The 144,179-nt window shown below is 40.7% G+C and overlaps 4 protein-coding genes across 7 annotated transcripts; 2 read left to right on the top strand and 2 right to left on the bottom strand.

The window, feature by feature from the left end:
- The first annotated feature begins 16,638 nt into the window (after positions 1 to 16,638).
- Positions 16,639 to 19,006, top strand: LOC115790938 (ras-related protein Rap-2b). The gene is made up of 2 exons (XM_030744967.1): positions 16,639 to 17,291; positions 17,901 to 19,006. The coding sequence occupies exon 1, from the start codon at positions 16,685 to 16,687 to the stop codon at positions 17,234 to 17,236; it is 552 nt and encodes a 183-aa protein (XP_030600827.1). The 5' UTR covers positions 16,639 to 16,684; the 3' UTR covers positions 17,237 to 17,291; positions 17,901 to 19,006.
- Positions 19,007 to 56,909: 37,903 nt separating this feature from the next.
- Positions 56,910 to 82,123, top strand: LOC115790274 (rho guanine nucleotide exchange factor 26). Its single transcript, XM_030744062.1, has 14 exons — positions 56,910 to 58,425; positions 59,216 to 59,267; positions 59,426 to 59,568; positions 61,458 to 61,514; positions 61,718 to 61,878; positions 65,294 to 65,446; positions 65,598 to 65,727; positions 66,202 to 66,276; positions 66,544 to 66,633; positions 68,216 to 68,367; positions 73,844 to 74,053; positions 79,390 to 79,457; positions 79,643 to 79,747; positions 80,092 to 82,123. The coding sequence occupies exons 1-14, from the start codon at positions 56,983 to 56,985 to the stop codon at positions 80,232 to 80,234; spliced, it is 2,982 nt and encodes a 993-aa protein (XP_030599922.1). The 5' UTR covers positions 56,910 to 56,982; the 3' UTR covers positions 80,235 to 82,123.
- Positions 82,124 to 82,615: 492 nt separating this feature from the next.
- On the bottom strand, positions 82,616 to 110,176 carry dhx36 (DEAH (Asp-Glu-Ala-His) box polypeptide 36). 4 transcript variants are annotated; one of them, XM_030744963.1, is made up of 27 exons: positions 110,031 to 110,176; positions 109,617 to 109,916; positions 108,840 to 108,997; positions 108,574 to 108,678; positions 108,240 to 108,447; positions 105,666 to 105,704; positions 105,331 to 105,501; positions 103,375 to 103,454; positions 100,927 to 101,001; positions 100,056 to 100,222; positions 99,874 to 99,955; positions 99,652 to 99,792; positions 96,948 to 97,053; positions 94,192 to 94,279; positions 93,234 to 93,289; positions 93,043 to 93,107; positions 92,296 to 92,439; positions 91,755 to 91,872; positions 88,669 to 88,767; positions 87,994 to 88,167; positions 87,813 to 87,899; positions 87,641 to 87,724; positions 87,442 to 87,541; positions 87,224 to 87,314; positions 84,622 to 84,742; positions 83,130 to 83,282; positions 82,616 to 82,993 (listed from the first exon to the last, which is right to left on the bottom strand). In XM_030744963.1, exons 2-27 carry the CDS (start codon positions 109,860 to 109,862, stop codon positions 82,775 to 82,777), a joined length of 3,177 nt encoding a protein of 1,058 aa, XP_030600823.1. In that variant the 5' UTR covers positions 109,863 to 109,916; positions 110,031 to 110,176; the 3' UTR covers positions 82,616 to 82,774. The 4 variants fall into 4 exon arrangements, with proteins under 4 accessions (XP_030600823.1, XP_030600822.1, XP_030600825.1 ...); XM_030744962.1 differs by having other exon boundaries at positions 109,617 to 110,176; XM_030744965.1 differs by lacking the exon at positions 110,031 to 110,176 and having other exon boundaries at positions 109,574 to 109,653.
- A 4,840-nt stretch (positions 110,177 to 115,016) lies between these two features.
- Positions 115,017 to 126,496, bottom strand: LOC115790979 (probable G-protein coupled receptor 149). The gene is made up of 5 exons (XM_030745032.1): positions 125,298 to 126,496; positions 123,750 to 123,930; positions 123,096 to 123,598; positions 116,342 to 116,485; positions 115,017 to 115,963 (listed from the first exon to the last, which is right to left on the bottom strand). The coding sequence occupies exons 1-5, from the start codon at positions 126,276 to 126,278 to the stop codon at positions 115,451 to 115,453; spliced, it is 2,322 nt and encodes a 773-aa protein (XP_030600892.1). The 5' UTR covers positions 126,279 to 126,496; the 3' UTR covers positions 115,017 to 115,450.
- Positions 126,497 to 144,179: the final 17,683 nt, after the last annotated feature.

Here is a 144,179-nt window from a genome sequence, read left to right as displayed (position 1 = left end):
AAAAAAAGTAAAAACGAACTAAAACTAAACGATAATGTAAAATCCAAAACTATTATAACCCTGGTAGTTACTGGGGTTAGGGTAATTCATGATTCTAAATTGCCCATTGGTGTGAATGGCTGTCTATCTCTCTGTGTTAGCCCTGCTGGGGCTGGCTGGCTGTACAGAGGGTACCCTGCCTCTCGCCCTATGACAGCTGGGGCAGGCTCCAGCCCCCACCCGCGACACTGAACAGGATCAGCGGAAGAGGATGGATGGATGAATAAGTGGTGTGTAAGATTTAAGTTCATGATTCTGACAAAGATCAAGAGATTGCTATACAAATCCCATGAAGATTCATAATTATTTAGATGTGACCTGATTGCTGTTCATTCAACTTCCTGAGTTTATTCAGAATTGTCTTTATTTGGAAGCAGAAAATAACCAGAAGCTGAGAAGTCAATTGTCTTGGTCATTATAAAAGCATTCATCATGTTGTGATGACTCTTGCGAGATGACCTCAAATGATTATTTGTTCACAAAGTTAGTGGAAGACATTACAGCCTCTTAAAACTTGTCTTCAAAGCTTGGGTCAGGACCTTTATGTTTAGGCCTTTTATCAAAAGTTTGTATTCCGAGGTCATGACTCAAATTTGCATCACTGGCCCCACACATTTTTGACTGTTTACCAAAAATGTCTATATATTCAGATCTTTTTGTTTCTTGTACAGTATTTGACCTAAAAAAAAAAAAAACTTTACATCTCCCAAAAAGGGCATATTTCAGCTACTTTGCCACAAGGGGTCACTTCACGTTTGATTTGCTTGAATTTTACGACAGGTGCCCTTCCTAACAAAACCCCAAAGGGGATTTGTGTCTCTGGCTGGACTCAAACCTGTGACTTTTCACTTGCCAAATGAATGTGTTAACCACTAAACAGTTATTGCTGCAAATTGTATATATTTGGAGCATGTGTTTAAATGAGAAAAGAAAAATGAATCTTTTGTTCTTTGTGTATAATTAGTTTGTGTTCCTTCCAGGTCCCTAGGTCTAACCCTAACAGAGCTGCTTTCACATTTGCACTGGAGTGCTTAAATTTTCTTTTACTTATCCGAGGTTCAAGTGAAAACAAAAATGTCTCAAGCAGTTGGATCAGACAATTGTCTTTAGCCTGTTAGCTCCATATTATAGTCCATGTGATTTCATCAATTAGCACAGGAAGTAGACTGGTGAATTCAGAATAGACAAGATGGCATCATGTGTCCAGGCTCCTGCACATTTTACACAGGCAACTTCCACACCTACACCAGCAAAGTATTTCTCATGTACTCTGTGATACAAGTGCAAAGGGGTAAGTCTGACGATAGTGTAAGCCAATCCCTGCTAATTTTTCTGGAATTCATATACAACAATGTCTCAACAGAACATTGTGCAAACACACACATTCTGCCTCTCCAAGCATTCCAAATATTTTGAACACCATTTGCAGTTCATGTTCAGTCTCCCTGAGCAAAGAATGAAAAATGAGCAAAACAGCTTCAGAATGTACTCAAAAACAAAATCTAAACATTGTGAAAGCCTTTATATCCACTACTTTTATGAGCATAAAGATTTATTGGATGTTCTTCTCCACCATGTGACACGCACATTTATTTTGGCATGTGGAACATAATGTAAAGGAATTTTCTTACAGAATTTAATTCACAATTATTTTTGCAATTTTATTGACAATGTTCTATAATTTGGCATAATCACAATAGGGTGAACAGAAGGTCCAAATTTAAAGCTGCAGTTTGTTGCAGCTTTTTACAGTTGTTTCAATAACACTGGAAAATGAGGAGTTTCCTGGTGCTTTCAGCTCATTGTAGGTAGTCATTTTTTATACATACAAAATATTAATATTTTTTATATTAATTTTTTTTATCATTGAAATAAACAAACAAATTGGATCACTTGATATGCAACCTCACATCACGTGTCTGTGGCCTAGATCGTACATGGCAGAACTGCTGAAGGTTCGGCTTCAGCAAAATTAAACATTAGAAACAAGTTCAGCAACAGTTCATTAAATTTTGAATAATAAAGTTTTATACATTGTGAAGGAGCTGAAAAGTTCTTTACAATCTAATTAGCAACGGCAGCTTTGAAAACACTCGTGAGAAAGCAGCAACTGCAGATCTCTTCTGAGGCTGACACATGGTGCTAATTGGTATTTTACTTTGCCTTTGTATTTTTGGTTTAGCTCTGTCAGCCTTAATGACTTCAGAGTTCTTTTTAATTCAGTGCCTCCTTCATTTATCACTATATTGTGCATAAGGTATGTGTGGCTGTTGAGTCTCGTGCTCACGCACGCTGACAGCAGCTTTGTACTCAGTCACCTCATGTGTAGTACAGTATTTCCTAACCTATTACTGATCAACCACAGATAAAGGTGCATTATCAGGAATCCAGCCTCCCAAGGGAGGTGTGCTTTTTTTTTCCCTTTACGTACTTAGCAGATGACTCTTGGGTGCATTGTGCTTTTATTACTGTGGCACTGTTGGATTAGGTGTGTTTACGTAGTGTGAAATGTACCAAGGGAAGGTCCCGCCAATCTGCATTAAACTCACATCAAGATCCGGTTTCATCAGCTGGCATATAAATGAAGTCAGCCAGCAAATAGTGTGTAATGATTTTCTTTTTTTCAGTTTCTTCTTGCACCACCCATTTTCTCTATTTGAAACATACTTTCTTTCAATTCACACACACACACACACACACACACACACACATGCATGCACACAAGCCATATGAACAAGCCCATACACAGATGCATCCACTCTCTGCATTTGCACTCTGTCCTCATTCTCCATTAGCTGACAGAGACAATCAGCTTCAAGTGCATTCTCCTCAAGAAAACAGCTGATGAAACATTTTCTCCTCCAAAGCTGAAGCACCAGTGCCTGCACACATATTAAAAGAAGCAAGAGTCAATCAAAGAAAGGCTCAAAATTGCAATGAAATTTACAGTTTTTATGTGCAGCACCTGCTTTTTTATTCCCAGTTTCACCTATGACCTCTCTAACTTAACTGTACCCCCCCCCACACACACACACACACACACAGCGATTAGTCACTCTGTCTCCAGATGCCTCCCCCTATTTCTCCTTTCCTCTTTTTTCTTCCCCTCCAGCCTTGTTATTTAGATTCTATTATCCTGTGCTGCTTGGCTGCCTCACCCTATTAATCCTAGCAGTTCAGTGTGTGTGTTTGTTTGCGTTCACAGATGTCAGTGTAGGCTTCTTGCGGTGCCAGTATGAGAGTGTAGTGGCCACCAAATGTCTGCAAGTGATTAATGGTCTGGGTTTACGCAAGGTGAACAATGGCAACACACACACACACGTACGCACGCACGCACGCGCACACACACACACAGACACACACACACACACACACACACACACACACACACACACACACACACACACACACACACACACACACACACACACTTACCTTACACAGGTGTCCTGTTAATATCTTGTCTGGGTTAGCTGTCTCTCTGGACAAAAACAGATTCCAGGTTGTGTCTCAGTGCACTGTTTCACAGAAGGAAATGAAGGAAATGAAAAGGGGATGTAGTGAAAAAGAAGTGGAAGTGATGAGTATTAAAAAGGAGCTGTGCATCATTTAAGAGAACTGCAATAGCGAAACTACTGTTGATTAAAATGAAAGCTGAGAAAAAAAACGCATCCTGTCGCAGTTTCTTGAACAAACTTTTGTTTTCTCTGTCTGTGATTTTTCTCTGTGCTAATGTGTATGTGCGCATATGCTTGCATGTCTGTGTGTGTGTATGTGTGCGTGTGTGTAAGGTGATCCACTTGTCCTGGATTCCCTGCTAAGTTTAGCCAAAGTGCTCCAGCAATGACTGAGTGATCGTCGATATGGTTTATTCACAGGCTAGTCTGAACAGAAACCTTTGTGGGAGTAAAAATGGCCTCGGTACCTGCATGTAGTTTTAGCCTGCTGATCTCGCAGCACACTAACTCGCTGATCAAATGAATATTGATCCAGCTGAGGACAGCAGTGGGTGGCTGCACAGTGAGTCACTTCTGCAGGTTTAAGGTCATTTCCATACTAAGGCAGATACATATTAAATTAAGTCATTTTCCCCTCATATCCATATGTAATATGGGCCTCTGTCAATAGGAGAGTTATTTTTTTATGTTCTTTAAAATGCGTTCATCCTTTTTTTGAGACACTGTTCTCAGTAGAGCACTGATTACAGCACTGATACATATGTTTGTGATCACATATCCTCTTTTTCTGATTTAATGGTGGATATTTGTGTTTCTATTGAACTTTCTACAGAAGGGATTTCGACATGCGACAAGCGGAAGAGCACAGACGATCAGCGAAGGCTGAATTTCAGTTAGTGACTCCACTTTCAGAGTACTGGCATTGTGAATGATGGCTCATGGCAACAATTTCATTTTACTGAATGACCAAAACAGGTTTGCAGTCGTTCAGTAAAAACTTAATGACTGAAAACCTTTAATAAGTAATTTAATCACATCTGTTGCTGCTGAAACCCTTCAACAGACTGGCGACTTGTACAGGGTGTACCCTGCCTCTCACCCTATGACAGCTGGGACAGGCCCCAGCCCCCCTGTGACCCTGAAAAGGATAAGCAGAAGAGGATGGATGGATGGATGGATGGATGGATGGGTCTAATATGTAAATGTACCAGATTTAGCCTTCTGGGCATTTTTTTTTTTTAATCTGGCAGGTTGATAGCTTTTATAAAATAAAGAAGTGAAGTAATAAGTGTTCTCATTGTAGTGTCTGTGACCCTTTAACAGTGGATGGAGCTTATCAAGCTGAGAGTCCAGCAGCTTGCAGCAGGCTGTTGTGGATAAACCACAATGTGCATGCGTTCTACTATTGACAGCACTCTGTTTTCTCTTGCTAACCACCTCAGTCTACATGTGTGATGTAAGAAACTTTTAATAACTTGTTTAGCGTGTTAGTAATAAGAGCTTTAATGATGAAGAGAAGAATTTCTGCCATGTCCGGTTTAACAAAGCAGTTGTTAAGTTGAACAGGTGCGGATTCCACCGACGCTTTCGTATTACCTTCTCTGAGAAATCTTTTAATTTTGGTCACGTGGCACAGTGGATTGGTGCTCACCTTGCAGCCGGAGGGTTGCTGGTTCAAGCCCCTCCGCTGCGTTGTGTCCTTGGGCAAGACACTTAAACCACATTGCCTAACGGTAGCGCAGGTCTCTGGCTGCATGACCGCAGATGCTCGTCTCTGGATGAGTGATCTGGAACAATCATTTCATTGTGTGCTTTGTGTGCACAGTGACAATCAGTTGAATCTAATCTAAATCAGGCATATTTACATGATGAATTTAAGTTCTCATGCTAATTAATATGCATTGTTTCTTTTAAATAAACCTAAATATAAATCACTGGTTTGACCGAATGTACAAAGTTTAACCAGCTGTTTTGCTATTACATCATGTTCAGTTTTCATTAATATTTAATCCCCTCGTAGATACCTGCAGGTAACTATGCCACATCCTCAAGCCTTTTAATTCAGCTGTGATAGTTTTTTACATAAATATATTTATTTACTTCTTTTTTAAACTCAAGGTATAAGCCTGTGTTTCTGAGCTATCTATCTATCTATCTATCTATCTATCTATCTATCTATCTATCTATCTATCTATATATCTATCTATCTATCTATCTATCTATCTATCTATCTATCTATCTATCTATCTATCTATCTATCTATCTATCTATCTATCTATCTATCTATCTATCTATCTATCTATCTATCTATCTATCTATCTATCTATCTATCTATCTATCTATCTATCTATCTTTCCCCTTCTTTTTGTCTTCACACTGTGAAAAATTAACTATGCCCGAACTGAAAGGCTTCATTTGTTAAATGGCACTTTTTAGCCTTTTTATGGGATGAACCCTGTGATTAGCGGACAACCTAATCTACCACCTGAACACTAAAGGCATAAAAGTCGTATTGATTTGTCTTTGACTCTCAAGAATGAAAGAATACTGCTCCAAAATGTCAAATCATTCATTTAAAACCAAAATAAAAAAGAAAAGCTAGTCTGTGGCATTTGGCTATTAGAGATGAAATGATGAAGGAAACAATCTTGGAGTGCACGCATCCTTTGACACACAAATATTTTCTCATAGTGTGGACGTGTCTTGAATGAGGTTTGAACACATCCTGCAGTGGTGGGAGGCAAAGTGATATGCAATACTTTATTTGTGCTTATTGGAAGCTGTTTCCACTCTGTGTGTGTGTGTGTGTGTGTGTGTGTGTGTGTGTGTGTGTGTGTGTGTGTGTGTGTGTGTGTGTGTGTGTGTGTGTGTGTGTGTGTGTGTGTGTGTGTGCAGCTTAGAGGAATAGTGCCTCTTATTTTAACAGATGAATTGCTCCCTTTGTGTTTGCAGCAGCAGTAATTGTATTGCTGTTGGGATTCAGTAGCTTCTTTTTGGCCACAACGCTGAACCGTAGACTGTTGCATTCCCCAGAATGACATCCGTTTATGACAAGAATATTTGCACCGCTGCTGCAGCCTCTCGAGGCAACTTTCAAACTCCAAACCATGAAACGAACACGCTCGCTTACAGCGTTTCTCATTATTACGAGCTTCCCCATCAGCTTCAGTGAGGAAGTGAGAATGTCAGACTCCTTTCCGTCATGACGATGGCTACTGTGACTCTCATCCTGAAACTTTAACCCCCAGCAGTCAGCTGTACTGAACTGGATAGAGTTGTATGTATTATTAATGATGGCCAATTCTACACATGAAAGCGCGGCTTTGTGGTCTGCATGAAAGGCCCTGTGTCTGCCCTCTCTTTGTCACCCTGTTTCTTTCTACTTACCATTCCTTTCTGTTTTTTGTTCACTGCCTTGTCCTGCATTACATATCCTCATGCTCTCTTCTGATTAATTTTGTGATCAGCTACAAAGTTGTATGTCACAGATTCAATGACCCTATCGGTTTTCTCCAGACTGTTCTGGTTTTGTTGGTGACAATAATGGCATTTTTTTCAGAAGACAGCAGCCTTTTGTCTCCATTCCCTCTGGACAATACTGAATTCTTATCCAGTAAGATGTCAAACAAAAATCTTCTCTTTGCTGTATTTGTGAATTTTATTTGCCACTCTTTCAGAATTTGTACATTAAAAACACTACAAATCAAATGACAGTCATGCAGAAGTGATTATGTATTATGTCGACTCCTACATTTTTTTTTTTTGGTAATTCTTTTATTTTTGTGTAAAATGACAACAACAACAAAAAAAATGTAATCCATAATTCACCTGAGCGTAGAGCCTCTTGCTCACCTTCAGTCTAATGTACAAAATGTCAACATGTTCACATGGATGGGTGTAGGTCTGCTGCCCCCCACTGGACAATGAATGTCACTGCAGAAAAGTAAGGCAGGCTTGACCTGTGCTCCATCTGTTCATTTTACCTTTTAAGCTCACAATTATTTAAGGCATAGTATAGATGGTGTTCATTTCACCCTTACATACTATTCATATTTAATGCCTTCACAGTATGGTGCCAATCAATTTTGTCCCATGCCAAGAATTCCTTCATAATAAGTCCTTCTACTAAATTTTGAACTACAGCTCTACTTAGAATATATTTATCCTGTCTGACATCAATAAATGGATAACTAATCATTAATTAACGTTTCAGAGAGCAGAGAGAGTGTATGTATTTTTTTTTTTTTAGGATTTACAACACTTGTTTTGGAGAAAAACGTCTATTTTCACACAATATCATGTCCTGGTTTAGCCAAGACATGAAAGCAATAGCCATAATGATTTAAATGTATTTTGTTGAAAATTAAAATAGAAAGAATTTTCTGGAATTGCTGGGATTTATTAGACTGCTCAAAAAATTAAATAAAGGAACACTTTGAAAACATATGGGATCTCAATGAGGGGAAAAAAATCATCTTGAATATCTATAGTGATATGGACTGGGCAGTGTGTTAGGAAAGAAAGCATGCCACATAATAAAAATGATCAACCTACAGAGCACTGAACTCAAAGACACCAAAATGAAAAAAATGATGCAGCTGGCTTGTCCATTTTGCTGAAATTTAATTGCAGCAACTCAAAATGGTACTCAGCAGTTTGTATGGCACACAAAATGCTTGTATGCATGCCTGACAATGTCGAGACAAGATTGTTTCTGATTATTTGGTCAGAGACATTCACAGCAGTGGCCTCCTGGAGGTCATTTTGTAGCTCTGGTGGTGCTCATGCTGTTCCTCCTTGCACAAAGAAGCAGATACCGGCCCTGCTGATTGTTTAAGGACCTTCTGCAGCCCTGTCGAGCTTTCCTAGAGTAACCGCCTCTCTCCTGTAATCTCCTCCATGCTCTTGAGGCTGTGCTGGGAGACACAGCAAACCTTGAATCTCTGTAGGGTCCAGGTATTGCATCATGCTACCAGTAGTGACACCGACCAAATGCAAAACATTGAAAAAACAGCCAGAAAAGATGAGAAGAGAAAAAAAGACTGACTTTAACTGATACTTAAGTGACCAGATCAATATCCCAGAAGTTTAACTGACGTGACGCTATACTCTGATTAAAAAGTGTTCCTTTATTTATTTATTTTTTACCAGTTTATATAAGCTACCATCTAGAATTATCAATATTAATTTAACATTAATTAAAACTTGCTCATTGCAAACTAGTCTGTGCATTCAAAGCAGTGGCAGGAGTCCTTGTGTGTGTGGGATCCACAGGTGCTTCCAGCACTCACTGTAATGGCAGCTCAGATGGCGTTATAATCTTATGAACCCTGTAACCCCTCTTTTGATCTTTGTTTTAATCTCAGTTACTTCCGGATAAATTAATTCTAATTTGTTCGTTTTTGGATTCCTTTGTTACATTGCATATGCAAACATTATGTACTCGTGCTTTTCTAGTTTTACTGACCACTCAAAGAGCTTCTAACTACAAGTCACCCTGTAAATATAGATTCACCCAGGTTTGCACCCAGATTTGAACATTGTCTCAGGTCAATAGCTTCAAGTGTTTATTACATTTCATATTTCATAAATTTGTATGAACACAAAATTATTTGTGGGAAGTGCAGGGCAGACATTTAAGAGTGACAATTTCAACTTCACAGGTTCCAACAACACACAGTCTTTATTTCCTGTTTTTGCTAACAGATTTACTCACCACATGAATTAATACTCTGCGCCTAAAAAGAACAGAGCCGTCATTAATGTCACTGTGTGACATCAGTGAATTACTGGTGTCAACACACAGTTTTGTGATTAATCATCCTTCCTCATGGTGTGAACTATGTGCAAAAATTGCTAAACAATATTATTTAAAATCCACTAATAAACACCTAATGTGTATGTATGTATGTATGTGTACCCTCTTATTATTTCTACCTTGCTTTTTGTGCAAATGATAATTACAGGGTGAAATGTAATGTAATGATAGCTTTTAAAAAAGTGGACTTTTAGCTGAAAACAAAATTTGAAAAGACCACAAAGCAGTGTTAGTGCGCTACAGGAAAATGCAAAATATTGTTTGTGGAAAAAGGTTTTTCAAACAAAGTAACGTAGAGTATGACATTCTACAGTGACCACAGCACTACTAGCACCAATCAGTGATATAGACCAGATGCATTTAGTCGAGGCAAAAGCTCTCATGAAAAAATGTCTTTGGAAACGTGTCATCAGTTTCAGACTCTGTTTATAAACATTTTTCATTCATTTGGAAAAGTTCTTAAGTGTCAAGCTGCTAAAAGTTGCCAAGTATATCTTTGAAAGATGTAAAGTAGCCTGCCAAATAAAAAGCTCGGCTGAATACTACTTGGTCAAACTATTTCTCCTAGATCAAGAACACATTTTCACTCTTCTGCTTTATGCAGCATGAGACAGATTGATGGCATCTGTGAAGACGATTTAACAACTCAGATGTTGATCAACTTTTGAAAGTATTCATTTACTGTATAACCTATGCATATTATTCCCTTTAATGATTAGATGTATCAAGTAAATCCTGAAATTTCAATGTTAATTTCAATTAAAACTGAAATATGAATTATTACAAGTTATGACTTGCTACAATAACTGGCCTACTTCACATCAGCATCATACTTTCTCCATCTGCAAGTCTGCTAGTGTTCCAGTGATGTAAATGTCATCATCAGTGGATGTAGATACACAAGGCTGTAGTACAATAAGCACAGATGTGCCACCATTGTTTCTGCAGCTCCCAGCAATACTTAATATTTTCTACTTGGTGGAGGCATGTGTAGTTGGTGCCTTTGTAGTTTGGGCCACATGTACAGACAAGTGGAGAATAAACAGGCATCCACAAAGAGCCTCCTGTGTACTGCATCTAAAGATGTACAAAGCTTCTGTGTCTGAAAAGTCAACCTAAGAGCCTAATCCTAGCAAAAAGTGCTTTAAACTCCCATTCATTCAAATGGCCAGCAGGGGGTGACTTCTGTGGTTGCAGAAAGGCTTAGTATGTGAAAACAGCCACTGGCTGCCTTGCTCTCTGTTCTCACTAAAACCTTTCTGGGTGAGTTTATGGGCTCAGTTTCTAGCTTCAAGTTATATTCAATGAATGAATGAATGAATTAATAAATATGACATTTATTTTGTAATTTTGTTCACTTATTCGGGCATGTTTCAAGGTTCATGTCTGGGTATTTTAAACTTTTTCTTGCTTTAAAATCTAAAAAAAAAAAGAAAAGAAAGAGTTGTAGTTGGGCTAAGGACTGGGGTCATGGCATCATTAGTCAGCAATACAAATAAATTAATAAACAAATAATGTATTGTGGCAACCAGTGTTGGATTCGACATGTTCTAAAGTAACCATTACTGTAATCACATTACTCATGTCTGTAAAGCAGTATTATAATGCATTGTTGTATGAAATTCAGTATATTGTGGTTACTAATTAAACCATTTAAGGTACAGTCAGTAATTTTTTAAAGTTATTTAATTGAAAAATAGGATATTGTATTAATACATATACATAGATTAGTGTGAACAGTAATTATGTCTTCCAACAAACTGATGCATTCTCATAAATATAAACTTAATTAAAAATACTTAGGAGCGGGCACCAGTTTGTGGAAGCCACCATGTTACCCCACCATATTTGAATACAGTGCAGGGGAGGACATCTGACTAATCACGTTTTACATATGTGGTTAGAAACCGGCCACATATACATATGTGTGCCAAAGGAGGAGAAATAGGCATTTGTGTGCCATAGAGGGACATTTACATTCAGGTTTGCACCTCAGACTCAAGTTATGAAGTATCATACCTATGATTTCTATCACGTGAGAAGGGGGGCCCCTTCACCAAAGAAGAAAATATCCAAGAGAAAGAGTCAATGCCGTCAGCATCTTAATAAAATGTCATCCTCTTCTTCCACACCTCAAGCCTCTCCTGAACTAAAGTCAGGGCTCTAGAACACAAAAACGTCCAGAAACATGCTTATTTATTCCAGATATTGTCACCAGTATTTATTGTCACTAGAATAGACATGTGACTCAAATTTTGGAAATGCTCTTATGGGTCATATAGGAACAAACGACTGATATTTTTACAGTTGGGAGGCATGTTGTGCAACAATTGCTTGACCTCAGTTACATACCACTTGTATCCTGTGAGATGATGATAATCATGATGTTAGTAGTAGTGATGATGGAGGGTGTGGTTGGGGCCTTCCTATCACCAGTATCAGCAATTTGGGAACTGCTATGACATGCTGATGCATGCTTTTTAAGGCCGTGGTTACTACTGACCATGTAGTGATAATAACCCTGAAGTCAGACGTCTTTATTTGGTGGTGGATGAGATGGATTTGTCTGGGGTATGACTGTTTGCGAGCCTCCTTGACGTCTCACTGGACTTTAAATCCCATTCATTTGTGTAATACAGCCAGCCGGTGACAAGAAACTTCATCACTTTCTTTGTGTGCTTCACACATTACACTAACCTGTGAATTATGATGGACTGTAAACTGGATGAGCTACTATGTCATTGACATTGTTTGTTTTTTTCTTTTGAGTAACAACCCCAACACTGGTGGTGTTATTCTTTCTTATACTTCATTTGAGATCCCTGCATACTAGCAGATGCAGAAACTATAACACTGGCATAATCCTGACCTAAAAGGGCTTGTTTGGCAATGAAGGTATGATAAGTTTCATTTCAAATTTTTCTGTGCTGCTACATTTTAAGTGATCTAGTCAGCTGGTGTCTCTGTATATTCCTTACCAGCTGCTGCTTTTTTTTTTCTGTGGACATGAAAAAGATATAAATATGGTGACTGTTGGTTTTTATGTCACAATTGTAGCTATATGGACTAACTTTGAAGTCTAACCACAAAGTGTCGCTGAAAATCATTACACAGTTCCGTGACGCTCCTAAAGTGATGAACGGGCATCTTTCACCATTTGAGTTTATAAATTAAAACGCACATTGCCACAGAGAATGAGTGTAAATTATGAAAATAAAGCAATTAAATCAAGGTCACGAGGCTATAAACAGCACATCAGAAGCAAGTAATTCCATTTTGGTGCAACACTTTCCACCTATTTAAAATTAGAGCCTGAAACGTGCTGTTTGAAATGTCTCCATTGGATGAAATGTTAGAGGAGACTTCACTGTCATTAATTAGCTTGATGATTGCAGACATATTCATTAGTCTACTGTAACTCTCACAGGAGCAGAAGTGAAGACCCATTCCTACATGTCTTGTTACATTGTTTAGTGCTCATCTAAGATGACAAGCCTTTGGCTGGTGGACGGCTACTGTGGATATGAGCATGGGCCCCCTGGTAGAAGTCGGTAATAGCTGAAATCTGTGGATTAAAAGTATTAGCAATGCAAACAAAAAAGAACATTAAAATAAGTCCTGCATAATTGTTACACATAGTTTAGGGTTTTCTCAGTGGAAAGTGAAATTATTTATTGTGGGGCACTGGGTGAGATTGCTCTTTCATATGACGCATCTGGAACATCTGCTTGAGATTGCTAAACTAAATTAAAACACAAGTGTTGCAATAAGCTGTTTGCATGCAAACCTATACAGAACTGGAGTCATGACATGACAAGCAAAGTACATTGTGGACCTCTAGCTTTTAGTAAATCGAGCATTTATAAATTACTTTCAATATTTCTTACAGATATCATTTTGCCAATTTGAGATTTTCTGTTCCAAACACCATGCCTTTGTAAGAGGCAGAAAAGGTGAGCGGATGATTCCTATACATGTAGTTCCCACTGTGAAGTATGGAGGAGGAAGTGTGATGGTGGTGCTTTGCTGGTGACACTGTTGGCGATTTATTCAAAATCAAAGGCACACTTAACCAGCATGGCTACCACAGCATTCTGCAACAATATGCCATCCTATCTGGTGTGCGCTTAACGGGACCATCATTTGTTTTCAACAGGACAATGACCCCAAACACACCTCAGGGCCATTTAAGGGCTATCTGACCAAGAGAGAGGGTGATGGGGTGTTGCATCAGATGACCTGGCCTAATCACTTTATCTAAACTTAATTGAGATGTTTGGGATGAGTTGGACCGCAGAGAGAAGGCAAAGCAGCCAACAGGTGCTCAGCACCTCTGGGAACTCCTTCAAGACTTTTGGAAAACCATTTCAGGTGATTACCTCATGAAGCTGATCGAGAGAATGTCAAGAGTGTGCAAATAAATTAATAAATAAACAGTGTGCAAAGTTGTAATTGAAGCAAAAGGTGCCTACTTTGAAGAATCTAAAAAATATTTTGGTTGGTTAAGAGTTTTAAGTTTATTATATGATTCCTTATGTGTTCCTTCATAGTCTGGATGACTTCAGTATTAATTTACAATGTAGGAAAAAACATTGAATGAGAAGGTGAGTGCAAACGTTTGACTGGTGCTATATGTGGTGCAGCATTCCGCTGACAAGCTAGGTATTTCCCTCAGGTGCTGGAGGAGACCAAAAACGAGAGCTAAAAGAAATATGAACCCTAGGAATGTTACTCTGTACTATATGCTATATTGAGCTATACTGCAAAATATGATGACTACCAACTGATCACATCAACTTAAAAGGTTAGAGTGTATCCATGTTGTTTATGGCTTATCCTCCCTGTGCTGAAAAGGCCAAAAAAAGTATTTAATACAGCTTTAAAAGATGTGTTCAGAGATCAATAAAATGTTTGCACACTAAATGCAATGAAATGACTGACCTACCAAACTTTTCAGTATGGCTGTAGTCTCCATAGGAAGCCAAAGCCACAAGGCTGATATGCATCCTAAAGTTAACTAATTAAAAATTAATTAAATAATCATTAAGAGTATAATATAGTGCTGGGTAGTAATCAATCTAAGACATTTGAATTTTGAATCTTGTACTTCTCTTTGTGTTTCAGAACTTTAGGTAAAACAAAAAAGGGGTATGTGGGCCTGGAAGACTTAATTGTTATTATTATTATTGATTGATTGCTTGATTGATTTATTGAATGTTTTCTCTTTTTTTTTTTCGCATCAAGTTTCCCTAGCAACTTTTTTTTCTTTGTTCTAGGAGACAGAGAAGGGCCAAAGATCACTGTTATTCAGCTCTTTGATAGCTTCTTGTTAAGAATTCGTCAGGGATGGTGGTGGGGGGTTGCATACCATTAAGTGTTAACGTGGCCGTGTCTATCTAATTATCAGCACTGTGTGAAAATAAACTTCGACAGGACAGTCTGCTCCCTACATTCAGAGTGACCACTCTCACAGATGTGACAATCCACATCACAAGGCTTTAAGTCACATTACCCCTCACTCCCCATGGGCCTGAGTGCTATTTGTCTTCATATAGGCTCTGGCTTGTTGTTTCTTAATGGGATTTAGGTAGGGGCTGCCTGCAGGGTGCTTGGAAAGCCCACATGTTGGTTCAATCCACATGTTTCACATACAGTCACCTCAAAACTAAACCTAAGGGAAAATCCTCAGAATTTCTATAGGAGTTTTGCATCTGCTTCCATCTGTGTGCAAGTGTGTGAACATACAATATATTCTTTTGGCTTCAGCCTGACTCACGGATTTACTTCATTATTCACAGTTATAATCACACTTCATGAGTGTGTAGTGTATCACTGATGGTGAGTTGTGGAAAAATTACACTTCTATTGATCCAGAGTTTTCCAGGCTATCCCACGAGGTGATTATGCCACAGCTGTGGTTTAATCATCACTGCTTGCAGTCGTTGATTGAAAAACAGTGGTTACAGCTTACAAGCAGACATAATGATGACTGTGTACGCACTCATATGCATGTACAAAGACGTGGGATGACTTAAATAACTACTTTTATTAAAAGCTTATCACGTGGGTTTTCCCTGGGATTAAAGTTTGCAACACAAGCCATCAATAGTGCATGACAGAAAAACAACTTTCGTTCCTGTTACTGTAGGTTGGCGTCTGTCTCAGATAATGTTTTGGCTGACTCACCAAAGGAAATGAAGATTTATCTGATTCAGAATGACATAAAAAAAATTAAAAAACACACAGACAAAAGCTCTCCTATGTGTAACATGTGTATGTGTGTGTGTGTGTGGTGTGTGTGTGTGTGTGTGTGTGTGTGTGGGGGGGGGGGGGGGTCATGCTTCACATAAATGGCTCTGCAAGACATTTGATTGTTCTCTGTGCCCTTCTCTCCTCAGCCACAACCAGCATTCACGTCATCCACATATTTCCTTACCATTATCATTTTTAATACCTTATATTGTAATTCGGCTTGACTTGTTTAATCCTAGTTGGAAATATTGAAACTCATTAAATGTTTGTGGAGGTGGGGGAAAATAGTTGCTAATGGCTACGCAATTAGCAGGATTTAGAAATCGCAAAAGACAGACACTTCCCGTAAGTTACTGAGAATGAGTCAAACGGTAGAAAGCCCAAAGATCAGCAATGTCGAAACTAAGGTGTGGCAAGTCTGTGTGAGTACTCAGGGTATCAACCACGCTGACTGTGCGATAACAGCCGCACTGCACCTTTAACTAAACACTGGCGAGAGTATTTACCGAGTGACGTAAGACGCAGACTGCGTGCAGAGTGTGGGCTTTCTTTATGTCAAGTACACAAGACTCACGCCGGAAATCAAATCGTTATGGTTGTGAGTCTATAATAATTTACCCCAAGATAATTAATTAGTATAAATAACAAAAATCCAAAAATAAAAAAATAAAAATTATGGTGAATGAAATATCAAATTGATTTATTTGGTAAGAGGAGAAAACGTAATAGGGTGGATTTTACGCCAGAACAGGCAAAGCACTTTTATTTTAAAAGGGCAAACAGGAAGCGGTTGTTTGCTACATTTGGCTTGATTCTGAAAAAGAAAGCTACGGACGCACGGTGGCTACTTGAACGAAAACGGGGGAAGCTTGCTCAAGAACCGGTAGGGTTTTCGTCGGGAGCTCAGCATGTCACAATACAAATGGTGAGCGTGGGTGCAAAACAACTGTATTCACCTCCTGAACGGCGATAGTTGTCAGCCACGCCCCGTTTTTAGCGGCCGGAGCCCGTACAAAAGTGCTGGCCGAGGCGCAACGGTGAGCGGTTTGAAACTCAGCAGGGCGGCTAGCGGGCTCACAGCGGAGAGGAAGCAGCGGCATCGGCTGTTTTGGGAACCATGAGAGAGTACAAAGTAGTGGTCCTCGGCTCCGGGGGTGTCGGTAAATCGGCACTGACCGTCCAGTTCGTGACGGGATCTTTCATAGAGAAATATGACCCAACGATAGAGGATTTTTACAGGAAGGAGATCGAGGTGGACTCCTCTCCGTCCGTCTTGGAAATCTTGGACACGGCGGGGACCGAGCAGTTCGCCTCCATGCGAGACCTGTATATCAAAAACGGCCAGGGTTTTATTCTGGTGTACAGCCTGGTGAACCAGCAGAGCTTCCAGGACATCAAACCGATGAGAGATCAGATCATTCGGGTCAAAAGGTACGAGAGAGTGCCGATGATTCTGGTTGGAAACAAAGTGGACCTGGAGGGAGAAAGAGAGGTTTCGTCCGGTGAAGGGAAGGCGCTGGCGGACGACTGGAATTGCCCGTTCATGGAAACTTCAGCCAAAAATAAAAGCTCTGTGGACGAACTGTTTGCAGAAATAGTCCGACAGATGAACTATGCCTCAACACCAAATGGCGACGACCAGTGCTGCTCGTCTTGTGCTATTCTTTAAGAAGACAAGGACAATCATAAAGTTGTATTCTTTGCTCGGTTTTAAGTTTGCAATGGTAAGTTGGAACACCATACACTGAAAATGTAAAACTGACACTGTTGATCGTTTTATGTAGTGACAATAAACAAGCCGTACACATATTATTACTTATTAAGTATAGTGTACCGAACAGCAAAGCACCGGATGTAAACTAAACTTGGCTTCATTTTAATGCGTAGTCTGTAGTTTTGTCAGTTCTTGCTTATAAAAGCTCAGCAGTATTTTTATTTTTATTATATATATATATATATATATTTTTTTTTTTTACTGGTAACATATTAGGACACTTGCAGGCCATTGTTTTGCTAAGCAGATTGGGGAAGTGTCTGAGTCATTTGCAGAACTGGATGGGGCATGCCGTGGCACTCTTAATCAGGTTCACAAACTTTGCGGTTGAATCTGTACAGCTGCAGTTTGGAGCTATTAAAGAGCTGCTAAAATGCCTTTCCCCCCAAAAAAATGAGGTTAACAGGGAGATTCCAGTGTTTTTGTGTGGCCTACATTCAAAAGTCAGTAAGCTGGTTTTTGTACAGCTGAGAGCAGATTTGGCCTTAGAAGAAATGTATTTTTCTAGTTGCTGTAGTTCATTCATGACACTTTTTTTTTCCTTTCTTGTTTGTGGCAGTGTGTTGCAGCAAGTCTGTACTGTTGAGCTCTTCATCGTGTCTCACCCTGGCCTTGGAGTAAAATGAAGGAAGGAATGCTGCAGGGGGACGAGAGGAGGAGGGGGAGCGACTGAGACAGGGAGGGGTTCACTCTTCAGGAATTCTGCTGGGTTGGAGTATCTGTACTGCACGATCAGTGTCCGCCATTGATGTCAACACAGTGTCAGATCCAGAGTTTCAGCAACACCCCCCCCCACACACACCCTTCACCGGTTCCAACTGTACTTCCAACTGGAACTAAATCCCAATGGAAAGATGGAGAGAAACACTTAAAGAAACTCATAAATGGATATTTCTGTATGAGAAGAACACAGGGAGATAGAGTATATATTTTGTTAAGTAACTGCACAGTCTGGGTCAGAAAGAGTTTAGCTGCCTAATCTAATTTGGAGCGATGCTCCACAACACTCCAAATCCTACTTTCTGTTCCAAAGTCAGAAGAAATTGACACCACATATCTGGTGGTGGAGAAAATGTGACAAGTGCCACTTTTTTCTTCATCTTCTCTTAAGTGTGTGAGGACCCTCACTGAAATGACATGGGGACACTGACCCGATCGCCCTTGTGTCAAGTGCCTTTCCAAAACAAATCAGCTGTTCAGATTTAGTGCCAACCCACAACCAAAACAACCCTTCAACGTCACAATCCACAAACTAGTGAACTCTTCTTCTGGATAATGTCGTAAGGGTGGAAGATGACAAAGGACAACTACAATAGGCTTTTTGTGAATGGAATGGCAGTTTTCTGTTTTACATTGGCCTTTTTGAAGTCTAAAGTGTTCATTTTGCAATGTCTGCTTGGTCTGGACAAACCTATATCTTGAAATGCACAGGTACTGGAACCCCCCTAGACATGATAACGACACTCGACACTTAATTTCCAGGCCAATCAATTCAAAGGAATTCTGTTTGTTCTGTTCATTTTGTTGTTTTTAACAGGAAATGTGATGTATCATTGACAAATCTAACCTGATTGTAAGTTTAATTGCAGACCAGCCATTTAACAATTGGCTGTCTGTCTTAAAAATAAGACTTTTAATACAAATGGCTTTTTAAAAAAAAGAACCCAGGGTGTGTTTTCTCTTTTTTTGTTGACATTACTCATTTTGAGCGTATTACCACAGTGATCGGTTTGTTGTCATGACTATTTTGGACAAGAATTTCAGCTTAAACAGCAGCTTAGGTTTGTTTAAATACACACAAATAATTTGGCTACTAGAAAACCCACAGTAAGCTGTTCCTGAAAAGATAAAAGTTTAGTGTTCATACTTTACAGTAACATGAGTTCTCCCCCAAAACCCAAAATTTACATGAGCACTTTTCTATTTCAGCATGTGTGGTGGACCTACTGCTAACAGGAAATAGAACTACAATACAAAAACGCTGCAGCTTTGTTGGTGTTTATTGTTTTTTGTGTCACAAACTCACTGGGCAGCTGTGTACGAGCTCAGCTACTTGCTGCTTTAGTGGAAACATGAAAGCTATTTTTCATTGCCTCAGAAATCTAGCTTTAGCTTTCTGCTGCTGTTGTTTCTCAAAAAAACCTGTCATGTGGCTAACGCGGAACCACTGTTATGTAAAATCAAAAACTGAAAGACAACAAGCGAAGGTACATGCATGACTAGTTTGAAAAAGAGATGAGTAACTCCCTTGTGTTTACATGAGGCTAGTAAAGTGAGCTTTGTCTTTTTTTAATCAGGCTACTAGAGTGCTTACAATATCCTTTAACAACAAGAAGTCATCCAAAGATCATCATAAGTGACTTTTGTTGGATTTTGCAACAAAATGGACTCAGATTCTTTCTATCCCCTCAGCATCTTCACAGACATTAATAGAGAAGGCCAGGCAATGCTGCACCCGGGAATTATCTCTTTTAACTGTGTGGGTGTAGCAGTGTTTCAGCCCAGAGCTTCAGCCTGGCTACAGTATGTGTGGGTGCTGTGGTGTGATGTGGAGAGGCGGGTATGAGTGAGCAGGCCACCATTCTGCCTCTATTTACCTACGGGGAATACCTAGCCCCGGCTGGCTGGTAGACCACAGTATGACTTGAGGGTGGGAGAGAGTAAACAAGTATAAGACGAGCTTCACATAAAGTCCAATCTTTCTGAGAGTGAATACGCTCTGGCTTTCAGGCTACTGTATGTGTGTGTAGTGTTGTAGCATTTATTGTATGTGTCTTGTTAATCTGAGCACATGCGCCTGCTCGTCACTGTCCTGCACTGACTCAAACCACTGTGCGAGGGGCTGTGCAGCCCTGGGTGTTTATGCCTGATAGCCACTGTAAGCAGTGGTATCATATGCATTCTTTGGCTTTGCCTGTACCATGTGACTGTGGGGCATGGTGAGCCAGGGGTGCAGTGGAGTGGAAATATTACTTCTAACACCTACAATCAAACAGTGCTGCACAGTAGATGAGGGCAATATGACCGATATTAATACTGTGGTAATAAATTTTTTTACTGTGGTCTTAAAATTTTGTAGCTATCACAGTGTAGTTAGTGTATGACAAATCAAATTAAGTAATCAAATTGCTTAGTCTGCTCTTCTGCTTTCCATTATGTTGGATAAATATGTCACATAAAAATGTGTGCTCAGTTTTGTTGATTTACTGTTTGATTAGTATTGAATGAGTAACAGTAGGTTATTGCTCATTGTTATATATGTATAAAATAATCTTTGCATTCCTTTTTAAGCCTGCCCTTGTGAGCAAAATCAGCTTGTGCGTGTTCGCACATGTACTCTAAATTTCTCCCCCAAAGCTGAAAAGGCATCTTCACACGTTAATGTTTGGTTTGTGCGTTGTGTGCATAAGAGCTTTGTTTTTGTGTAGATCTTGATGGCAGTTCTCGGCTCTTAGATCGACCACAAGCCGTGGCTACCATCCAGCTGTGTTATCTATGTGAAGTCAAGGATAATAGCATGTTTCCTCTGAGGGCCTGATACAGATTGTGCAATTAGGTAAGAACAGAGCTGAAACTGAACTCTGCCTTAAAGTGATATAGTTGAACTGGTAGTGAGTGAGATGGCGAGGTTTTTACAGCAGTACCCCAGTTACTGTAAACGTACGCTGCTCTCCTCTGCTGCTGCTGCACAGTTTCAATCTTGCTGTGGTATAAACATCTGATAGCTGAAGAATTTGCCCTTTAGAGAGAAAAGGGCCTGTCGAGTTCCAGCTTTTTATCTGTCTTTTTCTAAGGAGCAAGAAGGTGAAAGTTTCACTTCCTTCATTTTGTGCACAACTCAGCACTGATGCTATCTCTGTGTTAAGTGTTGAATTGGTTTCAACCTTTCAGACATCCAGTTTCACTTTGCTGTCGTCATCGCATTTTGAATACCTGAGTTGCTGTGTTGTTTTTCACATTTTGCCTATTTTTAAAGCCGTTGGTTTCAGTTGCAGCCAGCAGGAAATAAGCGGTGCTCACGTTTACAGATGGTCCAGTTTGTCAGTGGTTGCCAGTCATGAGAGACGGTCATGTGATGTGGTTGCCATGGTCAAGGGAGTGTGGGGGGGGGTTGGGATGTGGTATGGCTGCTCAGGGTGGCCTCGTGACCTATGAGAATTTGGTCACTGCTGGAATGGTGACTGTTGGGTGACGAAGGGTGGGTGTTGTTGTGTTTGATCACTTTTCTCTCAGACATGCTTTCTTAGCTCATGACAGGAAGTATGCTTTAACTTTAAAGGGAATTTCTACAGTGTAAAGACAGTTGTAAGGGTATAATATACAGCCTTGGTTACAGTAAAGTAAAATATTGATTTCTTAATGATTAAGATAAGTGTGCTGTTTGTTGCACTGGTGCAAGACTTTTTTTTTTTTTTTTTGCTGTTGGAAGCAATTGCTCTGACAGGAAATGTTGCAACCGAGCCAGTGAGAGTGGGTGGTGTGTTTGCATTTTTTTTTTTTTTTTTACATGGGACTTAATCACTATATAGGCTCCTTGTTGAATTACAGGCTTCTCGTTCTCTCCCAGCATCATCATGCTATTTTTGAGGCCCTGTTGTATTCAGGAGAGTGGTTTTGCCTTTTTCTTTTTTTTGGCAGATGTGCCTCTTGTGTACTGCATTTGTCTCTTAACCATTCGACTTTTATTAGCTTTGCGCACTTAACACTTATAGCTGAACACACACAAAGTGTGCGACAATGCTTGTGCACCTTAAATGTAGCAGTGTTTTTTAATTTATTCTGTCAGTTTTATTTCCGTTTGTGTGGAGTATTACCCTAACAATGCAGGAATGTCCATGTTTGTCTTACCCTTAAAGATTGTTTTTCTCTATTTCACTCACACATGAGCACTCACACACACGCACAGCACTTACGCTGTGCTGTGTGCATTTAAACCCTGTGCACTTCAACACTCCAACACCAGAACTTTGTCCAGACACAGGCACCAGAGGCATCACTCACCTCTGATGCAACAACTTCCTCTGCAGGAACAGTAGTGTGGATTAGACCTAATAGTTTCCTTATTAACCATTTATTACATCATCAGAGTTGTTTTACATGTTCTACCTTTCCTTGAACTGGCATTACTTGTCATAGTATGAACAGCAGCTTGTGAGAGAGTTATACATTAGATGTATTGCCATAATTTTGAAGTCTAAACTCTTTACTTTTCATTATATATGTTTAATGGCCAATGGTTTAAAGGCTGATGGTTAATCAGCTCCTTCTTTCAGCGCTCCCTGTAAATCAGGGAGTGGCCTTCTCACTCAGAGGTGATTGTGCCAAGATGGGAATGCCCCGGAATTCCTTCCATTCCTCTCATTCCTTCAACTGTAATGTCTGGACATGTCTTTATCCTGAGCTGAAAGAGCGAAAGAGAGAAGTCGGGATATGATAAGAAGTGGTACAAATGTGTTTTGTCTGTTTAATTTCAGTACTTTGGCCTCGCGCTTTATCTGCGAAAATCTTTGATCACAGCTCTGATAGAAGCCAGTGTCATCTAGAAGCTACAGCTAACACAACAATAGAGAAAGAACGAGCAGCTGTGATGAAGGATAAAAGATAGAGCCCAGGGTTTGTCTAAACAGGCCCCCAGACACCGCCCCAGCGTGTCACAAGATTGATCCCACTGGGCACACAGTCAAACTGCTCCTTATATCCATCTTTAGATAATCATAGCACAGTTGCCTCCGTTCACACCAGAGCTCGATCTGAAAAGGAAAGTAGGCCAAAGGAGCCAGTCAGACAGCACTAGTCACTCGCAGTGTCCCTTGTGTGGATTAATAGCTTTTGTTCAGTGGTGTCAGTGAGGACAAGTAATGCTTAAGGACCTGATTTGTAATTGAGCTCAGATTCATTCAGTGTTTTAATTATGATGGGGAAAAATCAGGTCATGGATTGTGTGGTGGCATGGCACACTGGATTGTGATCTTTCTGTAGGTATAATTACATTTATAATTAGAATCCAGGGCCGCACGGAAGAGTTCTTAAATAGTATTAACACCTTCAGTAACACCTCTGATACTGATAATTCAGTGTTATCTTTGACCTGAGTAAGACGTGACAGTAACTTACTGTACAACCGAGATGTAGCTATTGAGGGCTGGGTGTGGTTTCACGCTTGACTGACAGGCCGGCTTATCTGTCAGATGACTTACGGGAAGTGAATGTCCTAGAATAATTTCTTGTTTGTGTGCGTCATTGTTTGATCGGATGTTTAAGAATGGCACGTGAGGTAACAGTTTGAATGGGCAACGTGATTTTGGTCAAGTCATGCTATTTGAGTGGCGCTGGCAAATCTGGTTGAAACCACAGAGTACAGTTAAAGGTTTAAACTGCTAGTTGTGATAAAGCTTATAGAGATTTTTTTTTTTTTCTAATATAATAATACCCACACCCCTTAACCACTGTGGGCACATGTGTTCACGCACATGATCAATAGAGGGTCATAACCACCTCCATGGGACTACGCCCACAGGGGTTTAAATACCTGGGTCTCTCCACCATTTGGTTGAGAACTGAAGAAGCCTTTCGGATGAGAGGTGAAACGTCTTCAAGAAACAAAAAAGAAGTCCAGTCGCCTTTTTCAAGCTCCAGAGACTTAACCACTGCTAGTAACACCACAGAGCACAGTCAGCAACAGAAAAGCATCACTGGATCTGGATTGGGCTGGACTAGCTATTTTTAAACCCATCACCAAGTTTGTGTGTTGAATCCTTGCTTACATCTTAAAATCTACCAGCTAGTGCCGCCTGGGGATTTCTCCAATCAGGTTGTGCAATCAACACAACTAAATTTCTGAAGATTCAACATCTGCGCATGTCCTCAGCTCTGCAGAGCTTTAGTGCCGTTCATCTGATTGTCCTGGCATTCAGGTCCTCATCTTCTCTCAACAGCGTTGTTTTCAGACTTCACAAGGCAGCAGTTTTCTGTGCAAAAGAGCTTTCAAACCCACTTTAACTATCTGATGTGCCCAACATGGAGAAATATTTAACAGCTGTAATAAATGTATAAAATACTTAGCAGACCAAAGATGGACAAAAGCAAGAGGAGGCCTGTCTCCAGGAACTGAGCCTGTGCTGCTGCTCTGTATTTGCTGGGTGTGTTAAAATGATACTTTATATTATCAGTTTTGAAATATCCAATTAAGGTTGATGTTAAATCCATATCTTGTATCTGTTCTGGGGAAGCAGACAAAAATTCCTTTAACTTCAGCCTACATAATTATTTCATTTTTCACTGTCAATATCATGTGTAATATTTATTCTAGTCCTATTTCTATGTTAGTTTGTGACATGACATTTAACATATTCACTGCTTACCATGCACCCTATCGATCTTATTTATGTGCCTATCACCTGTGATAGATAGGCATGCTAATTTGAGCTTTTTCATGTGGTTTTATCAACTATGCATCTACCAAATACTTTATTACTACTTTATGATGCCACAGATTTGAATATTTTTGTTATAAATCCCCTCTTGGTAAACACGGCATGTTTTAGCCTAGGTTAAGTTTAAACCTTTGAAGCGATTGAGTGCAGCTGACTCCTGTTGGGAATGTTTGATGTCAGTGGGGCTTCTTCTGGTGAAAGAAATCATCCATCCATCCATTTTCTTCCGCTTATCCGGGGCCGGGTCGCGGGGGCAGAAGCCTAAGCAGAGAAGCCCAAGCTTCCCTCTCCCCAGCCACCTCCTCCAGCTCATCCGGAGGGACCCCAAGGCGTTCCCAGGCCAGCCGAGATACACAATCTCTCCAGCGTGTCCTGGGTCTACCACGGGGCCTCCTCCCGGTGGGACATGCCCGGAACACCTCACCCAGGAGGCGGCCAGGAGGCATCCTAATCAGATGCCCGAGCCACCTCAACTGGCTCCTTTCGATGTGGAGGAGCAGCGGCTCTACTCTGAGCCCCTCCCGGATGGCCGCACTCCTCACCTTATCTCTAAGGGAGAGGCCAGCCACCCTTCGAAGGAAACTCATTTCTGCCGCTTGTATTCGCGATCTTATTCTTTCGGTCACTACCCAAAGCTCGTGACCATAGGTGAGGGTAGGAACGTAGATCGACCGGTAAATCGAGAGCCTCGCTTTTACGCTAAGCTCCCTCTTCACCACGACGGACCGGTGCAGCGTCCGCATCACTGCAGAAGCAGCCCCGATCCGCCTGTCGATCTCCCGTTCCCTTCTCCCATCACTCGTGAACAAGACCCCGAGATACTTAAACTCCTCCACTTGAGGCAAGAACTCGTTCCTGAGCCGGAGATGGCACTCCACCCTTTTCCGGCTGAGGACCATGGCCTCAGACTTAGAGGTGCTGATTCTCATGCCAGCCGCTTCACACTCGGCTGCGAACCGTTCCACTGCGAGCTGGAGGCCCCCCCGTGATGAAGCCAACAGAACCGCATCATCTGCAAAAAGCAGAGATGTGACTCTGAGGCCACCAAGGAAGAAGCCTTCCGCCACCTGGCTACGCCTAGAAATTCTGTCCATAAAAATTATGAACAGAATCGGTGACAAAGGGCAGCCCTGACGGAGTCCAACACCCACAGGAAACAAATCCGACTTATTACCGGCTATACGGACCAAGCTCTCACTGTGGTTGTACAAGGACTGAATGGCCCGCAACAATGGGCCAGACACCCCATACTCCCGCAGAACCTCCCAAAGAACACCCCGAGGAACACGGTCGAATGCCTTCTCCAAGTCCACAAAGCACATGTAGACTGGTTGGGCAAACTCCCACGCACACTCGAATATCCTTGAGAGGATAAAGAGCTGGTCCAGCGTTCCACGACCAGGACGAAAACCGCATTGTTCCTCCTGAATCCGAGGTTCGACTAACGGACGCACCCTCCTTTCCAGCACCCTGGCATAGACCTTACCGGGGAGGCTGAGGAGTGTGATCCCCCGAAAGTTGGAGCACACCCTCCGGTCTCCCTTCTTAAAGATGGGGACCACCACCCCGGTCTGCCAATCCAATGGCACTGCCCCAGATCTCCACGCGATGTTGCAGAGGCGTGTCAACCAAGACAGCCCTACAACATCCAGAGCCTTCAGGAACTCAGGGCGAATCTCGTCCACCCCAGGGGCTCTGCCACCAAGGAGTTGTTTAACTACCTCAGTGACCTCACCCCCAGTGATGGTCAAGTCATCCCCCTCATCCCCAGACTCTGCTTCCACTACAGAAGGCGTGTCAGTGGGATTCAGAAGGTCCTCGAAGTATTCCTTCCACCGTCTGACTATAGCCTCAGTTGAAGTCAGCAGCACCCCCCCCGCACTATAAACAGTGTGAGTGAAGCACTGCTTTCCCCTCCTGAGTCGCCTGACGGTTTGCCAGAATCGCTTCGATGCCGTCCGAAAGTCTTTTTCCATAGCCTCACCGAACTCCTCCCACACCCGAGTTTTTGCTTTGGCCACTACCCGAGCTGCATTCCGCTTGGCCTGTCGATACCTGTCAGCTGCGTCCGGAGTCCCACAGGCTAACCAAGCCCGATAGGACTCTTTCTTCAGCTTGATGGCTCCCTTCACCTCCGGTGACCACCATCTGGTTCGGGGGTTACCACCACGACAGGCACCAACCACCTTGCAGCCACAGCTCTGAGCAGCAGCCTCAACAATGGAGGTGCGGAACATGGTCCAGAAATCAGAAATCAGTATTCACCAATTATGGAATCATTCTTCTGCATCTTCAGTGCCGCAAAGTCAGCGTAGGTCCAGAATTTTCACTTTTTCACACAAACAGAACTTGCTGTCATCTTCTGGCATCACCCTGTTACCCTCCTCTTTTCCACAGTCATTCCGATCTGCTAGAAATGTGGTTGTAAGAAGAGGGTTAGTGGCCTGATGCTGGGTCATGTGACTGCCTGCTACCACACTGGCTTTGCCATCCTGTCATAACAGCAATTTCAGGATTCTGACTAACATGCCATGACATCCATGGCCTTTCTCCCCCATTTCTGATCCAGTTTTATTCCCCTCTTTACATCATCTTTACCCTATTCCTCTCCAGAGTTCCCTACTGTTCACACCATTACACTGTTTGCTGTGAATTCTGCCACCTGTTCCTCACAATACCTTTCCTTCATCATTATGTGCCTAACCATGCACACCCTAAAGTTTTCACTTTAGGGTGTGCATGTTTATTACTCCTCTTCTGCAGAGATCCATTGGTCACTTTTCTTCGCCTTGTTAAGCGTCCAGATTTATCATCAAACTTTCCTCCTGAGGCAGATTTATGCAACATCTCTTTTATAACCGCACCGACCGCGGTGCAGAAAAAGAATTCTGTGGGAGAGAGCAACTACAAACAGAAGAGCTCAAGTTTTCATGTATAGTGGAAAGCATATGTGCAATGCTTTGTTGTTATTTATCTTCCTGTCAGTTTGGAGAGAAGGATCTATTCCAGTCTGAAATGTGGTAATAATGGTTTGAAAATACCAAAATGTTTTTGTAAGTTTTCTCATAAGCATCACATCAGCAGCTCAGCCACACATTTAAAAAGTTACTGTTCAATTTCAAATTGCGTTTTGACTCCTAACCAGGGCATGCTTGTTTACATTGCGGAAATATTTTCCATATTTGGTCCTGGCAGGAAGTGTGTGTGTGTGTGTGTGGCAGAGCTGAGTGTTCCCTTAGTTTACGCTGTAAAATTACACAACAGCCCCACCCAGAACACCAGCGTATCTGTCTCACTCCAACACCGTGCAGCAGGAAGTAAGTGTGACAGCACAGCAGTCAGAAACAAATATTCATACCTCTGCAGCCAAATCACTGTTAACACATAGCAATGTGTTATTACCATGAGTCACACATCAGTCTCTTTCATTTTCACCAAAACCACAGTGATATTTCTGTGCCTGCAAAGCACTGAGTGTACATGTTCAGTTCTACCTGTTTGTAAACTGGCTCATTGTTCCTACATTCATGTGCATAATGGTCACATAGCTGTCATTATGTGTTATCCTAAAGATGACCTAGATATGACCCTCCGCACTGAATTGAATCCTGAGAATTTTGGATAGGCTAGGCTTAGAGGAAATTACTCATATCCTGTGTGGAGCTGTGGAAGAGGAAGTCTCCTATGACACCGGGAGTCTCCAGTCTACTGACCCACATCGCCGGACTCTGGATGCTATTCTGTAGCCAGCACTGTTGCATTGGAGTATTAGGGTGAATAATAAAATAAAAAAAAGAGTCAGTATTGGTAACTGAAGAAGATGTCGCATTGTTTTATTGGTGCAATTATTTTAAACATGCCCCGTGGAGTTTTTCTGTCTGTAAATAACAGCTGTTAGCATTCAGTGCTTCTCTACAAATCACATCATTTGGATAGTTGAAGCCTATTGTATACTTTATATCTTTCTTTGTGAAGCGTTTCTCTCATTTCTGTTCCTGTGGCATCACATTGGTGCCACAGGAATTGTGTGAAACTGGTGATAGATATAGGATCCTCTTATACAAACATAGCTACTTGTATTCATGCCAATAGCACATAAGACAGAAACAAAACATGAATCTGCTTTTTTTGGTCTATACAAGAGTAGCTTTGCATGACTCGGTCCAAAAACAGGCTTGGTGCAGCCTCTCAGTTCATGCGCTGCCTGCAATTTTAACTCCACTCCCTTTAAGGCCACGCTCACTTTAAGCACTTGCTTAAAGTGAGCGTGACCAAATATACCCGATAAGCTATACAGTATATATATGACTTAAAGTATCTGTCTATCAGTGTTGCTGTTGGATTTTATTTAAGTGTAACTGCCAAATGTGGTTTCTTAATGGTTGTTTTTTCTTTTTTTTTTACTTGTATACACATTCCAGAAATTCTTGACATCTCAGAATCAGAATTGCACTTTGGAGTCTGTTGTGACAACGGGAATAATAGCAGAGCTATGCAAGGGGTGTGTGGTTTGCATCTAATTTGAGGACGCTGTAGCCATTGGCCATTTTTTTCTTCCTTCTTCCATAAAAACAGATCACACTCTTAGTGGTGTGATCTCACTTAGCCAATATCTGCCTGTGAAAATTGCATCCAGGCCTCCACAGTTCTTTTAAAGAAGGTGTTAAAAATTATATTTGTGGTCTGTTCAAATGCAAATCTTGCTGTGCTGCAGGCACAATAAGATGACTGAAAAGCATGTAAACAGTTGGGAGCTGCACATAAATCTGGAACTTACTTTTTTTTTATCTCTTGCCTTTGGCGCCCATTGCTATGCTACGGAGTAATTTGCTGATCAACCTGTGCTCAGGCTCGCTGTCTGGCTGCTGATATTTTACCAAAAAAAAAAACAAACGGAAAACCTCATTGTTCGTGAGAAGCATCATACTTGGGTGGCTTCATGTGGAGCCATAGTCTCAGACATGAGTTTTTACATAAGCTACACACTTACACAGTACAACTCATGGTACTCATGACACCATAATATGTCACATGTGTCATGTGATGTGAGACTGAATGGTGTCCAGTGTTGGTGATCAGTGCTCTGGCAGGAAGGAAGGGTGTCTCCATCTAAGACTTCCTGTCCTGCTGTGTGACTCAGTGTCGGTCCTTGTGCTGCTCTTTTCCTGTCACTCTTCCTCCCGCCTCCTGGGCTTGTCTAAACCGATCCTCTCTTACTTCTTTCACTCACAGGTCTCTTCAGTTAAACTGCTGGATGACCTGTCCAGGTTTAGAAAAAACATGTTGCCATTAATTGGCATGGTAACACTTGACTCAAGAGAAACGTTTGTGTTTTGAAGTTTCAGTTTTTTTGACCTTGTGCTCTTTGACCATTTGATAAGAACTCCTCATGTCTACAAAGTCCATATGAAGATCCATCCAGCAGCTTTCTGCTGGACTATTTCTGGCTGGGTACACTCTGGAAATTCACTGCACATTTTAAAAAAAATAGTCCAGCACACATCCCCATATAAAACCGTAAATCATGAATTTTTACACTTTTTTTTTTTTTTTTAATGAAATAAACAAGATATACCTTGTTTAGCACCCTTAACAGTGCCCTTAAGACATTATAACTTTGAGGAAGAGCTTGTTGTTTCCCTCTGTTTCCAGTCTTTATGATGAGCTAAGACAACCAGCTGCAGTCAGACAACAGAGTACTATTGATGTTTTCATTTAACACTTGGCAAGAAAACAAATAATCAGATCTCCTGAAATCAAACTCTTCCTTTAATTTGTCCTCTGCATTAGGTTAGCAGGACTTCATAAAACAGCGAGCAAATCCATAAGAAAAGGATGCTTTCCAGACTGCTGTGTAAAAGAATTAGTTTGGTGGACTAAGGTGTTTATAAGAGGCTTTAAAATACTTTACAAATGCAGAATGCTTGATTAAAAAAAAAAAAAGGAGAAGGAGAAAACACAAAGCTGTTATTCCATCATGGCAGTTTGTTAAATAGAAGAAATAGAAGCAGAATTTTGTGTTGATGCCATTAGTGTCACTGCATAGTAAGATCACATGACACACACACACACTCATTACTGCTCTTTATTTATTTATCCTGACACACATGCTCATACATAAATTTCCATCGTGTCACACGCCATGTCAAGTTAGGTTGATCACTCAAACGCACTGAAACCTCGAAGCCAAACAAACAGATGCGCGGCATAAACATGCAATTGAAATGACGCCTTCCCTAGAACGTGTCCTCCATTCACATTTTTGAAAGCTCTTAACATGCTGCCCCTCCCGAGCCTCACAAACACCACCCAATTGCTCCTGTTTCTTCTTCCTGTGGGTTTGCCTTCATGTGTCATCTCAGGGTGTGTAAGCCTCAAACCATATGGGCTCTGAGGGGCTTAGTGGACCTCCAGCCAGCCCCCCCGGGAAGATCTACTGTCTCAAGTGAGTTCAGGGAGGGCGTCTTATCATCTCTTCAGCTATTTCAAACTTCCTGTCCTTACAATAAATACTAAGTAGCTGTTATCATTTTGGTATCTCACTTTCTCTGTTTCGCTCCTTCTGTTCTGCCTGTTGGATTTTATGTAAGCCCAAACATTTTGCATATTTGCAAATATAATTCATCGCTTGTCTAAGCACAGTGTTAGCTTGTTGTTTAATTATTATTTGGTTTATGATTTGTGAATCTCAGCAATCCAGGATGGGCAGATGGCTCTATCATGCTCACCAATGACTTTCTGTCTCTCTCTTCCTCTTCTTCCTCTCCATCACATTGTGCGTCCGTGCGCGCGTCTGTGCAAATGTCTGCATTCATGTGTGAGCCTGCATGTCTTTGTATCTAAGTGTGAGTGTTTGTCTGTTGTTTTAGGAATATCTACTCTGTGGACCATATGGTACAACACTGCCTGCTGGGCAAAGATAAATCCCGCATGCAAAGGCAGCAGAGACACCAGCGCGTGCACACACACACACACACACACACACACAAAATTAGTCTATTCTCCGTATCATTTACTTGTATTGTATATTGTAATTAGTCTGCACCTTCACGTCTGTTGTTGTATAACAGGGATACCCAACAGGCCTGTCTCCTGTTCATCTGTCAGTCTCTCTGCTCTTCTCTCTCGTCCCTCCTCCTTTTCTCAGGCTGATTTGCTTTCTACCTGCCTGCCTATACTTGTCTACATCTCATGATTTCCATCTTTCTCCAAAGCAGCTTGCCCCCAGCCTAACTGAGTCATCAACCCTTTCCTGAGCCGTAGCATTTAAGTCCACTAATATACATTCTTCCCACACATCCAGCGACTCATATGAGAGTTTCTCGATTTAATTTGCTGCTTCAGAAAGTTTTGTATCTTTCTCTCTGTCTCCCTGTTTGTTTCTCTTCAACCATCTTTCCCAAATCTGCGTATTTATATCATATTAAGTCAACTCTTTCAGCTCAGGTTTTTTCTTAGGTCTGGCCAAATATTGTACTCACCAAGGACACACAACATGAGCACTCAGATTAGAGGTTAGCTAAACATGTACAGAAGAGAAAATCAAGATGAAATGTAATATTCATGTCACACCCCCAACATTAGATCTAAAAGGTTGTAAATAAATTTTAAAAATCTAAAATGCTGCATGTATTTAATAAAAGTAGGTATGAAATCTATGTATGCTTTCAAGTTAAGGAGCTGATATTTATATGTTTCTGTTAGGTGTATGAATATTCCAGTCGGTGTAGCTGTCTGTCTGCAGGTGCATTATACCTGCACTTGCAACAAAGCCAGACTGCATAAAAAAGGAAGGTCACTAAAATCAAAATACTCCAAAGCTCCCACGCTTCTCCGCTAGTCAGGCTTTCTCTCACAGATTAGGCAGATCACATAAAACCATTTACCTTAGTGTCTCTGTACACCAGGGTAAACAATGAAACATGCTGTTTCCTTTAGAAATGTGGGGGGAGACAGATTGTAAACCCCCTGTGGCACAAATCCTCCACCCCCACTGCATCTTGTGCCACAATGTCTGCTAACTGTCTAACGTGGCAGTATGGATGAGGGCACAGCTGGGAGAGAAATTGAAAGCGACATACAAAGAGTGAAGCAGTGCAGGAGACAAGGCATTTGGAGGCTGGTTAACTGGGATTGTTTTTGATGTTTTTCAGACCTTCAAAAAGATACAGGCAGGGATGAAGTAAAACACACACTGAGGAGGGAGGTGAAGAATAAAGAGACGTGCACAGGAACAAAAGCAATGGCATTTAATATGAAACAGAATTTCAGAGATAGCCCACTAGCTTAGTCACCATGACAACAACACACTTAAACCACCATTTAATTGGTGCTGTCTGCACTTGTCTGTTGTATCTCAATCCACTCCTTCTATGTACAGTATATAATTACACAGTGATTTGTGGGTATCATAAACAAGCACAAACCTGCTTATGTGTGGTATATATAATTTCTATGGTATGTGATGTAATACAGTAATACAACTTTGCATCACTGTCAGATCATCTTGATTGTTTGGATCGATAAAATGAAGGTGAATGATTAAGTCCAGTGGTCAGGGGTACTGTGCCTGTAATACATATTGAATTTAATATTTCTTTTACCAGACAGATTTAACGATTGCAGTTTGAGGGACTTTTTTTTTTTTTTAAACAAATGTTTGAGACACAGGCTTCTTGTCAAACAAAGCCATTTATTATGAGCTCACCCATGAACTCTGGACAATGTTGGGGGAATAGGGTCAGAACAGTGTTTGATGTTTTCTCACATTTTGCACACAGCAGTAGTCTGCTTCAGATGTGAAGATAGTCCCCTTCACTACTGAAAATACTCCATTTGGTTAAGGCAAGGGTTCTGCCTGGATAGCCTTTGCAGGATGCATGACAGCACGACACATTCAGGGTCATGGTGGGGCTGGAGCCTGTCCCAGCTGTCACAGGGCAAGCAGGATACACCCTGGACACGTCACCAACAAAGAGGGACAGACAATCAGTTATACTCACATTTTCACCTATGGCCAATTTAGACTCACCAATTAACCTAACATGCATGTCTTTGGACTGTGGGAATAAGATAGAGAGAACCATGCAGGCACAGGAAGAACTGGCTGGCAAAAGCAACAGTTCTTACCACTGTGATTTTACTGCTATCCTGGACACAAGATTATTCTCTGCTAATTTTTTGTTTTGTTTAAATGTTTGGCCTACAGGATTTGGTAACATTTTTAGGTTCTAGTTTAGTAAGTATTTACGATCCAGTCAAAAAACTGTTATTTCACAGTTTCAGGTTGGGTAGATAATATGATGTACACATCTGCCTCATTTCCATCCACTTTATGATCATCAAGTTTTTCATCGAACATGTGGGAAAAATTAAAAAGAGAGGGAGAATTAAGAGCAAGATGACTTGATGGTAAAAGACAGTTTACTGTGTCTCAAGGTGCAGAGCCCTAAATGTGTTTTTCAGGCTCCGCTGTGAGTTATTTGTCTATTTTCAGAGAACTGTAGGCGGTAAAGAGTAAGTGTTCAAGCCAGGGCACGAAGGAGATATTCTCTTAAGATTGTAACGGCTGCAGTGACAGAGAACGTGTATGGTTAGGTGACAAGAAGATAAAAATTACAGTTCAAGCTTACATAGAATGAAAGAAGCCTAGATGATCTCTTTTCTGTACATATATGGAGTAGATTCATAAAATATTCTACAGTAACAGGAAGTAACAGGAACAGGAAGCCTGTATGGGGTTTAAACTCCAGAACTAATGTCTGTGTATGGAAAAAATGTACTGCTGGTCTTCTTGTACAAGGACCTAATATAGTATTAAATGTTTCCTTAGCAATGCTTTCTACTCATCGCGCTTTGCATCAGATTTGTCATGTCCTGGGCCGTTGGCCCAGCGTTTTGTGTTAGTTTATTTCCTAGTGTTGTGATATGTCTGCGTCTCTGTCCTGAGTCTGTGCCTGTTCCCCGTGTTTAGTCAGTATGTTCCTTGGTTTGTCACTTCCTGTTTATTTTGACAGTCTGGTTTTCCTGTGCTTTGTGTTCAGCTTTGCTTCCCCTGTGTAATTAGTTTCATTTGCCTCACCTGTTGTTCCCTGCTGTTTCCTCTTGCCCTGATTACCCAGTGTGTATTTAAGCCCTCAGTTTTGTTTTGTTCTCTGTTGCGTCGTTGATGTTTTGTGCCCGCATGTTCCTGTGTTCCCTGTGCCTGCCCTTCGTCTCCCTGTGCCTCCCTTCCAAGGTTTTTGTATTTGTGTTTCCCCCGTTGAAATAAATCCCCTTTTTAGTTATGTTTGCTTCTGGAGTCCTTCATGTGAGTCCTTCCTCGTCCGTTCCCTCCCCGGCCATGACAGAACGACGCAACCATACTAAAGACCCTGCAAGCTCCGGCCGCTACAATGGCACTCGCCTGGCGCTGGGGGGACCAGCTTTTTTGAACGGTCCCCGGCGACGCCGCTCACCGCCCCCGCCTAAACCGCAGGTCTGCCGCGTGGGCGGACTGTTTTTGGCGCCGGCCGCTCCCTCACCTGTCACTCCGCTCGCTGGCCCCTCCTGTCCTCAGCAGTCGCCGCAGCCACGGAGGACGAGATACCGGAGGAAGCGGAGAGACGTTTTCCTGGAGCCAGCGCCCGGAATGACTCCAGAGGAGTCATTTTTCCGATTCCTGGGTCACAGGGGTCCCTGGCCTCCCACCACTTCCGCGTCACCACTGCCTGCTGCTGACGGAGGAAGACCAAGCTCCCGGCAGCATCAGAGAGAATCGCCGCGGGAGCAGAGCGGTATAACGCCGCGGAGACGGTCACTCTCGCCTCAGTCAGCTGTAGCGCCAGCTCATTCTCCGTTTCCCCAGTTAGCCGTAGCGCCAGCTCATTCTCAGTTTCCCCAGACAGCTGTCGTGCCAGCTCAGTCTCAGCCTTCCCAGTCAGCCGCAGCTCTCCCTAGCTCTCAGTCGCAGTGTTCCCAGTCAGCTGTGGCTCCAGCTCCTCCTCGGTCGCAGTGTTCCCAGTCAGCTGTGGCTCCAGCTCCTCCTCGGTCGCAGTGTTCCCAGTCAGCTGTGGCTCCAGCTCCTCCTCGGTCGCAGTGTTCCCAGTCAGCTGTGGCTCCAGCTCCTCCTCGGTCGCAGTGTTCCCAGTCAGCTGTGGCTCCAGCTCCTCCTCGGTCACCGTGTTCCCAGTCAGCTGTAGCTTCTCTCTCTCGTCAGTTAGCTCCAGCTCCCTCTGCTCCAGCTCCCTTAGCTCCATCTTCCCCTGCACCCGCACCTGTTCCGCGGGTGGGGGCAGCCACGGACGGGCTGACCTCTGCACCCGCACCTGTTCCGCGGGTGGGGGCAGCCAGACCCAAGCCTTCGCATCGGTTTTCTGCGTTAGCTGCAGCAGCAGGGTCTCAGTCAGCTCTAGCTCCAGTCGCTCCCCCTCGCCTTCAGTCAGCTCTAGCTCCAGTCGCTCCCTCTCGCCTTCAGTCAGCTCTAGCTCCAGTCGCTCCCCCTCGCCTTCAGTCAGCCCCAGCTCCAGTCGCTCCCTGTCCACTCCAGTCTCAGTCAGCCCCAGCTCCTGTCGCTCCCTGTCCACTCCAGTCTCAGTCAGCCCCAGTAGCTCTTCCTCGGTCCCCGGTGTCAGCTGTTTCTGTGCCCTCTCAGTCTGCTCCCTCCGCTTTAACGTCAGTTAGCTCCGTAATCCCCTTGGACCCTTCAGTCAGTTCGGTTTTGGTCTCTTCGTCTGCAGTTTTTCCATCTTTAGTCGCAGTTCCCTCAGCTCCGGCTCCCTCGGTAGCTCCAGTAATGACAGCTTGCCCAGTGTCAGCTCTTCCTAGCTCTCAGTCAGTCTCCACGCAGACTGCTCCCCGTAGCGTTCAGTCAGCTTCCACGCAGCCAGATCTCCCTAGCTCTCGGTCAGTTTCCACGCAGCCAGATTTCCCTAGCTCTCGGTCAGTTTCCACGCAGCCAGATCTCCCTAGCTCTCGGTCAGTTTCCACGCAGCCAGCTCTCCCTAGCTCTCGGTCAGTTTCCACGCAGCCAGATCTCCCTAGCTCTCGGTCAGTTTCCACGCAGTCGGCATGCTCTAGCTCGCAGTCTGCCTCCACGCAGTCTGCTCTCCCTAGCTCGCAGTCTGCTCTCCCTAGCTTGCAGTCTGCTCTCCCTAGCTCGCAGTCTGCTCTCCCTAGCTCTCAGTCGGGTTCCACGCAGTCGGCATGCTCTAGCTCGCAGTCTGCCTCCACGCAGTCTGCTCTCCCTAGCTCGCAGTCTGCTCTCCCTAGCTCGCAGTCTGCTTCCACGCAGCCAGTCGTCTCCCGGCCTGCTTCCACGCAGCCAGTCGTCTCCCGGCCTGCTTCCACGCAGCCAGTCGTCTCCCGGCCTGCTTCCACGCAGCCAGTCGTCTCCCGGCCTGCTTCCACGCAGCCAGTCGTCTCCCGGCCTGCTTCCACGCAGCCAGTCGTCTCCCGGCCTGCTTCCACGCAGCCAGTCGTCTCCCGGCCTGCTTCCACGCAGCCCATAGCGTCAGCTCCCATGCAGTCCCCTGCACCTTGGCTATTCCCCGAGCGGCCCCTGCTGCTCAATAAAGCAGCAGTGTGCCCTGTTCCGCAGTCCCAGCCTGCGCATCCGGAGCCTCACCATGTAGGCCCCGTTCAGCCCAAGGGCTCAGCTCAGTCCGAGCCGCCAGGGGGTCCCGCTCAGTCCGAGCGCTCCGAGCCTGAGGGTCCCGCTCAGTCCGAGCCGATGGGGGTCTCCGCTCAGTCCGAGCCAGGGGGTCCCGCTCAGTCCGAGCCGATGGGGGTCTCCGCTCAGTCCGAGCCAGGGGGTCCCGCTCAGTCCGAGCCGATGGGGGTCTCCGCTCAGTCCGAGCGCTCCGCGCCAGAGGGTCCCGCTCAGTCCGAGCCGATGGGGGTCTCCGCTCAGTCCGAGCCGATGGGGGTCTCCGCTCAGTCCGAGCCAGGGGGTCCCGCTCAGTCCGAGCGCTCCGCGCCAGAGGGTCCCGCTCAGTCCGAGCGCTCCGCGCCAGAGGGTCCCGCTCAGGCCGAGCCGATGGGGGTCTCCGCTCAGTCCGAGCGCTCCGCGCCAGAGGGTCCCGCTCAGTCCGAGCCGATGGGGGTCTCCGCTCAGTCCGAGCGCTCCGCGCCAGAGGGTCCCGCTCAGTCCGAGCCGTTGGGGGTCTCCGCTCAGTCCGAGCCGATGGGGGTCTCCGCTCAGTCCGAGCGCTCCGAGCCAGGGGGTCTCCGCTCAGTCCGAGCCGATGGGGGTCTCCGCTCAGTCCGAGCGCTCCGAGCCAGGGGGTCCCGCTCAGTCCGAGCCGGTGGGGGTCTCTGCTCAGTCCGAGCGCTCCACGTCACCCGAGGGTTCCCCACCAGAGCCCGGGGTCGCCCTTCTCCGCCGCCGCATGCCGCGTGGTCGGCCTCCAGTGACTCCTCCTCGTCGTCGCCGCCGCCGCTGGGTGCGCGGTCGGCCTCCAGTGACTCCCCCTCGTCGTCGCCGCCGCCGCTGGGAGCGCGGTCGGCCTCCAGTGACTCCCCCTCGTCGTCGCCGCCGCCGCTGGGAGCGCGGTCGGCCTCCAGTGACTCCCCCTCGTCGTCGCCGCCGCCGCTGGGAGCGCGGTCGGCCTCCAGTGACTCCCCCTCGTCGTCGCCGCCGCCGCTGGGAGCGCGGTCGGCCTCCAGTGACTCCCCCTCGTCGTCGCCGCCGCCACTGGGAGCGCGGTCGGCCTCCAGTGATTCCTTCTCATCCTCGTCGCCGCCGCCGCTGGGAGCGCGGTCGGCCTCCCTCGTTGGGATTTTGCTTTGTGGCCCCTTGGCCTCTGCGGCCTCCTGAACTGTGTGTTTTTTGTTTTTGGATTTCCCACTGACTCCCCTGAACTGTGGACTGTTTTTTCCCCTGCTGTTTTTTGTTTTGTCATAGCTCCTGGACTGTTCCTTGTTTCGACCCCCTGTTTTGGACTGTCTCCGGCCTTGTGCCGTCGCCTTTTGTTCTGGTCCTGTGTTTTTGTTTTCTTCCGGTACGGGTTTGATTTGTTTTGTTCACGCCCTGTGATTTCTGTTTTGCTCCCTGTCTTTGTTTTTGTTTCGGGCCCTCCCTCCTGGTCCCCCGCCTCCCGCCCTTGTCTGGTTTTGTTTTCTGGTTTTGGCCGTCGGGAGCCGGCCTTTGAGGGGGGGGTACTGTCATGTCCTGGGCCGTTGGCCCAGCGTTTTGTGTTAGTTTATTTCCTAGTGTTGTGATATGTCTGCGTCTCTGTCCTGAGTCTGTGCCTGTTCCCCGTGTTTAGTCAGTATGTTCCTTGGTTTGTCACTTCCTGTTTATTTTGACAGTCTGGTTTTCCTGTGCTTTGTGTTCAGCTTTGCTTCCCCTGTGTAATTAGTTTCATTTGCCTCACCTGTTGTTCCCTGCTGTTTCCTCTTGCCCTGATTACCCAGTGTGTACTTAAGCCCTCAGTTTTGTTTTGTTCTCTGTTGCGTCGTTGATGTTTTGTGCCCGCATGTTCCTGTGTTCCCTGTGCCTGCCCTTCGTCTCCCTGTGCCTCCCTTCCAAGGTTTTTGTATTTGTGTTTCCCCCGTTGAAATAAATCCCCTTTTTAGTTATGTTTGCTTCTGGAGTCCTTCATGTGAGTCCTTCCTCGTCCGTTCCCTCCCCGGCCATGACAAGATTTTAGATCCTGTTCAGGGTGTTTCTGCATACTGGATTTTCACGAGGTCAGAAGGAAGAAAAACAAATTACTTAAAAAAAAACGTTCCTTTGTGTGTTTTTTATCAAAAAAATTCAACTCTTGGGTCTTTGTTACCTTAAGGAATAAGGAAATAAAGTTGATGGGAAGTATAAAGGATGACAAAAATTAGGAGAAGGTAGTGAGGCATTGTCAAAAAAACATACAGTAGGTGTTTTGATGTAAAAACACCCAGACTCAGCTGTGCATTCCTGTGAAGTGAATTCATTCCCCATGCCTCCTGGGGAACACACACTCACTCACTCACTCACTCACACTCTCTCTCTCTCTCTCTCTCTCTCTCTCTCTCTCTCTCTCTCTCTCTCTCTCTCTCTCTCTCTCTCTCCCTCACATACTGTAGAGTTTTGTGGCTGTGTCTGAGCCTGCAGTTGATAAGATAGGGTTGGGTTACACAGCTTGCAGGCAGATACTATTGTAGCTGTTGACAGGAAGCTAAAACAGGGTGGGATGGTGTGGCTTCAAATTTGGCTGTTTGTGTCTATGTGTATGTGGTGCTTGTTTGAACATTTACCCTCTCCCCTCCTGTCAAACACTGGCCAAATGGCTTCCCATATTCACTGTTTTCCCATGATGAATGCTTCTACTCACTCCTGGACTGAGTGGGCTCTTGTGCTCTATGTGAATGAGCATGTCTGCCCCAAAAAAAAGTGTAAAAAAAAAAAAAAAAAAGAGGAGCCATACTGTAGGTCACTCTGCATTCTGCCGTTTGGCCACCAGACGGGACAGTAGGGCGGTTGTCCTAGCTGGCACCATTGTATTCTGGTGAATGGAGGCCCTGTCATAGACCCACAAACACACTGACCTTGCCTGTTTTTTTTTTGTTTGTTTTTTTTTAAATGCAAGTTTCTGGTTTAACTTCTGAGTTTATGTGATTATGACATACTTCATTCATATAATTTAAATGTGAACATGGTGATAATATGCTAAAGTGAAACAAATTTTACACGAGCTTTCATGGCCAGCGTTTTAAATGTAAAATCATGAATTTCAATATGTATCAAGAAATGATTCATAGTTATTAAATGTAAAACTAATGCAGACTAATACTAGTAATAAAATAAAAAGCAACCCAAATCTTATTTGTGCAAGCTGCTATTACAACCCATAGTTACCTTTTGAAGTTAAGTGACTGGCTGTAAAATGTCCACTGTTGTGTCTCCCTTACATGGGGCAGAACACCTCAGTAACCTCGAAAGCAAGTTTCTTATGTGTTTATTGTTATACAAGGATCTATTTTAAGTCAAACTCTCATGGGTTTGCTCACATCCAAGTTAGGGACCAAGTTAGCTAAATGATATATATATATATATATATATATATATAAATATATATATAAGTGTTTTCATTTAGATTCCAGGTATAATTAGATGATTTTTTTTTTTTACATGTGAAAGTTCCCAGTTCAAGACCAGACGGAGACACAAACCCAACCTCTGGGGTTCACAAGTTAGAGTACTCCTAGTTCTGGGCTCAAGCTGGGAAAAATTGTCTCAGGAAGGTGAGAATCTGTGCCGAATCAACATGCAGATTCATCCGCTGTGGCGACCCCTTCAGGAAATAAAGCACTTTCTTGCTCTTAGAAGGTAGGAATCAACAAACTATATGATTGCTTTGTTAGAGAACCAAATTTTAGCCTAATCATCTTCCTCATAAAGTAAACCAGCATTAATAATGCTTTTGTGTTTTCCTTGCCATGTGCCTTAAAGCACTCCCTGACCATCAAAGATGCTGGCTTCTAAACTATTTAACAAGCTGGATGGTCCCTCTACTCTTTAGCCCAGTTGCATTGTTGTCTCTGTCCTAACATTTTTTGAAATGTGGGCATGTAAGGTTTCAACATTAAATATGTTTTCTTTGTCCATCTATCATCCATGCATTTTCTTCCACTTATATATTTCAGGATTGTGGTTGGGCTTGAGTCTCTTCCAGCTGTCATAGGGCAAGAGGTGGGCGAGTAACACCCTGGACAGGTCGCCAGTCTATCGCAGGGCCAACACAGAGAGACAGACAGCCATTTATACTCACATTTTTACCTTTGGGCAATTTAGAATCACCAATTAACAGAACATGCATGTCCAGTGGTATGGACTATGGGAGGAAGTTGGAGTGATGCACCACCATGCTGTCCTTTTAGCTCAGCATGGCTTTGCATTGTCTGTATTTGCATAAAACTTGAAAGTGGGCTTTCCTAAAAATCTGTCCTTGTATGTATATAAAAAAAAATAAGAAGGAGAATCTGGAGTATACAAGGCCAGGTGTTACAAATATCCACTGAATTTATTGCAAGAGCTCAGATCACACACACTCTCACTCCTGTTGAGTTAATAAGTTCTATGTTGACTCAGGAGCCAAATTCTCACACTTCTAGGCTTTGTGTTATTTCTTCACACCCTACTGCATGTGAAACATGAGGGGAAAAAATGTAATAACACTTTGTACCAGGATTTTATGGTGAAATAAGTTGCTATGACTTATCCAAGGTAGCTATCAGAGCAAGTGCTGAATGCATTTAGTCCAACACTACGTGCATTCCTGAGGCATCAGCAGGCAAAATGGACCCAATGGCCTGTTTTACATAAAGGTTTCTAATTCTGTTTGAGATGTGAAAAGGTGTCACGATGAAGGGTTCCATTAGTCTGTGGGGCTCACAGTCAAACAGCTCGTCTGGAACTAGAGGCTCTCTTCCAGTGTGCCATCGTAGATAAAGGAGGGGTTAGATGAGTGTGGATAGATGACTCACAGTGTGTAGGAGCAGGAAAAATAGATTAGAGTTCTCTGGACCCTCAGGCTTTATATTTTATCTCTTATTGTAAATAAGTGAAAGAAAGGGAAAAAAAAAACACTGCAGCTTGACATTGTGGTGCAAAATCAATCAATCTATCTATCTGTCAGTCCATCCGTCCGTCCGTCCCTCTATCTATGCTGTTCCTCTTGTTGCTATTGTGTGGGTGTTAAGTGTCAGTCAGCAGAGCTTTTACATTGTTCTGATGTGAAGAGCAGACATTAGAAAACAATTCATTGTATGACTGACATAAAACAAGACGGGGTAAATGCAATTACTTGGGCAAAGATGATAATGATTGTGATCATCTTTAATATAGTAAATTTCTTACACATGGCCTTTAAGACTTAAAGCATTTCAAACAGGCCATGTGGCGTCTGACAGAGCTCCGCCCTGTTTGGTGGTAAGTCTGTTGGAAGTTCCCCATGTTAGAGACTAATTGCATGTAATATGACCAGTCTTTGGCACTCTTATTAATGAAAGTGCAGTATTACCTTAAATTGCTGGGATGCTTTTTGAATGCAAGAAAGCTTTCTAGGATATGAGCATGGGTTTGCTTACAGCATGGGTCATATTAAGTGTCAGCATCTTTTGGAAAATACAGATTCTCCAAACATTTCTTGTTGCACCTCCATTAAGCAGGGGTGCTTGTTGTCACTTAAACAACAAACAATCGAAACTCTTGTCTTTCCAATTTCACAACACCAGGAAGGAATACAGTTTTTCTGTACATCTGTATATCTGAAAACTCAAACCTTACTGAAAATGACTTCAGTGACCTCACAAGGATTATTTTCTCAGACTTGAGAAAACCCTTCCAGAGCCACAAAAGACATTATGAAGACATTATGTAATCATTTCAAGCCTCAGTACAGCACTATCTCCACAATGAGTACACAGATTATTCTTTTTCTAGTTGTACAGTGGTATTTAATAGTAACGTGTTCTAGTACTCCTTGAACAGTATATATCAGGTCGGTCTTCAGCATGCAGTTTCAGTATTTCATTATTTCTTTCATGTGCTGCATTGATCAAAGAATATAGTAGTTAATAAGTAGTGTGTACTTTCACTGAAAAGACTAAGGGGGAAACACTTTCTGTAATAACAGTAAACATAAGCATATGCTGTGAGGTTTTACTGTGCAAAATAGTAAAGATGTGTAAAAATCAGCTTTAATTTGCTATAAAATATAAATATTTATGAATAATTTGCTACAAATAACATTTTGGAGGGGGGGGGGCATGTATGTAATAGTACTGTATTATCTAGAACAGAAGAATTAAGATCTTCTACTTCACCCACTCTGTATAACTGATAAAACTGAAATTTGTGGTTCTGCTTTGACAGCTGTAAATTAACACACCAAGTGACCAAAATCTCAAAGTATGCCCCAGTATTATTGCTATTAAATGTTTATTATTTAGAACTACCACTTTAACTGTTAAGACATGAGCTCATTTCTTTTCATGATGAGCTCATGCTGCAGGGTCTTTGTTCACTCAGTTCGAGATTGCTTCTCCTAGAAGAAAAAAAATACCCATCCACCTTCTCCTTAAAGAGCTGACTTCTAATTCCAACCATTCACCCTCACAGATCCCCAATCGCTTTAGTCACACTGCAGTGAAAGATGTAAAAATGCCAGTGATGTCAGGCTATATGCCCTGATGATATCATTGTTTTCATTTATTGTAAATGTCTTCAGCACCCTGCAGATTTTGATTATCTGACTGTTTCATGCTACCATCTCAATCTCGGCATGTGCACTGTGTCAACACACCCCACAGGGTATTTCCAGAAAATCACATTTGAAGAAGGACAGAGAACATTTCCATTGTGCCGATTTCATAATGTGTCACAAGTGCTGGAAAGGATTGATCAGGCTGTGAGTGTCACGCCTTTCCTCCAGCTGCTTTTTTTTTTTTTTTTTTTGTCACAATGTAGATTTATGTAACAGGACGTGTTCACTTTTGCAACTTGTACCAAGCAAAACATAAAAAAAAAAAAAAAAGTAATACATTGACAACTGTGCCAGTGCACAAGGAAGAAAAGGTCTTGGGATGGAAAACCAGCTGAAAAACATGGAATTTAGCCTGAGAGGGAGATAGTGTGAGCAGATGATAGAGAATGAGATGCTGCCAAATTTGTCAGCGGCAGACGTGGCATGTTGCGCAGAACTGTCATTCAGCTGTATTCTGGCATGCTCAGGAACAGTAGATCTATGGCAAGCTGAGAGGTGTGGGAGGGAAGACTGACAAGAGATGGGGAGGGGGGCTCTATTTAGAGATCCTCTCCGTGTTATGACTGAGTGACAGGACAGTGAGGTGTGTGAGATGGATGTATATTCAAGTGCTTTATAAGAACAGTTGCATAGAGCGTGCTGTGTGCTCATGTCAAGCAGAAGAGAGATGTCAAACTGTTTTTGTTTTTTGCCTCTCAGTGAAAATGTGTGTGTGCTGTGGTTGGAATAAAAAAAGAACAATTTTGTCTGTCCTTCAAAATACACTCACATACATTCACGGCTTCCTCAGCTGTTGTGAGTTGAGATTGGCCTAGTAGCAAGCATCAATAATAATCAGCATCAGTAGTCTTTGAGTCAGAACCATGTCACCAAGACAAACAGAAAGAGGAGGAAAAAAGAAATATGGAAGAGGTAACAGCATGCTGTGGAGATGCCTGAGGAAAATGGGCTGGAAGAGGACTGGAAATAGCCTTTGGCGCAGTATGACTAACACTTTAATTGCAGAGGGACAGAGATGTGGCCCTCTGTTTTGTGTGTGTGTGTGTGTGTGTGTGTGTGTGTGTGTGTGTGTGTGTGTGTGTGTGTGTGTGTGTGTTTTGCTTGTCTGCAATGTGTAGTCATTTCCTTATTTATCCCCCAATACAAAGATACTGCTTATCATGCAGGCTGGAGAAAATTAGTTTCATGGCTGTGTTCCTTGACTTACCTGCTTGAGTTATGAGGCTGAATATGTGGAGTCTGTGCTGAGAAAATTAAACAAATGTCGTTTTTTTACCCCCCATATCCTCCAAGGGTAAATTGCAGCCATTGTTTGTTGACCTCTTACCCAAATACACCTGCTCACACACCATAACTTTACAACAGAGAGACATCCCTACTTCTCCTGTCTCTTTCACACTCTCTCTCTTACATAAATAACACATTTCTGATGCGATTAGGTCTGTGCTCTTTGTTTTCCTTCTCCTCATAAGACTTCATACTAATAAACACTGAAACTGAAGCTTCGTGGTAAACGATAAGTCTATTGTGTATATGTGTGTGCACATTTCTGCATGGATACATAAAGGTGCCAAACCTGGGCCTTCCCAGAGGTAAGCAATTACCTTTAATGATTCTCAATCATTACAGCAATTTACCTAAAACACAATGAAGAATCAGTAGCTGCAGAGGTTTCTAACAGATCCAATAAAAGTATTTCATTTTTCAGTGTAGTGAAACTCTGTATCAAGGTCCCTCCAGCAGTGGGAAGAAAAGTGAATCAGTTTCTCACTCATAAACACACATTTGCAATTCTTTCCCACAGTCACCAGTCCATAGTTTTCAAGAGGAAGTGATGCTATCACTGCTTCCTGTTGGATTTGTTGGTCCTCTTGCTGTGTATGTAGACCAAACTGTATATAAAAGGTGGGCCAAATTTGGATGAGAGGATGGAGTGCTATTGCTAGTGAGGTTGATTAGCAATCATCAGTAAACTGTATAGGTGCTCCACACAGACAGATATCTGCTAATTAGGGCTAAGAAACATAGAAGTAAAATACTAGGATTTCACTCACCAAAACTGGATAGACCATACAATTATTTGCATGCAAGCTATTATTTCCCAGATAATTACATTTAAAAAAGGCTCCAGGAGGACCCTGCATCAGAAACATGACTCAGGTGTCAAATAAACACTGATCTGTCAACTTTATTTAACCAAGAAAGAATCTCAGCGGGCCAGCTAATATGATCACTGCAGACATGCTTGGTTATGGCTGACTGACGATGCTGTAGCCCCATAAATACACCTGGCAGTTGGGCTAAGTTGAAACAATACCTTAGTAAACTGCTCTAACCCTCATTTCTCGCACCAGCTCATCCAACTGTGAACCTTGCCCAGACCAGCCCCAGACAGTGTGTTTCTGTCATCTGCATGTTTGAAGAAGGTGTGGATTATTGCACCAGTGGGAGGACAGATTTCAATTTTATTTAACTAAAGGGTTTGTTAAGCAGCAGCTCCGAGATGAGTAATTAGTTAATGGGGTAATTTAAGCAGATCCAGGGAGCTGGGAGTAGGGGTCAAGAGGGGTGAACTGGACTGGTAATTCAGGTTGAGTCAGCAGTAGTTGGAGGAGGGGAGACAGAGTGGCCAGATCACAAACTCTGAGGACAACAAAACAGACAACAGAACGCATTCAAACCAAAAAGTTGCAGTAAAGTGGTTAACATTAGGCCAGGCTACACAGAAAGCTACCAGACACCAAACACTTAGTATATTTGAGAGTGTGGATTAAGATTGACTCTAGTTTATTTATATTTCTCAATACCAATATAAAGTGTAAATCTATATAGAAAGTCCATTCAGAATCCAATTATGTTCCAAACACTGCTTTAAATCAACTAACACGTAATAAAGAATTTTAAAAAACTATATTATAAGCCAGAGTTTTAATTTCCTGGGACAGATGTCAGCATGCTACCACCAAACTGAGCTGGTAAACATATTATACCTGCAAAGCATCCCTGTGGATATGTTAGCATGAAATGATACCATGGATGTAAAAGATAAAATTCCCAAGCATGCAAATCTATGCAAATTGTTACTCACATGTACAGTACATACCAGAACAGTCATTGGAAACAAAAGAGCAAAACCTTTTGCAAATGTTTGAACACACAGAGTTTATGTATTTGAAAAGCTTCATTGCAGAGCGCTGCTCCAGAAGGCAGGAGATGATGATTGGATCCTTTGAGTTTTGATGGTGGTGGTAGTGCCGAGTAAGCAGATGGCTGACGGAGACTTTGGATGAGATGCCCTGGACAGCTCAGATGAAGTGGAGCAATGTCAGATGCCTGAAAGCCAGAGTGACAGCTCACAATGACCTGAAAGAGCAGGCACTAGAGGCGGATTGACTTGTAGAGCAGGGGCAGCTAGATCAATGGACAAAAGTATTGATGACAACATTTTGAATGAGGTGAATTACAGAGTGTGGGAAAATGGAATTGATGAAGAAAATTGAAACTCTCCAGCCCATATTGTCAAGAGCATGTAAGAGAGGAGAACTTCATTAGTGAACTTAACTAAAAACTTTTTGTACTTTGACTCCTCGTTTAAAGTCAAGTACGCACCACCTACATTTTTGTAAAAGAAAAGTCCATTCAGAATCCAATTATGTTCCAAACACTGCTTTAAATCAAGTAATAAAAACTTTTAAAAAAGCTATATTATGTGTTATTTTTTCTGTGAATAGAGAATCTGAATGGACTGAATGGACAATAAACAGTCTAGACACAATTTAAAAATGTTTATATCTTTAACATTAATGGTTTACTCATATCAGTGAGTAAAGTGATTAAAACACATTGCATATATACTCACTGGATCATTTTGGATCATTCTCTGTAAACCCTAGAGATGGTTGTGTGGGGAAAATCCCAGAAGATCAGCAGTCTGACATACTCAGACCAGCCCATCTGGCACCAATAATCTTCAAAGTCGCTTAAATCATCTTTCTTCCCCATTCTGATGCTTCAGCAGGTCATCTTGACCATGTCTACATGCTGCCATGTGATTGGCTGATTAGATATTTTAACAATAGCAAGCAGGTTTACCTAACAGTCTCTGTACTGATTGTATGATTATTTTAAAATAAAGTTTTATGTTTGTATTATTTATGTCTGAATTATCTCTAGAAAGCAGCATGCTCAAAACCCCCGCGTTGATCTTTCTATGTGCAAAATTATTGGGATTCATCTTAAGCTTGTCTCTTTAAAGAATAAACCACAACAGTATGTCCCTCTTCATTTACCTATGTTCCTTTCTTATTTCTGAATCATATAAATGTGTGCATTTAGATGGCATCAGATAACACTAGGCATACTAAAAGCATTATATACATCGGAATGGTTTGGGATCTGAGCAGGCTGAAGTCCACAGAGTCCCTTTGTCGTGTTACTGTTAAACTCTTCTTCACTTTACAATCTGTGGTGACATAATAAGCTCCAGTGGGACTTTTAGTAATACCTGCGAAGCCTCTGAAAGGCAAGCAAGATTTCCTTTGGAGTTTGTGGCACTTTAAGCCTCCTCCATTTTGTTGATTACAAACACAGAAATGACTGGAGAACAGTTACTGTGTGCTCAGATTTACTAAAATACCGGAGAAGTTGCAGAACAGACAGCTGAGTGTAACAAATACTTGTTTGTCTTGGAAACACAGCAATCATATAAAGACCAGATGGACTGAGAAAAAAAATGCAAGATGTTCAAAATTGTTTTATGTTTAATTAATTTGTAGTTGTTATTTTATTGTCAGTATGATGTGCCACAAATACATTCTAATGGACTTGAAGAATAGAGAAATATCTCAATGAAAACAGGAAAAGGACACCTTTTCAATGAACTGGAAATGAAGGAATCTGAATGTAGATTTCTCTCACTACTGTCTCACTAGCTTTGTTTCTCTCACTTAAAATGCCTTCAACTGATTATACTTGGCATTATTTCAGCTGGCTGGGCAGTTCTATACTCCTAAGCCACCTCGCTAATCTATCAGGAAGACTGATCCAAATGGAAAGCTATCATACCAGCTCTGTGAGAATCGCACACCTTTGGGTCTTAAACATCTCCTCTTAGGACACTCGTCTGCAGCTGTCACCTCCAGCTTTGATCTAATTCTTGCTCTCTCCATCCATGCCCAGTAGTGCATGTCTCGATGCAACTTGCCAAACACAATGACGTCATCGTCCTGGGGCAAACAGCCAATGGAAACCCACGGGGAGAGTCAATCACGGGTCATCGCAGTAATTTCAGCCAATCAGCACAAGCCAAAAGGGCTGTAACCATGGTGATTAGCTTGGGTTCAAATATGTGTATATGTGGCAGATGCCCTCCTGTGTTGGGTCCATATGTACCAATGTACATAGTAAGCATTCTGCATTATTACTGCACTGTGGGTGAAGGTCTGCATTTAAAGGACACAGAGTTATCAGCTGAAGTGAACTCAATCATGCCACAAATAGTGAACTGTTGTCCTAGTTTTGTAACATATGGCTTATACATACGTAATGCGATCAATCTATCAATAAGTCTGTTTTTTTTTTTTTTTGTTACACACTTTGTCAGCCTTTGTAACTTATAGCTGTGGCAATTACAGTCGTTAGCTGTCCTCTGTATTGTTCTCCGAGGAGGATGGCTGAGGAGACGTGTGGGTGGCAGTGAAGGGTGAGGGGAGGGGAAAGCAAGGACAGCCAGCAAACAGCACTGCTAAGCAGGAGAACTACAATAGGCTGTGAGTCAGAGGAAAAACAGGAGTGAGGAACAGAGAGAGGTATGCTCAGGAAAGGTCAGCTTGTGGAGGGCTTTTTTAAAATGCCAGAAGACTGAAAAGCTCTGGAATCCTGTGCACAATACATCTCTGTTTGTAACAACTTTAATGTTCATATCTGGCTTGGTGGAACTCAAGCATACACCTCAGGATAAACAGAAAATAGAGGGAGGAAGTGCTACTACTGAGGCGAAATGTGAACATGCATTAAATGAGACAAATTGTAAATTTCTATTCCTAGAATACATTTAAAAATGTTGTGTTTGACATCCATCCATTTCCTTAATTGCTTATCCAATTCAGGGTCAAGGTAGAGCTGGAGCCTCTCCCACCTGTAACTGGGCAAGAGGCAAGGTACACCCTGGACAGGCCACCTATCTTTTGCAAGGCTAACACACTCCAACCATTTATACTCACATTCATGCCAATGTTCTATTTAGAACCCTGTATTAACCTAACATGCATGTCTTCAGACAGCATGGTGGTGCAGTGGCTAGCACTGCTGCCTCACAGCAAACATGTCCCGGATTTGAATCCACCAGCTGACTGGAGCCTTTCTGTGTGGAGTTTGCAAGGACTCTGCAGCTTCCTTCTAAAGGCATGCATGTGTTTTACACATAATGGGAATTTAATGTAAGGTGTTACTCTGCAAAGTTTAATTACTTGTCCGCCCCGCTTCCTCATTTGTTGATTTTCCTTTGCAGCACTGTCATCACGATGGGAAATTATCTGACCCTTGGATTCCTCACTCAGGAGACTGTTTGCAATCCTTGTTAAGCACATCACAGCCGTGGTAAATTATTCCTCTTTCAAATAGTTTAACATGCAGATGGTTGTTTTGTAGTTTGTGAGATACCACACTTTGTGAGTTCTACTTCTTTCCTGTCACAGTGGAGATGAATGAGATTTGAATGAGAGGTGTTCACAGAACTTGGAAAATGATATCTGAAATCAAACCGAAGCGTGTCTTCAAAAACATGTCCCCGTCTGCGTAATGCAGGTACCTCATTTGGAACAATTACCGCTGGAACTTTTTGTTCAAACAAAAGAATCTCTTTTCAAAAACTCTTGACAGATACGTGTGTAATTGTCCAGAGAAACCTGTTTCTGGTGTTGCCATCAAATGCAAGCTTTTCAAACTGTCATCAGCAGATGTAATTCAATTCTTCCCCTTCGTACTGGAAGAGAAGCAGAAACCTAAAAAGAATGGCAAATATGTATTTTCCCTTTGTTTTCCTGATATTATCTTTTAAAGGTCTTGACACGTGGAAATTCCTCCCACTGAAACTGAGATAAAAGCACCTTTGAATTTTTGTAAATATTTAAATTAAATCACAGCACTAGGTCCTGCATTCAAGAAAAAGCCCAAAGGTTGGTTTTGCTGAAAACAAGAGAGCTGATTTCCCCCATGTTTCTTTAAAATATGATTTTGAAACTTAACACTTGACACAGCAAAGTGCTGCAGATATGTTTCCCTAGCAGAGTCTGACACAGATTTATGCAAATACACACTGCATCGGTGAACAGTTAAACCCTGCAGGTTAAGCGGCTTAAATACAAAAGAACGAAGGCTAAGGCAATAATCCTCACCACTTGTTATAACAAGATACTCTTTTATTTCTGTAATTTACACTAAATTTAGGCTATAAGCTTATTAAAGCAACTGTGAGTCATTTGCAGGGATCTGGATAAAAATTTGCTGCTTTTGGCTCCTTCTTTTTTTTACAGTGTATAAGAAATATATTACTTAAAATAATATTTTGTCATAGCATTTTGTCATTTTAGAGAAGAAACCAACATTCAGGGAATGATAAACAACATGTAGATTTTCCAAAGGGTCAGGGGAATAGCTAGTTTATACCTGCAGCAGACTTCTCTTATATGTAGTGAGTGCATGACCAAAAGGGCATTTTTGAGTCTCAGTCAGAGGGTGGAGACAAAGAAACTATATGGTTGTTCAGGTGGGACCTGTTCTGCACCATGATATTCCTCAAACATACATATGCTCCACTGATCCATGATTAAAATGTAGAAAACGCTCCTACAAAACCCTGTGTGTGATTACATCTCACTGTGACAAAACAACGCAACCTGTCTGTTTCAAGATGACATTTAAATTCTTTGTTGCATTAAATGTCTCAGAAATGTCTTCGAGTCTTTATTACTTGTTGATGGGGTGCCGACAGAGCAAAAAAACAAAACAAAAACAAAGACATTTTCTTCCTTTTCACAGCAATCGCAGCTGCTTTTCCTGAAATATTTGCCTTCTAATGGCATGACTTTAATGTTCTCTGTCAGAGTCGTCATTTTCGCTGGCACTCTTTTAACCTTAGTTCTGCTCGTCGTAACTCTGCTGCTCCAACTTTGCTCGGACGAGCCTAAGCCCACACAGAAAGACCAAGATAATGCTCTTGCCTTATCAATCTCTGATGCGTGGAAGAATAAAAATATTTACGCAGAAAAGCTTGGCATCGAGGATAAGTCAGAAACAGCTTACTCTTAAAACGTCTTTTGTTTTTATACCTTGTTTCTCTCCTTTGATCCAGGAGGAGAAGATTTGTGGGGGTTTTTTTGGTTTTTTTTGACCTCCTCACAAAAAAGCAGGAGGTTTGGATTTGGATCTTCCAGCTGGAGGTGAGTGTCCCGTCTGATGGAAGTGGCTATTTTTTTTTAACCATACGGTGTGACAGAATATATAGCTCTTTAAACAATACAACAGGATAGGCTGCTGCACTTCCTCAATTTAACATAATGAGGGAGAGCCACATGGGGCCTTTTGTGACAAATACAATCACGCAAACAGAAAATATTGTTGTGGTAATTCATGATGATCATTATGATGCTGATGTTGCTTTGAACTTACTTTATAAACACCGCACTGTAATGTTTCTTGTGGCGACGTTAACATTGTTCTGGACTCGTGGGTCATTTTGCAACGCTGAATAAACAAGTGATTAATACCAAGAAAGAATACTGCAACTATTTATACACACGTTTTGAAATTTATAAATAAAGCAGTGATGACAATCATTAAAAACTCTGACATGTGATTTACTCAAAGTTTTCCTCTCTGCTACAGTACTGTGCAAAAGTCTCGAGCCAACCCTCATTTTTTTGTACTAGGAAAATAAAGAGGTGCAGGGAAGCACAGTTGTGCGGTGGTTAGCACTGTTGCCTCACAGCAAAAAGGTCTGGGTTTGAATCCACCTTAGCCAGGGCCTGTCTGTGTGCAGTTTGCATGTTTTCTCTGGGTACTCCAACTTCCTCCCACAGTGCAAAGACATGCACTTAGTGGGGTTAGGTTAATAGGTGATTCTAAGTTGCCCATCGGTGTGAATATGAGTGTGAATGGTTGTCCGTCTCTCTGTGTTAGCCCTGCGACAGGCTGTACATGGTGTGCCCTGCCTCTCACCCGATGACAGCTGGGATAGGCTCCAGCCCTGCCTTGACCCTGAAAAGGATAAGTGAAAAAGGATGGATAAAGATTTATTGAATTTATTGAAACATGTGTGAACATATATGGCAATACTGTATATAAAGCAAAAGCAGAGTTTGTGCAACTCTAACAAATTTAAAAGTCAGCATTTGGTATGACCACCTTTATTCTTCAACACAGCCTGAACTCTCTTAGGCAGCTTTCTTGTCCTTTCTTTAAGTAGTCTTCAGGAACAGTTCTCCAGGCTTCTTAAAGGACATTCAAAGATGTTCTTTGGATGTTGGCTGCCTTTTGTTCCATTTTCTGCAAAGATGATCCCTCACTGCTTCAATAATGTTGAGGTCTGGGCTCTGGGGAGGCCAATCCATGGCTGGTAGTGTTCCATTTTGTGTTTTTCTATCCAGGTATGCTTTCACTGCACTGGCATTGTGTTTGTGATCATTTTTATGCTGAAGAAAATCGAAACTGTTGCCAATCAGAAGCTTTCCAGATGGTACCACATGGTGGATCAAAATCTGATGGTACTTTTCTGCATTCATAATTCCATCAATTTTGACAAGATCTCCAACACCACTGGCTGAACTGCAGGCTCAAAGCATGACAGAGTCTCCACTGTGGCTGTAGACACTCACTGTAGCACCTCTCCCCTGGCCTCCTCTATTTATACTGACAGTGATTTTAACCAACATTTGGACTCATCACTCCATCAGACCTGTTGTCACTGATTTTCGGTCCAGTTCTGGTGTAATTTGACATACCTCAGCCTTTTCTCCCCGTTTCTCTTTCTTAAAGCCACCCTTTCTGATGAGGCTTCAGTGAACAGTAGATGGATCCAAAGTAGAGCCAATGCATCTCTCAGGTCCTGTGTCAGGTCTTTGCTGTATTAATTAATCAATTAATTTGCTATTTCTTAAGGACATGACTTTTAGATACAGTTCATCAGTTTGTTCGTTTGTTCGTTTTTTTTTTTGGTTGTTTATTATGCCTGTCACTTCTTTTCTTGTTACTCCACTTATCCAGTTTGCTCAAATGTTTTTTAAGGGCACACTGCACACCAAGCCACAGGTGTTTAGATAATACACCTTTGGGAATTTTTGGTGCAAAAACAGAATTTTTTGCTAGCAACAAAGTGAAGATACCATTTAAAATTGGTTCTTTGCTACGCTGTCTGTAACGTGGAGACACAACACTGGTTCATCCCTTGAGTTAGATGCCTTTTTCATGCTTGAATGATTCATAGGACAGTGTTAGATGATTAACAAACACACAAAAATAAAATAAAAAACAAACAAACAAATTCCTCTGGTCAGGTGAAAGGACTGGAATGAAATGAGTGAAAAAACAGCCAACGTCCAAATAAAAGCTTTGAAAGACCTTGAGAAAAGCCTGGAGAACTATTGATCAATGCTACTTTTAAAAATGACAAGAAAGTCTGACTCCTGGGAAGCAAAATATAAGAAACTGAGGGCTGGCTCAAGACTTTTACACAGCACTGTATTTTTTTTAAGCAAAAAACTTTTCCTACCATACTGTCAGCTGGCTGCAAGAGCAAGCTTTGCAAAGTGTACGAACCAGTTTTTTCTTTGTGTAATGGCATAGGGGTCAATGTTTAATCCAGAACATCTTTTTAATTTCAAAATCATACCAGTCACACAACAGGCATACTGTTCAGGATGATTCACGGGTTATGGCAGTAGTGTAGACACTCCCTGATCTTTCACTGGACTGCAAGCATAGAGAGTGTAGCATGTAGATCAGTGTAGGCTATAAATAACTTGAACTCGGTTTACACTTAATAGGTTTCCCAGTCTGGAGAATGATGGTCGACCTTCTGGAGTCACCTCATGGCACACTTGAGTTTTAAGAGTATGGATGGCAAGTAAGCGCGACAATTGCGCCCCTTATCGATCAAATAGATGAAGTACTGGAAAGCTGAATGTGCCGCACATTACGCCCTAATCAGTAAGTACCCATCAAACCCATTATAAATACAGGCATGTACTGAGGAGTTTTCGTGAGCGGTTAAACTGTGAATCATGTTTTTGAAGTTGAAATTGGAACAATTTGTTTAATGCGTTTGTCAAATGAAGAAGAAAAAAAAAAAACTTCTTCCACTGACAGTATTGTGCAATGAAAAAAAGCAGTGATGCATGAATTAACCACAACCAGGAGTTGCAAAACACATTTTATTGGAGTGGGGAATAAATATATATATATAAATCCTTCAAGATGACTTATTTACTCAATATTTTTAGAAGCGTTCACACATGCCATTGCAAAACAACAAACAGCGCGCACATTCTATGACTCCTGCCGCTAGAAGAAGCTTAAAAAGGCAGTCAAGATGAGGTAATTATGGAGCAAGAAATAATTAGTCCAAGAAATATTTGGGAGTAAACTCTGGTGGTTGTAGTGGCTTTATACAAGGGTAAAATAAATAAATACAATAGAAAGGGGTGCATTTATTTTACAACTACCTGTGCACTCGTCAGTTCATTTTTATTCGCTATTTGTCACAGATCGTCACGTTTGGGAAGGCTTGCTGCAATTGCATCACAAAGCACACGATGGCGCACAACAGCAACTGTTACATTTTTGTTTGTGTGCTTTCTGGCAGATTCTGTATCTACTCTGTAAAAGTTTTAACTATTTACAGTGTCCAGATTCTTTTTCTGTTTTTTTCCCCATCACGCTATATCATCTTTTTTGACCCCAAATGAGCCCAAACGCACAGACAGACTCATGAATATCTTCAGCTGCAAGAAACTGGAGTTTCAAAGACACCGAGTAGATTCCTTGAAAAAACTGTATGCAAGAAGAGAGGAAATTTCAAGATCAAACTGCACCGTTTGTCTTTCATGGAAGTCTCTTCTGCTAGAGTGAATCACTACTTCAGCAGGTGAATTCCTGTGAACTTGGGAGTGCCTTTTCCTACTGCTCTGTTTAGCTCCCCTCCCTCCTCCTCCTCTTGGTTATAGAAACTCCTCAGCGCGCACAGCGGCGCTTCAGACGCGTTTAGCGCAGCGCACACGAGTTTCCTGTCGGTCAGTAACTTTAGTCACTCCGGTTTCACAAACTTTAATTTGTTGAGTCAATGCTAAAAGCACCTTAATTTATCTGTTTCGCTAAAGACAGCGTAGGTAGAATGAACGCATTCTGCACCGGATCAGCTGATTAAAGGTAAGTTGGACCCATTGATTAACCTGTTGAAAAATGTTTAGTAATCTCGCTGAAAAGCTCTGTTACACGCCTGTTTGTGTATGCGTTTTTTTTTTGTAGACAGAAAGCCACAACTCTCATGAGTTCAGATTCTGAGAAGATACAAACAAAAGCGGTCTCTAAATGTACTGTTGCCGCGTAACATTGTTTCCCTCTTGTAGTAACTTAATTGCTCACAACGTCGTCTTGTAATTAGGGCATTTCACTTCAGTGAGCATGCACAAAAGGACTTTGTCTCCTCATTGGCTTGCCTTGTGTTCACTTTAAAAACTATGTGTGTTCCTTAAGTTTAGCTGCCAGTATCAGCACTAAATCCCTGTTAATGATTAAACTGTGGGAATTTGGACACCACACTCTGTTCTTTGATACTGATTGGTATATCTCTCTCTCTCCCTCTCTCTCGTTTGTTTTAAGGGGTTTTTTTGGGGGGGGGGGGGGGGCGGGGGTTGTTTGTTTGTTTGTTTTTTTCTCTGCGAGCCACAGGTTTGGACACAGCTAGTGAAGAAGAGGCAGTCACATTAAAACCATGGATATTGGCAATGATGTAGATTTGTCCAACAATAACATCATGCCTTTGTGGAAACCCCGCGCGGACAACAGTAAAAGGCCCCAGGACTTAAGCAGCGCTAAACCGCGGCCGCACAGTTGCCACATAAATGGGGTCATGAAGTCAAACTTCCCTGAGGAGCACAACAAATGTTCCTTCACCTTAAGCCAGCCTGCTGAGAGACTTGTGGTCACACCCCAGTTTGTTGACAATAACACCGTGGTGTTAAAGCACGTTTTACATAAACCTCCGAAGAAGACCAGAGTGGTTCGAAGCATCAGCATTGGCCACCTGACCAGTGCAGGCTTACTTTCCAAATTTAGGTCTGAGGATAACAGATCCGCATCACTGGACAATAGAGTGTGTAATAGGAACTCTGAGAGGGTGAAAACAAGTAATGGGGAGCTTGCATGGCCTGAAAAGTATCTCCCAGATTTACAACAACGTACATCCAGTCCATTAAGTTGGAGGTCTCAGAAAGACCAGCCTGCATTTCAGAAGACTTTACCTGCAACAGAAAATGATCCTCTTAGTGGTTCCTCACCTGTCTTTTCTCCAGACACTCCTGACAACAACAACTACGACCAACATGAACTGTCCTCCCTTTCATCCAGTTCCTCGCCTCCAACCTCTCGTAATCTCTCCATATCCTGTAGCTCCACCTCCAGCATCCCTTCCCTCATGTCCTTAACCTCCTCGGAGCCCCCAACTCCTCGATCTCCGTCACCAGCAGACAGAGGGCAGGCGCTGCTCAGGCAGCCTCAGCCATCCTCACCTACATCCACACAGGACACCAGACATGCCTCTTCATCTTCTTCCATCTCCTCCACCTCACCATCACTCTCCCGATCTATCTCTCCCTATAACAGCATTGTCCTAAGCACCAATAGCCCTGCCGCTCTCAAGATGGGCACCCAGCAACTTATTCCCAAGGGCTTAGCATCTGATATCCGGCAAAGCAAGACACCTTCCTCTGGGACACAAGGTCAAGGATCAGTGGGGCTGCTGGGGCTGGATCATTCCAAGCGTTCCTTGAAAGCCCTCAGCATGGTGGAAACGGGACCCTACTTTTCTACAGGAGGGGGCCTCAATGAGGGGGAAGATGGTGACAGTGAGAGCCCAGGGGCAATAAGAAGAGGCTTAAGGAGTACATCCTATAGGAGGGCAGTTGTGAGTGGCGTAGACTTAGAGGTACCAACAGTAGATCCCAGGGGCCATCGGTTGTCCCAGCCGGTCATCAAGAGGCTAGGTATGGATATTTTAGATTCACCAGTTAGCCCTGCAAGTCCTGGTGCTGTAAGTCTGCCCAGTTTTGGAACCAACAACTCTGAGAGCCCTGTGACACTCAACCAGGTCACCCCCAAGAATTCAAAGCCTGCTAGCCCTGGAACAGAAAAGCCTAAACGCAATGGGAAAAACAAGGTGGGTGAATCTGTTTGAAAGATCCGAGTGGGTTCAAATTATGTGTTTTAAGAAATAACACGAATTGAAAACATTAGGCATTTAAATTAATTTGAAGAATCTAATAAGAAATGCTATTAATTTTAACTGTCTCTTTTTACAAGACAGTTTAAAAATGTCAAGTTTTGCATGTGATATAATTTATAGAATCCTTTGAGTGTGTGTTGGTGTCTTCAGTTGACTCTATAGTGTAAGCTGTGGCAAAGTGCCATGAGTAATCAATTTGGCATTCATCTGCAAAGCAAGTCCTTAGGACATGACAGTTGCTGAAATCTATAATCAGTGAAAAGACACATTAATACTCTGTGAACCTTTGGCACCCCACCCCCCACCCCCCATTCTGCAGTAGATTGAAATTTTGCAACTCAGCAACAATCCCTCTGATGGTTTTATATTTAATTGTGCACTAAGATTGCTTCATCGTGGACTTTTGTTATTGGGGTAAAGCCCAAATTGGAAAATTACAACACAGGCAGTAAAAGCACTGACAGCCACAGACGTTAGGACGAGGCCGTACAAAGAAACAATTAATGTGGTTGCTGGAAGACATGATGCAACGTGACACTGTGCCCACACATACTCTTAAATACGCAGTGGCTCTATAATTAGACATGGGGTCACTGAAGGAAGCAAACAGAAAGGGCACAGTTTTTGGGCAGGTGAAACAAGTTAATTTTTTTTTTTTACAGTTTGTATGTGTGCCTACTTGGTCCTTCAGTTTAAACACATCACATTGGTTTTTCTGTTCCAGAGTCCAGATAAGAAGAAGACTTTGACAAGTCAGCTGACTTTTGACAGTGAGGGTGAGAAACATCCATCTGTTTTTTTGGGGGTTTTTTTTTCGCCCTACAGTTCCCTCATTTGACTCCTTTACCATTTTTTCTGTTGCCTTTCTGTGTTATCTCCTTGTTATAAAGGATAAAAATAACAAACCTTCCTCTTTTACAACTGTCCATTGCAGCAGAAGAGCTGTACCAGACCTACAAGGAGAATGCCTTAATTAATGACTCAGATGAAGATGCTGATTCCAGGGAAGCCAAACCTGATAACAACATTGTGGTGCAGTATAGGCCAATACGTACCTCCTGGAGCCAGCTTAGCGTGGTTAGACATAACACACACACACACACACACACATGCGTAAGCATGCAGAGTGTTGTAGCTTCTATCTTAACCTCTTTCTACATCCTGGAGCTGTGTGGTCTTGGAATGCTAGTGCTCCAAAGAATGCTGTCATATCCAGTTTGGCCACCATCTGTACCCATCCTCCCACTGTTTTCTGCTTTCCTTTGCCCCTCACTCTGTTTATCAGGGAGTACAGGAGCAGGTCTTTGAGCGGTTGTGCAGGCTGGGAGTCAGTCAGTCAGCCAGGCCCACAGGAAGTCTTGGAAACACTGCTGGGATTACTGCCAGTGTATTGGCAAACTCTACACACTCGTCAGACTGAAAATATGCTTAAAATGTTGCCTCCAGGGGGACATGTGGTGGCTCTGCATTACATAATATAGTTTGGGATTGGAATTGAGTGGCAGAGGAATATAAGGGAAGGGGAATTGGCTAATTTAGTTTTCTACTAATGCATTCCCATCTGTTTGTTTACTGGTAGAGGAAGGAAAGTGTGGGAGCAAAAACAGGCCAAAGCCGAGATTGAGGTATTTAGGATTGTACTGCCTGCACACAGACTCTAATAAATAGGAGATTAGATTAAAACTTGAAAACATTGTGGAGAGTCTTTATTTTGTTTGTTTATGTCAGCCAGACTGAAATGACCTGAGCACAGACAGACATTACCAGGCTGACCAGGACTCTGCTAAAGTAAGCTGTCTTTCTATCACAGCTGCTTCACAGCTGTTGGTCTGTTTGCGTGTTATGCGTGCGTGTCTATGTGAATGCATTAGGCCCAACAGTGTGTGATCAAGCTCTGTGGAATTTTCCTCACCTTTCAGATTTTTGTCACGAATACTGGCATGATGCTGTCATTGTCATGTTACAGGAAATCGTAGTTCTCGTAGTGGAGCCAAAACCAAATGTACAAGTTGTCATCTTGTGACTCTTGCTTAATCCCGACTCTGAGCTCCTCCCTTCTTTTACCAGCCTCTCGTGTTTTTGATGGAACGTCACTTCCCAGAATTTTAATGCTTCCAGGAATTGCCATTGATAATTTCAGAAGGTGTGGCTGTTTGGGAGTTAATTTTTCCGATGGTTCCTAAATTATCTGAAGTCAGCTTAATCAAGTTAAAAAATATATAAATGTAATAATTGCCGTTTTAATAATGATACATGATTATGTTCCAATTTAACCCAGAGAAAGATGAAGCTAAATTGACCAAACACTTTGCTGATACAGGGCAGTGGAAAATTGGCTGAAGAGAAAGTAAAATCAATAACTAGTGACACTGACTGTACGTGTGAAAGAAATCAGCTAGTGTGTGTTTAATCTGAAGCAGGTTTATTTGTTCTTAGTGTTTGCAGAGACCTGCAGGGCAGATACTCCTGCAACAGTATCACTTCCTTATTGCTTTGCACAAAAATGGGATGAGGAGCTAGTGGAAGTAAAGGAAAAATATCTTGTCAGGAATTGTCTTTGCTTATGTGAGCTGGTAAAGTATAATGTGGTTGAGCCTCGGGTCATATTAGTTAAATCTGGTGTAATGCGAGAAGGTGGCATGCTTTTTGCTCGGCTTCGCATTCAGTTCAACAAAGCCACAGGCTGATGAATTCTATAGCACTCCACACCCAGTCCGTTCCAAAAGATTGCTTTGTTTCAGTCTCATTCAAATGTCTTTTGGCCAGAACTCACAAACCACATACCAACACACACAACTTCCTTTCAGCCTTAAGTCTGCGGCCATATTACACACTCAAAATGAGCAGAAGTGCTGCCTGTTTAACCTTTAGAGTTTTGTGCAAAGTGCTCCTTTCTTTGTGTGTAAAGACATCAAAAATGATGCACAAAGTCTTTCTGATTTTTATTGATTTATTGTTGTGTTTAGGTTAAGAGAAGTGGCCTGTGTGAGCAAATGAGTCAGGAGGAACGCAAAAGACAAGAGGTAGGAAACTCTCTAGTTCATTTTGAGAATAAGCTTTTCTGATTTGTACTTAAATTACTCTGATGTGAGATTAGTGTAAATGCATTTCAAATATGGTTGAAGCCCAGAGCTGTGTCTTTAGCAGGACCTAGCAAGATAACTGAATCCTGAATATCTTACTTTCACGTTTCCTCTCGGTTGATTTGTCTCTTTCCCCTCCTTAGGCCATTTTTGAGGTGATCTCGTCGGAGCACTCTTATCTCCACAGTCTAGAGATCCTGATCCGTATGTTCAAGGACTCTACAGAGCTCAGCGAGGCCATGACAAAGACTGAGCACCACCACCTCTTTTCCAACATCACTGATGTCTGTGAGGCTAGCAAAAAGTAAGTGTAGCTGTTTTTGTAGGTACCGTATTTTTCGGACTATACGTCGCTCCGGAGTATAGGTCGCACCAGCCAAAAAATGCATAATAAAGAAGAAAAAAACATATATAGGTCGCACTGGACTATAAGTCGCACTTTTTTGGGGGGGGGGGGGGGGTGATAGAATCCGAGACCCAGAGCAGAAATTCCATCTTGAACGGCAATTTAAAATAATAATGGATTAAAGAACAGGATGAACACGGTTACGCCTACGTTATGCTAACGTAGCACATTCAGCTACATGACGCACAACGAACACGTGTTCGGTATTGTAACGTTGTAAACACACTTCCAAAGTCGGCGATATTCACAACAAAGGTCGTCTTTATTAACAGAAAAACAGCTGCTGTAGGCCACAGCCACGCCAACCACAACTACAACAGCGGAACAGCAACACACACACAGGCAAGCTCTCGGTCTTTTTCTCTCTCTCCATGCTGCCTTCACGAACCTCCCGAACAGTCCGAAATCCCACAACATCAACACGCTCTCTAACTAAGAGAATCGCTACAGTATGTTAACGTAACATTAAGTTATTCAGATAACCATAGCATAAAGAACATACTAACAAGTTAACCAAACCATCAATCCATTGAATTCTTCATCCTCGGTGTCACTTCTAAACAATTCTGTACACTCCGTAGACGAAGCGCCGCTTCCTCTTCTGTGTCGCGTTAGTCAGACTCGTCGTCAGCTGCAGTTCCAATTATTCCAGCCTTTCTGAATCCCAACAGGATGGTTTGGTTGTCACTGAAGCCCATGTTTTCTTGATCCATCCAATGACTTCCAGGAAAGTTGGGTGGCGCATTCTCCCAGTTGCCGTTAAGCTGTGCTCTCCATCCATCATCCACTGCGCCCACAGGTTACGCAAGACTGCCTTAAAGCTGCAGCTCACGGAGATGTCAAGTGGCTGGAGTATTTTGGTTCATGTGTTATAAATGTCACATATACGTCGCTCCGGAGTATAGGTCGCACCCCCAGCCAAACTATGAAAAAAAGTGCGACTTATACTCCGGAAAATACGGTAGATTTATTATCAGATGAGCATTGTTATTAATCTTCATATGTGCTACTTATTTTGTTTGTTTAAAAAAACTTGTTGGTTTAGAGGAATTACTTTATTATTTACTCTTCTTCAGTCTTCAGCTGTCTTTCATCACCTTGTGCAGTTTTTTGGTTTTGCCCAATTATCTGGATAATTTGACATACTTTATGTATGTCAATGCATGTTGATACCGTTGGATACGCCTCTCTTCAGTAAGAGTTTGTTTTTTTTTTATTGTGAAAGGAATTGTGCTTATGCAGCACGGAGCTCTTTTCTTTGGATGTGAGCGTAAGTGAAGTCATGGGTTGATTTGACGAAAAACAGACTCAAGGGGCAAATTGAGTGAAAAGACAAGGAAGAATGAAGTCTTCCTCTTAATTATAGTTGTATTGTTAAAGTGAACATTCCTCACTGATTGAAAGCACTCGAGCAGGCTGGATGTCTGTCATTTTTATTTAATGTGTGTATGTGAATTTTCTACCGTGGATCCTCTGAGGTTACCTGTCCATCATGATTTTATAGCGCACTGTTTAATAACATTCCCGGCCACGTATCATGAATATCCAAAGATCGTATGAAGTGATGGAAACAGTCATGAAAGCTGAGACAGAAATTACTCAGGTGGATCATTTCTACAAATGATTGGCAGGGCAGTTTCTGGCCGCCAGTTGTACTTTCTCCAGTTTATCTCTGAAGCCACTATTAGATATGACATCATTTCGTAGGCACTTTCCATGAGGTCATTATGATGAAGGCTGAACTTTAAACTGTGATTTAGTTTGTAAGTATTTTCAGATCAATTCCTTATGATGGTAAAATTTCCCACAATCACTGTTGGGGTGGCCCTGTGTCCTTTTTTTGGCCTGTTTTGGAGACATGTGACTTTGGGCAAGACCATATTTTGCCCAGGAGTATTTTAAATATGGTAATCCTGGTCTTTAATTTAAAAGTTTAAGTACTTAATGAGAGTTTTTCAGTAAATCTGGGTTTAAAAAAATCTGTAACCCAAATTACTTTGAGATGTGTGCACGTGCAGACCAACTGCCAATTATTTGTGACATTTGATAAAGATTTCGTGTGGGATTACAGCTTTATCAGAGAGGAAGATTTCACTCCTGGTTTATAGTGTATGATGGATAGATCTACATAATATGTTTGACTTGTCTCAATTTTCAGGAAGCAGAGCAAGTTGTACAAGTCTTATTACTCAATATTTTTACACTTTACAGTAAATGCATTTGTAAATCATCTTGCACACATTAATGTGAAACTGTACCCTCCGAACCTCAATACTTATGACAGCAGATCTTAAGATACAGCATGGCCTGCAGTACTTGTTAAACAAGATGCTTTACTTGGAAAAACATTGAGTTGAGATTCTCAAAACAATATCTGAATATCAATCTGTTTTCAGACTTCTGTGTAGCCTGTGTGTGATAGGGAATGGGAGGGCTGTAAAGTATTTCATGTACAGAGGTGTTACTGACTGTATTTGACTGCTGTCCTCAGGCTATAGCATAGTTTGACGCACGTGTCCCTGAAGGCTCGTAAATTTCAAATTCTTCTGTTTCTTCAATTGAGGCAGACCAGATAAAACACTTTAATTATCAATTATGATACTTGACTAGAGATTTAATTTTAATATATTTCCATATTTCATAAAGATGATTTAATTCCTTTATTGTGACCTGTACCGCCATGATGATACACAGTTACTGAGAACAATATGTTTTGCCTCAAGGGAATGAGCAGCCTTGACCTAGAAATGCCTCAAATACACCGTTTGGGATGTGGGCCAGGGTTTGGGGCAATGTGTTTTTTATCTTGTGTGCTCATGCCTTCATCAGAAATTTAAGAGTACAGGGTCAGGCATGGACTCAAAAAGCTTTGTTTTCCAAAGTCACTGTGTGTGTATGTGGAGTAGGTAGGGGTGGGTGTGAGTAGGGGCTCTAGAGGTGCTTCTGCAGATGAGCTGCAACCTGTTCCAGCTTGGTCAAGGTCAGCATCCTGTGTCTGTTCAAGTTCCTGTTTGTCACCTTGGTTGGACATGTAGCATACCCTTAAAATGGCCATCTGCTGCTGCTCAGGAAGAGGAAAAGCCTTTGTATTATGGTTAATGGTTGGTTGTGTCTATTTTAAGTGGCAGGGAGTTCCTCTTTTGTCATCTTATGGTGGATTTAGAGGTAAGGTGTTGGCAGCTTTCCTCGCCTTCCTGACTTTGTCATTGTCTCCTATATTTTCCTCAGTGGGGGATGATTCATGACTTATTACTTATATTCAAGCTGTGTGACACACTAACCTTCATTCTTTCACTTTCACCTCGGTGTCTAGGTTCTTCAAGGAACTAGAAAAAAGACACGAACAGAACATAGTGATCGACGACATCAGTGACATCATTTGCAAGCATGCTCATTCCAACTTTGATCCTTACATCACATACTGCTCCAATGAGGTCTACCAGCAGAGAACCCTGCAGAGGCTGGTGTGAGTGACCGAGCAATCATGCGCACACATGTTTTTATCTCATCATTCATGGATTTGATCCAACATGGCTGTTCCAATGAGTCACTTGAGTCTTCATCCAGCTCATTTTTTTTACACTCACTGTTTCATCTACCTCCTTACTCCCATGCAGCTCCAAGAATCCGACTTTTAAGGAGGTGCTGACTAGGATAGAGGGCCACCCTGACTGCAGGAACCTCCCCATGATCTCTTTCCTCATCCTGCCCATGCAGAGGATCACTCGCCTTCCCTTGCTTATGGATGTAAGTGCATTGAAAACCTAGAGCAGCAGAAGCTTTGGAATGACAAAACTCTGACTCTTGCATAACAGTTTATTTATTTGTGCTGCCCTAACTGTGTCTGCACAGTTTGACCTAACCTTAAATATGTTTCTTTAACCTTACATAAGTCCTTAATATTCTTAACTGGTTTGTAATATGTTTTCTTCACATTCATGCTTACTTTGGCAACACATTATTCCATTTCTACTTTGCTTCCCTCTCTTCCTTTCTCTTGCTCTACTTTTCTCTACTCTCCTCTGCCTTCCGTCAGTGTCTCCCTGGGGACTCTTGGGTTTATGCTAGTACACTTGGATCCTGAGAAAGTTTGGTTTCAATTCATTTCTTCCCACAGCTTCAATATTTAATCAGGCTGCTGAGAGTGATGTGCATGAGCCCAGTGAATTTTTTTCCTTTTTATGATGCAACTTATTTGGGCCCTGAACCCATGTGTTACAGACAATCTGTCAGAAGACAGCTAAAGACTCACCACAACATGAAGATTGTAAGAGGGCTTTACAAGCAGTCAGCAAGGTCAGTGCACTGTTAAACAGTTTAATGGTAAAGGCTTTTGTTTTAAAATTATTAAATAATGGAAGGCTAGTGTTCAGACAGTTAGCAATCCAACTGGAATTACTGATTTTTATTCTGTCTGCCACAACAAAGAGATGATTGATTTATATGAAAAATAGCCAATTTATTGCTTTCATGTACTTATGATTTGGTTCTATGGCTATGTAGTGAAAAGCAGAATGTTTTTAGTTTTGTTTTTGTACAATTAATGTATATTTGCATGAACAGGTGGTGAGAAAGTGCAATGAAGGAGCCCGCACAATGGAGAGAACAGAAATGATGTACACCATCAACTCTCAATTGGAGTTCAAGATTAAGGTATGATGTAGCTTAACGCTTCAAGCATCAAGCTAATAACACACTTGGCATGGGCAGTTTTTCTTTCGTAAACAAATCATTTTGGTTAACAACTGACAGTAAAAAGCTAAGAGAAGTAGGTCTTCAAGCGAACTATGCCTGTTTGCTCCTTACCAAGAGTTAGATGAGGTAGTTGGTCTTTAACACTTGAACTGCCAAAGGGGTCAATTCAACTCATTTGGCATTTTAAAATCGTGTATCGTGTATCTGTTAATAAAATAATAAAAGCCCATCATCTCATTCCACAGTCAACTGTGAGTGGTATTATAACAAAGCGGAAGTGATTGGGAATGACAGCAACTCAGCCACGAAGTGGTAGGCCACGTAAAATCACAGAGCAGCGCCAACTTTCTAGTCAAATGCTACAGACCTCCAAACTTTGACCTTTCAGATTAGCTCAAGAACAGTGTTACACAGTTAGAATACCATCTGGGAGGCTTGGGTTCGATTCCACCTTGGCCCGGGCCGGCCTCTCTCTCTCTCTCTCTCTCTCTCTCTCTCTCTCTCTCTCTCTGTGGAGTCTGTGTGGGTTTTCTCCGGGTACTCCGGTTTCCTCCCACAGTCCAAAGACATGCACTTACTGGGGTTAAGTTAATTGGCCACTCTAAATTGCCCATAGGTGTGAATGAGAGCGCGAATGTGAGTATAGATGGTTGTCTGTCTTTCTGTGTTGGCCCTGCGACAGGCTGGCGACCTGAACTGTGATTATCCTCATCCAAGATACATTTAATCTTAAACAAATAGGTTTGCAAACCAATGAAAATGGGGGCTGTTGCTTTCTTCCAGTATCAACCAAAAGTAAGTTGGCAAAACTAAAGTAACCAGTGTAAGCAGCGTAACACAATCGTGTGCGCTTTTCCCAAAACTCTCGGCCACACTGCTAAATGCAACCCCCAATTCAGTTTAGCATTTACAAACTACAAGACTAATTGGTCATTAACAATAAATATGTCACACTGAGGTTGTCTTTAACCTTATCAAGCATGTTTTATCATCCTGGATGGACCCCTGTTTGTGACAAAGTGATGCTAATCTTGTTGTGAGGCAGCAGTGCTAACCACTGATCTACCGTGCTACCTAGTTTTTGTAGAGTTGTACGCTGTTTCACACTGTTTCCAGTTTTTAATGCTAACATATGCAGACCAAAGCTTTAGATTTAGCAAGTGGCACAGTACCAGCTAAATGACAACTATTTTCTTTCAATTTGTATTTATTATGTAAAACACTTAGTTGAGGTCTGATGTGCTGACATGTACGTACATGTATCTGCCAAAAAACAGGTACTCACCACTGTATTGTCAAAAGGATCTAAATACATAGTACACACAGGGCTTGGTAGGCTTAAGTGTGCCTAAGCCATGTGGGAAATTGCTGGTAGCACATTTGGAGCATATTCTCATTCTCCATATCCAGCTGTCCGTGCACACGCTCACAAAAACTAAGTTCAGCCCCAGCATTACAGATGTTTTAACATTTCTTTGATTGAGTTTTAGATTCACCATCTTCTCCTGTTCACCATATTTTCCTTCTCATGCTTCTCTAGCCGTTCCCCCTGGTCTCATCCTCCAGGTGGATGGTAAAAAGAGGGGAACTGACTACATTTGTAGACAACACCATCTTTTACAAGCGGACGTCACGGCAACAGGTCTATTTCTTCCTCTTCAATGACGTCCTCATCATCACCAGAAAGAAGAGGTGAGTTTCTTCCAGATCACAGAGAACTGTCATGGAGGCTCTGTATTTGATTTAGCTGGTGTGAGCTTGGGCTTAGCGTGCTGGCTCTGCTCAGAATTCACATGTCGTTGCTTGTTGATGGTGAAAGTTTAACCACATGCCTGTTTTTTGGTTTGTCTCTTCGTGTGAGTGCTGTATATTACCCAGACCCTGAATACAGGGTGTGTAGATTTGTCTCTGTCTTCATGTTTTAACTTGTCCTGGGAAATGAGCCTGTTTTTAAAAGAAAAATATTGCTGTGCAAACTGAAAGCAAAACAAGACAAGCACCTGTAGCAGAGCTGAGAGAGAGTTAAAGGAGATTGTGTCACCGTAGGGTTAGACGGCTCTTTCACACTGCCAGCTTTCTAATGGGGGTGTTTAAGTAGAGCAGGTGCAGTTACCTGAACCTGCTGCTGTTTGGCATTACAAAACTTTTTTTTTTTTTTTTTCTTCTCTGAAAGCTGGGAACATTTCATGACTTGCTGCTATGAATCACCTGGAGCTAGGAAACCTGCTCATTGTCAGACCCCCTCAGTGAGTCTGCTTTCACCATCCCATGGGGGTGGGGCAGGGGCAAAAGCCATAAAGAGGACTTCCTTGATATGGCTTTCATTTGTGTGTTTGTGTGTGGGTGCGTGCGCCTGCTCATCTGTTTTTGCCAAAAAAAAAATTCCCGGCCATATCCTTAGTGTCTGGAAGTAATTGTCCCGCCACTCGCCAACTAAGAATTCCTCAGAATTATAAAAAAGAAAAGAACATTCCATACCATATTTTTCTGGGAATCTGATCTGCAACGGCAGACTCCAGCAGTGTGTGGTGTCAGGCCTGTGTTTGGAAGACGGATTCGGGAAAGGGAGTACTCCGGAATCACAGTGTGCATTTTTGCGTGTGCGTACGTTTGGATGGGAGAAGCTGTTATAATATTGGTTTGTACTGTGGGGAGCACTGAAGCCCAGCTGTGGCACGCTACTCTGCAGCACTCCATGTGCAGTAATCCAAACAAAAACTCACCAGGGGCACACGAGGCTAGCCAGGCACTACTAGATAACAAATGTTCCTAGGTATAATAGAATAGCCTTTTTCCTTGAAATTAAGACTTGATGTATTCCAGGCTTGTCTCAGTTTGACAGGCTTAAATTTTTAGGATTCTATCAAAACTGTAAGAAAGGGGTGAAAAGGTCAGAGCCAAAGCACTTACACAGTAGGCTAGGAACACATGACCTTGTAATGATTTCAGACTATTAACCCTGTAATACTCTGAACAAGGAGAGGCTTTTTGCCCATCGTTGCCTGGATATTCTAAAATCTAACTAAAGTGTTTGTAGTTTATTGGCATTTAACCGAAAAATAAATTGGTATGGCATTTGCTTACTCAGTTTCCTGTTCAATAATATTTTTTATAATTATTTTAGGTTTTGTACAGTTGCTCAGATAAAACATGGTATCTGAAGGCTTCATCTTGGATTGAGAGAATCACCAGTTTAATCAAAAGTTAGTAGTAACAACATTCTAAGTATTTAAGAAGTATTTGTAGATTTGGTGTTGGTTTTTGTACGCCATCCATTGTTAAACTGATACTGGAGAGAAAATACAGCCATTATGAAGAGATGATAGAATCTTCTTGCTTTATTGACTTGAAACTATGGACCAACCCTCTGTCAGGTTGGACCTTATGTCGTGCACTGGTAAAGTGTTGCTCTGCTGCACTTTGGCTATGAGGAACACTTACATAACGCTCCAGCTGGCTTCCTTCTCATCTTCACCCCCACCCCACCACAATCTTCCTGTGTGAATGCTGGGCATAAACTAATTAATGTTGAGGTTTCCATCTCTTGGTTTTATTTTTGCCTTTTCCTTATCTTCTTCCTTGCTTTGTGTGTGTGTGTGTGTGTGTGTGTGTGTGTGTGTGTGTGTGTGTGTGTGTGTGTGTGTGTGTGTGTGTGTTTGGGGTGGGGGTGGGGGTCCTTTTTTTTTTTCTTTTACTGATCCTCTATTTATGTGTCTGTGTCTAGTCTGTTCTAGTGCTTTTTAGGTCATAGCATTCAGCATTATACTCTTGCTCTCTGTGTGTGTGTGTGTGTGTGTGTGTGTGTGTGTGTAGTTGGGCATGCATCCATCTGCATACTTAACTTGGAGTCTTATCTTGACTGAAGGTTTATGCGAGTTCTGCTTGTTAAAAAACTGTTTGTGCTTTATCACAGTTGTGGTGATGTACACCGTGCTCTCTAGCAAAGTATTTTTGTGGTACGTGTGTGTGTGTGTGTGTGTGTGTGTGTGTGTTTCAAAGTGTCTGGTAAGAGGAAACCCTTGGGGTTTTAATAAGAATTTAATGCCTTTCTCTCCCAAATGTTGACAAAGCATATCACAATGATTCCTCGCTCAGGTCTTCTGCTGTGATATGATGTGACCTACTCACCCACATGTGAGTAACTCAAACCACAAACATGCAGTTTCCCCACCCATCCCATTCCTGGTGTCATGTAAATGGCATTCCAGGCATTTCACCTGTAGGCCTGTAAGTAGCCTAAAAGCAAATGACCCTAAAATCAAGCTAGCTAATGGTGTTTTTGATGTTTCATCGTGTTAACGTGTTTCATTTTAGTTTAAGCAAAGGTCTGTATAAGTATTTGAAGGGATTTGTATTCCAAACACTGTTCTAGTATTTCAAGTTGTGATTAATAATGGGTAAATTTGAAAAGATTATCATAGGTTGTCCCAGGTTATTATATGCATTGTTTTAATTTTTACAAGTCCAAATTAAAAAAAAACAGAATTCCATTTAATTTGTACCTTAACTGGATGTTTCAGTAACTAGACAGTAATTAGACAGGAATATGTACACGCATTTATACAAAACAGTTCTAAACGGAGAGCATTGCACCTTTGTGAAAAATAACCATCATAATGTAGCTTCACTATAAAAGCTCCAAAATAGCCGATATTAAACGGAAAGTGTCATTTTACACACAAACACACACACACACACACACACACCTACTGCCTCCTTCCTGTCACTCTGTCTTCCGTTTCCTTTTGTCCTCTTATCAACAGCACTTCCCTTCTTCTCTCTGTTGCATTTGCTCACAGTCTCATTCCCAGATGAGTGTTAAAACAATAATTAATGTGCATGCTCGAAGAGCTTTCCTTGGTTAAAAAACAAACAAACAAAAATGCTTTGGGATGTGTCCATTAATGCAATAGTACAATAATGCAGGCAAAGCAGAAATGTTCCCTGGATACTTGTTTCTTTGGTTGCAGCCTGGCTTCTTCATTTAAATCTTGTAAGGGGTTTTGGCACATGCCAAGAATGCCCAGTGCATAATCTGGCCCAGTCTATAGGTTAGATTATTACATTTTTTTTTTATATATCCCTCTTATTCTTTACTTTCAGTATTCTGTGGAGGAAAAAAAATTAGGCTTACACAGATTTTAACATCCTTAAGTTTGAACACAGTGTGCAAACAGTAATACATAATCTTTATTCTAGTATAAGCTTTTGAGAGAAATGTTGACAGATCTCATTTCTTTATCTTCACTGGAAGAAAATAAGGAAATGAGATAAAGGATGTTAAAATTTAGATTACAGTTAAAAAAAAAAAAAGGTTTTGGTAAATTGCAGTGCATTTGTAAAAAATTTGAATACACAGCTGGAAATAGCTCAGCATTGTGGTAGATGACAAGTAGCTTTATTTTGCAGTTAAAATCTAATTATCTAAACCTCACCAATCAACATTTTATATATTCTTACATTTTAATAGGAAAGATTAAAATGTAAGTAGTAATAACAATTACTTTGTTTACCCAATTTTCAGTCTCTTTGTAAGGCTAAGCTAAATGGCTCCTTGCTGTAGAGACATATTGTAACTCTTAACTCTGAAAGAAAGCAGATTTCCCAAAAATATCAAATTATTCCTTGAAACAAATCCTTTAGGAAATTGTGATAAGTGTCTAGTTACAGTTGGATGCAGGACGAGCACAAAATGGTTTTAACTTGTGGGTGATTGTTGGACAGTAGCTAACAGTTAAACCTTACTGTGAGCCTCCCAACCATGACTGGATCCTCAGAGTAGTCACAACCTGAGGGTTCAGAGTTGTTTGTGTGGGGAAAATCCATGGAGCGTGCATCTACAGCCTGGCTGTGGCACTCACTTTGCATCATGTATAAGCCTGAGATGCTCAGTGTGTGTGTCTGTGTGTAATGCACAAGTTGTCTTATAAGAAGCTAGTTGCTGTCCGGTAGCTTTTCAGCTCGGCTGATGTTTCAGTCTCTGGTTGATAAAACATGTGAGCTGGACTTTAGCTCGTGAGCGCTATGAAAACACACACTTTTCCTCAGGTTCAGTACCGTGTCAGGGTTACTGTGTTTCACAATCAGCTCCAGATGTTTCTAACCAACTGTCTCTATTACAAGATTCAAAACAAAACAAAAAAATATTCATGTAATGCTCAGGCAAAGGTACTCATGGGAAACGTAGGCATACATTTGGGGAAACAAACAAAAAAATAGGCCGCAGTCTTTGCAGTATTTGGACTTTCAACCAGAACCAAATCTGAGACATAATGGTACAACTTATTCATTAATGGGTGACATGGTGTTGTGGTGTTTAGCACCATCGTCTCACAGCAAGAAGGTCCTGGGTTCAAATCCACTGGCCAACTGGGGCGGGTTCTTGACAGGTGGCTTCCAACCACTCTAAACTGATTTGTAAATTGGCTGTAGGTGTGAATGTGAGTGTGAATGGTTGTCTCTCTGTGTTAGCCCTGTGACAGTTTTGTGATGGATGGATGGATTTGTTGTAACATCATTAAGGAGTGATGGTCACTGGCTTCTTTGTTACATTTGGCAGTAACAGGTGCTTTGCATCAACTGTGGATGAGGGCTTTCAGCAGACTACATTAGGAACGCATTAAAATAGAAGGCCACATAAGCCGTTCTAATACCAAGAGGATAACACTCGAAACGAATGTTTGGGAAATATTTGCATCAAAATCACATTTGAATACAACATGCCGAGTATTAACAATAATCATTTGCGATGTAAACTAATAGGATGGTACAGTTTCTGCAGTAGTGTTTGGGTGAATTTGACTGTCAAATTCAGTTTCTTTTTCCACTGAAGCAACAGTTTGTCTTTACACTATCCCACCTTATGATTCATAGAATTGTATGTTTTGCTATGTTGTGTGGTGAACTGTGAATTTCCATGTAACAATGCCTTTGCTGTTTCTTTAATGATGGCGCATGACTCTAATTTACTTAGCCACAGTAAAGATTCAAATTGAGTGCATTCCTATAGCGCATCCACCTCACACATGTGAAGGCCTTTACCTCACTAAAACCTCTTTCAGGAATAAATACGACTTGGTCTTGAATGTGACAAAGCCTTTTAATGTTATACAAGCTCTTACACCATCTTGAAGAAGTTGTTAAATCCTGTCTTTCTGTCTTTTGTCAGTGAGGAGAGTTATACTGTGATAGACTACGCTCTGAGGAATGAGATCTGGGTGGGTTCTTGTCAGCCCAGCGACCTCAACCGGTCACCGATCAAAAGCACCACCAGCATGCTGAGCTCACGGCAAGCCGGCGCCAACCACCTCTTCCAACTGAGTTTCCGTAGCAACTGTTCTGGTGGAAAGGTGACCATGATCGTTGGAACAGAGTTGCTGTGAGTGCTTTATTTTATAACCTTTGTCCCTCTTAACTGTGCTGTTTTTGTTTCACTTGCTTTTCAGTCACAGAGTTATGAGGCTTGATAAGGAATTGTGAGTCATTTTTGCCTCTGACACAGCATCACTCATGCGTGTTCTACCAACATGTTGATAATCCAGAGTATTCATATGGTTACTGTTTGATATATCTCCATTTCAAACCACACAGTAAGGCTTGAAATAAACTTGTACTACTCTTCTCTATTGGGGGGGCTTAGATCAGATTTCTACTCCCTTATCTTTCCTGTATTTGCTCCAATACACCTTTTAACTTGTAAGAATGTCCCCCTTCCCTCTATTCCTAGTTCTTATTTCATAGTCTCTTTTTGCCCCATTACCCAAGTCGCAGGGGTATTTTGTTACATCTGTTCTTAAGGAAGATTTGGGACTCACTGTTGTTGTTTACGTGAACTAGGAAATGAAGTCTGCTGTTCCATTATACAGTCATACTGTCTGGAGCTGTACTCTGAAACAGACCGGCTGTACCAGATAATTGTTTTGTTGACTGTCTTCCAGCCCAGTCATCTATTCTAAAGAAAAGCAGCTCTATTTATTTAAAGTCTAATGGTCGGTGCAGAAATTTGTCACATGTGTAGCTTAAATATTTACTTAGAAATCCTGTCAGATTGTTTGAAAGTCCATAAAACCCATCAGTGCAGCTGTAGCTTTGGTTTCCATGTCCGCAAACAGATTGAAAAGTGAGGATGTCCTGCTTATATAACCCACACAAACAAAAGGGATCTGCTGTACATCGGGCTTCATACAAGTTTATTTGTTCTTTTTAGTATTGGAAGCCTAAATGCACAAACACACATTTGCGCGCGCACACACCTAGCTGCTGTGTTTCCATACTTAAAGGAGTGTTTTCATATGCACAGGGCCGGTTTCCCCTCATTCCTGTGTAGTTTGAGAACCTCCCCCTTTATTCTCGTTACAGAAGCTGTGGTTTTTCACTGTAGGCAGTGTTTTGCGTTGAGGGCAAAATCCACTGTACATGGCACGTCCACAGTGCAAAATACAACCTTTAAATATGTCTCTCGACTTAATACGCAGAGCATTTTATACTGTTTTTCTTGAATGAGCCAAATATTTTATAGGAACATATAAACACCACGTATTTAGACCTGTTGAAGAAGTGGACTTAGCCAGTGATAATTAAACCTGGAAACATTACAGCAAGTTATTACATCATCAGTTCAAAAGAATAATAGTTGTTTTTAATGATGAATGTCCACCCGATGGAAGTAGGCTGGTACAGGTATATAATCAATGAGAGGGGAACTGCCAGGATTAGTTGTTGAACTGATCTACAGAGAATTAATCTGCAACTGTTTTCACCTTGGATGATTGTTTTTCAGGTATTTGTAATGTTACAGCCACTCCCTAAACTCAGGGCAGCAAACTATGCCAAACTATGCCTCTTGCGTCAGACTTGCGCACAAGGTGTCACTGACGCTGCTGTTGTCTTCTTAGATGCAAAGAGACAACAGAACTCTTTAAAGGGTGAACAAGTTCACATTAAGAGGCTGGAGGGCTGGCAGTTACAGATCAAATGTTTGTCAACCAGGAGATCTTTCTTCCAATCTTTTCAAATATATGCTATTGTGTGATATTATCTGGATTTCTCAGTTGTCAAAGGGTGTTGATTTAGCAAACGAGAAATCTGCAGATGTAACCTTAGCTCATCATTTTGCAGACTAAACATTAAGTGATTTTTTTTTTTTTTTTTTTTCATTTCAATCAAGAAAATATTCAACAGATTATGGGGTAATAAAAACACCTTCACAGTACATCATTAAAAGTTTCTGCACCTGCAGCAGCAGCAGTAGTAACATTACGTGTGTCTGCTATCTGCCTGCCCAGGAGGCAGTCTAGGTGGGCTTCTGTAAATGTGCTGCCTGCTGACCCTTGGCATACTTTTCCTGCATGCATGATTGTGACTCGCCCACCCGATCTGACTCCCTCCTCTATGTAGTACTACTTGTTGTGGAAACCCCCTAGACTCCCCTTTTTGATGTATTTGGGGTCTTTTGGATGAGCTGGTGAGACGTGTGGGTGTGCATGTGGAGGGTCAGCGCTCCACTCACTGTAGTACTGAATGAGCTAAGGAGAGAGAGGGGCCCTGGCAACTGTCCATTGTTAGTGGTTTCTAGGTATTGTTGAAGTTGTTGCCTAGCAACAACCGACTGCCAAGTGGGCCATTTCCCACGGCTATCCCTCCCCCTGCCTGCTACTTAACTCTCCCTGATTCTTCTTTGCCGTCGCGTATCTCATCTTTTCAGCAGCAGCCAGTGTCTGCTTTTTTTAAAACGAGTGAATAAATTCCTTTGCCTCCATCCATTCACCCCAGTTTAGTGAGCTAATCCAGCCTGACACACAGAAGTGTTGTTTCATTAGCCAGCCTGTTAAGGAGTTAAATGAAGTACAGCAAATAAGATGGATAAATACGTGTTTTCTCAGAAACTGCTGTAACAGTGAACATTAACATGACTACAGCCTCTATTAATATACATTAAACCAAGCTATTAATCTTACCGAATACAGCTGGTGTTAGAAATGTTACCTTAATAACTAAATGTGTTTTTCATGTGTGTTTATGTGACTCTCAATCATGCACTGGTTTCTTAAACTGGCACTCGTTCATCAAAACTTTGAGAACTCCCGACACAATGAAATATTTTACAATAAATGGCAAGTTACAAGGTAGACTCTTAAAGAGGCAATGCAGCTGAGTAAGTCACATGTCATTTCCACATTTTGGATGAGGGTGCTCCCAATCATATTTCTTAATCTTTCCAAAGTGGTCCAGTGCAGGCATGCAGGTGCTGACTGGATAGGGTAGGGCAGTCACTTGATTTGCTTTTCCTGTCACAGTCGCAAAGCGGTAACCACAAAATGCAGGTCTGTGCATGATTGATCTGTTTATTGAACATTAACGCAAGAATACAAACCTTTTAAAGAAAAAAAAAAACCACACACACACAAAAGCATCCATAGGGAAATTCCACATTCTGTTCTGTTTTTTGTAGAAATGAAACTAGAAACGGAGTGTTATTGTGAGTGTGGTTATTTCTTTCAGTTCCAATTGTTCTTTACTTGCCGACCGTATAAGCTGATGCCTTAGTTTCATTTGTATAACTGTGCCAGGTCTAAGAAGCTTGCATATAGCAAACTGTCCGCTGACCTTAGGGGTGGTGTAATGCATCAGGAATTCACATAGACAGCTGGATTTGAGATGGCACAAGGACCTCAGTGTGGCTTGTTTTGCTGTCTGTGGCAGTGTTTATGATTGTGCTCTTCTCTGGCTGTGCGCTCTTCCTTTTCTGTGTATCCTTTTGTTTGCTGTGCTCATGTCAGCGTGCCTTCCCCATGACCTTGATGCTGTGTCTAGCCCAGAGTTGGTGAATGGTTTTGCTCTATTAGTGGAACAGAGCAGCTACAGAAGTCTGCAGCAAAACAGATTCTGTTGTCAGATATGCAGTTATAACACAAAGCAGCAGAGATTATATAACGGTCTTTACCAGCGACTGCATTTCTGTTTCACTCTGATTTTCTTACTTTCATTTAAGTGATAATAATAATGACAATAATAATAAAAGTTGTTGATGGTTCCATCTGTCTGGGAATTTCCCTGGCTGCTTTGCTCCACTCAGAGAAATGGCATGTTTTTGTATGAGAAGCGGGAATTGTATCCAAATACTGTCGGTGGAAGGTGGGAAGAGGAGAGAGAGAGAGAGATTTGGATCGGAGTAAACGCACTGACAGGAGGAAACAGGGACAGATAGAAGATGTGAAGATGAAACTGAAATGAGATAGTGAAGTTATCAGAGGACAGAAAGTTTAAAAAAAGAAAAGGCTTCTTATCTGTAGGTGTAAAGAGATTTTACAGTGCAGCAGAGGTGAAACAAAGTCCTTGGGATTTATGACTCTTGCTGTTCTCCTGTTGTTGTGAATGGTAAAAGGTGGAATGGGTTTTACATGTATAGGCAGGCGTTTTACATTATAATGCAAAACATCTACTGGCACAGTCTTCACAGTTCACACATAACAACTAATCCTGACGACTGACACTCTCTGCTAGAGCCTGTGCTTGTTATATTTGAACCCACTGAGTGGGTTAAGAACAGCATTTCAGCGGTTTTAGTGTGAGAGGGTGACTTGCCATGGTTGTGTGCATGTTTGCACACATGTATCTGGCATGCATCTCCAGCTGTCAGAAGCAACAACTAACAGCTGCCTTTCCCCACAGAGCAGAGCCAGATATGCATATGAATGTATAGAAAGTAATGAGGATTGTTTCTCTTAAAATGACCCTTTAAAAAAAAAAAGTGTGGTTGTCTAAAATGCAGAGTTGTTATGGAACATAAAGAGAGGTGATAAGTGTAATAGGTGATTGGATTTGATAGATGAATATTTTATAGTCTCAAAGGTCACACTGTATGACAAGTTATGAGATTGCAGTGAGGGTACATCCTGATTTCTTAAGATTTTATTAAAAGTCATTTTTGCAATCTCTGACCTTTTTTATATCATTGTCAACTTAGTTGTTCAGGGGTGACATGGACGAAATTTCTTAATTTTAATTAAGCAGCATTTGTGCTCTGAAAAGAATCAGTACAGCTCGTGTAAAAAGGAAGCGCAGTAATGATGTGACTCATGGCCCTCTTCTGTCGAGGCCTCGTTTGGGGCCCTTATGAAGGTCCATACAATTGTGCTCATTTGCAAGATGCAGGTCAGCAGTGCTGAGTCACAGAGGGCCTCAGCAAACCCCCACTGGTTAATGTCCAGCATCAACTTTATCGCACCCTCTCTCCCTTTCCAAATCCTTCAGAACAGGTAAAATGAGAGGTAGCTTTTCATGGAATCTGATCTGTGCAACTCCACCCAATCCCCCCCCCCCACTGTGAAACCCAAACAGGAGAGAATAAAGCCAAGCAGGTCTTTTCTGAGAACCAGCTTTTGTGCTTGTTCCCTTCAGTTCTGACTACAAAACATACCTCTGTCTCATCTGAATCGCAGTGGAAAGAAGAGTGAAGGAGCGCCAAACTTGCTGTGCAACACACTTATCGCTTTACTCAAATAGCCTATAAGGCTGTGTGCATGCAAGCCTGCCTCATTTGATTTTTCTCTGATTCTGACAGTCCTTTCTGCCTGTAAAATAAAATCTAAACAATAAAGCATCCTCAACTGAGTGAAGTCCCACAAGAGAGCCAAGATTTGAGAAATGTGGTGTTATTAAACTCTGGGAACACTATAAAGTACTTTTTAATAGTCCCTTTATGTTTGCTTTTAGGAATGAGCGTGCTCGATGGATCAGCGCTCTGAACAATAATGACAACAAGGAGAGCCAGGACCGAACCAGTGAGTTTCCACAACACACAATTCACATGAACATGACTTCTCCATTTAGCCTGTTGCACCACCTTGTGGTTATTAGTTGAAACTGTTTTCTCATACCAACTTTAATAGAAGTGGCTTGCTAAGATATTTGAAGTGTCAGTGTAACTTATCTAAATCGGTGTGGACTTGTTGCTGTGCTCTTCCAGATATCATGCAGGTGGAGGTGATCAGAACTTACACTGCCAGGCAGCCAGACGAGCTGTCTCTGCAGGTGGCTGATGTGGTGCTCGTCAGGCAGACTGTAGAAGACGGTACGTCAGCTTCCTCTGTCGCCCCTCATTCCAGTCTCATGTCTTTATATAGCTTCACTCATCCTCTTTAATATTCCTCTCATTTTCCACCTTCCTGTTTCAACTGCTGCCTTTTATCATGCACTTTTAGATACTCTCCATTTCTCTTTCAAAGTACGCATTTTCTTTTTCATATAATGGATCTAATATCCGTTTGAAGATGTGGTTTTATATCTACACAAACACATGGAAATCTTTTTTTTTTGTTAAATACCAGACATAACCCAAAAAAAGAGACAGTAAAAGCATGAAGTAGCAGACAACACATTCTTCCATTTTCATTTAAAGGTAATTTCTTTTCTTAGGCTGGTATGAAGGCGAGCGGCTGCGTGACGGAGAGAGGGGATGGTTCCTAAGTGAGTGTGCTGAACCAATTACATGCCAGGCCACCATTGAACGCAACATGCGGAGGATGGACCGCCTGCAGGGGCTCGAGACTAATGTGTGACAGGACGATAAGCGGGCTGCTTAACCCACAGAGGACGTTTACCAACCATTAGCGAACCCTCGACAGACCAGTGACCTGCCTTTTTAAGCACTGAACTCAAATGTTTTCACTAACTGCATCACTGACCCATCTTCAGGGACCAAGTGGATGACTATGGGAGCCTTGTAGCTGCTAGGACCTCACAGTGGGATAAAGATCAAGCCATAATTCAGGCTTCTCCTCAGCATCCACTAAATATCAGGCATCCTGCCTGAGCTTCAAAGCAAATACTGCTAAAAACAAACAGAGTGGAAGACAGATTTCCCCAATAACTGATTTGTCTCTGTGCAGGTGGGGTGGTTTGACTGTGGGATCTGTCACACTGATTAATTGCCTAGCCTGGTTAGTAAAACTTCACACCCACATCCAATGTCACTGCTTCCAGCACCCTGCCACACAACAATTGCTGGTATGAAATTTGTAAATGTTATTTTTTTAAAGCATATTCTTTGTAAATGATGTGCAGTTTAACAGAAGAGTACAGTGATACTGTAGGAGGTAAAGCAAGCCAAACAGTGTGAAATTGACAGCAGCCCGGTATGAGCTCTGCTAATGAGGCTGCTCGGGCCATGCGATTAGGAGCTTTGCCAGTAACTATGAAGATGTTGATTGTGAAAGTGATAATAAGGCAGGAGGGTGTGATTGGCAGCTTATGTAAAGTGTGTGGGTTAATGTGGAAACTCCAATGAGTGTTTTATCAGCCTCTGATAGCGTGTGAAACTATGACAATATTTGCAACAGAATACTAGGTGGTGTATGTTGAGCTGCAAAAGAGACGTGCTTATTTGTCTGAAGCTTGAGGCGCTTTGTGTGAACAACCGAATCCATACTTTGTGGATTATTTTGAAAACAGAGTAATCAGTCATCTGTGGGTTAAACACATTAACAGCTGGTAGTCTGTCTACCCTGTTGTCTTCTGTTAATGCCACCATCATGAATCAGATGCTGCATCACAAATGTGTGTCACAAAGATCCTTAGTCTCTCCATTCACTTGATTTGGACAGCTTGAAATATTTTACACACACACACACACACACACACACACACACACACACACACAGAGTGCCAGATAGAGGTATACTGATCACTTGGAGTGTTTTGTTGGGAAAACTTCAGTTCTTCATTGCACACACTACAACTACTCAGAGGACATGATGAAGAACCCCCTTTAGATCCAAATCCACCAGAACAAAGATCATAAAACTCTGTGTCCCAACGGTCCTGTGTGCAATTCCTGATGGGTCAGAGTGGCAGCAGGTGGTTTTAATGATGTTGGCTGGTAATATAGAGTGTATATACCCCCCCCCCCCCTTTTCAGATTTATATTGTGTTACGGAAGCATGATGAAATTAATTTGTGTGTGCTGATGGTGAGATCAGAAGATAAAGAGCAGCCCTGTTCTTAATGCGATTGTCCAGCATGAGTCATCTTTTTAGTGTCGCCCACCTAAAGAAAATGAATGACTTGGTCAGAATATGAAGATAACACCATCTATCAAGCCCACTGCTCTGGACGCAGTCCAAATGACCTCAACTGTTGAGCTACACAAACCAAGCTATGGTGGCGGGCAGAGCAGCCATCAGGAAGGACACGAGAAAAGCTTTGCATTTGCTCTCAGGGAATATTAGCTTGATGTTTGATGCCACACGTAAGCATGGGCTGTTGTTTCATTTCCTCTCATGTCTATTGTAAATTACCTGTGTACATGTAAATATGTAAAGCAGCCTAAAATGTGACATGATTTCATAAATACAGATTTATATTGAAGAAACTTGCTTATTCAAACCTTATATTTTTTAATTAGCCACTCCTAATAAAAGCCGAACTGTTTGGAGCCAATCATTTAGTCTGATCAATGACTTTTTTTTTTTTTTTTTTTTTTTTTAAATCACTGCAGGAGACCAATTCTAAGATTAAAACTTTGAACAAATTAGGTACATTCTCTCTGGACATTTAGTGAAGATTAGTCAGATAAATCATCTGGCCATCTGCATGCTTCTCAGATTTCAGCTGTTAAATTAAGGGTGTGAAACACATTACCCAGGTGATCTCTTAAAGCTCAGAACAAATTGTGTTCGCCTGTCATAAATCCAGCAATATTTCGGGGTTCTGTCATCAGCTAGTTGCAATTTTCCAAATCTTAGCCCAGCAAGGTGGATAAAGCTAAGGAGTGTGATGGTACATCTTTTTATTACACAGGTCTGTGGCAACAGCTGAAAAGAAGAGAGACTTATCCAAACAATTTCTTTACAAACTGGATAATAACGTTACACGAGTGCATTCACAGACAGATCTTAATTTTATAAAGGACTAAAGAGAAAAAAAAAGGGGGGGGGGGGTGTCAGATATGCAGGACAAGTTTATTTTTTTATTATTCCAGTGGCCTGTGTTTGGCCTTCGGGAGCAGTAAAATTTCACTCAAGCAGAACCATCAAGGAGGCCAGCTGGTTTTCATAAATATTACCACTAACCCTGTGTCCAAGGATGCAGGCAGCCACATTTAATCATCGTCTTCATCTTCATCATTGAAGTAAACATGCTGTCCTCTTGGGGCAGGTGCCCATGTTCTGCCACAGCCTGTGGGCTTCTCTTGGGTAGTGATGAGGTCTATGATGGCTGTGATCACAGCACAGTCTTTGGATTGCCGGTTTTGCCAGTCCACGGGAGCAGGATTACAAATTTTCTCCTGCAGCAGAGAATCCAGCTCTTTCTTTAAACTCTGTAGGACAGACAGGAAGGAGAGGTCAAAATATTCTCCATGTATTTATCATATATATATATATATCTCTAAAAGAGATATAGAAAGAAAGATAGATGGATACAGATTAGTTGATACACCTGTGCGTGTCATTTACCTTAACAAGGTGAGCAATCCGTGCAGGGGATCTAAAGACAATCCACTGGTCCACTGCGATGGTCTCCTGGTCCTGGTCTTTCTGGATGGTGATGTCTCCTCCAAAGAACAGCAGTGAGAACGGCGACACCTCAGTGCAGTCGTACAGGAAGATCTGAGGGGACACAGATGTCACTAACACATAACAACAGAGTCATTACAACAAACACTTCAGCACATTCAGTGACAGGGAGCAGGATCATTATGGCACACCCTGCCTGACAGCTATTCTGTGGTGTGGCCTGAAAGTGTCCCATTAGTTAGGAGAGGCTGTAGAGTTTGAAATGTGTTTCAAGAGAAATGTCATCTTGACCCATCTGTGACTGTCACTAATGTGTTACACCTCACCCATTACTCTTCTGTGTTGGACGAGCTTGATTAATGATTTTTTTTTTTGTTGTTGTTTTAAATTACCAAAAATTCTAAATAAAGCCTGCAAAAAATACACCATACCTAAATGTGTTATAAACCACTTTGTAGGCACAACTACTTTGCTCTAAGGTCAAAAGTCAAAGAGACTGCATAAGCAGCAAACTGAGGTCAAACAAAAACTATTTCATTTTTGAAGGTTACAGACAGAAGTGTTGAAAAGGAGATGTAGAAAAAGGTGGAGGTAGAGGGGAGCTGAAAAACAAAACAAACAACAAAAAAAAAAAAACCAAGGAGACAGTGGAGACGACCGCATTTCCGCCATGAATGTGTAATGTTATGGACCACCGGGGGCAAGTGCGTCAGAGAAGATAAAGTTTGACGTCATCCCTCACTTTTATTCCTTTTTTGTCCCATCTACAACCCTGCTCTTCTACTTTCTTCTCACAGTAAATAAATAACCTTGAAAATCTCACACTCTCAGAATACCTTACTTTTATGACAGCATTGTGCTCAAAACCACTTACATGCAACAAGGAAGAAAAAAAAAATCATTTAATGGCAGCAATAATGACAGTGAAATACAGCAAATCATTTTTCCCCTTAAAGACAAAAGCACAGGCGGCTGTCAGAGAGAACATAAAAGGTGTTTTCCTGCAGAATGGAAACATTCACAAAAAGAGAACATAGAAAGAACAAAGACCAATAGATGCAAGGGGGTGGGGGGTGGGGGGGGTGAAGAGGGGCAAGAAAAAGAGAAAAAAGGTGGCAGTCAGGAAACAGCACTGACTGTTTTGCACCCCACCACCAACTACTACATTGTATTTGGAAGCTTTGAAGCACGAGAGCCTTTGAGAGGGAGTTGAAAGGCAGTGTTTTAATCAAATATTCATTAAGTGCAAAGCTGGTATGGCACCGCTGCCAACCTTTAACCACTGGTCCTCCTTTCCACTCATATGCACCCTTCAAGGGACACATGCAAACTCAAAGCTACACAGACTCACGTAAAAAAAAACTAAAATCATTAATGCAGTAATATAATATTCACAAGGAGAGACAATTAACCCAATATGTAAGATACTCACGCTACTCGTTCTCATCTTGAGGTGGTAAATAAGCCAAGTATAGTTGAATTCTGTCTCTTCAGCATTGACAGATTTTGGATGGATATTCACTCTTCCATCAGCCTGAGTGTACACCTTGACACTGAGAAAGATTAGATGTGAGTGTGCATCCATGTTTCATAGAGCCAGGAATAACACATTTTTAATAATTCACAAAAAGATTAAGAAGAAGTCATTATTTTAATAAATGATACCAAATGAGGAAGCATTTATCACAGCAGAAGATGGAAAAAAATAGAAAAATAAACTGCAACAGTTATAATATATAGTCATTTATCAAGAAAACACACACAACACACTAGTTACACAAAACATGGAATTTGAAGATGATCTCTGGAACTCTAGTAACCTTTTTGGTATAATTCTTAGACAAAATATTCAGAGAGTTTGGAAACAAGTAATGATTATGTGCAATTGCTACAATCTGGTGTTATCGTTGAGGCAGAGGTGAGTGGTGGAATACTGAGGTCCAGCAAACTAACAGCTCAAGGCTGCATTGTCTATAGTCCATCAATTATTTATCTTATTTCATTATTTCTCGGTAGTCATGCAAGAAGATGATGCACTAATTCTTTCTAAATCTATCAGGACATATAAAATAATACGTATACAATGTAAAATAATACAAAGAATATCTGGTCAAGGTTCTAAAATGATTTCAATGCAACCTCAGATGAACAACCAACACATGACATTTCACACTTTGTTATTTATTGAACAAAAATTAAGCCAAAACATAGAAACACTGTATCAAAAACTAAGTACACCCTGAGTGCTTCCATAATTAAGGTCAGTAGCAGCCAGGTGCTCAAATGTGCTTTATGGTCATTTCCAAACAAATTGAAGTCTCTCATTGTACAGTGAGAAAGATTATTCACAAATGGAAAACATTCCAGACAGATGCCAATCTTCAAAGTCACCCCAAGGTTCAGACAGTTCAATGCACAGAGAAAGTTAATAAAACCCAAGAGCCCTATCTCTGGCTCTACAGGTTAGCATGTTAAATGTTCAAGTTCATTGCAGTACAATTAGAAAAAGCCCAAAGAAGAATGACTTGTTTGAAATGGTTGCCAGGACAAAGCTTCTCTATTTAAAAAAAAAAAAAAAAGAAAGGGTAGCACAGCTTAGTTGCATCTGTACAACCACAAAACATCTGGAATAATGTCCTTTGGACCAAAGTAGAGTGCACACACAGCAAACACAGCATATCAATACAAAAACCTCACACCATCTGTCAAGCACGGGGGTGGAGGGGTGATGATTTGGGCTTATTCAGCAGCCTTAGGACCTGGGCACCTTGCAGTCATCGAGTCCACTATGAATGCCTCTGTATACCCAAATATTGTAGAGTGACATGTGAGACATGTGTTTGAGAGCTAAAGCTTGACCTAAACTGGGTCATATAATATGACAAATCTACGAGAGATTGGATTTTGGTGGGGCCATTGCAACACCTTGATTCTTTTGTTTTTCAGCCAAACCTCAACCCGATTAAAATGCAGTTGCAGTGCATTAAGAGAGCTGTGTATAAACAAATGCTTGCAGATCTCAACTGAAGCAACGTTGTCGAGAAGAGTGGACCAGAATTCCTCCACAAAAAGGTGAGAGACTGACAGTGTTACAGAAAATGATTACATCAAATCATTGCTGATAAAAGTGGTTCTACAAGCTACTGAATCATGGGGTGTACTTTGGTTTTCCACACAAATTCTGCATTTTGGCTTAGTTATTGTTAAATAAATAATGACACTGTAATGAAATATAAATAATGACAGGTTGAGACGAGTGTGTGTGTTTTTGTATACAAATATTGTGTACCCGATTGTGAGAAAATTCACCAAACCAGAATATTTTTGATAAATTAAGGCTCTCAAACAAGCCCATCAGGTGCTTTTTGGCTTGTTAATCAAACATATGCAGAATGCTGAAAGTAACACTGTGTTCTGCACTCCTGTGTGTCGGCCAAAGAAAACCAACTGTTTCACTGCAGGGATCAAGCTGCTTGTACCAGAAAACAACAAACAGTGCTTAATCAGGCAATGAATTCATTAAAAAGTGGTGGAACCGTGGGGCGGACATGAACATTTTAAAACTTGCTTAGTGCTGCAACTGTTGAAAATGACTTATACAAAATGAAATGACCCTGGGAAATTTACTGTGCATTTGGGTCTAAAGCTGTCAACGAGATCAACAACAAAAGTGACAGCCTGCTGTGAAAGGGAGCCTGTGCCCCTGTTGCGTGTGTGTTTTTTGCACGCAGGTCACAGCCACTGCTTATGACAGCTGCCTTAGGGCAATTTTATGATGACTGCATTGATCTTGAGCTGCGAAAGTGCTTTTGTTTTTGACAATTATCCTAACGTGGCCTCGGCACAGCCTGGGGTAATTGTCACAGTGCCCTTACAGAACACTTACCAAGACATCTGATGAGATATTTCAGTGTGAAAGCTATTTTTTCTCTTTGGAGATCAATAAGACTGATTGTGCACCTCTCTATCTTGTGCTGTGCAGCCCTTTCCTGTGTGTCATTGCACATCTTCCCCCTTTGGATTAGCAGACTCACCCTGGCCTCTTTTTGCTGTGAGATGGTCGGATCATGGCCACCTTTGGATACAGACCAGCTACAATCACTGCCTTGATTAATTTTTCATTGCCTAAGGAAAAAAAATAACAGTTAAATAAAATGAAAATACATACTACACTTAGATGCCCCACATCACATTTTATTACTGCTTTGCAGCCCAGATATCGTTAGAAAAATGAGCAGGACTATTTAGTTACCCGAGTTGACATTAGATTTGGGGTCTCTGGGATCCTTGCTGCTGACAAAGCCTGCATGCATGAGATGCTCAGCAAACTGGCCCTTCATGTTTTGCAGCATCTGAATGATAAAAAGACAAGTTACTTCTAATAATACTGCAGACAGAAGTTCACATTTAAAATATACGCACGCAGAACACTTGCAATCATCCTGAGTCACCTGGAGTGTGTTGGCAGACAGGAAGTTTTCCCAGCAGTATTCCCTTTCATACCTGGCTCCATGCTGCTTTGCATCTGCCCAGCCCTGCATGATAAATTAAGACAAGATCAATTCATACACCAGACATAGCTGTAAGAACAAAATCAGGTGTCACCCATCTGGGTTGATTTACCTGGAAAGCATAGACAACAGTGAGATGGTCACTCTTGGAATTTCTGGAGAGGGCCTTCCTCCTCATGTCTGCCATCTTCTCTTTACCCTAACACAAACAGATGCATTGCAATTTTTTTTTCTATAAATTTAAAAGCTTGAATGCAACTTAAGTTTTTACGTCTGTGAACTTGGTGCCCTACCAAGGGTATGAAGAAAGGGTCTTTGAAGCTGAGGGAAGCAGCGATGGTGAGTACAGGGTCAAGGCAGCCCAGCAGAGCTCCAAACAGGATGAGCTTGCCAATGTGAGGTTCCACAGGCAGACGAGCCAGGTGGAAACCCAGTGCTGTCAGATTCTCCGTATGGTCCAGGGCATTCTAACAAAACAATGCCACAACATCTATAAGAAAGGATACTAGGCAAAATGTGTGTAATAACTATCCCACAATTCAAGGTGCAGGACTTTGAGCTTAAAAATGCTTAACGTGCTGGATTTTACGCAGAAGCACCATCATCTCAAACCAAAACAAATGGTTATGTTAACCACCATATCCAAGTGCTGCTTCAAACCTCTACTGATATTCATTGTATTTTAATCTTGTTAAGATAAAAGTTAATCTGTGCAACCCTTGTAAATACTAATTTGCCCCCCCCCCCCCTCTACTATATAAGGCTATAAAACATAAGGTACTGTGACCAGATAGCTTAAGTTACTGAAAACTGTAAGGGGCTTTTTACCATTTTCTGATATTTTATAGCACAAACAAGCAATTAACTGATCAAGTACCTGGTAAATTATTTCATCTCTGGTATCATGCAGTTGCTATGGTTTATTCTCAACACAGTCTTAAAATCCTTTTTAAATTACACTTTCTTACCAGGTCTGTGAGATTCTTGATGGCTAGGTTGACAGCCTTTTCAGTGGGACGGTCCAGGGCTTTCTCCAGGAATCGACCTATTGACCCAAGCTTCAGTATCTAGGGGTGTGTATCACATTTAGCTTTGATCAACACAAGTATGTGGCCACCTGTGACAAACACTAATTTTGTAATAAATAAATAAAAATACAGTACTGTGCAAAAGTCTTGAGCCACCCCTCATTTCTTCACATTTTGGTAGGAAAGTGGGAAATGGGAGCAGTGATTTATTGAAACATGGGCAAGCATACATGGAAATACAGTATATACGGCAAAAATCAGAATCTGTACAATTCTAACAAGCTCAAAAGTCATTTGGTTTGACCACCTTTATTCTTCAGCACAGCCTGAACTCTCTCAGGCAGCTTTCTTGTAATTTCTTTAAGTAGTCTTCAGCAGAAGTTCTCCAGGCTTCTTGAAGGACATTCAGAACTCTTCATTGGATGTTGGCTGCCTTCTGTTCTGTTCTCTGTCAAGATGATGCCACAATTCAATAATCTTGAAGTCCAGGCTCGGGGGAGGCCAATCTATGACTGCTCGTATTCCATTGTTTGTTTTTCTGCATGTTTTGCTGCACTGCATTGGGATCACTGTCATGCTGAAAAATGAAGCCGTTGCCAATCAGATGCTTTCCAGTATTGCATGATGGATTTCAAATCTGACAGTACTTTTCCATATTCATAATTCCATCTGTTTTTGACAAGATCCCCAACACCACTGGCTGAGATGCAGCTCCAAATCATGACCGTTGATTGCAGATGGCTGTAAACACTGTTGGATCTCTCTCCTGGCATCCTCTGTACATACTGATGACAATTTGAACCAAAAATTTCAAATTTGGATTCATCACTCAATAAGACTGAAAATCAGTTGCCACTAATTTTTAGTCCAGTTCTTGTACCTCAGTCTTTTCTTCCCATTTCCCTTCCCTAAAAATGTCTTCACGACAGCCCATTTCTGAGGCTTCAGCAAACAGGAGATGGATTAGCATCTCTCAAATCCTGTGTCAGGTTTTGCTAGATATTCTTCCTGTTTCTTAAGGACATGACTTCCAGATACCGTTCATCTGCTGTAGATCATTTTTTAGGCCTGTCGTGTCTTCCTTTGCCCTCCACTTGTCCAGTTTCCTCAAAATTTTTGAGAGCACACTACACATGTCCAGATATGCCATAAATTCAGCTAACAGCTCTTTGGGACTCACCTTGCTGGTGCAAAAATACTACTTTATGCTGTCAAACTGTGCTATCTTTAGCATTTTTCATAGATTCAAACTAAAAACATGAGATTATGTGTTTTTATGCCAGCCTGATAGAAAAGTGCCTAAAGATACGATTTAAAATTGGTTCTTTGCCAAGTTATCCATTATGTATGGACAACATTGGTTCATCCCTTGAGATAGGTGCTTTTTTTTTTTTTTTTTTTTTTTTTTTTTTTTAAATTAAATGCTTGAATGATTCAAAGGCCAGTGTTAAGTGATTTAACAAACAAAGCAAAAAAACAACACACACACAAATAAAAAGACAAAAAAAATTTCTTTTGAAAATGGTCAGGTACACGAACTAAAAATAAGTGACAACGTAGCCAATGTCCAAGGTAAAACACTGAAAGACCTTCAGAAAGCCTGGAGAACTACTACTCAAGACCACTTTAAAAATTACAGAAAGGTCTGGCTCCTTGGAAGCAATATTATATATATATATATATATATATATATATATATATATATATATATATATATATATATATATATATATAATATAATAATATATATATTATATATATATATATAAATATATATATATATATAAATATATATATATATAATATATATATAAATATATATAATATATATATAAATATATATATATATATATATATATATATATATATATATATATTATATATATATAATATATATATATATATATATATAATATATATATATAATATATATATATATATATATATATATATAAATATATATATAATATATATATAAATATATATATAAATATATATAATATATATAAATATATATATATATATATAAATATATATATATATATATATATAAATTAAAATGACGGGTGGCTCAAAACATTTTCACAGTAGTGTAGATATAGTAACATCAATTAGTTTTAAAAGCATTATTTCCATGAGTACACTATTACATACTGTTTTTTGTGACAGATCATCATCTTAACATTAGTTAAGATTATAAGTTAAATTAATACAATTCACTGAATGCCAGGCACAGACTAAATATGATGAAATGCTTTGGACAATATTTAAAGTCTATAAACGCTTCCACATTAGAAAAGGACATTTAAGTACACTAAACATTTACCTGTGGCCAACTGCAGACCAATGAAACATCCATGTCTCTATGTCTGACTAACTGGGTGATGTTGAAGTGTTTGTGCATTAGAGAGTCAGCTCAAGGTTGGCATGTTGTCAATGTTTGTCTCACTTTAAGGACTGTCTGATGCATTATCCAACTCTCACCCACTAGCTTCAAAAACCACATCACTCACATACTCAAATATATCCAACAGAGATAGTGGAGGACACGCACTAAACACGCATCCAATAAAGCAAATGGTGAGAACAATCACAGCAAACACTAAATCTGAATGACCTTTGGCTTAATTTTCCATTAGCACTGTTTAAAATATGTCTGAGTGGAGTGTGAGGATTTCAAAAGAGAAAGTGAGGGAAAAAAGTAAGCAACCAAAGAAGAAAATGACTGTTTATGTAAGAGGAAAAAAAGGTGCAGAAAAGAAGTAATTATATTGTCTACAAGAACGAGAGAGTAAGAGCTGGAGAGGGCATGAGTCAGCCCGGGATGCTCATCCCCCAGTTCTCATTAGACAGGAGAAGCTGTAATTCAGCACAAGACCAAAAACAGCAGCACTGTCCTCATTCCACCCCTGCACTTACAAAAACTCATTCAGAGCAATCTTGTCCTCATCTAAACTCCCAAACCCACACCGATCTGTCTCTCTCTCTGTCAGTCTGTGCCCCCCCTTTCTCTCCACATATACAACCTTGATCTGCAAGCACAGCTCCTCCAGTGGTGTCCTCATAATTTCAGGTAATTGATAGGCATCCAACAGGCTGGCCCTCAGACCATTGTACAGGTGATAGCACTTCCCAGGACACACTCTGGATGCGTAGAGAAGAAGAGGGGTGGGGAGAGAGAAAAGGAAAAGAGGTTAAATGTTTTACAGGTCCTGTGACAAGGGTTTCATTTAAAAATCAGTGGGATAAAACTGCACACAGTATGCAGCTCCTGCTAATTGGGCCTTGCTGCACTTTGATGTCAGAGCTATATAACAGAACAGACGTCTCGAGTCACAGACTAGAAACAACCTGGGAGTGACTACACTTTGCCTTTCTGAGTGTTTACAGATGGGAAAGCAGGACGGAGTGGGCTTATAGGGAAGAGTGATGGAGAGCTCAGATGAAAAATAGAAGAGAAGATAATTATCCCATATTGGTATTGCATACCCAGAGGCACTAATATAAAGTATGGCCTCATTATAAATCAATCTATAAATAAACCCATGTGTAGATACAAACACACACCTGCCAGCACGTCCTTTCCTCTGTTTGGCATTGGCCAAGCTAACCCACTCAGCCATCATGGTGCTGATGTTATTGCTGGTGTCAAAGTTGGTCTCCTTAATCTTGCCTCCATCTATCACATAAACAACATCATCGATGGTGATGCTGTGAGGAACGGACAAGAGACACAGAGGGAGAGAAAGAGGGGGAAAAAAAATAAGTTGCACAGAATACAAAAACACTTCAAAGCAGACTGACAAGAATTCTTAGTTAAGACTCTTACACAGTTGTTTAGAAGTAAAAAATAAAATTCAGCCCTTTGGTAGGTTTAAAGTCTATATTTAGTGAAGTGATATGAGGGGATGTGCTGAGGGCAGGCAGCTCCTTAATTTGCTCTGCCGGTTTGTGTGAGTGCAGCACTCTGACAAGCAATTTGTTAATGCGTTCAGAGAGTTTTCCCATCCAAACCAGCATGACAGTATCTGTAATCAATCCCAGAGATGTATGCTAATTAGATGCAATCCAGTTGTATATCTCATTACTGTCTGAGGAATCCAATATTGCACTTGCACACACAGAAAACATATGACAGAAAGTGACAAAAATGTCTTCATGTTTTTTGTTTTTTTTTTACTTTTCAGAGAAACAACTGCCAAAATGACATTTTCCAAAATACTAAAACAAAGGCTGGACAAGCCTATGCCCCCCCCCCCCCCCCCCCCACACACACACACACACCCCCCACCCCCCACACACACACACACAAACCTGGTCTCAGCTATATTGGTAGCAATCACAATCTTTCTAACTCCAGGAGGCGGCCTTTTAAACACCTGAGGAGAATTAGAAAGAAAAATTGGGCTGGACATCTGTGATATTGAAAATGGAATAAGGTAGGACACAACTGACAAAGAGACGATTTAAGAAAGGGAGAAAGAGAGAAAACGAAGAATCCTGACCTGTGTCTGATTAACGGTCGGCATGAGGGAGTGCAAAGGAATGATAACAAACTGGTCTGAAATACAACAGGACACAAAAGAAAAACTCAAGGCACCAGTTGCCAATTTGTGATAGAACACAATTCTCTCTTCTATGACCACAAATATCCTGGAAAAAAAAAAAAAAAAGAATGCTACACACATTTCATACTGTTATATCAACAAAAACCTTTAAACAGTACATAATCTTACCCATCTATCTAGTATATAAAATGTCCAAGTAACACGTACCTACAACTAGTGCACCTAAAAAAACTAAATAATTAAATATCATGAAAGTAAATTTTGTAATTGTATTCAGAAAAAGCTCAACTTTCATATATTGCATGTTAAGTGAAATCTTTTAAGCCTGTTTGTGTGTTAATTTTGATGATTGGCTTAAAGCTTGTGAAAATCAGAATCATTCCTCTCCTCTTCCTTACACAAATGATCAAATGGTGCACACTCTTCCTCTATTAGCAACTGGTTACTGAATGTAAAAGTAAAAAAAAAAATAAATTCAATGCAGTCACCAGGGAACCAATGATTTTTCCTAATCACAAATAGGTTCCCTTCATATTTTTAATCTAGTGAGACTTATCTAAGAAAATGGATTAGCCTTGTAATAGACTGGCAACCTGTTCAGTGTACCCTGCCTGTTGCTCTGTGGCAGCTGAAATAGGCTGCAACGTCCCCGTGACCCTGGAGGGGATGAGTGGTTTAAAAACAAATGAAAGGATGGCTTTCTCAGCTGTGGAAGAGAGAACTGTATGCCTTGCTTTCACTAAATAATCGGATTGCTGGTGGTGTCTATATACTATAGCTACCAGCATCAACATTTATTTTATGACAGGTTAGAGCCTTTTGCACATTTTAGGGGAGCACCCAAAAAAAAAAAAAATGTCATGTACATGTTGAATCTGTGTTACTGTCCGTGTACCTGATCGGAACATCTGCTGAGCCATGAGCAGGTCATTGAGACTGCTGATGTTGTCCCAACCAGGCAAGAATACCAAGATTGCTCCTTCCTGTCCAAGACATGACACAACACTGAATACAGCTGTAAGACACAAAACCCAGCAAACACAAAAAACAGACAAAACAAAAAAAAAAAAAAAACCCCCACTGCCATCACGAGTCCAGTGAACCAGATGCCCGTGTCCTCAGAGGAGCTGAGCTGAGGCAGAGATCACTTGCCCTCAGCTCCCAACCTCTACATTTACATTCAAACACAAAATAGGCCCTGATATCATTATGACAAATGCAGCTTTATACTACAGGAGAGCCTCTGCTTAACATTAGCAATAGGACTGACTTAATTTTTCCTCACAATGCCAAAAAGAAAAGGGAATCAGTAATCACATGAAAAAAAAATAGACAGAAACATTAGCTGAGAAAACATCAGAAGAACAGAAGACTAAAATGTGAGGAAATCTCTGGGCACTGAGCTCCCGTCAGTGGCTGCAGATCGCTGACCACTTAATGGATAGCAGGCATCAGCACTTCCTTCACAAAGCCAGAATCCATTACAGTAATACTCTAATGGTAAAAAGAAGAAAAAGCCTCCTTTAATGACTGATGGAGTAATTCAGTTAGGAGCAAAGAATACGATAGAGAGAGTAATACAAAGAATCGGTTAAAAACCAAAGCAGAAATCCACAATATTAAATACAAAGAACAGATGTGCAAATGTAAAGCGTTTAGGACAAAGGACTAATTTTTTTCCCCCCATACTTACCAAGTTATGACCACAGTTGCTGTGCCAATACTAACACAATTTTTAAACACAAAATCTGTGACACAAATGAAGGCTCAAGTTTGGGACATATAAATGCAGATAAGATTACACAAAGCAGCCCATGAGAACTTCTATAAACAAATATTTATGCACCATGCTGGAAGAGAGATTAATTAGTCAAATCTGTCTTTAATAAAGATTTTATAGACGTGGATATCATGTCAATACAAATTCAAGTAGAAAAACTTCAGAGCAAACCACAGCAGAGTTTCAGCAAACTCATTTTCACCAAGTATTCTCTGGATAAAATTAAGCTGGTATAAAATAATTGACTCTATAAAAAGTACTGTTATTCATTTCCTCAGAAAAATGAAGGGAAGACATAAAAAGTAGCTTCTAGGCACTCCTGCTTTTTAATTAAAGCTAATTATTACTAGCAGTTCTCAACCACTGGCACTCACATGGGTGTTAATGTCTCCGCATGTCTATGTGTATGAAACCAGGATGCCTAGCTACAGCCTGACAGAAATTACACACATGCAGGAAAGATGCACACGCCAATTAAATCTAACTGAAAATTAAGTAACAGTACAGTAAACGCTGTAGTGTTGGCCCACTATTTGGCAACACACACACACACACAGCAAACCACCCACATACAGTTGCACCCAGCAGACATTCATTAATGCCTGCATGTCATACCCCTAGGTGTATAATCACAGAACTCTGCAACATAATTAATCAATCATCACAGTCAAAAGCTGAGCAGATGGCCCATATCCTTGGTTCAGATTACCATCATGGTGAATCAGCCATCTCTCTCAATCATTTGACAATGCCACGACAAATCAGCTGGTTGACTAGCTCGGTGTGGCCGTGACTGATGGAGATACAGCTTCATATGGGAAAGGATAATTATTCTGTCTATCTGTGTTAGTCACTCTGCATTCTAGTCCTGTCTTATTTATTTTTTTACTCTCTCGTGTACATTTTCTACTAACACAGCCACAAACTCTTTCCCTTAATTCAATCCTACCAATTAACTTTCTAAGTTGACCTCACTATCAATATTCCACTCTCAATAACAGCAAACTACCCTGAATGGTCTCATAGTCAGCATGGGGATTGCTGTGTAGAGTCTGCATGTCTTCCTGTGATTGTGTTGGTTACCTCTGTGCACTGGTTGTTGGGTAATTTAGTGACTCAATTGTAGGTGAGTGTGTTTGTCTGTCTCTGTGTTAGACCTGTGACAGACTGCTAACATGTACAGGGTGTACCCCACTCTTGCCTATGACAGCTGGAATAGACACCAGCACCCCTGTGACCCTACGTTAGATAAGCAGTTGAGAAAATTAAAGTATTGATATATATTGTTTATACAGTAATAACCATGTTGCCACTAGCCTAAAAAATACTGGACCAACATTCATTAAAAAGGCTTTATATTTTTATTTCACTTAGCTGGCATTGTATTCATAAAGCCAACAACTGTGACACTGACCTCCTAAAAAGGAACCTTAACCAGAACTAGGGGAAAAAAAAAAAAAAGGGAATGGAGGTGCGGTGGGAGAGCATCTGTTCAATCACTCATTAGCAGAAATTTGCTGCCAGGATCTGTGTCATTTTCTCTGATCTAATGTCTGTGTTTGGAAGCTAGCCCGCCTGTTCCCTCCATCTGCTCCATCTAGGAATGTACTGTACTTTGTCAGCCTAAGAGTCTCCATTAACTATTAGTTTTTATTTAATATCAAGCCACCTTCCACATGGGTAGGTTTCTCTCTGATTAAAGAACATGATGTCTAAGAACAAAAATCCTCCATCTTCAAAGGCAAAGGTCCTGTTACTGAAACATTCATTTTGCCATTTTCAAATAAAGTACAAATTCAATTAAGCATCATCTACAATTTAGCCAATTTAAACCAGCTGCACTGAAACCACATGTAAAAGGCTGGACTCACCTCCTCATTGAGCACAATATAACGTATTAGTGCCAGGATTAGGTCCAGATCAATCTTCTCATCTCTGTCTAATATCTCGAGAGCCTCAATGGTCGTGTCAGAGTACCTGTAAAACATACGGCATAGACAATCAATAAATACCTACCCACTATTAAACATGGCAACGTAACTGCTGCTACTGTCCCCTGGCTTGTTGCTGGAGCTGTAACATACTCTGTTATGGCTACAACAGTTTCATATATTTGCAGATATTTCCTTTATTTCTCTTCAGATGTTGTGTAATAGAAGCACCGATTAAGTTTTGTATGGTGGACTATGCTCTGTTGTGATAATTATAGTGATCACTAACAGTAATAATTGGTTCATTTGCCTTTTTTTCCCTTAGAAAATCAAAACAAACAATAGGTTGGATGATGTGTTCTGAAGTCAGAACTATTTTACTTCATTATTTTTCACAACAAAAAACAGAAAGATGGCAAAACACGACATCAACTTCAAAATCTAAATTTAAAAAATAATTTTAATACAAAACTCTTTAACCTTCCAATTCACAGCAATGAACTTCTTTGTGGACATTACCTACATTTGCCACTTAAGATTGATTTTCACTCAAGCTATGAGCAACTTCCAAAGGAGTCTGTTCTGGATCTAGCTTTCTTTTGTTTATATATTAATGACTTGTCTTAATGTCTTGGAGCAGATCTCAGATGCATGACACATGATGAATGCATCAGGTGGAAATACTCCATTTACAGTTCATAGAAGCACGTGTTTTTAACTACTCAAAAGAAGACAATAAATAAGTTACATTTAGAAACTAAAGCCGCAAGCAGCAATAAGAGGGCCCTCACACCCGGGTGCACGTCAATCATTTGGCTACTGAGTGCCTTCTTTGGCTGTTAGGTGGGGATTGTGAATGCACATTAATTACGTGCCTCCATCTAGATTTCTTTTTTGATTCTGTAGGGGGCACTATCACTCCAATTGCCACTTTTTCTACATTTACGTAGAGTAAGTAATTAAGTTACCCAAATTTGAGGCAAATAGGACAAAGTATGCACCACTGATTACACATATGGTTTTGTGGCTAGCCACTTAAAATGGCAAAAAAAATGGCCCTGAAATGACACTGTAAATTCAAAATGGCTGACGAACTGTTAGGTTTCAGGTATGGCCCCAAGCAATTTTTCAGCACGTCGCAGGATGTTGCACAAGCCTCCAAAATTTCAGATAAACAGCTGAAATGTAGCCCTGGGACTGATTTTTTTTTTAAATATATATTTTAGGTGGCACTGTGGAGCCATTTTGCAATATTCAATGATCAGAGAAAAAAAACAAACAAAAAAAAAAAAAACAAAGGTTTCATCATGATAGAGGAGTGTGCCAAATGTCATGACTTTCCAAGCCCCTCAACAAGAACTTTGTTTCATGGTAAATTGGCATGCCACCAGGGTGCGCTGTTAAAGTAAAATAAATTAAATATCAATTTGCATATATGAGTTTGAATTTGTATAATTTTGCTACATCGGGCATTTTTGTGCAATTTATCACTCACAGTAGCACTGCATGTGTCTGATTGCATACATCAGGGAAATAAAATGTGGACCAATTCACATTACAAGTGCTTTTACACAATCTATGCTTTTCATATAAATTATTGTGTAACCTCTTGGTCACAATCAGCATCCACAACCATAACTCAATTGTATATTATGATGATACACAATTGAGCAATTAATTTTTTCTTTTTCTTTTAATCAACTTGTGGAATTCCTTACCTACATTACTGGGGGATTATTACTGGGATTATTTTTTCATTACATTTTAACAGTTCTTAAAGAGGAAACAGTCACGTAGACATGAATAACCTGCTGCCTTTGTGGCAGAATTGCTGTCGTTCTCAATTGCTTCTACTTTGCTATAATACTACTAACAGTTGACTGTTGAACCTTTGAGAGTGAATACTTGTGGCAATATAGTGCAACTTGGGCTATAAATGTTTGCCCCTATGAAAATGAACAAACTGTAGCAGGCATAGTATAGAGTATTCAAAGTAGGAAGTGGTCTACAGTTTAAAGTTCTTTGCTTCAGGCAATGTTGTGTTTCAGTAGGCTTTCCAAAGGTAGACAACAGCACAAGTAATCCGGTCTATATCCTCTTGCATTCACTTTGCTAGACAGCGCAATCGAGCAAATGGAGTGCACTTTACAGAGTTGAACTAAATGAAGCAGAATGTTTGCTGAGAAGACGATCCATTTCGAGTGGAGCTGCCCCCCATAAAAATTATAAGGCAGTTATGAAATGGGAAAATTGTACCACAAAGATTTAGTAAGCACACAAAGTGGCAAAGCAAAGTACTTCACAGTTGTAATTATGTTTTGAACAGAAGCAAGTAAGCTACAGTGTTGCCTTCCCTGTACTAAGCAGACCTTGAAGCTGCCTGTGATGGTGCGCTTTAATTGCAGTTGCATAAATCAGTGTCTGCATAATAAATGCATCAGACGGTTAGGGGTTTCAGGCACTCATCTTTCTCTATAAACTCTGTATTGAATCTTTATTAACTTTAAATTTAAGTAGAAAAGCAAGTTATTCACCAACAAATGTGAAGCTTGCAAATCCTCCCATTTCCTACCTAAACTAACCCTTCTATCAGTCCAGCAGCTGTTCTTCCAAGTTAAGTACCCTGATTTTTCTCACAACTCACCTGCCCTGCAGTGTGCGTGCATAACATGGCCAGCTCTCCCTGTATTCAGCCTCTTTCTCCTCCTTCTCAGGTCTGGAGTTGCGTCCCTGCAAAAAACCTCTCTTCCATGAGGGACGACGGTCCTGACTCTGGGGACGATACCTAGCACACAGACCCAACCTGGTTTATACAAGATCCCATTTTGTCTTTGTACGTGTGTCTTTGGGAGCAAAGTGGTTCTACCTGGTCATCTCTATAATGTCCTCAAGCAGAAACTCCTCCACTGGGAATGTCAAACCAGGAATGTGGATCATTGGGCAGTTGTCTGAATAGAGGATAAAATAGTGAGAAAGAGGAGCAGATCAATCAATTAAATTGCTAAATTTCTGCTGAAGATTCAGTGAAGAAATTAGTGAGTTGCATACCAAAATATGCAGAAAACTTCTCTGCGTTGAGTGTAGCACTCATGAGGATGACCTTAAGGTCATCCCGGAGACTGAGTAAGTCCTTTACAATGATGAGCAAAACGTCTGACTGCAGGTTCCTCTCATGGATTTCATCCAGCACCAGGTGACTGATACTGGACAACAATCTGACAATAAAAGCAGGAAAAGTAAGTTGTTTTTTGAAAGTGTCACTCATTTCTGTTTAAAGAGTTTTAGAAAAAAAATATCAGGTGGATATCACACCAAAAAAAAACCTTCTATTGACTCTCTAAAAGGAAAAAAATAAAAACATTCTTACAAGTTTTAACTGATGGTACTGTCTTTGCAAACGAGTTTTGAGAGAAATTTAAATGATTTTAAATTGGAGGCCAACAGGGTGCAGACTTTGCCAAAAAACCTTTTAAATTGACAAGTGTTTAACAGAGATGCAGTCCATACAGATGTCCACTTGTACACCAACTAATGTGCAAATTTAGCTTAATGCCAAAAATGCAGCATTCTGTCAGAAAAGCGTAGTCCTGAAATGACTCACTAGATTCGTGCCAATGAAAGAGCACGAAGCGAGACAACAAGGAAAAGCTGGCACTTTCACTTAGTCTGTATTTTTTTTTTTTTTTTGAAGGCACTTAGAATGCAAAGACAAGCATGGAGGGATGAGTCAACAGAAAAAGGAGACCCATACTAATGAATCTTCCACAGACAGTAGCGTCAACCCCAAATCAATGGGGACAAAACAGAGTGACACAAATGAAGGACAGCTGGAATGGAGATCTGGGGAGAAAAAGCAGAGAAGATGAACAGGGGAAAAGATGTGAACAGGAGGAGAAAGCAGAGACAGAAGCAAACTCACGGGTCTGAGCGAAGCCACTGAAGAATAATGCCTGTTGTACAGTACAGGATCGAACCTTGTCTCCTTGGTAACCGGCTGGAAAAATGGGAGAAGAAAAAGAGAAATAAAATAATTTGTGTGTGTCCTAAATTACACAAATTTAATATTAAGGTCACCAAAATGAATGCTGGATTTCTAAAAGAAATGAGCCGTTAACGGTTTTGTATTTTCACCATTGTTTACCATTTTTCTTTCTGAAGAAGCTACATTCACATTTAACCTGTACATAGAAGTGAATATAAAAATGTTGCTGATACAAAAATTATACTACTATAGTATATGTAATGGAATTGGCTACAGTAAGAAATTGTATGTTAGCTTCCTATCACACTTTAAGTATTAGTCAGTGAGGAAAAGTTTGTCCAATGAATTATAAAATTGTCTTTTATTTTAATGTTAAAGGCAGAAACTGCCTTTCTTATGACACCTGAAAAATGGAATTCACAACTGCGCATTAACAGGTTTGTTGTATAACTTATGCAAGGTTGATATGCCAAAAAGGAGAGACTAATTATGAGAGATAAACAAAGGACTGAGAAAAACTGAGCCTACTAGACAGCTTAAAAAAAAAAAAAAAAAAAAGATCCATACGCATCAATGGTAACATATTAATAATGAAATACAATCGTAACCACATAATGTGTGAAGGACCCTGTAACTCTGGTTTAGAAAGCCTTTAAGCTGGCAAAGTTCATTATTAGCACTATTATTTTAACACAACATTTAAATAAATTACTTAAGGACATCACTAAACTGCTAAAGCTTCCTAAAGGCAAAACAGCCTTGTACTGTATGCACATATTACAGTACAGCAGTCGCTATACTGCAGTATTACAGAGCAACACGTTCACTCTGTGTTTATTCCATTATTCATAAATCTGCTGGGCCCTGTTTCACAAACACTAGCACTGAAACAGTTGGCTGCTTTACCTGGCTACAACTCAAACCTTGCACATACTGAGAAGGTCCTGTCACCTTCATTTTCCTCTGTGACGGTGAGAAGTGGATTAGCTAACATAATTGTGGCCAGTAATCTTAGGTAATGTTAGCTCATAGGAGAATTAAAAGGTGTAGAACACTTTATTCGATAGTTTGGAGTGAGTACTGGCTACTTACTGTCAGTGAGCTAAATCAACCAGAGAAGAACAGCCACAATCTGTAAGCTGTAAGGTTATGGACCCCAAACATCATATCTATCTATGATCATGTTGAAGTTTCTGATAAACCATTATGAAACAGAATGATCTCATTTACTAGCATTTCCAACTTATATTTATTATGGCAACCCATCAAAATAGAAATCACATTTAATATAATATTTATCAGCAATGCTGACACACAAAGTGGTTCCTTGTAAATATAGCTGGAGCTGGCAAAGAAAGATTCTGTTTTGTCCAATCTGTATGCAGTCTTTAAAGAAGTTACTTACCCACTGAGAGAAGTCTTCACTTTTTGGAGATTAATTGCTATGTAGGGAGCGTTTGTGCATCATTAGAAGTTTAACAAACCAGCGCCAACACATACCCACTGAGAGACACCCGCGGTCTCTGTGACATTAACAGGGAGCAATGACAGCACAGCTGCATGAATAGCTCAAAAAGATGCCTTTACAGTTCACCTAGCCTTCATTTAACTTCTCAGGCTGCACAAGAGTAAACTGCTTTGGTTCAATTCTTGTTGCACATTATCTAATGTGTTTTTTAAAAAAAAATTCTGTGACATTCATTCACCCATATATTTCACTTATCCATATTAAGTTCAATCTTTTGACCAAGTGTATGTAGGCCATGTATACAAAAAAAGATAACACAATGTAGATCTCACATGAAACAGCAGAGATCATTAAGTTTTTCATTTACATATAAATTAGCTGTCATATAAGCATTATATTATAACTGTGTTAAAACTGCTAACTGTTACAAAATTGGTGTTCAAGATATCCAAATCTGTTTGACAAAGCTGGCTGACATCACCAACTTTAGTCTAAACCACAAAGCCTCAGCTGTTTCCGCCAGCCTTAAAAACAGTCCAGTCCAAGTTTAGGCCAGAAACAGAAACAATCAGGGAGGGAAACAACTGCGCTCCCAGCAATTTATCTGACTGTGACTGGGGTCTTCACCAAGTCAAATCCAATGGAAATGAGCTTTTTAAACACAATTCTATGGCAATTAAACATACAGTGAGCCTAATTAAACCTCACACAATCACCAGCCACTTTATTAGGTATGCTTGTTCAACTGCTTGTTAATGCAAATATCTAACATGGCAGCAACTTAACTGTCACTAACAGTTATGGCAGTTTTGAAGGCAAAAGAAGTCCAACCCAGTACAAGCAAGGTGACAAAGTGTGTGAGTGAGTGAATCCTGTATCCACTTTAAGCATAAGAATGCTTGAAAAGTGGTCCTTACCTCTGCAGGCGGATTTGGTAACCACAGGAATTTCCATTCCCAACACTTTCTGCTCTCTCTGCTGCTACACGTTCTGCAACCTGATAGGAAGTACACACATACAAACAGGATTTAAGAGCACTGACAGTATTGTAAAAAAATATAGCAATAATATGCATATGCAGCTAATGACACTGTATATAAATGCATTCCAACACACCTTTGCATTGTTCCACTGCATGCATGTATGTATACACACACACACACACACACACGCGCTTGTCTGCCTTAACACGCATATGAATTTGAGTGACATCCCATTCTTAATCTTTAATTTCCCTGATGGGATCTTCCTAAAGGGATTAATAAAGTTTTATCTAATCTAATCTCTAATCCATAGGGCTTGCAGCTATAACAGCTTCAACTCTTCTGAGAATGCTTTCCACAAGGTTTAGGACTGTGTTTATTGGAATTTTTGACTGTTCTTCCTGAAGCACATTTGTGAGGTTAGACACTGATGTTGGATGAGGCGGCCTGGCTCACAGTCTCCACTCTAATTCATCCCAAAGATGTTCTATCAGGTTGAGGTCCAGACTCTGTGCAGGTCTGTCAAGTTCTTCCACGCCAAACTCACTCATCCATGTCTTTATGGACCTGCTTTGTGCACTGGTGTGCAGTCATGTTAGAACAGGAAGGGGCCATCCCCAAACTGTTCCCACAAAGTTGGGAGCTTGAAATTGTCCAAAATGTCTTGGTATGCTGAAGCATTAAGAGTTCCTTTTACTGGAACTGAAGAGCCCAACTCCTGAAAAACAACTCCACACCATAATCCCCCTTCCACCAAACTTTACACTTGGCACAATGCAATCACACATGCACTGTTCTCCTGGCAACCACCAAATCCAGACTGCATCACACTGCCAGATGGAAAACTGTGATTTGTCACTCCAGAGAACACATCTCCACTGCTCTAGAGTCGAGTGGCGGCGTGCTTTACACCACTGCCTTCAAGGCTTTGCATCATGCTTGGTGATGTAAGGCTTCGGTCTGGCTGCTTGGCCATAGAAACCCATTCCATGAAGCTCTCTACACACTGTTTTTGAGCTAATGTGAAGGCCAAATCAAGTTTGGAGGTCTGTAGCGATTGACTGCAGAAAGTTGGTGACCTCTGTGCACTGAGCGCCTCAGCATCCACTGACCCCGCTGTCATTTTATGTGGTCTACCACTTCGTGGCTGACTTGCTGCCCTTTCCCAACACTTTCACTTTGTTTTAATACCACTCACAATTGACTGCGGAATATTTAGGAGTGAGGAAATTTCATGACTAGATTTGTCGCACAAGTGGCATCCTATCACGGTACCACGCTGGAATTCACTGAGCTCCTGACAGCGACCCATTCTTTCACAAATGTTGGTAGAAGCAGTCTGCATGCCTAGGTGCTCGGTTTTATATACTTTGGCCATGGAAGTGATTGGAGCACCTAATTTCAATGATTTGGATGGGTCAGTGAATACAATATAATGTATATAGTGAAGTGTGGGAGTCTGTATTTCGCAGACATTAATAGGCTTCTTTCTCTCATAGATTTTCTGCTGTGTGTGTGTGTGTGTGTGTGTGTGTGTGTGCAAAGGAATTCATGGTCCTGTGTTTGTGTAAATTTGCAGTTCTCTGTGGTTACAGTGACAAGGATTCTGAGTATTCAACCTACACAGAGGCTTAGATGCACTCCTACTAAAAGCTAACACACAGTGGTGATGCCTCTATTTGTAGGTCAAATGCTGAATAGTTAAAAAGACAATTTGATAGCAGAGAGGCTAGCCCTGGCAGGAGAACTAGCAGGTCTGGGAATCAAAGGTGACCACCTGGCCTATCCCATTGAGAAACAGTACAAGAGAAACACTGCCATAGCAACCATGTTTAAAATCAGTAGGCACACAACAAAATATAATCCTTCACAGGCCAGCAGAAAACATACCGAGATGGCACTGATGCGACGAGGCTGCGTGCAGACCACACGGCACATTGAGCCCATGCCTCTGTTGATATGGTCGTCTAGGATGAATTGAGTGACCTGAGTGGTCTTTCCACATCCGGTCTCTCCACTCACCACTAGGACACGATTAGAATTGATCAAGTTTACCAGCTCCTAAGAACAGAAGTATTGAAGAGGAATGATTTGCAGATGAGGAGGTAAGGCAAATGATTAAATAAATAAATAAACAAAAAAATTTGGAAAACAGAAATTCAGTTTTAGCAGAACTTGTGCAATTCATGATAAAAGAGCATTTGCATATGAAAGCAAACGCTTGCCTCTTTTTCCCCATAGGATGGTAGCTTCTCCCGAAATTTCTGAAGACAAAAATAAACAAATGATAAGTAAAACAAGCAAGCAAGCACACAAACAAACAAACAAAAGAAATAAGAACAGATGCTTGGTTTTTAAAATTTTCTAAAATGGGTACAATCCTAGCACATTTGAAAATGTATCCAATTCTAATAACCACAGATTAATACCATTTCCGCTCAGTAATTCAGTACGGAAACAATAACTCCTTGGAATAATATGACATAACATTGTGACAATATGGCTGAATAATCTAGTCTGCAGTAGTCTAGACTCGTTTTCAATCATCAATCTTGTACATAAATTATAATTTGTATACCTTATTCTTAAGTATAGTTTTGCATTAAACAATTAAAATGTGTAAACATACACATAAGATTATCTGCAAACAGGGTTCATACACCTTTTCCAAGGTCACATTCAAGCACTTTTAAAACACTTTCAAGGTCCATTTTCAAAAATTTCCAGCACATTAACACTGTGATACATATTTATACAAATGCATACTCAAAATTATTTCACATTTTTTAAAATCACATTTAAAAGATGGTATTATGCCATAAGTCACTTGACAGAAAACAGTAAGTACTGATAGTTAATTCGGTAAACTTTATTTTCCAGATTGTGAGCAAATCCGGTTTAAAACAGCTCTTATGTTGCTACCGTGGTGTAACTCGGTCTGACGCAGTAACCTGAACTATCCATCAAAGTGACCAATTACATTAGGCTCCGCCCAAATAGTCAAAAGTCGGTTTGTTCAGGCACTTTAAGTTTCCTCAGGAGAGCGGGAACCTGCAGCAGCGCGCACACAGCACACACTCGTGTGCAGTGGCGGTTCCTGATACGGGCAACATGGGCAGCCGCCCAGGCGGCTTCTCATCTAGGACGGCATGACCGCCCCCACTTCCCCCAACGCACTGCGATCGCCGCAGCAATGCCTACCGCACTACTCCACTTGGGGGGTAATGGGCGCCCTCTGCCTGCTGTGATTGTAACAGAAGGAAATGGGCAGGCGGGGCATTCTCTCGTCTCGGTTGCTAAGCCTAGAATGAATCTGTGTATCTAATAAAATTAGATGCCTACAATTGATGGAACACAAAGCACATTTCATTTATAATACTGTAAATATGGTCATTAATTCACAGTATTTGTGTGAACCTGAAACTTGATGAAAAAAATAACACAAATACGAATCTAGACGGTTTGGACAAATGTTGGTGGATGGCGCAGTGTTGCCAGATTGGGCAGCTTGTGAACACATTGAGCTGGAAAATTATATAGATACGTATAAAAACTTCCTAAAAACCTAACAAATTTGGTGAAAAGCAGCCAAAATTTTAACAACCCACCCAAAGCTGTGTATATTTAAATATATATCACACCTGGTGCTATTAACATGAGTTTCAATGGAGGTTTTGTTGTGGGCTGGCAACTGTCAGTCAGATCTGGCAACCCTGGGGATGGGCTGCGGTGATAACCTATTCCGCTTCAGTGCGAATTATAGAAGATGGAAAGGAAAAGGTCAAAGCCATCAGGTGCGCAGTTTAGGAAAAAGAGATAAGAAGAGGAGAAACGAGCAAAAGATAAAAGGTAAGCAGAAGCTGTGTAATATTTCAGTTTCTTCCATGTTTTTTTAAATAAAAATTTAAAAGAAATTCCGAGTGTGTCTGTGATGGGGGGGGGGGGGGGGGGGGGGGGCTTCTGTTAAAACCTGTCTGTCAGACCATGGCATAAAGCTACATGCACCACACAACAGGCAGGCAGAGGGCGCTCATTACCCCCCAAGAGGAGTAGTGCGATAGGCGCTATTAGGGTGGGGGGTGGGGTTGCTCGCCCTGGGTGCCAAACAGGCTAAGACCGCCACTGCTCGTGTGCACCATGTTTCTTTATGTGCGCAGCTGCTGAGTTCTACACTCATATATTCTCTTGTGCGTGGCTTTTGACCTAAATATAAATCCATACCTGTCTTATCCGTAATTGGAATTTGCAGTTTTCCAGCCAACACTCATTAAAACACAGACTGACATGACATGCAGACATGAAGGCCAGGCCCAGGCAGAGAAATTTTCCTTTTAGACTCTCTGACTCATTTTCTTTCTTCCTCTCAAAAACGAATTATTCAATCAGATAACTATATTTTATTTAAAAAAAAAACCAAACAAAACAACCCCCCGCCCCCGACACTTTCAAGCACTATATCCAAAATTCAAGTACTTTTCAAACCTTGAAAACACAATATTAAAATCCAAGCATTTTCAAAGATTTCCATCACCCATACGAACCCTGTGCAAAGTGTGTAGCCAACATAGCAATGCATTTGTGCAACTTTCTTTTTTTTCTTTTCTTTTTAAACAGAACTTTAACTGAACAAAACCCATTATTGTTTTGTTTCATTGTTAAAAATACAAAGTTCGACATCAAATGACGACTGTTGTAGGAACTCTGTCACTAGTTTAGCTATTTTAATAACAATGTTGATGCTAGAAGCTCAAACTTTCAGTGATGGATATATCAGATTTTATACCAATCAAAACTCTCACCAGCATTTCTTTGTACTTTGGATCTGATTTCTTGCTCTGCAGATCTCTCTTCAAGTAGTCATCCAGTGATTTATCTCTGACTACTTCCTGAACTAAGAACTCCGCATCCTTATCTTTAATAATTGGCTTCTCTCTCTCCTCCTCTTCTTCCTGGTCTTCATCCCATGTGTCCGGAGGCTCATCCTTAATTGCTGTTGTAGACAAGTGACTACGAAAAAAAAAAAATTAAGGGGCATAAATATTAACAATATTACCTGAAAATGTTGACAATGCTGGTTGTTGTGGGCAATTATTAAATGATTAGCAAATTTAACTCTTTTTAACACAAAGTTACCTTTGTGATTTGTCAGTTACTTTCTTCTGGCCCGGACGACCTTCTTCCTCAGATTTGACCTCAGTCTTCTGTTTATCCTCTTCAGGCACATCCCCGTCAAAGTAACTAATGTCATAAACATGCTAATCAGTCATAATGTCAGCAGATGAAGGGGTGAAAATTGCTGAAACTCCAGGATCTGTCATCCTGTCTAGCTTCCCCTCTTAGTTCATTGTGAGTTAGTAACGACACTCAAGTCACAAATGAAAAAGCTGTACTGTTCTCACCAGTGGCCACTATTCCTGGTAGCTGTTTGCCAGTTGTCAGAGGTAGAGGCTCTTGCATCCCTGCTGTCCCTCACTGGGTCAAGCTGGTCATTCTGGACGGAGTTAAGCAGCTCGGTAATACGTTGCTCTCTTGCCTCATCCATCTGGACTACCGCCCGCTACACAGGCAAATGGAAAGAGGAAAGTCAGCCATAACTTTGCAGTGGTGTTTTCCCATATTTCCCATTATACCACTGAAATAAAACACTACCATTAACCCTTTGAAACTGTGATGAGTATGTATGCATTAGCAATATATATTGGTGTAAATGTAGGTTTAAATTGTTCTATATACCAAATCCTGTTTTGAAAAAAAACAAAAAAAAACAGATGCCCACTTAAATCCAGTGAATTAAATCAGTAAGTGCAGTTTTTTATGGAGACAGCCCACTTGGATGAATAAAATCTCAAATGACATTAGCAGAAATACAGTTTTATGAGCAGAACTGACATAAAACAAATGTCTTCAGTCTTCAGCTAAGCCTCTGTTCACCAATTCACCAAGGGGCAAACTGTGACTTACCGTCTGTGTTCAGATCAGTGTGCACTCTGAACAATTTTCTAATTACATCAACCAATTTTCCACACTTTGCTGCTGACACTTGATTTCAGAGGAAGTTACAAAGAGTAACTTTTGCATCCCTCACACTTGAGCTGAAGTTCCCAGCAGGGAGGCTACAGTTATACAGACATACCTTCAATGTTCAACATGAGCATGACCTCAAACACATTCCATACCGATCTCCGGTCAGCTTGTTTCCTCCTCACGGCTCCGTATTTTGCGTACCACAGACCAATCTCACGGCCCTTCAGATGCGGAGGAGGACGGTCTCTTTGTCCACCTCCTCCCCGATCCTGGTCAAAGTCGGAACTGTTTCCTCTTGAACCTCCTCTGTCCCATCTTTCTCTGCTGCTATCTCTGCAACCGCGACCTCCTCTTCTGCCTTTTCTTCCTCCGCCGCCGCCGCCATATCCATAACTCATAGTGCAGTCAGAAGCAAGCAATGGCCGAGCCAAATGCCAACAAACCTTCAGGAACTGTCCGTTAACCAGGTTCGATTAAAGGATGGCTTACACCTACTGGCTAACTAGCTATATTCAGTGGATTTGCGGACCACAGATTCAAGCTAAAAATAATGTGGCAATACTCACGCAGCTACTAACAGTTGACTTCTTGACAACCACATGCAAAACTCAAATTCCGTCCCTGTAACTCACTTTTTTAAACAATATCCTGCGGTAAAAGTGTCAGTTTAGATGCTCGCTGTTGCCATCCGGCATGTCGCAGGATAACGCCGTCAGCATTTTCAGCAAGTGGATATTGACGTAGCGCCCTGGGATTGGTTGCTCGCCGTGTTGCGGTTGTAAACACGATTTAATTAAATCTAGCTGACTTTTTCAGAGGCTTTTCTCATCGTTAGCCTAGAAATAGAAGTTTGCTACACACGATTCATTCAGTTGTTTATTTGATTATGCCATTTTTATAGTTATTACTATTGTGGATGTCTCATTTTCATCACCGCTGGTACCAGATACAGAGATAAGCTGTGCAAGAGGTGCGGTTATTATTGAAAATATGCCTTTTCTTTCTCCATAACATCAAATCGATGCCCAAAGCGGTTTACTGTATTGGTCGGGGCACTAGGGAGGACTTTTACTTTCTCTGGGGCAAAATGCTACCCTTTCAACATCATGCCTGTATATGCCTCGAAGATGCCTTGAGGCGTTGAGGACGTATTGTGCGAGTGCAGAAAGTCAAAAATTTGATTCCATCAATAAATACAAGTTCACTTACACCACTGCAGACTCTGATATTGCTACCTTCATGCTTTAGAATTTAGGAGTATTTGCCAATGAATTTTTATTTCCGTTTCGGTGATATCTAGTGACTCAGCGGTCTGCAGAGAGGATTTTCACGGCCACAAAGATTAATCTGCCATCTCACTCTTTCAATTTAGGAATAGTTTCAAATTAATTTAGAATCCCCTTTTTTCCAGTAACTATCATTGATCTCTCAAGAGATTCTTTCATGGTCGGTGGAGCTCTCGATTGAGAATATTTTGTAATATATCCGACTGTGACTGATTTTTTTATTTTGATCATCTGAATGCCCTTCTTTGTGAGGACAAATTTTTAAAATTTTCAGTGAGCTTTTCTTTACACATCATCTTTCTATTGTTTTTTTTTAAACTAATTAGTTCCAGTGTAAATAGTGCCCTAGCACTTTAACCTTCTCATTAACAATGGAAAGTTTGACAGTCTGAGCTTGTCCAAGTACTTTTGTATCATTTAGCAGAAAGTGTTCATTCCCTTTTAATCTTAAGTTCCTAAGTAGAAAATATTTGTTTAGTGCCTGTGCACCAAATGCCAGTTTAAGAAGAGGATTCGGGGCCTGAAATAATCTGTACTTGCTGTTTATTTAACTTGATTATTTAACCTTCTGGGGCCACTGTTTGTACAAAGACTGCTCCCACTGGTACACTATAGCTTAAGGAACATTAGGGAATGACCTGTTATCTGGGCCTTAAAGGTTACAGCCAAATGAATAAGATTCACCATGACTGCTGACTGTCACCTTAAAGGGTCTGGCTCTGCAGTGTTGCAGCACTGTTTTTAATGTAATCTACTGGTAGATTTGAAGCTGAAAATGCACTTGATCAATAACATTAATAATTTTATATATATATATATATATATATATATATATATATATATATATATATATATATATATATATATATATATATATATATATATATATATATATATATATATGCACACACACACACACAATTCTTTCAGTACTGTGTCCCACTACTTCGTCTTTTTCTACTAAAGTAGTGGGACATGCTTTTCAAGTAACTGATTCTTCTCAATCAGTAATTGGTTTTGGTTTGTTTTTACTTCTGGCATTTGTTGTGGTTATCAGTGAAGGGTGTACATCACCCTTCACTGACTCTTTTTCTGAATGCTCCCAATCTAATTGGATTATGCTTCATTCTCTTATTTCAAATTATCTGCAGTGTTATATGAGAAAAAGACGTGCTTCTTCCTGATTACCTCCCTCTACTCTCTGTCTTTGCCTTACATGTTAAAAGCAATAGAAACCATATCTGAGCCATGAAGCACATTTCACAGATGAGAGAGTAGAAAGGGTGGTGTGCAAAATTTGTGCAGGATGTTCATGGGAAGTGACAGGGTAGATCCCACCCTTAATCTTTGTTACTGTCAGGAAATATCACGCATTGCCACTTAGAAATTAATTTTTCTTTTCACAAACTATGTGATCATCATAACCATGACATTTGATTTCCTTTTATAATCTATAATCCAGTACTTCAAACACTACATTTGACTATTTTGTAAGTAAGGAGATACATTTAGAAGAAAACAATTTCCTAGAGCACAGAATAGTCATTTTTCTGGTTGAAATTATTATTATTTTTTTTAATCAATTTCTGTGAAACGTGTGTCTAATTTATGTAAAATCTTATTTTCAGTTTGTACTTGAAAAGCTCATTTCCATCGACTTTTATCTCATTAAATCTCTAACTGGTCCTGCTTTTACAAATGCTCCCTGTTCAGCTTTGACAGAAATATATTCAATTGCATCTTTGGGCATTAATAAAATAAAATAAATCCACAATGAACGGGTAAGCTTTGAACTTGGAGTGACTCGTGTTTTCGCCTCAGCAGCCAATACTTTTATCTTTGCCATTATTTTGAACTCTGTGAGTACTATCAGTATCTCTGCTGGGTGCTCTAAAGAAAACAGATGGGGGATTTAAAATGAATGGATGTCAGAAAGGAACAGATACAGAAAAATACTGCCGAACTTGAGAGACATATTAAAAAACATGCTGTGAGTAAAGCCTTTTGAGTAATGGAGGAGTTGGAAACCAAATGACATGAAAGAGGAAAAAACTGTTTCATATGTTCCAAGCCTCCATTTCCTAAACCTCTCAATGCTGTTGCAGGTGTTCAGCTCATATACACACCATGTTTGTTACCCTAGGGGCTAGCTGTGATCCATGCAAGCAATCTGACCAGATGAATCTCAAAAACCTCAAATAAAAAGCCTCGAGTTTTAATATAGTGATTTTATCTCCTGGATTTTTCCATTTTCAGAAATCGTGCTGTGCGCTTTAGAGGTGCATGTGTTATACTACAGGTCTCAAACAGTGCCACTGATGCTGCATTTTGATGCAGGCTTACCTGCACCTTATTGTTTCAGTATAATCAGTGAGGTTGCGAGTGGGCGGTGAAAGTCCTTGAATCAGAGAGAACTGATGAAAACATCAGGAATAGCTTCTGGTCAAGGCTTTTGATATTGCAGTTTTTTTTTGTTGTTGTTGTTTTACATTATGCCTTTGCAGCCTCACACTGTATTCTTAAATTTTCTGCTGCTTTCTTGCTATTTGGTTTCCAGTGTCTCTCTTCCTCTCGTATAAAATCTAAAAATAAGTGTCCACTATACACAGATAATATATAATGAACTATTTCTGAATCTTGCCCATAAAATACCTTATAAAAGAAATGTATTTTTGCTGCTGATTTTCTACCATCTTAAACACTGAGCAGAATAAAGGCATCATACAGCTGTTGTGGATTAGTCACATGCCTGCCCTAGGGGCACAGCAACCAATGATGTTCCATATTATATAGGTCAGTCTCTAAAGTGGTTAACTACTGCACTTTATTTGTCTTTTATTCTGTAGTAAATAATCTCATTTGAATCCAAACTGTGTGTTACCAAATAAGTCCAGATGGTTGATGTGAATGAATAAACATGCAAACACTGGTGCAGCTGAGGTGCAACTCTGAATTCTTAATAACAAGACAAATAACAATTATTGGATGAATTTATGAAAATTCTGGAGCAGAAGCCGAACTGTAGTTTAACAGTCAGAATAACCACATGATGGACGTGATGGAATTACATCCACTCTGTTACGCTGGAAAGACGGAGCAGTGCTCAGCTAAAAACCTTTGGCACCATTAACAGTTAAAATGGTGAAATGGTTGACATTTAATACAGTGTTACATTCGTCACGATTCATATGCCTGTACAGTATTTTCTCTCATTTTGCCCGGGAGCACTCGAATTAGGAATGCTTCACAGTACTGTTGGAGGCAATTTTCTTCTATGAATCTTTAATAAGAACAGTCTTCAGGAGGATGGCAGACATTGCTGCTGATGCCTGGGACTCCCTAAAGAACAATTCAAAAGCTTGCAAATGAAGTCCACACTGTGCCAGTATTGTGTTGAAGATCAAGAAACCAAACAGCTAACATATAGGACACCACCATAAAACAAACATAAATACATATATAGTTTAAAATTAGTCTTGAATACTTATTCCATTGTTTTTTGTTTTTTTTAAACACAAGTATATGGATATGTGGATATAAGTAATGGTGTCATTTGTGAGAATGAAGATTTATATGACTGATAAAGAGACACTTAACAATACTGATTTATACAATCCCATCTATTAAATTTTTACCCCAGTTCTGAATTTATGCATGTAATTGATGGAAAGTTAGAGGTCCCTGTGGTTTACCGATTGGATGGGAGGCGAACTCAGCGGGCAGACAGATGATCCCCCGAAGTGGTTCCGGAATGTACATTCATATGCTGCCTGCTGTGGTAAAATATGCACAGTCACTCATTTAAATTGCACTGAATATGTGCAAGGCAGAAAACGGTTCTGCGTTAGTATGCTGTCAAACTCTTCTTCAATAATCACTTCAAGTCTCCCAAAAATGCTTGCTTCACCGCCCTCTTCCTGTTTTCAATTTTAAATATTGATGGTGGACCCCACCCCCCCACCCCCCCCACCCCCAAATTAGATATCAGACATTTTAGACATAGCAGCTGGATGCAAATGAAGCACAATTAAAATAAATATATGCAGAATAAACACATTCTTTTATGGGAAGCATATGAGGATCACATATCATATGCTCTCAACATATACCCTCATCTCTGTGGGCACAGATACTAAAATGCATAACACGTGCTCAGATGAGTCAGATAGATGGGTCAGGTGACCCCTCCCCTCATGGCTGAGTCATGACATAGTCTGCTGGAGCTGTTTCATGTCAGACATGTGATCACACCTTGGTCCCTTTTTTTTTTTTTTTTTTAAAAAACATCTGATTTTTTTCTCGTACTATCCTCTTCTGTGATAACAAACTGCCATGTGGTGAAAGCAGGAATACAGATGCACTGCTATAATACTGGTTCTCATCTACCCTCCATTTGGTTTACTTCATTTAGGTCTGTGTTTCACTCGATTTACTACTATATATCATTTTACAGTCTAATCTATCACTGTATACTCTACATATAGGCAGTAAATGTGCTCTCCTCAGCTTAAGAGGAACAGACTATTACAGTCTTCAGCTAAGCCTCTATTTGGGTCACTTGTCATCTCTGTTAGAGTGGTGATCAGAAAGAAGTAAATGTGGAATGATTAGGAAATTTGTCTCACAGCCTTTACTGTCTGAGGTGCTTTTTCCAACCTCCTCCCGAGAGCCACCTTATTATTATTCTGTATGTATGTATGTCACTCTTCCCTCTCCCCAGCTTGCTTTCTGTAGGCCTCATTGAGCAGCTGTATCTCCTCGTGATACCCCGAGCTCTCCTGTGTCTGCCGTCGGCTGTTCTGCCGATGAGCTTCCACAGTGTCAGGTATAGTGATATTTATGGTCTCTGCTTCTGTAGTGCCGCTGCTGGGGATGAGCAGGGAATAAGAAGCAGTCTCGCCCAGGTCACAGGAGACAAAGCGGTTCTCCCTTCGTGAGTAACGAAGTGATGGCGAGCGGGCATGGGTGGAAGACTGACTGATGTTAGATATGATAGAGACGCTGTCCATGGCCTCTTCATTGTCACAAATCTCCAGAACTTCAAGGTGGATCTTTACGTTGGTGTCCCCCACGCCAGCTCCAATCCCCATCTCCATTCCGATCTCCATCCCCATTCCTACGCAGCTGGCATTCACATCTCCAGCCTGGACTCCTGATGCTGTTTCATCTGCACTGGGCTCATGGCCAACTGACTTGGAGCGATATACTTCCACCTGAAGAGAAGAGAAATTTATAATGCCAGTTATTATACAAGTTAAACAAAACAATTTCCACCACAGGGATCATTCAAGTCTTTCCCTGTTTTGCTTTGAACCACAGTGTACAAGTAGCTTATACACAGTGTTATCTCACATGATGTCCTACAAAAAATATTTCACTGACTTATAATTAATTTCTCTAACTTTATCTTCCATGAATCTTTTCTCAATGGAAATTCATCAAGAAATTTAAAAAGGCAATATTGTATTTATTCTCAGCAAGAACGCAAAAGCCATTTATCGCACTGTCACACTATTCATGTACTATTCCAGGAATTAAACTCAGTCTTGCGATATGAGTTTAAAAGAAGGGAGTGTTGAGATAGCCATTACCTTTTTGGCATTGTTTGGGGAAATTTTTCGACCGTCACTGCTGACTTCGTAGGTGGAGAGAGACAGCGTCTTCCCTGTAGGGGCTTGTAAAGATACAGTTCCCTGAAAGGCGCACAGGGGGATTGATAGCCCACCTGATGACCGCTGCACAGGACAAAACATGAAAAAGAACAAACATTCAGTCAGCATTTAGCACATCATCTTTATTTGAAAATTAAATTGGCAAGTCTTATTTCCTGAAAATACTAAAAGACTTATTACTAAATTCTACCTTGGCTGCTCATCATACTATTGACAACAAGAAGCACCCAGAGTGCAAACCTCTGCCAAAGCAGTATTTGCTCTTAAGCAAATATGCATTTTGTATATATTCATTTTGTTTGCTTTGTTCTTTTTAAACATACTTTAAGAAGTTTGTAGTGCAGCAAAAATCAGATGATGGTAGCAGGACAGATGTTTACTTTGATTGCACAAACTTGTTGTCAGGATTGGGGTAGGCTGGGGCGGTGTGTTTTCTCTTTGCTTTTCAGGTGAAAGGTGTGGACATCCAGTGTTGCCGCTCATGGGTGGAGTGGATGTTTCCCAGGCTAATTGTGCACACCTGCAGTCCATTATCATCCTGTGTATTTAAGGACCAGCAGTAGCTGTGTATCTCCGTCAGATCGTCCTGTCCACTACTGTTTTGTTCACCTGGAGTAACTCATCCATGTCAAGACACCCACCTGCCATTCAGTCTGGAGCACAGGTGCCGCTGCCGGATTTTCATTAAGCAACTATTCAAGTCTGGGAAAAATGTGGATTTCAGTGTTTTTCTGTGACCCGTCTGCCTACCCACTTTCCACCATCAAGACCCAGCCTCACATCAAATACAGCCTCTCTGTCGACAGACCCTTCTCCAGCTATTCTCTGACATCTCTCATGTAAGAACTAAGTCATAATGTAAGCCTTTGCATTTGCCTCCTCCCTACCAGTCAACGCTGTCAACCTCTGCTCTCTTTTTGTAGACCTTACCAGACCACAGCCTCAGTCTCTTGCTGCCTACTGTCAGTTTATGGTAGTAAGTTTAATTTGTGTAAATAAACCTTTCACACTTCACGCCGGCTGTTTGAGTCTGCTTTCTGGGTCCAGCCATAAGCAAATCATGACACATGTAGGAGCAGATAATGATAATAGGTAACTTGAGTTTATTATCTACAATGTACTTGACAATACATTCTTTAAAGATGACACATTTTGTGCTCAGCTTGAAAGAAAGGCTGATATGAAATGTAAAAGTGAGGTCAGAGGTCAAATTGGATGTTCAGAATCCCTATATAACAGTATCATTTCCTAAATGTTGCCAATACAAAGGCAGTATCATTTTAAGCATAGTTTTAAAGATAAAGACATATGAAAGTTTGACCTTATTTGACCTTGAAGAAAAGGTCAGCGGTCCAAAGTAATGTGATATTTAGAATTATCATTTCCTATATGCCTGTATGGTGTCAATACAGGTAGTAAGAAACATAGCTCTACAGAGCATTATTACTTTGACCATTAGATAAGTCTATTGACCTTGAAGGAGAGGTTAGTGGTCAAATGCGACATGATATTTTAAATCTTTATACTTTCTATATGTTGACAATACACACAACATTTTTAAGAATCATAGTTTCTAAGTTACTTTTGGACCAATAAATCATGAGGTTGACCTTGAAGACTTTGGTGGTTATAAACCAAATTTTAATGGAATATTAACATGAATCCAGTTTACACCCTTACAAAGTTTTATAAGAATTAATTCAGCTTTTTAAGCTATCACGTTTATGGACAGAATGACACACAAACACACAAATGCTACCGAAAACATAACCTCCTTGGTAGAGGTAATAAATACGAAGCATCTAATGCTTCATAGCGACTGCAAAATCATTTTCCATCTCATTGCTGTTGTTTAAACTAATTGAGGTTACATTATGTGCCTGATGTCAAATGCAGGAAGATGAATGTGTTGACCAATCATTTCTGTCCCAAGAGTTAATGAGGCTTACATGTAGAGCCCTAACAACAGCACTCTGCTGTTAAAATGAGATGAAAATTAGATTTGAATAGCAAAGTTTCAGTGCGGTTTCAGTATCAGTCAAAATTTTCAGAATGTATTATTAGCTTGCTTTTAATTACGAGGCTACATTTTTAATTTTCACACTTTTAATCATACTTAATATTTTTCGGTTACACATTTACACTGTTGCAGAGATTATGCTACCACAGAGTACATCAAAGTGAGCCTCTGTGAAAATTATGTTTGAAATTATGCATATTGATGGTAGAGGAAAATAGAAGCTCCTGTGGTACTGCGGTAGGGAGACCAGTGGCAGGTCTAATTAAGCTTCTAAATTATTTAGTTAAATATAATAATTTGATTGCGACTATGATGCACAACAGAAACAAAGGGGATGCCAATCTCTTGGCAAATCTCCCAAAATCTGTCTGGTTCCCTGTTATTATGTTTGCCTCACTGTGAGTGGAGACACACACAGAGGGAGAGACAAAGACTACAAAGTTGAGCTGAAAACACATTGTCACATAAATCAAATAATGTTCAGAACACATCATGTGGGAAGCACACCGTGTTGAAAGGCCATGTATTTGTTTCTGGATGTTTTCACATGGCTTCATTTCTGCATCTTACATATATTATACTATTCCAACATGCTACCCAAAAATTTAATCAAAATTATTGTGGTGATCACCTGATTTTTCCTTTTGTATCTCACTTAGGTTAACAATTTTCTTTTTGAAATGTCTTTAAAAAATATCCATAATAACCATTTTGCACCTTTTTATGAAAATCTACGAGGACTTTGGCCATATTTGCAGACCTGATCATGTGAGTAATATGAATAATATAAAGTAGTGTGAAGAGTAAAAATAAAGTCTGCATAGGAAGTAAGAAATGGTGGGGCTAAACAGAAGAGTGGGGTGTGAATACTGTCAAATACTTTTAGTGCATATACCCATGCTTATCTGGTGGGTGGAGCGTGGAAGAGCTGTAAGATAGCTAATTTCAAATTCTGCCCTTTTTTCTTTTAAAGATTTCTGCCTACACAAACTTGATGGATTTGATATTTTAAAATGAATATCAATAGTGCCCAGCTAGTGTATTCTAATACCTCTTGAACCTTTTCTCTACTGCCAACAGCAAGCTGTTGTCTTACCCAGTGATCTTCTGTCTTTTAATGCCACATCAGTGTTGACCACAGTGGTTAAGGAAATGGCTACAATATACTGGACTGGTCACCATTGGATGTGGCACTGACATTTGTTCTGGTGATAACTATTTTTTCTTAAATGTGGTTTTATTGTGTAATCATTTGTATATTTGGTGGGTTAGCATAAAACTGAGCCAAAATATGGACAGGTTATTTAAGAGAAGATGGAAGGATCTGCATCACATAAAAATGTAATTAGTGACTTATTTATAGTCTATACACACAGCATGTCCACTCTCTTTCTACACTGAGAAATATAACAGAAATATACCCATTAAACTCATGATGCCACATGGGCTCATTACTGTTGTAAAATCAGTCCCTATAATAGGTTGACTGCCTTTGCAGCGATTGATTCCTAACTGATTCATTGCATTAGCATGAGCAGATATACTTCAGTCTATAGGATGCACTAAATTCTAAATAATCTTAACATTCACATTTTATAGTGGCCATGCAGTGATTAACACGTTTATCAGACCACCCAATGTAAAGTTATACCACAGCTGCCCTAAATTAACAGCACTGGTAATTACCAAAAATCAAAATTATAATTTCAATGCTAAAACATAATTACTGTTGTTATCCATGAATTTTCTAATTTACTGTTGTACAAAAAGTGGAAAAAAATAACATGATGCCAAGTGACAGTTAAATACTTGCATTCCTGAATAGCAAAAAATGTTTTAGTAGTTGAATGTTATGATTGATTCATTTCTGACTTCTCAGTGTAAATTTGGGCATAAAAACATGAATTCAGTCATTCCTAGTTTTAAACAAGTTTTTGACAGATTTCTAAAATATTTGTGTTTTCTTGTTTTTATCAACCTTTAGTATACACACACACACACACACACACACACACACACACACACACACACACACACACACACACACACACACACACACACACACACACACACACACACACACTTCTGCAGTTCTTTGTGTTCAGACCTAGTCATAAAATCTTGGTATTCAAATACACTAAATAAAGATAAACATTATGACAGCAAAGCATCAGCTTATTAGCATATCACAGTTGTTATGCCTCTTGTTTGGCACCTTTAGAACACATTCATTGTAGTGTCAGCATACACACATACAGTCATCCATCTGGTATTCAAGTTGTATCAAGTCCATATCTATTCAAAGTCACTATTTTTTTAATTTCATATAAAAAGGACAATAATTTTAAGTAAACTGGTTTCAGTCCTTTATATGTTAATGCACATTAGTTCTCCATTTCCTCTTGGGAAAAGGGCTTGCGAGTGCACGCTGGCTCTGTGCTTACTAACGGATATGTCACGGAGAGTTTAAAGATGTGTTTAAGCTCTAATTCCACCTCTTTCTGCGGATCCTGAAGTCCAGATGGGCTGACAGTAAGGAGAAAAGATGACTAGTAATGACATCTAGTCTGCTAACGAGGCACAAAACACAGCTTCGAAGAGCTATGAATCACAGTATTTTTTTCTTGTCTTTCATCTCTTGTTTGACTTTGTTTATATATACAGTAATCATATGTTGTGTGTGTTTCTGTATATCTTTTGTAAATGTGTTTGGGGAAACTAATAGTTTGTGGATGTATCAAAAAATTCTTACATTTTCTTTGCTGTTTGGTTACGTTTTTATGTTTGTTTGTTAATGCAGTGTGTTTGTAAACTGCACTGTAATTGTGGTTCTACATTTAAAGACTCCAATCAATGATTAGGGCTGAGAGAGACATATATAGACTAGTAAACTGAGAAGTAGGACAGGGAAACACACACACACACACACACACACACACACACACACACACACACACACACACACACACACACACACACACACACACACACACACACACACACACACACTTGCCAGCAGTGAGCATCTCCGACTTATACATGATGCAAAGTGAGTGCCAAAGCCAAGCTGTAGATGCATGCTCCATGGATTTTCCACCCTCTGGTGATTTTCAAAGTGAAACATTTCAAACTTATAAGTAGAGCAGAGAAAGAAAAAGAAGGAGCGACAGAGACAGCATGTGTTCATGTGTGTACGTGTACACATGTAGTACACATGTATGCATGCATGTTTCCACATCTGTTTATGTCCCAGTCATTTGAGTGAGTCTATATCAAACTCATACTGTTATCATTCTAAAAGTCGCAGTTTGTTTTCAGAGTTAATGCCTGTGGCTGCTCTGTTTCACAAGTGGGGTTGCTCTCTCATCTGTGTCTGTTATCTCCAATGCCAGGATACATTAATCATTAGGCCTTTACTGCTTTGTCCTTGTTTAACAATTCAGTTGGGTCTAGTGAAACACAAAGAGAATTAAGCTTCTGGTATTACAAAAACACAGGATCTCTGCAACAAAGAAAGAAATGGATTAAAAACGGATTAGTGGATAGTGGATAGTGGTCTCAAACAAACTGTCTGGAGCTCCACTATTTTCATTTAGTGCTCTTTGACTTTGCAGTTAGTGGACAGAGCAAAGTACTGAGTACTTGAATAAATGATAACTTTATGAGCACAACTTTCAGTCTTGGCATAGAAACAACACTGCACGGTATATACTGAATCGATGTGTGTGCATCATTAAAGTTGAACTACGGAATGAATTAGAAATGAATTTGTTGATTCTTTTAAAAATTCAACTTTTACTCGAATTTGACCTAGAGCGTGTATACACAAAATCATTCATAAACACATGAGGGAGCACACATCCAATGAATCTCACTGAAAATGATCTTTAAACTCTAAGCCTTTAAAAGCCGCCCACCCCCACTCCCACCTTAAAAAACAAATAAAAGAAAGTCACTAGACTTAGCAAATGGATAGAGTTTGTGGATGTCCATTTAGTTTTGGAAGACAGGCTGACATTGGTTACTAAAATGGTGTGCATCTGTCTGTAACTTGATCGATTGCTCTATAAGTCAGAAAAGCCCAGCACAGATAAGAATATGACAGGAGAGGAGAGGAGAGGAGAGGAGAGGAGAGGAGAATAGAGAGGACTTTAACCATTTTATCTAAATCTCATGCATAGTTCCCAGCCTGTCAGCTTGATTATAAAGAGGCATATTTTTAGATGTGGAAAAAAAAGCCCAAAGAGACCCAAACCAGCACTCTCAAAGCCTTTCTCATCAAACAGTTCTTTAAAGACTGGCTGTATAAATACTGCATCCTATTCCATCATCTTTCTTCCTGAATGGACTACAATAAAAAAATGTAATTTCCTTTTGAACAAAATGTAAATGCATGAAGGCAGATTGTAAAATATATCTATTTTATGATCCTAAGACACTAATCACTCTTAAATGATCAAAACCTACAGCACATCACTGCGTGTTGCATGGTAAAGCCATTGTTTCCTTGATTAATTTATGAAAGCAATAGCGTAAGAGTGTGTGGAAAAATCACATAATGCCAGCCATAAACCAAAGAATGACAGACACAAATGATTAATTTAATGGCTCAAGAACCAATAAATCAACTGATTACACTGAACACTGGTGTACCTGTCTCGGTGTTCTCTCGGATTTACTCCTGCACCACTCCCAGTCTGTCAGCTCGATTTTCCGACACTCTTCATGCGAAAGCCTCCTTTCAGGCCCCTCAAACACTGATGATGTGTCAGTGAGACTGTGATCCTGTTCCCGATGATGGGAAGCCAGCGAAGGGACACAGTGGAATTTCTCATCATCCCCGTGGTTCTCATGGGGAAGTAGAGGACAATCAGCCAGTGCCTCCCCTCCACCAGCCACTGCTTCCAATAGAAGGTCTGCATGAGAGGAGCTGTCCACTGGGCATGTGGTGCTGAAATCAAAATTGGGCTCCAGCCTAGAGAGCCCACCACTTTGAAGTGCATCATGACCGGTATTAGGAAAGTCACAGTTAAAAAGGCTGTGATAAGCAGGCTTCTCAATGGGAGGACTGTTATGTGACATGGTTGCATGTGACAACTTGTACACTCCATAGCCTTGTTGGAAGGAAAGGTTGAACTTAAATCTTCTTTTCATCACTGTGAGAAAGACAATTGAGAATAATTTTATTTTCCTCACCCTGCAAAATTTCCCCTTGTACCACACTGGAAAACATGTTCAGGGTTTTACTGTGTAAAAAATACATTTGGCTGTGCACAATTAGTAAATTTGTACTGTGCCATCATCTACCTGAGGATTCTGGTGTTGGTTCCTGTTTGCAGTTAATGAAGCAGCCACATGGCATGTGGATCCAGCGCTCAGAAAGCATGAATAACGGAGTGACTGCAGGCGCAAGCAGAGTGAGAAAGAAGCTCAGCGTCTCCAGGGAAGAGCTGCGTGCATTCATTGCATGCCGTACCAGTACCAAAGTCTGTGGGGGGAAAAAAGGGGAGAAATTAAGTCACTGAGGAGTCTCTGATTTAATATGAGGAAGTGGTGGGAGGGAGACAAATGAATGAATTACACAGACCTTTCACCCATACTAGGCTTTCTTGATTTTAATTTTCTTATATTTCACATTCCAATATATCAATGCTATTTGCACCACTTTCGCATTGAGCCTGAGTGCACTAAATTTAAAGATGGCCACAAATAATACAGCTAAAATAAAACAAAAACAACACCAGCAAAAATATTTTAATCCATGGAAACAAACCCTGTGAAGTTACTGCATTTCTGACCAGTGATATCTTGACATTCTCATGTTAATCATTTGCTTTTATTCATTTTAGAGGTTGCAAGTTCAGAATGCCAATTCTGTTAATCTGTCACAAAAGCATTTATCACCACTCTCTCTCTCTCTTTTTTTTTTTTTTTTGCAAGAAACTGTTGCAACAGAGGTACTTGGTGTTGCAAAGCATGGGTGTATTTCACAGTGCAAGCCCAGTGCTGCCACATAAAACTCGCAAACTACTGTTCTCAAAGTATTAGGAGTACTATTTTATGAAATACTGGTTCTAATTAAAAAAAAAAAAAACTTTTCAAATATTTTATCAAGGTTTTACAAAAGAGACAGCAAACCATGACATTAAATTGAAATCATTCCAAAGATTCCACATAGCAGTGACTGCAAACTAAGGACATCACTCACAGTTCAATGATTTGCAAATGAGTCTTCAGCAAGATGTGGAATTTCATTCATTTTTAGTGACAGAAAAGTATATCAAGTGAACAATACACGTCTATTTCACGATTCCATTTTATTTCCCCCCCTACAATGTTAACCTCACAACAAATCTGCCACCAGGAACAGTGATTTGATTAGGTGATGCACCCATGTGTCACAGAGGGACCCTGCTAGTCTCTAATTGGCTGTTAAGCACTTTCGTGGATTTGATCAGATAGTTGTTGACGTCACTCTCTCGTCCCTGTAAGGCCAGAAACATACTCCTTTATGGTTATTTTCGGTAAAATGTATAGAGGTGGTGGTCTATTTACCAAAACAAGCTGAGGTCACACAGGGAGCTTTGGTTAAAGTGATTTTACTTTAAGATTTTATTTTGTTGGCCAGAGGTTATTGCGCGTTGTCTTTAGATTTAGACCGGAGTTTCATGATTTTTCTACAAACAACATAGCGCATAGCATTCCAACTAAATTAATAACAAATGATTTCGAGGTAATACAACTACAACGTTCCAACCCTACTATATCAATGGTTTGGCAGGCCATTTGCTAGAAAGTTATTATGTTGCTTTTAGCTCCAGTTACTGGCATATTTGCTTCTATTACGCTTCTTACCATCATTGGCATCCATAAAATAACTCTGACAACGGCCAGGATCATGGAAAAGCGCTTTTGTGCAAACACCACTGGCGTATCCCCGACAGCAGCTGTCCTTCGAACGCTGGCAGACACTGGGGACAGACTGCTGTCCTCTTTCTCCCTGAGTTCTGTCCCGCACGAACTTGGACTCAGTTCGTTGTACGCCCCGAAACTTTTATTCAGGCTGTCCCGGGAAAAAGACTGTAAATCACAGAGAGGAGTGGTGCCACTCAGTCCTGCCATCTCCAGATAGCTCGGGTACAGTAAATTCCTTTGGGGCTCCCTGGAGCACAGCAACTGGTAGGTGAGGGGGATGAAGAAAAATAACAACCCGCAAAAACACAGAAAATACAAAGAGAAGAGCAGCAAGATGTAAAAACTGTCACTCTCTGGGAAACACCCAAGAGAGGCCGGCGTAAAGCTTCCCCATCCGCATAAAGGTAAGACACTAACGGCCAGGCTGACCGCCCACACACCGGCGATAGCCCACATTACTTTTAGTGGCCGGCGCACAGACTGAAGCACTCCAAATCTCTTGGTGACATAAAAAGTGTAGGCTGCTATAAGGCAAGCCTTCATATTGCTGGAAACACCCTGGAACACGTACAGAAGTCCAGCTAAAGTGCACAGGCTGCCCGACCCTTCACCTCCATTTGCCTCCCACTGAAGGAGCATGAACAAAGCGAGGGGGACCAAACTGAGCAGGTCGTCCACAGACATGGAAGCCACAATGACACACAAGGAGGTTTTTTTCCTCATCCGGAGGACAGATAGCAGCGAATACACACCTCCAACTAACGTTACAAAGGCGATGGTTACGCACAAACCGAAAAGCAGCAGGCGGATTTGCCTCTCCATCTCGGAGGGGTCTGGCGTGTCGTAGGTGGCCGTTGGAAGGTAGCTTTGGTTAGGCGCCGGGGAGCTTTGATACGTCGTGGACATTTCCACTGAATTCATTGTTCTGCCTCTTTTGGCACTTTTAATTGTTCAAATCGGACTCATTAGCTTGTAAAGTTTATCACGCTGGAACGACGTTAGAATGGCACAGAATCCGCCGCATGTTTAGGAAATCACCATCCAACTGGGAACGCGTGCAGAAGCTTTCCAGTCTCTTGGATGTGAGAGCGTGTCAGGAGGCACCTGTGTCCACCGTTCAAACCGCGCAGCCGGAGTGCCTCTCGTTTCCAGCTGCTGATCTACGCGCTGTCGTCATCGCTGGTTACTTTCACGGCAATCTTTGGGGGGCTGAGCCAAACGCAGCCTGCTACTAGAACCGTGCAGAGACGGTTCAATTCATCAGGGTGCGTTTTCATTTGTGTTATGGCTCGACCCTTTTGACGGGTCATTCTAGTATTATCACCCCTTTCTAAACAAGCCCTTTAATCAGAATTTAATGCAAGTGACAAAAGGATAAGGTTTTTTTCTTTTTCTTTTTTTGGGCCGGCCCATTCAGATTTGTGTTTGTGTGCAAGAGGACCATCACTTAGTGGTTAATTCCATTTGAAAACCAACATGTCCATCTATACAGACAGATCGGGTCATTTTCAGCAGATTGGCTTTCATTGTTTTGTTTTCAAAACCTTTTTTGGCTTAATGGAGCCAGGAAACTAAATGCCAGGGCTAAAATAACAAGGGAATCATGTGGACTGGATGTACTCTGGAAACAGTTTACTGTAAACCCGGGCATGTCTGTTTGTATATGGGCCCATATGCCCCACTATTAGAATGTAAAAGTACTTAGAAATGAAAAAAGGCATGCCAAAGGCACTGAAGTTATAGAAGAAAAGTACCCTCATCTGCAAAGGGAAGAACATGTTTGTTACAAGAGGTGTCCTTTTTAAAATAATAATTCAGGAAAGATTATGTTGTAATTAAGCAGATTAAGATCATAGAGGAAGAACATAATCCACTGTGACCCTGCTGTGTTCATGTCTATAAGTATGCAGAGATCATATAAGCTGATGTAACGTTCTCATCCTTCCCTGTTGTCGTTGTGGTTTTTCAGCATGAAGGGCTGCTCATCCTGCTTTATATCTGTGGCCCAAGAAGGTTTATTTATTTTTGTTTTTCTAAGAAAACAAATATACTCTCTGTGTTGTACTTTGTTATTATTGTTGGTAGCTTTTTTGGTCTTACATTCTTTCTGCAAATATACACAGAGATGCATGGTGACAGCTCAGGCTCATTTATTTACACTCCTGTTCTTACTTGCTGTATGATATCATTATATGTGGAGTCTCCTGAGTGTAAGTGCATCTGACTTCAGGTCCTGTAATTAAATTATAGTTTGGGCTAAGTGACTCCTAGCCATTTTAATGACTCAACTCTCTCAGGAGCCAGGAGGACACAGGGGGGTTAAAGGACAAAAACACAATCTGCAAGGATACATAAACACTAAAACACACACATGCACAAACACCCACAGATATACCAGCTGAGCTCAGCATCACACATCAAGGTGACCTACTTTGTGTGTGTGTGTGTGCCTATCTGCGTGTGTGTGCTGCATGGAATGGTTTGTTCATGTGAGCACAAGGTGAGTGTGCAGCTCTGTAAAATACATTCATAAATAACTGCACTGTTGAGGAGCAAAGCAAATGCAGTGACACATGATCTGTTAGAAAAGCTAACACACTATCATCTGTTAATGGAACAAAGACCCAATGTACATTTTAATTCAAGTCAGTTAAATGAAGAGACTGAACAGAAGAAAGACATCACTGAAGATTATTTACACAATAGAATATGAAACAGTAGGTATATACAGTTTTGAATAACTTATTAAAATCTTCATGTCAGTGTAGATTACAGAGCAGAACAAGACAGTACACTCTATTAAAAGCTAGAAAATAAATATTAATCATAGAAAACACAAATAGATGCAAGCACATATTTATTATGGATATTTGCTGAGCTTATCTAACCCTGGGTGAAAACAACAGGGGCAAAACTGAAAAAAGACAGCAAGTGTGTTTAAAGTGCAATTTTAATTTTGCTCAGTTTTGATTAAATCAATAAATTTTAAAAAGTCAGAGCAATAAATGGTTAGCATAAAATCTAAACTTATGTCTTAAAGTCTTAAAATAAGTTATACCATTATAAAAAAGGAAAAAAAAAGAAAAACAAAATCAAGGTCACTGTAATACATGCATACAAATAAGTTTGGCTGAAGAAACTTTTATTGCACAACCACAACCAACTTGTCACTGTTTTCTAGCTGTACTATGTGATAAAAGAACTTTCTCCACCTGCAGACTGACACACATCCATGCTGCTACACGAGAACCACTGCAAGGGTAAACAGAGTTTACACTGTGCAAGCCTGCGTTGCAGGCACTGACATAAATTTTATTCTTATTGCATTGTGTGTTGTTGTACTTTGTTTAAATCTTTCAAATGAGGTTTGCTATGGCTCATACTGTCCTTGTGTTAATATGGAACATGTGCTTCGTACAATCTGACATTTTTATTGGTGTGTCCATTTCACTAAGCAATTAATGAGGTCCCATGAAGTAAAATAAAATTACAGTCAGACTAATAAAGAGTTTAATTTGAGAATTACAGTCATCTCATGACATCTAATAAATCTTTTCACTGTAATATTGGCTTCAAAATGAAAATGAAACCATGGGAATACTTTGAAGTAAAACCTTGGTGCAGTTCATCGGGACCATGAAAAGGAAGCAGCTAATCAGTGATTGATGATTGTAATATGTTTTTCAAATAACCTTCAAATTCATAAATTATGTACTGTGTTGCATCATATATATGAATCCATATCCAAAAATAAAACCAACAATCCTCTGTTGCTTACTGGCATCTGGTGGTACATCATAGCTTGTAACTTTAATTTGTAGAGCTGCTGGAATGCAGCTCCTCTTCCTCCCTCCAAACACAAATGCATCCACACCTGCATGCACATACACACGTATAAACACAGAGTGTCTAAGTGCATCATTATCCTAAGTCACATCAAATATTAATGAAGCAGCACTTGACACAGAAATACAGAGACAGAAACAGGATGGAAGATTATATTTGCACAAAAGAGAGAGGTTTAATCGTTAGTGCTATGAATTTATAATTACTCAACACTTAATTCTCTGCTGGGTATACCATGTAAAATACAACTGGTGCATGTTGGCATTGTTAAAATGTTGTTTTTAGAATTAAAGTAACCTTGAGAGTGAAATTAAACTTATTGTAATTATTAAAAATTGCAGAGTGCTGACAAATCAGTCCAGCACAAGTGAGTAGAAATATCTAATAAATAAATTAATCCTGCATTAAAATGTTTTCATACACGTGTGACTCAAATGGCTTTAGGTTTTCCTTGTAGCAGTGAAATCTAGGAACTGGTGGAGACCAAAACTGAACTAAACTAAAAGGAGAACAAATATGTGACTTAACCTCCTGAGACCTGAGCTCCTTTTTGCAATGCATTTTTAATTTATTCAAGACCTTTGTGATTAGATGGACCCGATTTGTCTGTAAATTAAGTTTCCTCTTCGAACAGGAAGTTGTATTTTGTTACACAGTTGTTACAAACTTTTGTAAAAAAAAAAAAAAAAAAAAAAAAAAAAAAGAAGAAAAAGAAAAAATTCCACAAATTGAGACAATGGGTTTATTTTATAGCATAACACAACAAATTCAACATGTCTTAACAACCTATAAAACACTACTGAGCAGAATGAGGCATAAAGCCAAAATGTAATGTCCCTATATTAATGCAGAGTGTTAGGAGGGTAAAGTCAGTAGGTAAGCAGAAACCTGTCTGATGGATGTTGGAATAAGGAGTTGCTTACATGCAGTCACAGGACGCTCTGCAGTCCTGTGAAAAGCTAAGTATACCCTATGATTCAATAGCTTTAGCACCACCTTTAACAGCAATAACTTGAAGTAATCGTTTTCAGAATGACTTTCAGCGTCTCACATCATTGTGGGGGAATTTTGGCCCACTCTTCTTTACAGTGTTGCTTCAGTTCATTGAAGTTTGTGGGTATTTGTTTTTGCACGGCTGTCTTAGGGTCCTGTGACAACATTTCAATCAAGTTGAGGTCTGGACTATGACTGAGTCATTGCAACACCTTGATTCTTTTCTTTTCCAGCCATTCTATTGCAGATTTGCTGCTGTGTTTGGGATCATCATCCTGTTGCATGATCCAGATTGAGCTAAGCTTTACCCGTCAGACTGATGAGCTCACATTTGACTCTAGAATATCATGGGTTTGTGGTCGACTCAATGATTGCAAGGTGCACAGGTCCTGTGGCTGCAAAATAAGCCCAAGTTATCACTTCTCCAAACTTTCAAAACAAGCTATAGTTGTTGTAATTGTACTATTACAAACTTTAACATTCAACGTGCTAACCGAGGCCTGTAGAATCTGAGATGTAGCTCTTGTGTTTTTTGCAGTTTCTCTTTGTGTTGGATGGTCTGACCTTGGGGAGAATTTGATGGGATGTCCACTCCAGGGAAGACTGCGGCATTGTAAAGTATGTATGTGAATACAGCATACATGATCAAATGTCCTGAGAACAGGTCACCAAGTCAAAAACTACAATAGGCTGAATTTTCATTCAAATATGTCTCAGTGGCTCTCAGAATGGTTGCATTTCTTACATAATTCCCTGTTAGTCCTCCTCTGACCACTTAATGATTTTCAGGCTGAGATTTTACCATGGACCTCAAACTTATGCAGAGAGGAAACATCAGCACACTGAACCAAATTTTTATGGAGCTGGGATGAGACCAGGAGCTCCAGCTTCAACCAAGCTGTTTTCAGCACTTCCAAGTTGAAGTGTATTCCAAGCTCAAATGTAGTCAGATGGAGAGGGAGACAGGGAGCATGCTCCCTCTTTTTTCCCTCTTAGAACAGAACTGCTAGCATGCTGTCTCCTGCCAGCTCAGAGTGCACTGAAAACACTTCTTTTTTTTTCTTTTTGCCACACAAACACAGTTTGGATCACTGCCCAGATTTGCCTCGTGCAACTTTGTCTACATCTCAAAAATTTAAATAAACTTGAAAAGTCACCATTTTGACATGCTGGAAGAGACCTAGAGATAATGGAACTGATACAGAGTAAACAAAGAGAAAAAAAAGCAGAAAAACATCAGCCATGCTTAAAATGGTCCAGCGGTGTACCGCAACATGATCCTGAATGTGTGACTGGCCAAATCTAAACAAGGTAAGGCTTTTTATTTTCTTGCTTCTTGACTTGTTCTCAGAACGTTTTGACAACACCTCACATTATGAATTACTCTGGGAGATAGGAAGAGGCTTTTATTAATGGAAAATATTAAATGATTTCTACAGTGGGTACGGAAAGTATTCAGACCCCTTTCATTTTTCACTCTTTGTTTCATTGCAGCCATTTGCTAAAATTAGAGTTCATTTTATTTCTTATTAATGTACACTCAGCACCCCATCTTGACAGAAAAAAACAGAAATGTAGAAATTTTTGCAAATTTATTAAAAAAGAAAAACTGAAACATCACATGGTCATAAGTATTCAGACCCTTTGCTGTGACACTCATATTTAACTCACATGCTGTCCATTTCTTCTGATCCTCCTTGAGATGGTTCTACTCCTTCATTGGAGTCCAGCTGTGTTTAATTAAACCGATTGGACTTGTTTAGGAAAGGCACACACCTGTCTGCGCATGTCAGAGCAAATGAGAATCATGAGGTCGAAGGAACTGCCCAAGGAGCTCAGAGACACAATTGTGGCAAGGCACAGACCTGGCCAAGGTTACAAAAGAATTTCTGCAACACTCAAGGTTCCTCAGAGCACAGTGGCCTCCATAATCCTTAAATGGAAGAAGTTTGGGATGACCAGAACTCTTCCTAGACCTGGCCGTCCAACCAAACTGAGCAATCGTGGGAGAAGAGCCGTGGTGAGAGAGGTAAAGAAGAACCCAAAGATCACTGTGGCTGAGCTCCAGAGATGCAGTAGGGAGATGGGAGAAAGTTCCACAAAGTCAGCTATCACTGCAGCCCTCCACCAGTCGGGGCTTTATGGCAGAGTGGCCTGATGGAAGCCTCTCTGCAGTGCAAGACATATGAAAGCCTGCATAGAGTTTGCCAAAAAAACAAATGAAGGACTCCCAGACTATGAGAAATAAGATTCTCTGGTCTGATGAGACGAAGATCGAACTTTTTGGCATTAATTCTAAGCTGTATGTGTGGAGAAAACCAGGCACTGCTCATCACCTGCCCAATACAATCCAAACAGTGAAACATGGTGGCGGCAGCATTGTGCTATGGGGGTGTTTTTCAGCTGCAGGGACAGGACGACTGGTTGCAATTGAAGGAAAGATGAATGTGGCCAAGTACAGAGATATAAGAAAACCTCTTCCAGAGTGCTCAGGACCTCAGACTGGGCTGAAGGTTCACCTTCCAATAAGACAATGACCCTGAGCACCCAGCTAAAATAACAAAGGAGTGGCTTCAGAACAACTCTGTGACCGTTCTTTACTGGCCCAGCCAGAGCCCTGACCTAAACCCATTGAGCATCTCTGGAGAGACCTGAAAATGGCTGTCCATCAACGTTCACCATCCAACCTGACAGAACTGGAGAGGATCTGCAAGGAAGAATGGCAGAGGATCCCCAAATCCAGGTGTGAAAAACTTGTTGCATCATTCCCAAGAAGACTCATGGCTGTACTAGCTCAAAAGGTGCTTCTACTCAATACTGAGCAAAGGGTCTGAATACTTATGACCATGTGATATTTCAGTTTTTCTTTTTTTATCAATTTGCAAAAATTTCTACATTTCTGGGGTGCTGAGTGTACATTAATGAGCAATAAAATGAACTTTTTTGATTTTAGCAAATGACTGCAGTGAAACAAAGAGTGAAAAATTTAAAGGGGTCTGAATACTTTCCATACCCACTGTATGTTTTCTATTTTAAAGAACATTCTTTTCAGTGGGTGTTAAAGATTCTCACTGAGAGCTCTCAAAGAAGTGCAGCAAACACACTTAGGTACATAAAGGTAAATTGTAAACATAAATGAAACTTCAAATAAATGATGAGAACCCTCTTTTTAAAGTTTATCATTGAAAATGTGGCATGGAATGAAGGACTTCATACTAAATGTTGTGCAGCTGAATTAACTTTGTATTTTGAATTTTGCTTTGATTCTGCAGTAACTTAAATTTTATTTTTTATTTTTAATTCATGTATTTAAGAAAGGCAGTAGTTAAAAAAAAATGCTATTGAACCTTGGGCTGCTGAGGCAGAAGGCCTAAAAAATGTCTAAAATCAAGAGATAAACCAAGTTTCACAACTGTCCGTGTCATTCATAATGCTTTGAAATTGTGCAGATAAAATTCAAATGGAATTAGAATTGCATTTGAGCCGGTATATTTATTTGAGTAGCTGTGCATTCACTAGTGTGTGTGCACCTGCAAATGACTGAGATCTGAGAAAATGTGTGAGTAAGCTCACATTTGCATGCACATCAAGTGTTGTCACGTATCACAAATGCATCTGATTCCCTTTACATTTTATCCCATTTATTGAATAGATATAAAAACAGTGGAAGCAGAAACACATCATACTGTATTCAAGTATTTGTACTCAGGATAGGTAGGTATGAATGTGAGTGTGTATATGTGTACCCCACCTTTCACCCTATGGTAGCTGGGAGAGTGACCCTGAATTACATAAGTGGGAGAAAAATAGAAGGATGGATGAAACTTAGGAGTTATCAGCAATAATATTGATCAAACTGAAGCAGCCTGTGCTGGCTTTAAAAAGATGACCTGCTGTTAAACAGTTGTATGACTGTGATGTTTTGCTACAAAACGGAACACTGCTCAGGAGGCATCAATAGTAGTCAGATGGTGAAATTCATTATTTATTACCCTGAGACAAATTACACAGTTTTAGGTCTGTCAGGTGTGTAACTGCTTGTTTTTACTTTGTGAGCCTGTGTGTGTTTATTTCAACTTTAGCCGAGTTGACCATCAGAAATTACTGTCAGACCGCATACACTTCAACACCTGTTTCCAGGGAAACAGTGACAGGGGTTTATGCACATTTGGTTTCGCTGCTGTTTCCCTTATTTCTCTCTCACATAAGCACAAACACCCACACACACCCACACACACCCACCCACACACTGGGACTCAGTTTCCATCAACACTAATTGACTGAGTTTGAATATTCATTTTTTACTTTTCCAGACAAGTTACAAAAGTGACTAATGTTGCACTCATAGAGGGTTAAGTGGAGGTCACATCCTTATCAGCAATCCAAAATGTGGTATACCTTTTAGTAACAATGATTTTTTTGGAGGCAGGAATAAGTGTGATAACATCTAGCAGTGACAGTGCCCACAGAAACAGCTGTATGCCTAACACAGATACTTGAAATTGAAATTAGACAGAGGCGACGTTAAAGAAGGTAACACCTTGCAAGTAAGGAAGAACATCCTTTTGCATTATTAAAAGTTTTTCAAAGATTAAGTCCAGTGCTGAGTTAGACTGATTTGCATTTGCAAAAGCTGTTGCCTTGTTGAGCCACAATGATTTTAATGCACCTGGTAGAAATGAAAACAGTGAAAACAGCAAGTTCTTCACAAGCCATGGACGTCTGTACAGTGTGTTTTTAACAAGGAAGCACCAGATAAAACTGGTTAAATGAGTGGAAAAATGTAACAAATACAGATGCTTTCATACTCATTATACAACCAAATGCTATAATCAGTATGAAAATGATGCAGGTTTTGCTGCTGATAAACACCAGCAGATCATTTTGTCTGAAACATTACTATCTACCCCAATTGTCATGATGGTAAATGAAATGATATTTTAGTAGGACTGTATTAAAGTCTACCCTTCCAGCAGACTTTTGGAGTTTTGCAGAGTTGTGACAAGAAGTACTGAGGCTGTAATGAGAGCCCAACACCTTTCAAGGATACTCTAAGGTGGCTTTGCTTCTGCTTTGTCACCTATTTTTGGGTTTGTAAGTATGTGCTCTTTCCCATGCTCATCTGAACAATGCCTTCTTTTCTTTAGGGGGTTCACTGTGAAATGTGAAAACCACAAAATTCATGAATCATGAGTCATAATGGATAATGTAGTCTCTGTATGTTTTGCTGGTTACTTTGTTCTATTAAAATTCTACATAATAACAAGTTTGACTGTGTAAGCTAATAAAGAATATGAATATGTGCATTACAGAGTAACTATAAATGGAATATGATAATACCCTGCTTTCTCTGTCTTGTGTCATTCCTTAACTGAATTTTCAAACCTAAGAGCTGCTGTCAGATTGCTAATGCGGGCTGTCACTGAAGCAGGAAAATGACATTTGATTATTTTAAGAACCATTTCAAGAACTACTTAGCTAGTCATTAATTAATAGCTATTTGTTCCGATTTGCTATCGCCTCTTATCTGGAACCTACCAGGGATTTTGTGTGCCCTGAAGAGGTTGTAAAGGAGTGGCTCCCTATCTGGGTAACAGGACTGTGATAATTTGTCAGACGTTTAGTCTCAAAGGTCTTGAAGAATTTCCACAAGTAGACAAGTAGGACCCACACTACCTGTGGGTTTCAACTTGGTTTCAACGTGTACATTAAGTACATATTTTTTTCTTTGCTGTAATCGTCTTAATTGCTCTTTGAAAGATCATTTCAAAATCGTTTTCCTGTTCTGCACTTTCATACTGTGGATCGACCTCTGCTAAAAAAGAAAATACCGTCTCCAAGATACCGCCATCCGTTACATGGTAAGCACATCAGGAAACTTAATTTAATGGCCAAAATGAACAGGAATGAACAGGTCACATCAAGATTCTAATTTGTCCACCAGATGGACCTATTGCACTGTGTAATGGTTCAGCTGTGCCAACATCAAACATAACCAATAATTGATCACTCGGGAGGAACCAGGCTTCCAAAACATTGCCTAAAGCCAGTGTAAGATGAATATAACCACAGCCAGATAACATTGTATTTGTCTTCTACACTCACATTTCCTTTCTAGCAGATTTGTCACCCTGCAAGTGTTAGATGGGGACTCTGGCGCCACTCAGGTGGCCCAGTGCTACAGTTCTACAGAGACAGAACTCATCAAGGCAGCTGACTGTGGAGAAATGTGACAAATTAGCTTTCTGTTTCTTTGACCATCTCTCTCCATGATCTCTATACTCCATCTCCACAACCTGGAGGACACTAATCAGCATAACGAATTCATCCAGCATGTCTGGCTTAATGGAATCAGTTACTTGTAGGGGAAAAAAAAAAAAAATAGCTTGTGTCTGAGATAACAGGGGGAATGATATGTCTGATCATTTATGCAAATCAACTGATGATGATAAACCATTATTTGTTTTATTTCTTATTATACAAAAGGCAGCTCTGAAAGAGGTGGGTGGAAGAGAAAGGAGATAAAAGGAGCTCATATAAAGGAGGTGAAGCGACAAGTCCATCTGTTTTCATATGCACGTTTTCATGTGTGTGCCCGAGCACCAAGCCTTGCTTCCTTTCCCCGTCCATGTGCACAGTGTGTGTATACTTCAACATTAATGAGCAGACCAAAGATTTTCATTAAGGCCCCATTAGTACCTCCTTTTCCCTATAGGCTTTTGTGCTCTCATTCATTCTTCTGATGCAATAACCAGAGAGAGGCAGAGTGTGGAAACAGACATGCCTCACTGTCACAAGAATTCAGTAAACTGCAATAAATCTGGCACCATTTTAAAATAAACCAACTTGTTTGAACTCCTTTCTTTTTTTCCAGAAAAAGAAACATCAGCTTGATATAAAGCAGGACAGCGAAGTGATGACAAATAAATTATGGAATATGGTTGCTTATTAAATAAGCATTTCTGTATTAATCATTTTAACTTGATAGTCAGAATTTTCAATTATACAAAACAAACAGATCATAAGGGATTGAGCTCTAATCCAAAAGGTTTCCTTGACTGACATCCATGCACTAGCTTGGCTATCATCCCCATGCTGCTGACAAGCATGGCTGGGCAAACTTCTAAAAACCTTTCAAGTAGCCACGCTATCAGACTGGAGCGCACTTCAAAACACTGTGGAAGGGTAGTGACTCCCCAACAAGTTAACTGGCAGGAGATCTTATCTTGGGAAGTATGTTTTCAATCATGGTGTTTCCAATCCACTGCTCATCTCAGACAGAGATGAGCAGTTTGAAAAATTTGGCTGGAATAGAAAAAAAAAAAAAGGCTTTCTCTTGAACATCACTAAAAATAACAAATATGTTTCGCCACGGGGGGTTACAGCTAGGAATAAAACATTTCTGTGCTTTCATTACACAACATTAGAGGGCAGCGGCTTTGCATAAAGTGCCAAAGCTGATTTCAGATCTACCCGAAACTTGTAAAACAGCAGAGACAACACTCTGTGGCTGGTGTTAACTAGTCTCTATTTGTAGCCTGCTGTGTGCTTCACCTTCATGCTTGCTTGGCCTCAGCCAAGCCTTAGTCGCTGCCAATCAGTATGCTCACATTTTGCTATGGAAGATGGAAAACTGAAACAGTAGTTGTCCTCTGGAACATCCAAGAGGTGAGATGGACAGTTTGTCTCTGCCTCTGCTGACTCTTCAATGTGAGGTAAAACATTTCCTGTCAGAGAATTTAGGACAGAGGGGAAGACAGGCGAGGGGGAGGAGACTGAGTATGTAAACCCAAATGGAAGTGTAGGAATTTCGGGGGTGGTTGACAGATCATGTTGGAGTGTTAAGACAAATATTGCTTGGAACCGAACAAAGTCCGCTCACAGAAAACGGAACACTGTGAAAGGTGACAACATGCGGAAATGCTGCTACTCACAAGGACATTTGTCAGATAGTGCAGCAGTTAGTCACACAGCCGCAACCCAAATACCACAGCATTAACTCTATGAATCCTGCTGATTCTCAATGATCAAAGAACAGTTTTGGAACTGGTCTTGACACGTCTTGCATTTTGATCGGGGGCTGTATTCAATGAAATCTCTTTTCAGTGTCTGGATTAGAATAAATCCCACTGTACCTGCATTGTTATGTGCCCACATTTTGTCAAGCCTAGACTCCTGCTGGAACATGTGGTGTGACGACAGAATGAATATAAAAGGTACAAAAGAATATAATCTGTGTGGAAATCAAGTCATTGCTACCCTAAAGATAACATCCTATGCATGTAGTGATGTTGGATTCAGTGAAGTGTGTAATCTGAACGGATATCTCACTTGTACTTGGAGCTTTTTGTAAAATCAGTAATCCTTGAGAACGGAAGACAGTGTTGTCTATAGATACTATTCTGCTAATGCTCAATCAAGGGATTATTGCGTAAAAGCATGCTTTTGTCCCATTTTAGGAGCAGACTGACTAAGAGGCTTCTCAGAAGGAAAAACTATAATTACTTATGACAGCATCACTGGACTGGAAAAACGCTGGTAATGAAATAAGTCAGAATGTAGACCCAAGAGTCATTTGTAATGGTTTATTGCTAATCTATAAAACCACAAAAATTTAAACTATCTGTAAAAATGAGTGAACCTTTTATAACTCTTTTATAAAGTCTTTCGAAATCGCAAACTCTTTCAAAATTGGTGCTGCTACTTTTGTATTTTCCCCTGAGCAGATCTCAGTGCAGGCAATTTTGTTTTTAATTCAAGTGGCAATCTCAAAGATTTCAGTCCTGGTTGATTTGGTGACACCTGTAGTTACTGGTGGTAACTGCAAATGCAGTTTAATACTGCGTGTGACGGAATGCTGGGGCAAGAAAAGCAAGCCACTGTTGGTTTGATAAAAAAGTCGGGCAATAAATCAAGCTTTTTCCATCATTCCGAGAGCAAGTGTAATCTGATTTAATGCTGCGCATGGCTCATGTCTGTAAACAGCAGAACACAGTGAAAGGACACAATAGTTACCTTGCTGAGAAGCTGGCTGCATGTAGCCTGTCACCTACATCTCATTGTGGCTGCTCCTTCTTGTGCTATTAATCTGTGCAATATTCTAAACTAAAAATGACTGATGCCTTTTTTTGTAGATGTATTTTGTATTGAACAATAGACAATAGAAAATAGGTAAGTACTAAGCTCAATAATAAAATATTGTGAATACTTCATAATAAAAGACATCTTGTGTTTTAGTGTGAAGTTGCATCAGGAGAAAATATTGATCCATCTATTTTCTTATCCAATTCAGGATTACAGGAGGGTTGTCAGTGTACTGCAGGGTTATCACACAGAGACAGACAACCATTCACACCTATGGTCAATTTAGAATCAGCAATTAACCTAACCAGTCTTTAAACTGTGAAAGGGAGCTAGAGTACCTGTGCAGACACGGGGAGAACATGCAAACTCCACAGAGAAAGGCCCCAGCCTGGATTTGAACCCAGGACCATCTTGTTGTGACTCAGTAGTGCTGACCACTGTACCACTGTGCCCCAACCTGTTTGTCTCCAGAGACACAGGGTTCATAATACTGCAAATGTATAAATATTACCATTATTTTTATATTATAGACAGACATTTATTTACATAAAAATCTTCAATATCACCACTTTAAACTATTTAAGTCAGAACTGCTGCTTGGTATTTCTTTCATTAATTGTAGTTCATTGTGTGAGAACAAGTTGTTTAGGTCAAAGTCACTCATGCTGGCAGACCAACCTCTGTCAGATCATTTGTGTAGTAAGACAAATTGTTCAGTGGTGGATACGGTGAAGGGGTTTATCACTTCTGAAAGCTTGGAACAGAGGTGCCAGAGGGTGGAACACACTCAGGAGAAGCTGTGCTAAATGACTATGACTGATGAAGGCTATTAGATAATTCTTCTGGGTCATGCAGAACCAATTCAAACCAAATCAGAAAAAATACACAACATAAACAACGCACAGAAATGCACACATATTTATTTAACAACAACAACAAAAAAAAAATACAATGCTGATTGTTATGTACATTTATTTCTTTGATGTATCCTATGGAAAACAATTTCAAACAACAGAGTCACAAGTATGGCAACTCTGGATTTGGGACCAATTAGACATAAATGAAACTGGATACCGCTTCATAGCAGAGGAGCTTTATCCCTGGCAAAGTGTGGAATTCAAAAAGGAAGACAAACTGTACTGGAGTAGCAGAACTCAGTCCAGGAAATTATCACACTAAGCCTGAGATCAAAGCTGTGTAGCAGCAATCAACTTGACCTCTTCGACCTCCAGCTGTCAGCAAGTGAAAGTTTTTGGAGGGACAAGTATTTTTTTGTGTGTGTGGATGTGTGTGCATATCTGTGAATATATAAAAATGAAAAATGTAGTAAACAAGGACACACTGTTAATGTGAAACACTTACCCCACCACAGTTTCCGACCTGATTCTAATTCTAAGCGAAGTTGCTCACCTAGTGGAAAAGTAACAGCAGCATCGGTTTAGAACTGCTGGTTGACATGTATTGAACTGGTCTGACATAACAGCTCCCCTTTGGAGAGTCTGCAGCTTGTTAAATGTGAAGTATTGAGTCTGTCACTGAGCCATGAGCTTACTTCTAGTCAGAAAAAGGACAGTTATAGCCAAATTATGGAGATTTTCTTATGCCATTATGATGGGCTAAGTATATATGTTCCTTTCCCCTCAGGCTGGATCCACTGAGGTTCTGAAGGGCAGAAGCATGTGCTGTTGCCTGCTACAGTGTGTTTTTGGGGGCCCCAAGGAAGGAAACTGGACAAAGAGACAGCAGAATAACACGCATATATTATCACCTCATAAAATAGATTTACGCTATCCCTGCGTGAAAAAATGCAGCTCTCATTAATTTAAATGGTAACAGTTTATCATCGCAGTAGTAGTGTCAGCACAGCAATCTGGCAAAACAATGCACGGGCATCCTGCAAAAACTATTAATACAACATAAATTCCTATGGAAAAATGCTCTAATCTCTCATAAAATGAATACAAAAAATGATTCCTAAACTGAGCATTTTCATTTTTCACCTTGCACCTTGGTAAAAGATGAAATGGCTTCCTTTTCATAGTTATATAAACATGATACAGTACATTGCCAAAAGTATTCGCTCATCTGTCTTCACACGCACATGAAATTGAGTGACATCCCAATTCTTAATCCATATGGTTTAATTTGATGTCAGCCCACCCTTTGTGGCTATAACAGCTTTAACTCATCTGGGAAGCCTTTCCACAAGTTTAAGAGTGTTTATGGGAATTTTTGACCATTCTTCCAGAGGTTCATTTGTGAAGTCAGACACTGATGTTGGACGAGAAATCCTGGCCGAGAGTCTCCGCTCTAATTCTTCCCAAAGGTGTTCTGTTGGGTTGGGTGGATTGTTGGTTGTCAGGACTCTGTGCAGACCAGTCAAGTTCTTCGACACCAAATGAACTTTGCTTTGTGCACTGACATACAGTCATGTTGGAACAGGGAAGGGCCAAACTGTTCCCACAAAGTTGGTAGCTTGAAATTGCACAAAATGTCTTGGTATGCTGAAGCATTAAGAGTTCCTTTCACTGGAACTGAGGGGCCGAGCCCAACTTCTAAAAAAACCCCAATCATAATCCCCCCACCACCAAACTTTACTCTTGGCACAATGCAGTCAGACAAATACTGTTCTCCTGGCAACTGCAAAACTACTCACTCCAGAGAACATGTCTCCACTGCTCTAGAGTCCAGTGGCAGTGTGTTTCACACCACTGGATCCGATGCTTTTCATTGCACTTGGTGATGTAAGGCTTGGATGCAGCTGCTCAACCATGGAAACCCATTCCATGAAGCTCTCTACACACTGTTCTTGAGCTAATCTGAAGGCCACATGAAGTTTGGAGGTTTGTAGCAATTGACTCTGCAGAAAGTTGGTGACCTGTGTGCACTATGCGCCTCAGCATCCATTGAGTCCGCTCTGTGATTTTACATGGTCTACCGCTTCATGGATGAGTTGCTGCCATTCCCAAACACTTCCACTTTGTTATAACCCCTCTAAAAGTTGACTGTGGAATATTTAGTAGTGTGGAAATTTCATGGCTGGACTTGTTGCACAGGTGGCATCCTATCACGGTGCCACGCTGGAATTCACTGAGCTCCTGAGAGAAACCCATTCTTTCACAAATGTTTGTAGAAACACTCTGCATGCCTAGGTGCTTGGTTTCATACACTTGAATTCAATGATTTGGATGGGTGAGTGAATACCTTTGGCAGTATAGTGTAGCCTTTAAGGAATACAAATTAAGAGGCATTTAGACAAATCTTGTACCCAAACAAAATTTCCTTGTTGCACAGTACAATCAATACCATGGTTTAATCATTCATAGGGGTAACAAATGAAATTACTTCAAAAATAGGCAGTTCCTTTATTGTGCACTTGAGGTTTGCTCCATAGGCGAGTCAGTCCCCAGAAACACCAGTGTTAAGACTCCCAACTTCATAGCAGAAATAAATGCTTTTACTGCCTGGTCCATCCATTCCATCCAGGTATGGATGGAATGGATGGAATGGTTTTAAGTTAAGTTTTAAGTTACTCCTTTGGTCTGAAATTACTGCATACATGCAAGTTGTTAGTAAAGAGTTGCCTATTCACCTATGCAGCAGAAAAAAGGAACATACCATTTTCTGTGTCTCTTTAGCTGCTAAACCTTCATTATAGTGGCTTACCTTTAAATTCCAGTGTTTGGTACTAGGGGCAGCAATGTCTCCTCACATAGAAAAAAAGGGTTCAGGGACTGAACCTGCTGCTTGGTTATGCTGGAAAGCACACTGTTAAGAATGAACTAAAATACTAATGACTATAGAGCTGACACATTAAACTGAAGGATCCTAAAACACCCTAAAGTCTGATAATGTGCTCCACTTTTAATAGTCTAAGTAACCCTGTTCACATAACCAAAGCCAACTGATCACATCTTTGAAATAAACCTGAAAACAACTGCATTTTCCAGGTGGATACACATAACATGAGAACTTTGCATGTATATACCCAATATTGCCCTTGGCACCTGTATGAATTCAGCAAGTGTTGGCATGCATTAGAGAAAAGATCAGGTAGTACAGAACATGTGAACGATGAACATTCTTGGGCTAAACTATCACTACATTAATATTTAGTGTTTATTTATATTTAGTGTTCATCAAAATATACCTGTACATTTTTAAATTTTTTTTCTCAAAGCATAATCATGAATGAGTTTATCAGATCAGCACGGGAGGTTTTTGAAATGCTGACATTCCTTTCTACATCAGGAATTCCTACAGATACCAGCTCACTGTTGCAAAGCAAGAATGGACAAGTGAAGAGGGTAATCAGTGATGAAAGGATATTTCTTTTGAATTTTCACTTTGTTCATGACGACTATTGATAATCATAAAGAGAATGACGCAGGTGAATGCATGCACAGTTTGCCTACAGGTCTTTCTGTCAGACTTGATCTTTGAGGCATGGTTACCATTGTTGAAAAGAGGAACTTAACCCATACCATGATCTTTATCTAAATCTAAGCACACTCCAACTGAGAACTGGAAATAGGATAAAGCAACAGAACGCTTTTAAGCCAGACAACCTTGTAAGTGGAAAGCCCCGAAGGCAAACTTCTTTCAGCAAGATTCAGAAAAGAAATAGATATTTGCCCCACTTTTGCAATTCAAACAGAGCAGGGGAAATTATCACCACAAACAATCTCTGCAGAAATAATGAATATAATAAAGAACAGTACATATTGACGTGTGTGGGTGTGAAATTGTATTGTTGCATGGACCAAAAATTATGACAGTAGGCACATGGCAGAGATCATGTTTTTTATTAGTGCTTGGGATTGGCCACGTAGTAGTTATGCACAAGATGCAAATCTCAAGGGAATAAATTTAAGTAACTAAAAAACACGATGTGTGTGT

Source organism: Archocentrus centrarchus, chromosome 13, assembly GCF_007364275.1.
Source record: "Archocentrus centrarchus isolate MPI-CPG fArcCen1 chromosome 13, fArcCen1, whole genome shotgun sequence".
NCBI lineage: Eukaryota > Metazoa > Chordata > Actinopteri > Cichliformes > Cichlidae > Archocentrus > Archocentrus centrarchus.
Note: the sequence above shows the minus strand (reverse complement) of the source record. Positions and strands in the feature narration are given on the sequence as shown.

Excerpts from the sequence above, each read along its gene's own strand:
- LOC115790938 (XM_030744967.1), top strand. The coding sequence starts at position 16,685 with ATGAGAGAGTACAAAGTAGTGGTCCTCGGCTCCGGGGGTGTCGGTAAA.
- LOC115790274 (XM_030744062.1), top strand. The coding sequence starts at position 56,983 with ATGGATATTGGCAATGATGTAGATTTGTCCAACAATAACATCATGCCT. Across the intron at positions 61,515-61,717 it reads AGGAACGCAAAAGACAAGAG|GCCATTTTTGAGGTGATCTC; the intron begins GTAGGAAACTCT and ends TCCCCTCCTTAG. Across the intron at positions 74,054-79,389 it reads ATCGTTGGAACAGAGTTGCT|GAATGAGCGTGCTCGATGGA; the intron begins GTGAGTGCTTTA and ends GTTTGCTTTTAG.
- dhx36 (XM_030744962.1), bottom strand. The coding sequence starts at position 109,862 with ATGAGTTATGGATATGGCGGCGGCGGCGGAGGAAGAAAAGGCAGAAGA. Across the intron at positions 87,900-87,993 it reads ACCCTTTCTTCATACCCTTG|GGTAAAGAGAAGATGGCAGA; the intron begins GTAGGGCACCAA and ends TGTTTGTGTTAG. Across the intron at positions 83,283-84,621 it reads TCAAGATGAGAACGAGTAGC|ATCTTCCTGTACGACTGCAC; the intron begins GTGAGTATCTTA and ends GTGTCCCCTCAG.
- LOC115790979 (XM_030745032.1), bottom strand. The coding sequence starts at position 126,278 with ATGAATTCAGTGGAAATGTCCACGACGTATCAAAGCTCCCCGGCGCCT. Across the intron at positions 123,599-123,749 it reads ACCAACACCAGAATCCTCAG|TGATGAAAAGAAGATTTAAG; the intron begins GTAGATGATGGC and ends TCTTTCTCACAG. Across the intron at positions 116,486-123,095 it reads CCGAGAGAACACCGAGACAG|CGGTCATCAGGTGGGCTATC; the intron begins GTACACCAGTGT and ends TGTCCTGTGCAG.